General features: G+C 42.2%; 11 protein-coding genes, 1 long non-coding RNA gene and 1 pseudogene across 21 annotated transcripts; 5 read left to right on the top strand and 8 right to left on the bottom strand.

Moving 5' to 3' along the window:
* The first annotated feature begins 850 nt into the window (after window positions 1-850).
* On the top strand, window positions 851-2,162 carry LOC117591201 (annotated as a pseudogene).
* A 3,945-nt stretch (window positions 2,163-6,107) lies between these two features.
* On the top strand, window positions 6,108-7,529 carry LOC117591207 (lipase 3). Its single transcript, XM_034284348.1, has 3 exons — window positions 6,108-6,278; window positions 6,329-7,054; window positions 7,116-7,529. Exons 1-3 carry the CDS (start codon window positions 6,123-6,125, stop codon window positions 7,509-7,511), a joined length of 1,278 nt encoding a protein of 425 aa, XP_034140239.1. The 5' UTR covers window positions 6,108-6,122; the 3' UTR covers window positions 7,512-7,529.
* A 320-nt stretch (window positions 7,530-7,849) lies between these two features.
* Window positions 7,850-10,105, bottom strand: LOC117591205 (laccase-14). Its single transcript, XM_034284345.1, has 2 exons — window positions 8,275-10,105; window positions 7,850-8,211 (listed from the first exon to the last, which is right to left on the bottom strand). Exons 1-2 carry the CDS (start codon window positions 10,099-10,101, stop codon window positions 7,969-7,971), a joined length of 2,070 nt encoding a protein of 689 aa, XP_034140236.1. The 5' UTR covers window positions 10,102-10,105; the 3' UTR covers window positions 7,850-7,968.
* A 1,512-nt stretch (window positions 10,106-11,617) lies between these two features.
* Window positions 11,618-12,687, bottom strand: LOC117591208 (superoxide dismutase [Cu-Zn]). The gene is made up of 3 exons (XM_034284349.1): window positions 12,387-12,687; window positions 12,106-12,327; window positions 11,618-12,043 (listed from the first exon to the last, which is right to left on the bottom strand). Exons 1-3 carry the CDS (start codon window positions 12,654-12,656, stop codon window positions 11,729-11,731), a joined length of 807 nt encoding a protein of 268 aa, XP_034140240.1. The 5' UTR covers window positions 12,657-12,687; the 3' UTR covers window positions 11,618-11,728.
* A 99-nt stretch (window positions 12,688-12,786) lies between these two features.
* Window positions 12,787-13,328, top strand: LOC117591209. Of its 3 annotated transcripts, none has more exons than XR_004574364.1 (3): window positions 12,787-12,853; window positions 12,909-12,980; window positions 13,039-13,328. It is a non-coding gene; the product is annotated as an uncharacterized LOC117591209 (long non-coding RNA). The 3 variants fall into 3 exon arrangements; XR_004574365.1 differs by having other exon boundaries at window positions 12,909-12,984; XR_004574366.1 differs by having other exon boundaries at window positions 12,803-12,853; window positions 12,914-12,980.
* A 39-nt stretch (window positions 13,329-13,367) lies between these two features.
* Window positions 13,368-14,808, bottom strand: LOC117591206 (protein FAM98B). The gene has a single exon (XM_034284346.1). The coding sequence runs from the start codon at window positions 14,735-14,737 to the stop codon at window positions 13,430-13,432; it is 1,308 nt and encodes a 435-aa protein (XP_034140237.1). The 5' UTR covers window positions 14,738-14,808; the 3' UTR covers window positions 13,368-13,429.
* Window positions 14,809-15,283: 475 nt separating this feature from the next.
* LOC117591210 (SH2B adapter protein 1) lies at window positions 15,284-19,573 on the bottom strand. Of its 5 annotated transcripts, none has more exons than XM_034284351.1 (4): window positions 19,464-19,573; window positions 18,480-19,053; window positions 17,025-18,410; window positions 15,284-16,101 (listed from the first exon to the last, which is right to left on the bottom strand). In XM_034284351.1, exons 2-4 carry the CDS (start codon window positions 18,957-18,959, stop codon window positions 15,751-15,753), a joined length of 2,217 nt encoding a protein of 738 aa, XP_034140242.1. In that variant the 5' UTR covers window positions 18,960-19,053; window positions 19,464-19,573; the 3' UTR covers window positions 15,284-15,750. The 5 variants fall into 5 exon arrangements, with proteins under 5 accessions (XP_034140242.1, XP_034140244.1, XP_034140243.1 ...); XM_034284353.1 differs by lacking the exon at window positions 19,464-19,573 and adding an exon at window positions 19,364-19,378; XM_034284352.1 differs by lacking the exon at window positions 19,464-19,573 and having other exon boundaries at window positions 18,480-19,089.
* Window positions 19,574-26,263: 6,690 nt separating this feature from the next.
* LOC117591222 (signal peptide peptidase-like 3) lies at window positions 26,264-32,373 on the bottom strand. Of its 3 annotated transcripts, none has more exons than XM_034284395.1 (7): window positions 32,090-32,373; window positions 28,301-28,847; window positions 28,101-28,247; window positions 27,836-28,027; window positions 27,312-27,765; window positions 27,120-27,240; window positions 26,264-27,062 (listed from the first exon to the last, which is right to left on the bottom strand). In XM_034284395.1, the coding sequence occupies exons 2-7, from the start codon at window positions 28,614-28,616 to the stop codon at window positions 26,994-26,996; spliced, it is 1,299 nt and encodes a 432-aa protein (XP_034140286.1). In that variant the 5' UTR covers window positions 28,617-28,847; window positions 32,090-32,373; the 3' UTR covers window positions 26,264-26,993. The 3 variants fall into 3 exon arrangements, with proteins under 3 accessions (XP_034140286.1, XP_034140288.1, XP_034140287.1); XM_034284397.1 differs by having other exon boundaries at window positions 28,101-28,223; XM_034284396.1 differs by having other exon boundaries at window positions 28,101-28,226; window positions 32,090-32,372.
* Window positions 32,374-39,316: 6,943 nt separating this feature from the next.
* LOC117591202 (CD81 antigen-like) lies at window positions 39,317-49,051 on the top strand. The gene is made up of 5 exons (XM_034284341.1): window positions 39,317-39,731; window positions 44,381-44,575; window positions 45,636-45,815; window positions 48,108-48,323; window positions 48,790-49,051. The coding sequence occupies exons 1-5, from the start codon at window positions 39,666-39,668 to the stop codon at window positions 48,937-48,939; spliced, it is 807 nt and encodes a 268-aa protein (XP_034140232.1). The 5' UTR covers window positions 39,317-39,665; the 3' UTR covers window positions 48,940-49,051.
* Window positions 49,052-56,213: 7,162 nt separating this feature from the next.
* On the bottom strand, window positions 56,214-58,123 carry LOC117591200 (tetraspanin-17-like). Its single transcript, XM_034284339.1, has 3 exons — window positions 58,085-58,123; window positions 56,942-57,217; window positions 56,214-56,475 (listed from the first exon to the last, which is right to left on the bottom strand). The coding sequence occupies exons 1-3, from the start codon at window positions 58,121-58,123 to the stop codon at window positions 56,326-56,328; spliced, it is 465 nt and encodes a 154-aa protein (XP_034140230.1). The 3' UTR covers window positions 56,214-56,325.
* Window positions 58,124-62,332: 4,209 nt separating this feature from the next.
* On the bottom strand, window positions 62,333-93,552 carry LOC117591203 (Kv channel-interacting protein 1). 2 transcript variants are annotated; one of them, XM_034284343.1, is made up of 7 exons: window positions 93,384-93,552; window positions 92,409-92,814; window positions 65,891-66,404; window positions 64,851-64,920; window positions 64,529-64,599; window positions 64,250-64,444; window positions 62,333-62,772 (listed from the first exon to the last, which is right to left on the bottom strand). In XM_034284343.1, the coding sequence occupies exons 3-7, from the start codon at window positions 66,044-66,046 to the stop codon at window positions 62,644-62,646; spliced, it is 621 nt and encodes a 206-aa protein (XP_034140234.1). In that variant the 5' UTR covers window positions 66,047-66,404; window positions 92,409-92,814; window positions 93,384-93,552; the 3' UTR covers window positions 62,333-62,643. The 2 variants fall into 2 exon arrangements, with proteins under 2 accessions (XP_034140234.1, XP_034140233.1); XM_034284342.1 differs by lacking the exon at window positions 93,384-93,552 and having other exon boundaries at window positions 92,409-92,837.
* Window positions 93,553-102,255: 8,703 nt separating this feature from the next.
* Window positions 102,256-104,573, bottom strand: LOC117591223 (alpha-taxilin). Its single transcript, XM_034284398.1, has 4 exons — window positions 104,428-104,573; window positions 103,906-104,306; window positions 103,617-103,763; window positions 102,256-103,555 (listed from the first exon to the last, which is right to left on the bottom strand). Exons 1-4 carry the CDS (start codon window positions 104,497-104,499, stop codon window positions 102,508-102,510), a joined length of 1,668 nt encoding a protein of 555 aa, XP_034140289.1. The 5' UTR covers window positions 104,500-104,573; the 3' UTR covers window positions 102,256-102,507.
* A 1,300-nt stretch (window positions 104,574-105,873) lies between these two features.
* Window positions 105,874-106,938, top strand: LOC117591204. The gene is made up of 3 exons (XM_034284344.1): window positions 105,874-105,980; window positions 106,122-106,284; window positions 106,357-106,938. The coding sequence occupies exons 1-3, from the start codon at window positions 105,889-105,891 to the stop codon at window positions 106,756-106,758; spliced, it is 657 nt and encodes a 218-aa protein (XP_034140235.1). The 5' UTR covers window positions 105,874-105,888; the 3' UTR covers window positions 106,759-106,938.
* The last annotated feature ends 15,175 nt before the right edge of the window (window positions 106,939-122,113 follow it).

Raw genomic sequence — 122,113 nt, 5'->3', positions numbered from 1 at the left:
AATTGTAGTCTCGAGGTAAACTAGCATTCCTTTTATATCACTGACTTCAGATAAGAATATAGGTGGCGGCTTGGCAGATTCAGTTGAGCTATCTTCAGTTATCATGTCCAGTGCTTCGTTTTCATCTTCATTTGCGTTATTTGGCGTGCTGTCGCTTAGGAGGGCATATTGATTGGAGCTGGTTCTGGGTGCTAAGTCTAGAGCGATTTTTTTCTTTAGTAGAATAGGAGAGACTTGGTTTTGTCTCTTGACTGCCTTTGACTTCAATTTTACTCTCTGCCAGTTCCAAACCGTTGTGTCGTCTTCGTCGTCGTTCATGATAACAACAACACTTTGTTATTGCTTATCAGTAACCACTATTTTGTTTGCTTTTGTTTTGTGAATCGAATAGTACTTTTGCTTTATATTTACGAACTGAAAGTTTTTGCTAAGGCAACTTCGGCTCAAAAATTTACTTTTATTTCCGAAATTTTATTTTCACTTTCTCTCCTAGATGTTGCTCCTACGAGCAGCTCCGTTCGACGACTCAAATGTTAGCTTATGGAAGGATTGCTTTGGGTTATTAATTGATAGCTTTAAAGCTTTCTTTATGGTATTTGACTTGGTCAATATTATAACACTTTTTTCTATATACGATTTCCACTGAATAAATAATCCACTAATCTTATAGTACACACCTATTTAGATAAATTAGCAGCTGTACAAAGTGTACGCTCTTCACGCCTTCTCCAAGTTATTTAGCTCTAGGTAGCTTTTACCCATTTAATAAACTCATATTGACTAAACTTATCCAAGAATGATTACCGCACTAATCGAGTGCCCTGCCTATTTTCTATAGTTCTGCAGCAACATGTCCAGCTTATACATCAGTCTCAAATTCGCATTGGTATGGATTTTCCTTGCCGCAGTCGTTGAGAGTGCTCCTCTGGATCCTGCGGAGGAGGTCACCGACTTCTAGCAGCTGTTCAACAATCCCGTTGCGCAGCTATCTTTGGCCAAGGCACCCGCCACGGTAACCAAACACAGAGTTTGGCAGATAATCCTCAAAACACTCATTCTCATCTCTTGATTACATCACAGAGCCCGACTATCTACCGAAGATGGATATATCGTCACCATCTTCCGCATGCCCTACTCTTACAATCTGCATAATGAGTAGCAGCAGCGTCCTTTATCCAGCACGGGCTCTTCGCCAGTTCCGATGGCTGACCCTGCCTAGGCCCCGACGATGCTCTGCCCTTCCTGCTCTCGGATGCTGAATTCGATGTTGGCTGGGTAACGCCCGTGGTAATCGCTACTCCAATAACCATACTTCCCTCTCCACAAGGCATCCAAACTTTTGGCGTTTGAGCTGGCATGAGATTGGCTACTACGACATCGACTACACTCTTTTCACTGAGAACGGCAAGAGGCAGAAGACATCCACTATGTGGGCCACTCGCAGTGCACAACTGTCATTTTCGCTTTGCTGTCCTCTCGGCCGGAATACAATGCGAAAATCAAAACAGCTCATATGCTGTCCCCGGTGGCGTTTATGGATCACATGGATGATTTTATGGTGAACACACTGTCGCCCTATCTGGGCGTCGACAATGCCTACTCGAGGCTCTTTTTGCTCGCAGGAGTTTCTGCCCCACAATGACTTTGTCTTGGCGTTGTTGTACAACGTTTGCCGTCCTGATTCCGTGGTCTCTGGTTTCTGCAGCAGCAGCAACAGCAGCAATGATAACACAGCCAGAGAAGGACGTACCAATACGGTGTGTCTAACAATTACGACTTTTATGAAGCTTAAGTGTCTAATTCACTTCTCACCTTTACAGACTGCTTCATCCTTGCTGACTGGCGTCTTTCCTGCTGGTATCTCCACCGATCAGATTCTGCACTACATGCAGGAACATCAATCCGGACACTTTCATGAGTTCGACTACGGCAATAAGAGGAATCTGAAATTCTACTGCACGTATACACCAGCTGATTATCCCACCGATCAGATTACTGCAGAAATGCACATGTGGTACTCGGACAACGATGAGATGGCCGCTGTGGATGATATCCTACGTCTGAGTGTGACACTGCCCAATGCAGTGATGCACCACATGGAAGATCCGCTAAGTGACCATAGGGACTTTGCCATGAACTGGGAGATCCTGAATGAGCACTAGGAGGCAAACACACAGTAATTATATTTTTAAAATTTTAGTTAGTTGTTAGCTATATTTATGAATGTAAATCATAATTAACAGAAGCTTAATCGTATCTGATACACCTCTTAGACACCCACAATTATATCCAATTCTAACGTCGCAGTTCTATACACTTCATTGCATATACTCGTAAATTTGTTTGGATCATATCCGACTTTTCTAATAATATTAATTTTTCCACTAGCCATAAAGATTTTGGTTTCAGCTTTGGATCCACTATGAAATTAAAAAATTTTTTTGTTTTGTTTTTTCTCTCTCTTTATATTTACAATCTGTTTGTTTAAACAATAAGTAAATTGTCTAATTAATATTCAATTAACAGAAATAGCAGTTTTCCAATGAGCCCTGCTATTATATATAACATATTTTCAGTTTGTTGGATTTATCTATCAGGGATAACAAGAATGTGGTATCTTTTCAGTCTTCTTACTGTTAGGCTATTGTCTAATAGACTTAAGGCTAAATTATTTACGTGGTTGTGGAGTCTGTCGATGTATTTCTTACTAGTTTTCTTTATTTTTTCTTTAATGGTTGGAATATTCAGATCTTTGTGGATGTTTGCATTAGATACGTAAAACGGAGCATTGACAATTTGTCGCAAAGTTTTTGATTGGTAACGCTGAAGTATCTCAATATTTGAGTTGCTAGCAGTTCCCCAAAGCTGTAAAGCGTAGGTCCAAACAGGCTTCAGTATGGATTTGTAGAAGCGAATTTTGTTTTCCAAAGTGGTTTCTGAATTTCGACTTATCAACCAGGACATTTTTAGTGTTTTAAGTCTAAGTTGTTGACATTTTGCTTTAATGTGGTTTTTCCATGTTAATCTGCGGTCGAGATGCAAGCCGAGATACTTCACACAGGTACTTTGTGGAATTGGTGAGCCGTTAAGTGTAACATTTGGGCAGTTACCTGGTCTTAATGAAAACGTTATTTGGACGGATTTCAGAGAGTTTATTCTAATTTTCCATCGAAGGAACCAGTCTTCAATTAGGCTTAGCTCACTCTGCAGGAGTTCAGAAGCTTCATTTATAGATGTGCTTGTGGCTAAAAGTGCAGTTGTTTGTAACTGGCATGTCGGCCGTATATAGGGTGTAGAGAATTGGTCCCAATACGCTTCCTTGTGGGACGCCTGCGTTGATGAGAAGTAGTGATAAATTATCGGTTTTCTGCTGCACGTCAAAGCTTCTTCTAGCCAGATATGTATTGATTAATAAATAGTACGGAGCAGGTAGCCATTTCTTTATCTTGTACAACAAACCTTTGTGCCAGACTCGATCGAACGCTTGTTGAACATCAAGAAATGCAGCAGTGCAGTATTTGTAGTCTATTTCTAGTCTGAGAATCGCGTTATATATAAGAGTGAGAAACCGAATGCATTTTGGTGGTAAACTTTTTAGGGTGATACCGTCTATTTTATCAGGGCCTGGTACTTTTTTATTGTTCAAGCATTTGATTTCTGTCACAACTTCATATTTAATGCTTTTAATAGGCAAGCTCATTTGGCAGGGTGACTCAAGGAATTTTTCTACTTCAGTCTCTGTTATATAATTATTTATATCGTTTGGCTGAAACACAGAGTGCAGATGTTGTGCAAATGCTTGTTCATTATTAGACCTACACCAAGTTCCATTACTTTTGTGAATATTTATGTTTCTTTTAGCTGGTTTCTTTAGGTATTTAGTGATTAGGGTCTAAGTTTCTCAGATCCTCAGCTAGAGATTCATTGCGTAAGTTCGACAGCAGTTGTCTAAGCTCAGATCCAGCCTTGTTGTATAATCTTTTGTCAGGAGGGTAGTAAGTTTCATGCCAGCGTTTTCGCAGATTCCTTTTATTTTGCATTTTTTGTCGAAGTTCGGTTGAAAGGTTCAATTGGTTTGGTTGTTGATGATTAAGAGCATGATTCGTGTTTCTGTGGCTCGCATTATGAATTGTATTTGTAAAAAGCTCCACAGCATAGTCTATCTCCTCTCCTGTTTTTAACGGAATGTCCAGGCTTATAGCTGAATCTAAATGGCTTTTAAATGCGTTAATGTCTGTAGAGGCTGTTATTACTTTATAGGGCTTTTCCAACATATGGGCTATTGTGCTGTAAGTTGCTATTATTGGAGAATGATCTGAGTTAAGGTCAAAGCTCTCCATCACTCGCATGTGTGATTGTGGGATTCCAGAGAATACTATGAAATCAATCAAATCTGGAATTTTTCGACTATCAGTTGGCCAGTATGTGGGCACACCAGTTGACAAAGTCGTTATGTTATTGTTTCGTATTCATTTGTATAACTCCGATCCCTTCGGGTTAGTTTAGTTTAGTTATTATATTATCTTTGGTGTTTCTCTGGTGGTTGCGTCCGCTTACTATTTTTTTTTATATAAGATCCTGATAGACTTTACACCCTTTGTAACTAGCAGCATGATCTTCGTTGCAGTTGGCACATTTTGCTGGTTGCTCTTTATCTTTTGGGCAAGCGTTGCTGGGATGGTTAATAATATGACTCTGTGTGTCCAAATTCCTGGCAACGATAACACTGAACGATTTCTTTGGTTTTACGGGGTGGTTCTATATTAACAACTGCGTTACCAATGAGTTTAACTTTGTATATATCTAAGTTCTTATTGTTGGGCTCAATGTCTAAGTAGAACATATTCAATGGCTCTTTGGTTACACGAGTTTTAATATTACTAATGTTTCTAACAGCGTGACCTTTGGACTACACATCTTGTTTGATTAAGTCGATATCCGTTGAGAAGTGCAAATTCTTAATAACAACTCTGAATGCCCTCTCATGTTTAAGTTGGTATGTCTGAAATTTGACAGAATCTTTAGTAAGAGTTTTAACAAGTTTCCTGTATTCTTCAATATACTTTACAATAACTCTCACATGACCATCGCGTTGTACTTTATAAAAGAAAAGCTCTTTTTTAATTGTAGTCTCGAGGTAAACTAGCATTCCTTTTATATCACTGACTTCAGATAAGAATATAGGTGGCGGCTTGGCAGATTCAGTTAAGTTATCTTCAGTTATCATGTCCAGTGCTTCGTTTTCATCTTCATTTGCGTTATTTGGCGTGCTGTCGCTTAGGAGGGCATATTGATTGGAGCTGGTGCTGGGTGCTAAGTGCAGAGCGATTTTTTTCTTTAGTAGAATAGGAGAGGCTTGGTTTTGTCTTTTGACTGCCTTTGACTTCAATTTTACTCTCTACCAGTTCCAAACCGTTGTGTCGTCTTCGTCGTCGTTCATGATAACAACAACACTTTGTTATTGCTTATCAGTAACACTATTTTGTATGCTTTTTTTTTGTAAATAGAATAGTACTTTTGCTTTATATTTACGAACTGAAAGTTTTTGCTAAGGCAACTTCGGCTCAAAAATTTACTTTTATTTCCGAAATTTTATTTTCATTTTCTCTCCTAGATGTTGCTCCTACGAGCAGCTCCGTTCTAAAAATTGCTCAATAATCTATAAAAACCAACACAATACATTTTCAAGGGGGGTATTTCTATGGATTATCGTACGGCTCTTCAAGTGGCTTTAATTGCTGATAAGTTTTGACGCAAGTAATTCTTGGAAAAACATACAACATTTTCAGAATCATCAATTAGAGTTAGGATTTACAACCCCAATAGTATGTAAAAGGTTTTACCCACTCGTAATAATCAACTGGGATTTTAAAGGTCCTTAGAGCTGGTGAAATTCTAAGTTTGATTAGTTTTATTTCGATTTCAAATTTATTTATTTTCTTTTTTTAATCCGAATTTTATAGCTTACTTTATGGATTCATAATCTCTTAAGAGTCTCAAAATATTTAATCAAACTCTTGATAGCAAGAAAAAATACTTGAGATCGAGACCCTGGAAGTGGTACACAAGCGGAAAGCCAAGCGTTGGCCATCATTCAGTGTCCATCGAACAAGCGCCCAACCATGAAGAAAATTATCTTTAGGCACTTGCTGATCCTTATTGGCTTGGCCATGGGTAGCTATGCCCCTTCCATAGATGGACCGACAGGGGTAATCGATTTCTACCAGTTATATGATAACCCAGAGGCACACATTAGAGTCAGGGATCGATTGACGACGGTAAGTGGATCGTGGATTTTGAAGTTCACCAAATAATGACTCAACCTTAGGCCGATCGCATTGCCGCTCACGGATATCCATCCGAGCATCATCATGTACTCACCGAAGATGGCTACATCTTGGGCATCTTTCGCATTCCCTACTCCCACAAGCTGCAGAACCAGAACGAACAGCGTCCTATTGTCCTGATTCAACATGGCCTAACGAGTTGCTCAGATGCCTGGATCCTGTGTGGACCCAATGACAGCCTGCCCTATCTGATGGCCGATGCTGGTTACGATGTGTGGATGGGCAATGGCCGTGGAAACACCTACTCCAGGAACCATACTTACCTCTCCACCAAGCATCCCAACTTCTGGCAGTTCACTTGGCACGAGATTGGTCTCTACGACATTGCGGCCATGATCGATTATGCCCTGGCCAGCGAGAATGGCAAGGGACAGGAGGCCATCCACTATGTGGGTCACTCCCAAGGCACGACAGTGTTCTTTGCGTTGATGTCCGCCCGGCCAGACTACAATAAGAAAATCAAGACAGCTCACATGTTTGCCCCAGTCGCGATCATGAAGAACATGGCCAACAAATTGGTGCTGTCTTTGGGTCCCTATTTAGGCCATCAGACGATACATGCCAAGCTCTTTGGCTCCCAGGAGTTCCTGCCTCACAACGACTTTCTTTTGACGCTGCTTTTTAATTTGTGTGAGCCGAATTTTCTGCTGCGTCCACTGTGCGAAAATACTGTACAGTCTCTGTACACGGGTGGTCGTGTTAATATGGTAAGTAAAAGGAAAGAAAGGTGGTTACTCTGATGTTAATCCTTGACAACTCTATCCCCAGACTGCCATGCCAGAAGGTCTGGCAACACATCCGTCGGGCTGTTCGACCGATCAAATGCTGCACTACATCCAGGAGCAGCAATCTGGCTATTTCCGTCAGTTCGATTATGGCACAAAGAAAAATTTGCATATCTATGGCTCGGAGCAACCACCCGAGTACCCCGTGGAGCTGATTTCCTCAGATGTGCACCTGTGGTATTCCGATAACGATGGTATGGCTGCTGTGGAAGATGTCGAGGCACTAGCCGAACGCCTGCCCAAGAAGGTTATGCACCGCATGGCGGATCCATTGTGGGATCACGGAGACTTTGCCCTAAACCACGGACTACGTGAATATCTCAACGAGCCCGTGATTGCCATCATGCAGCAATACGAGAAGGAGCAGACTGCAGAATGATTGAGTTATTTCTTTAAGATTTGACTTAAAGTTATTTGATAACCTCTCTTTGAAAATTATCTTACACTGAAAAATAAATAAAACCAAACATTGAAAGACGTTTCAGTATAAATTGGAAAATAATCTTCAGATAACAAATGCTAGAGAGGCAATATTGGCTCAACATTAGCAGCTTTCCAATCTAAGCAAAGACAGACACCGACAGCCATGGCTATATAGACTCGCCTATCGATGCTGATCAAGAATATACTTTATGGGGTCGGAAACGTTTCCTTCACAAATACTACTATTTACTATACCCTATTTACTCTTCGAGTACCGAGTGTAAATAGGACAGATGTACTGACTGAGAATCGTCAGTCAGCCTGACTTCTCAGGCAACAAATAATTAGAATTTAATGTATAGAAATTATAGAATTTAAATAACATTTAATACTACTTATGAATGTTGCTAAAACTAACACCGCACACGCGCCGGAACTGGTTTCATTTGGTAATCCTCTCCAATCTTGAGCACGGCCATCATGCCCTGCACTGTATGTGCCTCTACATGGCAGTGATACAGCCAGAAGCCGGGATTGTCGGAAATAAAGCGAACAATGATGAAGCCCAAGCCTGGTATTTGCACCGAGTCCTTGAGCACCGCATGGTAGTGATCGGGCAGGCGCGGCAAACGTCCCTGTCGATCTAGATTTTGTATCTGTGGAGGGAAAATTATGTGGGAATCAATCAACAATGTTGGAACCTTTGTATGGTTGCTTACATTGCGAAGATCATCAATATTGCCCACTACACCCTGACCAACGAGGCGAAAGGAGTTGCCGTGGATGTGGCAGGGATGCGTGTTGGTCATATAGTTGGCCACCACCATCTCGATGGGGCGGTAGGCAGGCATTCTGATTACGTTCAGGCACTCGCACACATCCTTCTGACAGTTGCGACCCTGCGCGACGAGAGAACTCCGGTTGCAGAAGTAACCATCATCCTGGAAGAGATGGCGGCCTTGCAGCAGGGATATACCCGGGGGTATGTACGAGATCTCATCGATCTGGAAGAGCAACTCCCCATTGGGTGTGCGGTGCAGACTGAAACTGGAGTAGTAGGTGCGGAACCTGGTGTTACGTGGCCAGGGCAAAGGCTGCAGCGAGCGCAGCGCCACAGTGCCCACGTTGATGTCCTCGGCAGTTGCCAGACGCAGAAAGGTCTCAGGGCCGGCGGAAATCGTGGGCATTATTCGATAGTCGTTGACCAGCACAGGGACAGCAGAGAGAGCTCTACTCTGCTCGGAGCTATTCGTCGGCTTCAGCAGATTGTATGCATCCAGTGTTCTGCTCTGTGTACTGCCCAAAATGTTGCCCTGTGGCAGCTCAGTGCGCGTGGCGCCACGATAGCTGAGCACAGCGCCCTGATACAGTTTACGACCATCGCACTGCTCGTATCCGCGAACACTGATCCAATAGCTTTTGGCAAACTGATTGGCATTCAGCACAAAGTCAAATCTCTCCGCGGAGGTCAAGAAAAACCCATCAGCTAGGACGGGCTCGATGTCGTTGCCATCTGTGCTGATGATCAGCAGCTTGTGCTGCTCAATGGAGAATTCCACTGGGCAGTTGGCGATACCATTGAGCAGAACCCTCATGCGATAGCGATAGCCAGGAGTGACTCTAAGACGCTCATAGCGATGTCGATTGTCGTTATCTGGCAGCTGATTCAGATGATTTCTACCCTTGCCATTGATAAGTATATTTCGCACTGTTTGCAGTTCGTGATCGTAGAAAATATCCTGCACCATCAGGGCATGCTCCACCAGATCGTAGTCGTAGAGATGCGCATGCTGGTTGGCCTGACGCGTCTTCCGTATGATCAGGTGTCCCGCCACACCGAAACCCCTCTGCCAGCCCATGTGGCTGTGGTACCACAGCGATCCACCGCGATCGGCCTTGAACTCGTAGCGTTGCACCTCGCCCGGCTGCACCGGATACTGAGTGACAAATGCGGCGCCGTCCATCTGCGGTGTGTCCACCATATTCAGCCCATGCCAGTGCATGGTAGTGGGCTCGCCCAGATAGTTGAGCACATCCACCACCACCGTGTCGTTCTCGCACAGTTCGATGGCTGGACCAGGTATCTTACGATTGACAGCCATCACAGGCGAGGCCACTCCATCGCCATAGATGCAGTGCTCAGCGGCACAGGCTCGCTCATCGAACTGACAGCGTTGACACTCGGGCCCGAGTCTCTGGTAGTTGTGCACCACCAGTTGGTAGTAGCAGCTTTGCGTCTGCCCCTGCTGGCACACACGTCGGCACGGATGGCGCTCAAAATCACTGAAGCTGGCAATGTCCATCTGGCTGTAGTCATTCTTCAAATTCAGACCAGCGGGTGTGCCTTTGGTGGTCTTGTTGCGGGACCAGGGCCAATCGAACTTGGCCTCTTCTGTACCAAAAAGGATCTCCTCAGCTGTGCTGAAAAGAACTTCCCGACGATCTGCTGTGCCTTGGGTATGCGCCTGTGTCAAGGCCTGGGCCAAGCCCAGAACCAATACATTAATCCAAATGCTGAGAAAACTTTTACTTTCGCGTACGCACATCGTGAGCTTTGGCAAGCAACTGTCCCCAGCATTGAGTGCAACGCGCGAAGAAATTTTTGATAGGGGCGCCCCAAGACCTTTGGGCATGCGCTGCACGTAGCTGCCATTAAAGCTGAGCAGAATTTGATAAGTCGCAATCCCCCGACACCCATTGGAATGAAATGAAAGACCCACCAACATGTCTTGGTTTACAGACGGTGGTAAAAGCTCTTCTAGATTTGAAGATAATTTAAAGAGGGCGCTGGCACTAGCACATTACACCATGGAATGTATTTTTATACCCTGTACTCGAAGAGTAAATAGGGTATATTGTATTTGCGAATAACGGTTGTATGTAAAGCACAGAAGGAAACGCTTCCGACCCCATAAAGTATATATATTCTTGATCAGCATCAATAGCCGAGTCGATAGAGCCATGTCTGTCTGTCCGTCCGTCTTGTTGATCGCCTGGATCTCAGAGACTATAAAAGCTAGAGCCACTGTTACAAGTGTATTTAAAAAATTAGCCCCGCCCCCTTCCGCCCACGCAAAAGGGCGAAAACCTCCCAAAACAGTTTTGAAGATAAAAGAAATCTAAAAACCATATCTATCAGATAACCAAATTGGGATCTTATATTTGTTTTTTTTTCACATTTAGAGAGCTAAAGGAGCTTTTTGGCGTGAGAAGTGTTGTAGATGTAGATGGCAGAGGAAGAGAAATTTAAAATTTGACAAAAAACCGCTAAGGTACAGATGTAGTACTGAGTACCGGGGATAAAAGTTGTGACGCGTAAGAAGCGTCTCACACGTAAAATATATTTACATATGTTTGTTGTTTTAAATTACTGACAACAATGCATTATCTCTCACTGGAAGACAAATATTGTAGGCAGAAACGTCTACACCAAGCGAAAAATGCATTAAAAAAAAAACGACTTGTGAGACGCTTTTTATGCGTCACAACCTTTATACCCGGTACTCAGTAGTACATCTGTACCTTAGAGGGTTTTTTCGTAAGTCATTACTCATTACACTCGTACATTACAACATGGAATGTATTATTTTCTCAGGATCATCGACCCGGGTCTGTTCTGTTTGTACATATGCAGCCGGTAGGCTAGTTTAACACGCTCTTTTAACTCGCCCACCTCCCCTATGGCCACTGCAAATTAATTTATTTATTCTGTCTATAATAATGATCCAATCTGATCACAATTCGGTGATCTGTTAGAATGGACCTTCCCTACGGAATGACGATAGTTTTATTCTATCTTCAAAATGGTGGCTCATTGCGCCGTTTGCGTGGGCGGAAGGGAGCGGGTCTAAGTCTGTAAATACCCTTGTATCAGTGTAAGCATACATCAGTCAGGAGGAAAATTGGGTGGCTCTAGCACCTATAGTCTCTGAGAACTAGACGTCAAGAAAGACGGATGGACGTACAGACATACTGATCAAGAATATATATACTTTATGGGGTCGGAAACGTTTCCTTCTTTGCGTTACATATGTACATCCACTTTATGCACAAATACAATATACCCTTTTTATTCTTAGAGTACCTGCTATAAAAAATATAAAAGCTCTCCTTCTATAAAGATAATACAGAGACTATGTATTAAAATACGTTAAAATAAAAGTTGAAAATGCATTAAGTCTCCCTTTTCTCCACTGCCGCAGCCGTTGAAACGGAAGCAGTAGCCACGGCAGTGCTCATGAGGCTAATCACGCCACAAGCTATGGGTGGACCCACAGAGTTCTCCTCATTTTGAAAGGCCAAGGCATTCGGCATGGCCTGTAGCGATGAGGAGAAGACCTCCGCATTTAGTGCAGTATTCAGATCGATGGCCTTGCTGTGTATAACAATGGACCTGCCCACAATCCCATTGAAACCAAACAACTGGATGTAGATGCTCTGGAAGTTCGCAGATATGCTGCCATCATCTTTAGCGTCCACGTTGCCGAGCTAGATAAATCATAGAATTATAGAATTGTACTCGTAGATTTGATTCCTGCTTAAAAACTTACAAAATTATTGGGAAACTGTCCGCCCGTGGACTTGCAACCATCGCTGATGTCGCCAAAGGTGTGTATATGCAGTGCATGCTTGCCTGAAGGTAACCCTGTCACATTCATTGTCACCTTGATGTCCGAGTTGTACGGCAACTGCTGGAAGGTGATCATACCAGACACGCCAGCTCCCTCGCTGTCGCCCATGAGCTTCGCACCCGCCTGCCATTGTGGCACCAACTAAAAAGTAAATCAATTATGGGTTAATAGTGTTCTGCATTCCTTTGCCATAAGCCTACATAGGTATAACCCAAATAAGCTGGCTGTGGAGATAGCAGAGGTCCCAAAAGACCAGCAGCTCCTGGTATGCCAGCAGGTCCGCCCAGCGGCACCGTCAGACGTTCGTATCGCTTCACTTTGGTGCCGGACACGACTTTGATGCCATCATCGAAGCGCGTTGCATTAACCGGCCGTAGACGGTCCAACAGGTTTTGTGCACTTCCAGGCACAAAAATGCCGCAATAGCCAATTATCAGCATCAGAGGCAGCAGTTTATTGACGTTTGACATTTTGATCTAATTTGAAAAATTTTAAGCTGAATTTCTGGACACTCTCTCAACCGCTCTGGGCTAGGTCTACGTTTGAAATGATCCAAGCTTTGTGACTGACTCCTCCATGATGACATCGACATGGTTTTCATGCTGATTGAACACGTTAATTGTTGTCGCTGTGGAGTGGATCTCTGGTGGACAGTGGCAGTACGACTGTGAGTATCGCTTCTATAGATGATGACTAGATTGGAAGCTAAAGCCAATTGGCAGTGTAGCGTGTGTTTTCTGCTTAGTTACCTTCCCAGGGGCGTAGTTCTTGGCGGGGATTGAGGGCAAGATCAAGTATGTGGGTAAAATGAGCTTCTTGTGTGCATAACAAATTTAATTTCATGGCCAACAGGTTACGTCTTTATCGTACTAGCCCCTTGACAGCTGCACGCGACTCTGTGGTAGCGATGGTTCCCACTTTGATAAGCGCATCCATAAATCCACCAACAAAACGTAAACTAGATCATCGACTGTCTATTGAAAATGGAATTCTAACCCAAAGCTAACAAGTATATGCTACGACAAGAAGCATAAGAACTATATGATACCCTCCACAAGTACTCGTGGGAGCAAATGTTCCGAGTGGCTAGGGCCATCACATCCATGAAAATCTTTAATTAAATAAACGAAATAATAATTAAATAATGATCAGTTTTAGGAAATCTAAATAGGCAGAGCGGGTAGATAGGCAACGATCTCTTATAATATCAGTTCATGGAATTGGTTTATGCAGGGCATAAAGCTTATTGGTAGCCATCGCCTTGATGTTGACCTCCAACACGACTACGGCCGCCTCCGCGACCACCTCTTCTGGGACGACCAACTCCCCGTACGCCTTGAGGATTCCAGCCAGAGCCCTGCACACGTCCACTTCCATTGGTCCATTGCTGATCTCGATCTCTGTCGCTGCTGTTGTCGCGATCTCGATTCTGCTGCTGCCAGTTATTGTCACCACCAACTGCCGAGCCTCCACAACCACCTCCGCGGCCACGTCCACCGCCTCCGAAGTTTCCACCTCCACGGCCACCGCCACTTTTTCCGCCTCTGCCTTGGGGACCGCTTGCTCTTTGCTGCTGCCAAGAGGGCATCTCTGGTGGAGGCGGAGCATGCTCATTGGCGCGTCCACCGCGATCCGGGACGCTGCCAATCATGTGCTTTTGAATCTTCGAGGCAGTATTCTTGCGTACATTTGCCGAGCTCGTCTTCTCGATGACGGCCAAATCAGCGCGGGCGGCCAAGAGAGCCACAATGTTGGTTTGGTTGCCACCGTACTTGAAGTGTTCCAGGTTCTTGAGCTTAAGCTGGAAGAGTTCCATGATCTCGTGCTCGCGATTCCGCATGCTCTCCGACCACTGGAAGCTCTGAATGGTGGCCTCCAGGCGGGTGAGCATCATTTGGCGACGAAGATTATACTCGTTGTCTAGATCAATGTGCAGGGCCTCCAACATTCGCCACTGGACATCGCTGAGCTGCTTCTTAAGGCTGAGAAGTGGCTCGGTGAGCACACCACGATTTGTCTGACCAATGCGCTGCTTTAGTCGGTGTGTAATCTTATCAAACATTGCCTTGGCATTGATGATCTTGGGCAACTCGCCCAGCTGCATGTCCTTCATTAGCTGCAACAACGACGTCTCGACCCCGGACTCAGTCTTAGACTTTTTGCAGGGCGGTCCCATGGGCTGCGTCTTCAGCGAAATCTTGGTGAACATCAGCTCCGTCGTTAGGTAGTCCAGCAGCTGCAGCAGCGAGTCACGGCTCTCGAAGCGCTCCGACACGGGCCCCAAGACCAGCTGGCTGTAGGGGCAGCTCAACTCGGTGAGCAGCAGCGACAACTCAATGGCGAACTCGTCGTGTTCCTTCTTGCTGGATGTCACATGCTCGTCCGTCTTGCGCAGCATATGTAGTTCGTGGGCCAGCCAGAATATTACCGCACGCAAGTCCTCGTCGCCGATGCCGTTGTCTAAAGCCTTGGCCAGCTCCTTCTTCTGTAGGCAATTGCCATCGTAGGACAGAGCCTGGAGGTAGTCCACCACATCCAGTTCAAGCTCCATTCTCAAGGTTAAACTGAGAGTTTAAACAATTAAATTGTAAATTAAATTAGAGAGGAGTACAAATTGTGACAGCATACTTATCGCTGAGATACCAAATATTCTACCAAAAAATTAATAACATATACATACCGATATACCAAAAGTCATGAGTGAACTTAATCCACTTAGGCCCCCTTTCTTAACAAAGGTGAACAACTTGCTGAGCACTCTCTGTCGCAAATAAATTGGCACATCTGAGTTTTGGGCTTTAATAAAAAGTTGCAAACAAAACTGTTCTGCATATCCTACTTATATATCATATCAATGCCCCTGGACCTTACCACCTGAGTTTCTCTAATATTCGATTTTTCGTTCTGTATATGTAAACAGGTCGACAATGGGTTACTCATTCTGTCGATAGTAAAACCGATAAATAACAAATCGAACAGGGGCGCCACAAGTCTGGATTACTTTTGACTTTTACATAACTTCAGTTATTTTATTTTAGTTTACCAATTTAAATATATATTTTTGTTATATGTATGTAAGTTATAATTATGTGTTTTTTTTTGTAAAGCAGGAAGTTTTAGGATTCGCTTGAGTCGCACCTTTGGTGCCACATAAATCTTAATTTTTTTAAAGTATTTTCCATATTTTCTGTTTAGTTTTTCCCTTGTTTTTTTTTGTTTTTTTTTTTACATACAACATCGATGTACTTAAAAATGAACACACATTTAGCTATAATATAATAATTTATACATAGAAATATTCAGTTACTTCATGCCTTCGAAAGGATATACTACTATACTTAAAAGAAACAAGTAAGAAAGCAAAGACAGATAAGAAAACGGAACACGGAGACAGACACGCAACTAAGAAAAGCAGACTACACGATATACAATAAACGAGACATCCTATTTTAATGCAATAGAAACACAAAGATGTCTTCCCCTTCTCAAGACAAATGGCACAATGATACATTTCCGCAATGTATCCAATCCTCCCCCAAACCCAATTCAATCTAGGTCAGCGATTCAAGTGAAGCTATACTGATTGTCGACGGCACGTCCGTTGCCCTCGTTGCCGCTGCCGCTAGCGCCGCTACCGCTGGCATTTCCTCCGCCCTGGCCCGACTGATTCTGTTGCTGCAGCTGCTGATGGTGTCCTGAGGAGCCCTGTAATGAAGCATTGGATGCCCGCAGATGCGGCTGATCGAGGAAGCTGCTGTGCCCAGCTGGCGGCGAACTGTGCACCGTGAGTGTTGTGGGGTCCAATGGAAAGTAGGCTTGCTCCGGAAAATAGACGTGAGTTGGCTGATCCAATGGCAGTTCGATTTCGTTTGTCTTTAGGCGAACACTTAGATTCATGGTAATCACTCCGTTGCACTGCAAAACAAAATGCAAAGAAGAAACTTTGTTAGTGGTCTGGCTCCTTGGATGGGATTTGTTGGGTGGTTGATATTGGGTTTGGTTTGGGGTGGTGGTGGTGAAGCTAGAGACATTTAGCATGCTACAATCAAATCAAAGACATTCCAAATTAACACAAAATATCTAACTAAATTTATGTACTTAAAACTTAGTGATTTCCAATAAGGATTCCCTTAAAGGAAATGTCACAAATTGAATGGTTAATCTCAAAGAGAAGTTTCGGACAACATTTTAAGAAAATTATACAAAAAGAATATATTTTCAGACCTATGCAAATTCCAATCATTGTTTAATTAAAATGTTGACTAAAACTATTATTAATAAAGGACTGATCCTCACAATTGGACGCCATTTCCACTGTTTTAAAAAACCTTTTCGAGTCGCAAACGACTGAGAAGACACCTAAAACAAATAGGTAAATATTGAACAACATGGAAAAAATAGACTGCCTAATCAGACCTCAGACTTGAGATTTACTTTAGGCTTAAATCAAAAATATTGAATGAGAATCTTTAAATGTAAGAGAAATTCCTTTAACTGTTTTAATTCATACAAAAATTAACCAAAATGTTTTCCAGTAAAATTTTGAAAAATAATCCCTAATCCCTAAATAATCTTCTAGTACTTTAGAGGACTTTAGAGGATATTTAAAACATGTTAAAAATTCTCGAACTACTTAGTAATATTCAATAGGCCTACAAAGTATCTCCCTAGTATTTCCATAGCCCCAAGGCGTCATCAGAGGATGTGGGGTGAGAGCTCAAATCGCATCATCCCAACTTTTGCAATGAGAAATGAAAAGAAGTCGAACAGAAATCAAAGTAAAATAAAATAAAACCATCACTGACACTGAATTGACTCCAAAATGTTGGCTATCTCACATGTCTCGGCGACGGATGGCCCCCGCCAGCTGCTGCTCCTTCTCCTGCTCCTCCATGACCATTCCCGTTTCCATTTCCATTGCTTGGCGCACCGCCCGCCGCTGATGAATCTTGATGCTGCTGGCCGTGATGCGTATCGTGCGCTCCTCCTCCACCTCCACCTGCACTTGCACCTCCTGCCGCCATTGAAGCTGTCGAAGCTGAGGGATCATTCAGTCTGCTGGTATTGTGCACCCAGTCGGTGAGGACCACATCAGAAGTGCCGCCCGATTCAAGGGGAATTGGATTATGGCGAAAGTGTTCAAGCATCTCCTGGATCGAGGGGAACCACAAATGCTGCACCCGGCACTGGCCCTTCTCCGAAATAGTAAGCCGCAGGTGCTTGGCCCTTCCCTGGAAATTGAACGTCAGCACGAACTCGCCGCGTCGCGTCTCGCTCTGCCGCACCAAAAAGTAGCCATGTCCGGCAGCCTCCGACTGCAGGACCATGCGTGCCGCCTCCGATCTGGTCAGCGTGCCATGGAACCAGGGAAAGAGGCTCATCTCAGCCGTTAAATCTGCCACATTCACATCCGCATCGTTTTCGGTTAGTTCGACACCATCGAAATTGCTGGAGGCCGACAGACGCTGCTCGCCGCGATGCGGTCGCATAGGTATCTCCGGTGGTCCCGACGGAGGTGTGGTGCCCAGTTCATTGATGGCATTTATGTCGCTGGAGGATATGGCACCATGGCCAATGGCAGCTGAGGCCAATGCACTGTCCGCCGACAGCGAAGAGGAAATAGCGATCCCACCGCCCACTACCAGATTGCCATTGGAGCCCCCCAGACCGCTCTGCTGCTGGTATTGGGGATTCTGTATGCCACCCAATGCACTGCTACCCGAGGGATTTGTCGGCGAGGTCTGCATAGCCGCCGCTATAACGTCCGATTCGATCAAAGGCTGCTGGGTGGGTGGTGTACGCATGCAATACCGAATGGTAGCCAGCCAACTGCGCATCTCCTCGGCGCTCTCCGCCTCGATCACATACTCCATGTTGTTGTCCGCCTTCAGAACGAACGTATTGAGGCGGTCAGGCATCTCCAAAGCTGTGGTCTCGCGTGCCTCTGATATTAGGAAACAGAAGACACCGCTGCGTGGCTTGGCGGACTTTGGCGGCGAGTAAAACTCCAACATATAGCCGCCAACAGCCTTAACCAAGGCCAGGCGGCACTTCTCCCACTTTTGTGAGCCGGTCGGCTGGTCAAGACTTTCGGGCGTCAGGTTATTTACGTAGCCCTCCTTGCGGCACTCAACCACGATCTTGGCCAGCTTGGTCTTGCTCTGTTTGCCGCTGCCGTCCACGTCGTCCGGGTTCTTGTGGAAGAAGGCCTGCAGGAGGGGGAACTTTTGTTAAACCCCAAATGGATAACAGTCAACGAAAAGGACACAGCCTCTGGGCGGCCCTGCGCTCACCTTGCCCTTGCGCAGTCCTTTGAAGGAGAGTCGCCGCAGCAGCGACTTCGACAACAGACGCGGCACCTCGTGCTCTTCGTCAAAGTCCAACGAACCGGCGCCAATCTTCAGAGTGCTGCGACGCCTGAAGAACTCCGTATCGTAGTGGATCGCAAATGATTCCACGAATTTCTGTGAAAAGCTGCGATGCTGTATGTTACGCGCCTCCTCGGGCGGCAGGTTCCCGTTGATGTACGTAATGCAGGCCTTAGCAAAGTCCGAGGCCGCCACTCGAGCATGCCGCTCGCAAAACTCCTCCCAACTGGTCCCACCATAGGCGTATGAGGACACGCCCAAGGACACGGAGCCAGTCCCAATGAGTCCAGGTATCAGATCGCTGCCTCCGGCTGCTCCCAAACTGTGTTGGCTACTGGTGGGGCCGATGTAACCTCCGGCGCTAAACGCGCTGGCATTATTGGCTCCAGCACTGTTGCCACCCATATGATCGCCCAGCGAGTGCTGCCTCTGTCTCTGACGGTTGTGATTCAGTTTGCTGCACGGAGTACCCAGATGAAGTTCGTTCAAGAAGAAGGGGCTACAAAAAAGGACACAAAGATGTTTAACGCATTAGCATGAAAAGTCATCCCACGCACTGCAACTGCCAGATGTCACCGTCGGAAGCTGAGCAGACATAAAGGCGGACCATGCGCATTCATGCGTACACATGGTATGGTATGTATATGTGTTATGTGAATATAAAGTATAATGTACATAAATATATCTATTCCGTAACGCGCATTAAATGCTTCTCCGAAATTAAAAACAAAACACGAAAACAATACCGCATACGCACACCAACGCCACACCACACACATACACACACGCTAGAGAAAAAAATGACCCACAAGAACTTCCATGCCTACAAATTGCGTTTCGCTTCTTGCAATTGCCCAAGGTGCCTCTCGTCTTTGTTTTGTTGTATATACACACAGAAAACACACATACCAAGAACACTATATTTATTTGCAGTTGTTTGTTTATGCAACGACCATTTACTTTTACATTTATGCAGCTCACTTAAAAATGTTTCCTCACCGATAACATACACCTCAGAAATATACCAGAATATACCTTCTCACTATCATAATATACCGAAAATATACCGATGAAAGTCATATTTCCTCAATTTTGATATTCTGTTTTGGCGTTCAGCCCAAAACCACTAGTGCCAGTACTCAGATGCGCAATATTTTCATGCGATAGAAAATGCTATATATTTCGCTATGTGCCCAGTATGACCAAAGGGTAAGGGTTTTCTGTTTCTTTACAAAGGTAAATCCGTTAAAAACTCAAATTTTGTATGAAAGCAGGGGAGTATATTTTTATAGCCGGTACTCAAAGCGTAAATAGGGTATATTGTATTTGTGCGAATAACGGTTGTATGTAACGCACAAAAGTACACGTTTCCGACCCCACAAAGTATATATATTCTTGTTCAGCATCAATAGCCGATTCGATAGAGCCATGTCTGTCTTTCCGTCTGTCCGTCCTGATGAGCGCCTAGTACTCAGAGACTATAAGAGCCAGAAACACCAAAATCCAGACTTATATATGCTCACACTGTGTATTTAAAAAATGAGCCCCTTCCGCCCCCGCAAAAGGGCGAAAACCACCCAAATCTAAAATTTTAAAGATCACCAAATTGGGATCCGATCGGATCATTGAAGAAATTAATTTGCAGTGGCTAAACCCACAGCGTCCCGCAGCTTTTATTTTTGCACATTCTCTCATTCACACTCTGCTTCGCACAGTGCGCCGCCTCTGCCTCGGCCACTGCCGTGGATTTGCAGTGTGGGGCGTCTCACACGTCCCTTTTCGTTTTAGTTTGAATATGGAGCTTGGAACCATGAAGCAACTATAATGGAGGGCCTGTCGTCGGCAGCGTTTCTCGGGTCATTTCCCCCCGACGACCGTGCTGGGACGCAAGTATGAGCAGCTTGTACTCTTATTATTGTAAAGTTGCTCTCTCTCTCTCTCTCTGCACGCCCTTTCACTCGCACTTATTGACAGCATTGTTACGTTTCCCTCTAAAAAGCCGACGGGCCCTCCTTTATAGTTTCTTCATGCTTGGAACACAACAACGCATGGAGAAAACATGGATAAGTCCGTTCCGGCAGGACAGAAATGCATAGGGCTTCGAGATGGAAAATTTCTTGCAACAACATTTTCTGTCAAACAAAAAACTGGGTTGATTTCTTATCATTTGTATGGCTTTCACCAGTACAACTTGATCACCGATCCATGATCCATTTATTGTAATCGTCCTGATGAACGCGCACGATCAGTGTTTTTGATGCAGGAACTCATGATTTCGATTCTGATAAATGGATCGTAAAAAATGTACTATCCATTGAATTCGGGCCCGATCCTTTACTTTTGGCGGAGAAATTATTTCAAAAATCATGAATTCCGCTCAATACTTCGAATTTTATGGACGAAATTATCCAATTTGATATGACACGAACGCGCGAACGTTCAATTCTATACTGGCGCCGGTGGACTGAGACGATTTGCAAGGGCGTATATTTAAGAAACAAGCAAAGGGAAAAACGAACAGCTGTTCGTGCCACTATCCTTAGTTTTTGAGCGGATTTTATTTACGTTGTCGCGATCGTAAGGTATGTTTCGGAACCGTTTAGCTGGACTTCAAGGGTATGGACTCTAACCATTCAGTATATGGACACTAACCATACAGTATATACCTTGACAATAACAATACAGTATATGTTTATGTACATAGATATGCCAGTTCATATAAGCAAAACTACACCGCTGAGTAAGCGGTACGCGTACCCCATGACATGATGCAATTATTGTATCATTAGTATATATTTCAGCATATACATTAGTACATACAATCATAAAATTACATGTACATACATTAGCTAACATTAACCGCTAACCATACAGTACCATATTGTATACACCATAAAGTCAAAGTGTTAATGTTTGGGTACATGTGCAGGGCAGCCGACTTGCCAGCAAACATGTTCCCACTATACATTTTTTTGATTAATCTATGCTTATTCACACAGTGCACGCTGAATACTCTAATCATTAGATTCTAATTCAACATATATAGAACGCAAAGGCAATTGCCGTTATGCATTATTTTTAAAACATATTTAGATGTTTTATATATACTCAGTAGTACATTTGAACCTAAATGGTTTTCAAATATAACATTTTATCTTTGTCTTATTTGTCTTATTTGTGGGCCGGAAGGGGGCGGGGGAAATTTTTGAAATACACTTGTGAGCATACAGAAAGTCTGGAAGCCAAACTTGGATTCCAGTCTCTATGGTGTTATGGTATCTGAGTACTAGGCGCTCATTAGGACGGACAGACAGACTTGGCTATTTCGACTCTGCTGTTTATGATGATCAAGGATATGGGTCGGAAACGTTTCCTTCCGTTCGCTACATATGTCTACTCCACACAACAAATACAATATACCCTATTTACTCTACGAGTACCGGGTATACATAAATATAAGCATATAGGATACATAAACTCTGCATAAAGTCTTGAGGGTAGAATTAAATTTGAAGGGTTCAAATGTAAGCTCAGAGGCAACATATGTACATCTGAAAGGATTTCTCTGTAAAAAAATGAATTTGGTAACAATGTTGATATTACGGCAGCAACGAATTCGAGAAGCGACGGCGTTTACATAATATGCAGAATAAAGCAATATTAAATCTGCATATAAAACAATAACAGCTTACAATTACAATAACAGCTTTTATTTGTAAATTTCTTTTTTTCCAACTCCCAACCCTGCAAACAATTTTTATCGCGGAAGATTAAAATGATCGCCAACGATTTCTTATCGTATGTCGGGGGAATGAACCACTTCTGCGACACTTCGAGAAGAGTCGCCGAATAGTCTTCTAAAAGAGTCGACGAAGAGTTTTCGGAAGTGTCGTAGAAGAGTCTCCTGAAAGCGTCACAAAAGCGTCGCCCAGAAGGCTAACAAAGAAGTCGGCTTAATACAAAAATTTGAGTTTTAAATTTATTTAGGTTCATTAATATAAAGCTTTTTATATCCGGTACTCGAAGAGTAAATACAGTATATTGTATTTGTGCACAAGGTATGTAACACACAGAAGGAAACCTATCCGACCCCATAAAGTATATATGTTCTTGATCAGCATAGCCTAGTCGATTGAGCCATGTATGTCTGTCCGTCTGTCCGTCCTGATGAGCGCCTAGTACTCAGAGACTCTAAGAGCTAGAGCCACCAAATTTTGCATCCAGACTTCTGTATGCTCACACTGTTACAAGCGTATTTAAAAAATTGGCCTCGCCCCCTTCCGCCCACGCAAAAGGGCGAAACCCTCCCAAACCTGCAATTCTGAAGATAAAAGAACACTAACGAGAAGGGTCTTACACGTCTTCTTACACGTCACGTCTTACATCTGCACCTTAGCGGTGTTGTGTCAAATTTAATATCTTTTCTTCATCTGTCATCTACATCTACTACACTTCTCACACCAACAAGCTCCTTTAGCTCGCCGACCTTCCCTAGACACACACACTGCAAACTCGCGGCAGAGGCAGCGCCCGCACACAAAAAAAACAAATATAAGCTGCGTGACGGGGTGGGTTAAAAGTTGGCAGAGGCAAAGGCAGAGGGGCGGCAGAGTCAGGGGCCGCATGAAGCAGAAGCAGAGTGTGAATGAGAGAATGTGAAAAGAACAACAAAAGCTGCGGGACAGGGTGGGTTTAGCCACTGAAAATGTATTTCTCTATTTTGGCTATAATAATGGTACAATCGGATCCCAATTTGGTGATCTGATAGATATGGTCATTCCGTACGGAATGGAAAATATTTAAAATTTGACACAACCCGCTAAGGTGCAGATGTAGTACTGAGTGCCGGGTATAAAAGTTGTGACGCGTAAGAAGTGTCTCACACGTCCCTTCTCGTTAGTTTTCTTTTATCTTCAGAATTGCATATTTGGGAGGGTTTCGCCCTTTTGCGTGGGCGGAAGGGGGCGAGGCCAATTTTTTAAATACGCTTGTAACAGTGTGAGCATACAGAAGTCTGGATGCAAAATTTGATGGCTCTAGCTTTTATGGCCTCTGAGATCCAGGCGCTCAACAAGACGGACGGACGATTGGACAGATAGACATGGCTCAATCGACTCGGATATTGATGCTGATCAAGAATATATATACTTTATGGGGTCAAAAACTATTTACAATATACCCTATTTACTCTTCGAATACCGGGAATAATTAATTCATGGATTTATCACTTTTATTTTTATCGGAACACTCCCGTTGGTTTCATCGCTCTAATTGAAATACCGCCAGAGTCATAAAATGGGCAGCATAGAAACTATAGTTTCTTCATGGGCAGCACTAAATACAGCTTTAGAAGCTCTGCCACCACCAGGAGTGCGGTCACACCAGATCCGAAAACACGTTTGCTAGCAAACAGTGCAACACATGATGATAGAGGCAGAGTGTGACCAGAGGTGAAGGATGCGTTCCTTACGGTTAAACTACTCAGGCAGCTCTGTTATTTTGTTTACTTTGTGGAAATTTGTGAAAAGTTAATAAAACAAGAATACAAAATGGTAGCGGATCTTATATTATCGGAGGAGAAGAACATTCAACGTAATAAACTCCGACAACATTAAGTAAACCCAAACAAGAAGTTTCGTTTTTCTATAGATGCGAGTATTATAAATCATATACATACATATGTACACATGTGCATACATATGAATGGAAGCACATTTAACAATACCCTTTGCACATTACGCAGTTTGAAAATATAACTTAAATGCAATCAGTATTCTTTGAGAATTTGCTTGTCTGAGAAGAACTTCTGAAGCCTTTTTGGATTGATGGAGCAGTCCAGAAACATAATTAAGAAACCACTTAAACATTTTTGTTAACAGCCCAGCCGGGTCTATGTCTTGGCGACGTGAAGATAATGGCTTTCGGAAAAATTAAACAAATTAAAAATACAAATAAATTCAATATATTCTCATTAATCTCTAATAATTGTTTCCTCTTTCACCTATTTGATGGCCTCTTTCCACCTGGGCGTCTTTTAGCAGGGTGCGTCGTACACTGCACGAGGAAGACTGTGCGAGCAAGATAGTAGCTGCTGGACGCGGTGGGTGTAGGAGATTAATTTCTTCATGATGGCTATAATTATGATCCAATCTAATCCCAATTTGGTGATCTGATTAGATATTGTTTTGTGGCTCTAACTTTTATAGCCTTTGATATCCAAGAGCTCATCAAGACGGACGAGCAGACAGACATGCCTATATAGTCTCGGCTATTGATGCTGATCAAGAATATATATATACTTTATGGGGTCGGAAACGTTTCCTTCTGTGCATCCTCTTTTCGCCACAAATACAAACCTTATTTACTCTTCGAGTACCAGGTATAGAAACGCCGTTTCGTAGGGAAGGACCATATCTATCAGATCACCATATTAGGATCCGATTGGACCATTATTATACCCAGAATGAATAAACTAATTTGCAGTGGCTAAACCCACCCCGTCCCGCAGCTTATATTTGTTTTTTTCACATTCTCTCATTCACCACTCTGCTTCTGCTGTGTGCGGCCACGAGTCTGCAGTGTGTGGGTCTGGGGAAGGCGAGCGGAAACAGAAGGAAACGTTTCCGACCCCATAAAATATATATATTCTTGATCAGCATCAATATCCGAGTCGATTGAGCCATGTCTATCTGTCCATTCGTCCGTCCGTCTTGTTGAGCGCCTAGATCTCAGAGACCATAAAAGCTAGAGCCATCAAATTTTGCATCCATACTTCTGTATGCTCACACTGTTACAAGTGTATTTCAAAAATGAGCCACGCCCCCTTCCGCCCCCGCAAAAGGGCGAAAACCTCCCAAACCTACGAGTTTGAACGAGAAGGGACGTGTGAGACGCTTCTTACGCGTCACAACTTTTATACCCGGCACTCAGTACTACATCTGCACCTTAGCGGTGTTGTGTCAAATTTAAAATATTTTCCATTCCGTACGGAATGACCATATCTATCAGATCACCAAATTGGGATCCGATTGAACCATTATTATAGCCACAATAGAGAAATACATTTTCAGTGGCTAAACCACCCTGTCCCGCAGCTTTTTTTGTATTTTTTCACATTCTCTCATTTACACTCTGCTTCCTGCAGTGTGCGGCAGCTGCCTCTGCCTCTGCCATGACTCTGCAGTGTTTGGCTCTAGGGAAGGGGGCGAGCTAAAGGAGCGTGTTGGCGTGAGAAGTGTTGTAGATGTGATGACAGATGAAGAAAACATTTAAAATTTGACAAAACACCGCTAAGGTGCAGATGTAGTACTGAGTTCCGGGTATAAAAGTTGTGACGCGTAAGACGCGTCTCACATGTCCCTTCCCGTTATAATTAGTTTTTCGAAACATAGCATTATTAACATAGAAACTGAAGCAACCAATTCCTGTATAAATGTACGTTTTTCTTTAAATCTCACTTTTAATTGTTTCTATACGTTTCGAAATTGCATTTACTTAGAATTAGTATGGAACTATCGCTCCATATGCATACAATTACAATAATTATTTATTATTATTTTTTTCGTTTTTTAGCTGCTCTAATTACAAATAATTAAAATTCGTGAACTTAATTTGTGATACACCGACGCAGGTGGAAATTATTTTCTTTTAACTTTTGTTTTTTTTTATCTGTATTTTTATTTCGTTTTGTTTATATTATTTTATTGTTTAAAACGAACACATGCATTTTGGCAAAAATTCTTTAGATGGATCTCTGTGGTAGGATAGGACAGGGGGGTTCTGCGGTGTGGGACGGAAATGTTGGAACAAAACACAGGTAAATGAAATGTGTGTGTGTATTTGTGAAGGCTAACTTACAGACTATTATTTGTTGCATGGTGGTTTCCTTATCTAAAGAATTTCATTAATCATTTTTGTGTATGCAAATTTGGTTTTTGTTTTGTTTTTAAACTTAAGTATTTACAGAACGGCAATACTGGTTCTCAATTGTCTACCCGAGGTACGACACTCTCCTTAAGAACTCGAGTCCCAAACACTTTTCCTTGCTTGCTCGTAGTCTCTCGCTATGGGTTATAATTATGATATTATATGTGGTAAAGCCTATGAACTGTAGGCTGGATCTATTCTTCTACAATCAAAATCAATTATCTGCATGGATTGATTGGTGTGTATTCGAATCCAATTGAAATGAATGCTATCAACTATAATTACTCGATTTTTTGAATTTTATTTCACTATGAAAAACGAGTATCACCTAAGTTAGAACGAAACTTAGTACAGAATAATTAAAAAATACATACTCAATATGTTATTTTAGAGACGAAATTGTTTAGAAAATGAATTTTCTTATGGGTGTGTATGTGGGGTTTGTGTTTGACGTTACTGTTTGTAGTTTTGTGGTTGTTGTTCTTGTTGCTATTTGTAGATAAGAGTACACACTCAGACTTCCAGTTGTTTTGATGGTGGGTGCGTGATAAACGGCTCGCTCCACATCCGCCGCAGGTCACCCTAAAATAAGGAAAGGATTACACCATTAAAGTTTCCATTCAGCATATCATAGCCTACCTTTAGATAGGCCATCAGCAGCAATGGCAATAACGTAAAGGGCACCAAATATAGCAGCGCCGGCTGTGCTGCTTTAAACACCTCCGAGCTGACCGTGGCCGTTAGCAAACCCAAAAAATAGCTAAACATTAAAAATACAATCAATCAATACATAGTAAAAGGCTTAAGCCAACTCCCACCCCCACCACTCACCCCAATAAGGAACAATGAAAATATGTTAGCCTAGAGCCCACACCTCTTGGCGTTGATAGAGTGGGATCCGAGGTGACGCCCTGTGACTTTTTGTAGGCATCATAGCGCAGCACAAAGCAAAGTAGGAGGCCGGGCATCACCACATCGCCCAGGCCGAGCATTGAGAAGTGGCCCGTATTGTGTATGCTGGGGAAAACCAGTTTTCCCGGCAAATTCAGTTTCGGTGTATCTCGAACAATGCCGCCCAAATTCAGTTTGCGCGCCACTATACCAACGGGATTCTCAGCGGGTCGCGTGGCCACCTTGACCATTACGTTCGTACTGAAAATGTACGAGGAGAGGAATACCCAGAAGACGTCATAGATGAGCAGGCCGGTCAACAGCAGCGTCGACACCTTCAAGCTGGGCAATCGCACGAACGCGATAAAAGCCACACACAGACCCATGCCCATTGCTGTAAGAAAGGACACAAAAATTATTGAACGACAAAAGGAAGATGGATCTTCCATCCAGTCAGTTCTTACCATCCATCAGCAGCCAGTGGCCAGTTAGCACCCAAACGCATACAATCGACACAGACAGCATGAAGCTAAAGAGCTCTGCGCCCGTGAAGCGTCCACAAACGCCAAATGAGAAACGTTTGCCGTCCGTGCAGGGACGCATAATGTACTGGCACATGGGCAGAAGCAGAAAGGCTAGCGCCACGGTGGCAATGACTGCGAGGTGATTACGACAGAAAGTAAATTTTTGCTTTTTTGAACGATGCAGGGGGTAGTCCTTGATACTCACTTGCTGTACACACGGCAAAGAGCAGCTGCATCGAGTCGAAAAAGAAGAACATGATGAGCAGTGATATTGAGGCGCCTAGGGGTAGGCACAGGGCATGCATCGTATCTAGTGTGGCGAATTTATCTGCTGTAAAGAAGCACAGCGCGCCTTTAGCCATTAGCGTGGTTTTGGTGGACAGATTACAGGCTGGCGATACTCACTTGGCTCCTTTTCGACATGCTCCCCGGTGAGGAGATTCGTTGTGGACTCATTGCGCTTCTTTTGCTCCCGCTCGCGTGCCTCCTGTTCGATGTTGAGACTCCGGAAGCTGCCGTACACAATCAGCAGCATAGAGATGAGGCAGGTGGAAACGCGTGATGAGTCCATCACGCTCGAAACTGTCCAGTGGAGCTCCCGGTATTCACTGTTGCCGCCGCCCGCTGCTGCTGCTGCCGCGGCACCACCACCAATGTTGCCGGCACCCACCGTTTGCGCGCCCAAACTGCCGCCACTTCCACCGACGCTGCCGTGCGACATGCTCTGCCCTGAATCGCTGATAAGCTCGGCGGCCGGGTCGAGCGCTCTACCTGGTTGTTCGGCGGTTAGAAGTAGCTCCCCCGCAGAGTCACCGTGGCCTATAGCTGTTCAGTGGTATTAGTCCAGTATATCCGTATCAGTGCGGTTTGACCTGGAAGACCCCCGAGAGCTTATCTTTATCGAGTGGTGTGGTGTGTCCTCTCTTCCCGCTGCTGCTGCTGCTCTCGAAATCTAAACATGAAATAAAAGTGAAATTTGTTTTGGTTTATTGATTCTGGGATAAGTTTTGTTTATATTTGGCGTTATCGCTACGCTCCACATCGCCCCTTCCCTCCCACGCAGATGCCACCTATCTGTCGCTAGTTCTTTGGATAGCACAGCTGCGGTTATTCGTTTTTCACAGCGAAACAAACAGTCGCTCAGTTTCACAGACCCATATTTAGCATGTTCGTGCATTATTTAATTTCTTATGACTAAGGTCAGGCACAGAGACTGTAAGGTTAACTATTGGACGGGTATTTTTCGTTGAAGAAAGGATAAAAAATTTTGTTTTGTTTCACTTCTGGTAATGGCGGATAAACAAATTTTCTTTGTATATTTTCCCGACATGTTTAGAGTACTTTTACTGCTGATTCTTGCTGTAACTCAACTTGCAGGGCCTTAAGCAATTATAAAATGCAATTGTAATCTACGATTATTAGAAACTATGTATTACCGATTTTATACCGATGTATAACCGATTACACTGTAAGGATGATTTTAGATGGTTTCTAGAGATATCATTTCAAGTAGAATCAAACCTCCCCGTGAATCATACATATGTACATACATATGTACATTTCTATCCACATCCTGTACATACATATGTAAATTATACAACCCTTCTACATAAATATAGCACCATATTCCCAGCCCATTTACAACCAGTCGAGTAATTTGGCTTTCCTTGGGTGGGGGGACTATTCCTTTAGTAGGGGCAACCTCAACTGCTGAACTAATGTGAAACTTGCTAAATCAACAACAACAACCATTAAAACCCAGAAGGGTCATTAAAAAGTTTCTGGAATAAATTATAAGAGGTAATAGGTAACAACTTAGTATCGTTTATGCTTATTGTAGTTTATATTGTTATTTCAACAAATTTTAAATTTTGTCTTCATCTGTCATCTACATCTACAACACTTCTCACACCAACACGCTCCTTTAGGTCGCCCCCCTTCCCAAGACCCACACACTGCAGACTCGCGGCAGAGGCAGTGGTCGCACACAGGAGAAGCAGAGTGTGAATGAGAGAATGTGAAACGAGAAGGGAATTGTGAGACGCTTCTTACGCATCACAACTTTTATACCCGGCACTCAGTACTAAATCTGCACCTCAGCGGTGTTTTGTCAAATTTTAAATTTTTTCTTCATCTGTCATCTACATCTACAACACTTCTCACACCAACACGCTCCTTTAGCTCGCCGCCGTTCCCTAGACCCACACACTGCTGACTCGCGGCAGAGGCAGCGCCCGCACACAAAAAAAAAACAAATATAAGCTGCGGGACGGGGTGGGTTAAAAGTCGGCAGTGGCATAGGCAGAGGGACGGCAGAGGCAGGGGACGAGTGAAGAAGAAGCAGAGTGTGAATGAGAGAATGTGAAAAACAACAAAAAGCTGCGGGACAGGGTGGGTTTAGCCACTGCAAATTAATTTCTTCATTTTGGCTATAAGAATGATCCAATCGGATCCCAATTTGGTATCGGAATGGCGGTTTTAGTTTTCTTTTATATTCAATATTGTTTTGGGGGAGGTTTAGGTGGTTTTCGGGAGCGGGGCTCTTTTTTTAAATCCACATGTAACAGTGTGAGCATACAGAACTACATACATACTAATTACATACTGCATGCTAAATTTGGTGGCTCTAGCTTTTATAGTCTCTGAGATCCAGGCGCTCAACAAGACGGACGGACAGACAGACATGGCTCAATCGACTCGGCTTTTGATGCTGATCAAGAAAATATATACTTTATGGGGTCGGAGACGTTTTCTTCTGTGCGTTACATACAACCGTTTTTCCCCACAAATACAAAATACCCTATTTACTCTTCGAGTCCGTGTATAAAAACACGCGCACACACTTTGTTAAATTCCGGTGGGTTGATGCACTTTTCCACTGTTAAGGTGCTGTTATTTATCTGTTGGCTTACGTACGAATGGTCTGGTACCCCTGCAGAGCGACAACACACAAGTTCTTAATCAGCTTCAAATTAATTGCATTAAATCAATAATGCTGCCGAGGAAATCAGTCCATGGTCTTTAACAAATTAAAAACGAGCTAACATTTTAAATACTTTAACTTTGTTAACCATCGATATGCTGGGTATCAATGTGTCGCAGTATGCCATACTTGTTTCATGTTAAGACACTCTTTGAGCTCTGTAAACTGCTGCCACTTCATAGTTCACAGACCACTATTAGTGCTGCTGTTACTTTAGCGTGTTGCCAAGTGCCGTTGCTTGCAATTATGTAGGTTGTCTGTCAACGTGTGCTTGTGTGTGTGCGTAAAATGCAAATGATTGAAAAATATATCTGTCTTTGTGTGATTGTATACAAAAGAGCGTTGTCCCCCTTTTTTCATTCTGTCTGTAGTGTGTCTCTATCTCCCTCTCTGGATGCAACAATTTAAACATCCCACACATGCGGATTGCAATTGCTAGGGGCGGACAGGGGGGGAGGACTATTAACGAGCACTAATTAGAATTTAATCATGTGACAATATACAGGGGAGACGTAGGGGGCTGTTCAACATTTTCACAGCTATAAAGCGGTTACAAAACATTAACCATTCACTAACACTCGCACACTCCTAAATTTCATTGAGAAAATGCCGCTCGCACACTCACACACACTTTCTAATTCGAAACGCTCAATAGGCTTAGGAAAGGGAGGAGTGTAAGAGGAGGAAACAACAACCCACAAAAAAAGAAGAATGTACTTCAAAGCAATTGGTTGTTGTAATGGCCCAACACGAATGTGAAAGTGAAATTGCAGAAGACATAAACGCAGTGGCGCCACGCAGGAGGAGAGCAGAAAGGTGACTAGACCAAGCCAAATAGTTGTAGTGAATAAACAAGTGCGTATACCTATGCAAAGCTCCGTTAGGGGTCTCATGTTTGGCGGAGGGGGTAGGTGGTTAGGGACCAAGACTGGATTGCAGCGCTTGAGAAACTTTTAGCCTGCGCTTTGGCTTTTTTTTCTCCCGTTTCGTGTTTGGTTACACTCCACTTCATTCCATTTCCCCCGACTCCGCGCTCTACAGCGTAACTATATTACAAGAAACACACACACAAACACACACATATGCACTCACAAATAATAACACAAGTAAGATGATTCGGGTTCAGAGAGTGGTGTGAGCAACTCTTTGTAATTAATTACAGGAAAAAAATAAAGAAAACCTCTTTCGGTGGTAGATGTTGGTGTTCTTACTTTTCCTTTACATTTACATTCGTGTGTTTGAATGTATTTTTTGTTTTTTCCTTTGCACCGATTTTCTATCTGCGAGAATAGAATCAACACCGAATAAGCCACTTCTACATTTTCTCGGTTGGCCGTTGTGCTCCAAAGCCACGTTCAAAGCACATTTTCACAGTCACTGCTTTTTCCAGCGAATATAATTAAATATTATATTCTTGCTGCCAGAAACCAAATAAGACAGCCATTTTATACTTCCGTTTTATCTTTTTATTTGTTGTGTTTGTTTGTTGCAGTTTGTCTGAGGACTTATCGATAAGATATACTCTCTGACACTTAAAAATATACCGAAATATATATACTTCCCATTTTTTAAATATGAAATAAGTCCACAGAAAAAAAGTATTTTCCTCCATTTCGATGTTCTGTTTAGGGTTACTAACAAGCTTAGATTCTCATTCCTAAGATTATAATTTTATGCAATTAACGAATCCATTTCGTACAAGAAATTTCTTTAGTTTTCAGAAGTTTCTTGAATATGTTTGATCTAAACACCATAAAAAATGTCAGTGTTCCAAAAACCTATCGTAACGTAACCGAACGAAACAATCAAACAAAATTATCGATGAATGCACAATATATCGGTATACTTTTGAGATAAGCGGCACAGGATAAGCGTAGAGGTTGACCATTTACCGTAGTATAACATACTATACGCACTAGTTTTTTCGCTACAACTATTTGGCTTGGTCCAGTCACCTTTCTGCTCTCCTCCTGCGTGGCGCCACTGCGTTTATGTCTTTTGCAATTTCACTTTCACATTCGTTTTGGGCCATTACAACAACTAATTGCTTTGAAGTACATTCTTCGGTATAAGTAACGGTCTAAGTAACCAAAATAAAAGCATTAATCATTAAAGAGCCAGATAAATTAAAAGCCTTTAAGGAATACAAACATTAAAACTTTCTTAGGTTAGGTTAGGTTGAGGCGGTCGTCGGGACTTCACAATCCCGACACACCTAGGCCGGTTTCGGCCGTTGTAATTCCGCTTGGATCTTTTCCTCTTCTCCTCCCGTTTGTCAGGGTGTCAGCAGTGCTCCCATCCAGATGCTCTCACAAAGTTTGCTATGTTCCTGGGGCCAATAGTAGCCATTTCTGAAATGTCGTTAAGAAAAGGTGAGCCCAGATATTTTAACCTCCTTCTACTGAGAGCCGGGCAGGAGCAGAACAGATAATCTACTGTCTCCTCCTCGTCCTCGTCTCTACAGCTACGACAGAAGTCGTTATAGGGGGCACCCAGCCTATTAGCATGGTTGCCTATTAGCCAGTGCCCTGTAAGAGAGCGAATGACTATGCTGCACCTATGTCTGCTTAGTTTGCATAGTTCAGCGGTGCGTTTTCTCGAGATGTCTGGCCACGTTTGTCGGGTGAAGCGACAGCCCGTGACCATTTTCCATCTGTTGGTTGTTTGCTGGGTAAAGTACTCCTTTATTTTGAGCTTGCAAGTGGCCATTGGCATACGTATTTCCTCCTTATCTTGATTAAGGGGGAGTGTAGTGTCAGATCTGGCCAACTCGTCTGCTATGCTGTTGCCTTCGATGTCCTGGTGTCACGGGACCCATATTAGGCTAATAACATATTGCCTTGCCATCTCGTGTAGAGATTTGCGACAAAATCGCGTTTAGTGATTTTAGTGCCGCCTGGCTGTCACTATAGATGTTTAGGTGAGTAGCCGCGACTGAGATCTCTTGAAGGCATCTTAGCGCTTCGTTTATAGCAATGACTTCCGCTTGGAAGACACTCCAGTGGTCTGGAAGGCGAAAGGAATGCCTCATATTTAGTTGCCTGGAGTAGATTCCTCCGCCAACTTTGTTGTCTAGCTTGGATCCATTAGTAAAGATATTGATGGCCCCCGTTGGGCCAGGTGTTTATAGCCTCGAAGGGGTGGCTGTGTACTCTCTGGGAACGCAATAATCAGTCCTATGAGGTATTATATTAGTGTCCCTAAAGATCGCTGAGTGACCATATGGTCGTGACGTCCATAGGTCCGAATCTCGCAGACGTATTGCTGCCCTTGTTGCCTGTTCCTTCCCTGAAAGGTCTATGCCCTGCAGGCATAGAATGGCATTTAGTGCGTCATTTGGTGTGGTGCGGAGAGCGCCACTGATGCAAAGAGTGACCGTTCGTTGGACCTTTGCCAGTTGAGCGCTGATTGCCTTTTTTGACAGAGCCGGCCACCATACTGTGACTCCGTAGAGCAGTATTGGTTGCGCAACAGCTCGATATATTCATTGGACTATGGATTTATGTATTGTATGGTATGGGTTCATACCCCTTTTTAGTCCGATGGCTTTTTGCAGGTGTATAGGGCCATAGTGACCTTCTTCACTCCTTCTTTCTTATTTAAGTTCCAATTTAACTTCCTGTCTATTACCAACCCAAGGTAACTGGAACTGTCGCTAAAGGTTAACCTACATTTGGTTAGTGTTGGGGGGTTGAGTGGCGGAGTTTTGTACTTGTTAGTGAATAGCACAAGTTCCGTTTTCGAGGCATTTACACCTAATCCGCACGATCTTGTCCATTCTGACAATCGAGCAAGTTTTGTAGTCATAAGATCACAGAGTGTTTGGCGGAATTTTCCCGTGAACATAAGGACAACGTCGTCTGCATATGCCACTACTTTGCAACCACCCCTCTCCAAGTCACATAGAATCTTATTGACTGCAATGTTCCATAGGAGGGGAGACAGGGGACACCTCCTTGTGGGGTTCCTCTGTTTACATACCTTGTCTGAGTGGACGAACCCATTGATGATGTCACCGTCCTGCATGTGAGCAATTAATCGATGAGCACCACCAAGTGGCAATCCACCCCCAGGTCAGTAATGGCTCCTGGCTCGACGTTGTTGAAGGCTCCCTCAATATTGAGGAAGGCTGCTAGGGAGTATTCCTTAAGGTGTAGAGCTTTCTCTATACCTGAAATCACTTCATGTAGGGCCGTTTCCGTGGATTTACCTTTACGGTATGCGTGTTGTGAGTCTGCCAGCATCTGAGGGTTGATGATTGTCCTCAGATGTAGACCAACTATCCTTTCAAATGTTTTAAGGAGAGAGGAGGTCAGACTAATCGGTCTGATGTCCTTTGCCGTCGAGTAGGAGGCTTTTCCCGCTTTCGTGATGAACACAATTTCTGCCTTGAGCCATGCTTTAGGAATCTTTCTTACCTTTAGTATCTTTTGGTCCCCAGCTCTCTGAAGTTGAGCTGGGATCACCTTGTCTGGACCTGGCGATTTTAATAGTTTGAAGCTGTTCACCGCCCAGCAAATGTTCCGTTTTGTGAGTAGGTCAATGTGGCTGGGCCTTCATCGGGGCGTTCCGGTGGTTCGATGGTTGTACACCCGGGAAAGTGGGTATCGAGTAGGATGTGTAGGGACTCCTTGCTGGAGTTGGTCCATACCCTATCTGTACTCTTGATGTATCCCACAGAGGTATTCGTTTTGGAGAGGATCTTGCGCAGCCTTGCGGCTTCTGCCGTTTCTTAGATTTCGGTACAGAATTTTTGCCAGAAGGCTCTTTTCGCTCTCCTAGTTTCTTTTTTGTAAAGGGCAAGGCTGGTCTTGTAGTCTGCCATCGTCCTCGTTGCTGTTTTTGGCTTTATTAAAATTAGCTCTGCAGCTTTTACGTAGGACTTCAATGGTCTTCGACCACCAGGGGGGTTTTTCTTCCCTCTCGGTTTAATGGGGGGACAGGCGGCCTTAAAGGCTTTATTACATGCCTCCGTGAATCTATTTACAAGACTGTTAAGGTCATCTTGTGTATCAGGGCATGTTGATACTGTTGGGGGAAGAAGTTCTTCCAGGGTTTTAGAATATGCCTCCCAGTTTGCTTTCCTGGGGTTTATATAACTATCAGCTATTAGGCATTCGAGAGATATTATCGTCTCTATATACCTATGGTCGGAGAAGGAGTGCTCTTCTAGGACTCTCCAGCCCTTGATAAGGCCTAGTATGCTATGGGACACTAGGGTGAGGTCTATGACCTCCTTTCGGTTCTTTATAATGAAGGTGGGGTCATTCTTCCGATTACAGGGACCAGATTCGAGTTTAGGAGCTGAAAAGTGAATCACCTCTTACATTTATGTCCGACCTTCCCCATTGGGTATGGTGGGCGTTGGCATCGCAACCTATCAGTAGGCCTGTGTTTGACCTCTCGCTGTCGCTGGTTATTTTGCGGACGAGGTCGCTGGGAGGGTCACATTGGTCGTGAGCCATATAGGACGACACCACTCTAAGGTGTGGTGTCCCTTGCAGCTCTAGGCTAGCTGCTGTTGTCGCCATCGCTAAAATGTTTACGTGCTTTCTAGCTAAAATGCAGGTGCAAATTGTACCTTCCTTGGTACAATTGGTGCTACAATCAACTTGTAGTCCTTCGTCGCTTATCCACAGACCTTGTCTCCAACCACCCAAGGCTCCTGGATTAGGACTACGTCGCCTCCGCTCGATTCCAAACGGAGTAGGAGGGCAGCAGTTGCTGCTTTACAGTGGTGGAGATTTATCTGAAGGAGCCTCAGAGGGATCCTTTCCTATCTCCACCACTGTATTGTCGGCGTCCGACTCGCCGGAGCTTTCGTTCCGGCACATTGCTTTGAACTCCAGCATCAGCTCAGACTCTAGGGAGTCACCATCTTGGGCCAACTCCAGCTCGTTGTCGGGTGCTTCGATCTCCGAGGCAACATCCTGCTCGACTGGGTTGTCGACAGGACGCACCCCGGCCGCTGCATCCGACTGGCACACCTTTACTGTGACAGAGCTGAACCCAAAGTTGAGCTCATTTTTGGCTGCCTCTATCGGGGCCAGCGACTGTTTATTTAACACGACCACGGCTTGGTTTGTGGGGCCCTGCGTCGCTTCAACTTTGACCACCTTCCAGTCCGGGGCCTTGGAAGGCTTGGGTTGCATCGCTGCAACATTAGCAGGATACGTTCTGGCTCTCTTATGGAGGCCGGCACCCAAATTCTCGCCCTCGGTCTGCTGGGCACTTTGATCAAGTCGACTGTTGCTAGTTTAGCGCCTGGATAAACTTCGCCTACTTGCGCTACCGCTGCTTTATATAGCTGCACGGAGCGCTCATCTTCGCAGGCTATAATTTTCGTGTTACCCTGGAACCATCCCATGTCTTTGCAGACTGGAGGTGGGCCGGGGTCTTTGTCCAGGGGCTCGAAGCAGCGGTCGGCCAGTGCCGCTTCCACCCACTTCCACTGGTTCGTCGGGATTCTTCCGTCCGCGCTGCCTTTGTCGACGACGCTTATCAGCGTCCTCTCCTTGGCAATCTGCGCAAAGGACACATTTGTCAGTATCCTGGATCGCTTTGCAGCTTGTCCACGCGCCTCTTGCGAGCCTTGCGCTGCCTTTTTGGTTGCTGGGGCGGTTTAGGCGGTTCCAGAGTAAAGTTCGGAAGCACTTCCGAGGCCCACTTTACTTTTTTCAGCCAGTCCTCTGAGGGGCTGGTTTCTGTGCTCGCGTACTGCCGATGGAGTATGTGCCCTGCACTCCTCTTTTCGGCGTATGTGAACCGTTTAGCCTCGGCGCTGGTCGATGGCCCAGCCTCCCCCTCCACTTTGCCAGATGGTCGGGCAGCCACAGAGTTGCTTAGCTTCCTCTCCAAGGCGTCAGTATTGGCGGGTACTGTGCCACCCACCCCAGGATTGGAGAGGGGCCCCACCGGGCAGGACTTTCCTGCTATCGATCGGGTTAGGCCAGGCCTTTGGGCCGCTGCCTTTCCCTGCTTGGGATTGCTCCCTTGAGACGTTTGGGGAGTGTCTCTGTCATTTGTTTTTTTTTATTGTTTTTTGTTATTATTACAATTTTTATTCATTCTGATCCCACGAGATGCAGAGAAGGGGAACGGTCAGCCCGGGCAGAGATCCACGTTGCCCAGGTAAGGCATCATTAGAACAGGGGGCTGCCATTTCCCTGAGCTCTCTGTTCACGACTGGGCTTGTTTTTATACCGGGCCCCCAGCCAGGCTGACTCTCGGCACCGGTCGAAAGACACCTTAGTCCGGCCCGGTTTGAGGTGGGTGGGTGAGGATGAGGATAGGTGTTGTGTGGAGAAGGGGATGTGTGTGAGCTACTTAAACGAGGCGGCACCACAAGCGTTGGCTGTCCGGGGCTGTTTATTTCCGCTTATTCACAGCTGACCTACCTAAACAAGGTAGGCCGTTCGCTATCAGCAACCTGCGACCCGTCCGGTGGCCTCAGCTAGGCCCCTTGAGCCACCTCACGCTCGTTGGATTCATCGGATAAAACTTTCTTACTTTCAATACAATTTTTAGCACAAAATTTAACAACAGTTTTTGTACCAAACCAAGTACTCATATGAGCTAAATTTTCTTGCCACCGAATCAGGGAAGATATTCCCATGCAAAACGATATGAAACAGCCCTGTTTTTTGTTCGACAAAAAATGTAGCATTCTGAGTTTCGCAGTTGAGTACTCAGATCAGCGGAAAATATACCAGAAAACAACGTTTGCTAGCAAACTGTGCAATATATTTTGTTAGCAGGAGAGCGTGATCACTCCGTACGATTACACTGCTCAGGAGCCTTTTTGTTGAGTGAAAAGTGAATAAAAGGTTAATAAAACAGTGGAAGCGAAATGGATCCATGCAGGAGATTGCCTTCAGTGTGATTGGCGGCTCTTACATTAGCGGAGGAGAAGGATAATCAACGAAATTGGCGCCGACAACATTGAGTACACCCATATCTGCAGGAAAGAAACCAGGAGGGTCATTTGTCTAAACATGTGACTACTATAAACAATATAAATATGTGTATATGTATTTAAACGCATCTAACAATATTCTTTGCACATTCCGCAGTTTAAAAGTATGACTCAAAGGACATCAGTATTCTTTGAGAATTTGCACATATCTGAGAAGAACATCTGCAGCCCTTTTGGATTGGTGGAGCAGCAAGGCCGTGCCAAGGAATATTTACGCCGTTCATATTCAAAATTTGATAGTTTAATAGCCTCCTGGAACATGAAAAATTTATCTTTTTAGAGCTGCTCAAAAAACAAAAAACTGCTCGCTGATTTTCTAGTTTTCATCGGACGCTCATTTTTTAAGTAGTTTGTGCGGGACAATATTTCTTATCGATTCCATACGCATTGTTCTAGCGGCCCCTTCGATATGTTTCTGAGGGTCATTTGACGGTATATTTATTCGAGAAATGCCCGGTCACACTGTTATCAGCCACAAAAAAGCAAGGCATAAAACAATTTTTAAATAATTCGGTTGCAACGGTTAAATGCACAATTAGTGTTCTTCCGTTGAAAAATCTCGAAAAATAGAGCCCGACAATCGAGTGTTTCAAATATTGTGCAAATATCCAGATAGGAGAAAGAGAAAAGTGCATTAAAGCTGCTGCTGCTGGCGCGGTCGTTGTTGCAGGCGTAGAGTCAATTCCAATTTTCTTTCGACCAAATCGCGTTGCAACAGAAGGAAGCCAACGCCACGAACGGTGGTGTGGCGACAGGAACCAGTTAAATCTAACGAATTTCAAGCTAGGAAAGAGCTATAACTAATCGACACAATGGGTCTCAAAGGCTGCTGTTCGTGCGTCAAATATCTGATGGTCCTTATAAACATTTTATTTTGGGTATGTAAACTGTGAACTGGACAACAACAAATGGGAGAAGAATTTTCTTCCCAATGCAGCAACAACAACTGGAGCACACATACATATGCAAAAGTAGTGTTTATATATATATGTGAGAGTTAATGTGAATAGGCGTGAGTGTGTGTATTTGTTTGTGTATTCCCTACGCTACGCCCTCATGTGGGGCCTTACAGTGTACGCTGAATACTCTAATGGAAAATATTTGTGACGCCAAGTCAATTGCGGTTATGCATTTTTTATATACATATTTACCGTTTATCCCTTTCGTCCTAATTGTATTAAAGAAATATATGAGCATAGAGAGGATACACAAAGTCAATTTATTTATTTTTTGGGGCAAGCTGAAAGACTAAATTTTGAAGGAAGGGTATGTGAGCTCAGAAGCAACACAAAAATGCCAAACGTCTCAAGCGCTAAAAATGAAAACGCATATGAAATCGAGAATAGATACACGCATTGGCATCATGTATGTACATATGTGTCACCGTACACATGAAATTACGAATCAGACTTGAAAGGAAAAACAAAACATTGTTTTTGCGAGAGTCGCTTTGCGTTCAAGGCTTAAGAGAGCCAACGCCAAACTCTCTCAGCTGAAGGCTCTATCACCAAGAGCCGGCACTGGGAGCCAATCCACTATACTGATTAAGCAGCCAGTTTTTACTCCATTTGACCACTCTATGAGTTGTTTGCTTAGTGCTCACACCCACTCATACAAAGAGTAGTTGGACAGAAAGACAGACTTTTAAAGCATCGCCCCAACTCCTTCCACCTTTTCCAGAGCGGCACCCCAGCCATGGTCTCACGCCACACGTTTGTTATGTTCTTGTTTTTCTATGGACTGCCTTTTCCTGCTGGGTTTTCTCTTCTTTTTTTAGAATTTTTCATAACGCTTACGTGAGTTTTCTGTTGAGTTTAATTCTTTACCAACTACTTTCTCTGTCTCTTATCAGTGGGAAAGGACCTACATTGGTCGGCCCACCCATTCCTCACACCACCCACGGTCTTGTTCACCCGCCTTCCGAAAGGGTTCTTCTACTTTTATACCTGGTACTAGAAGAGTAAATAGGGTATATTGTATTTGTAATCCCTATAAAGTATATAAATATGTAGATATATTCTTGATCAGCATCAGGAGATTCTATGTCTGTCTGTCCGTCTTGTTTGACCCTGTTGCTCAGAGACTAATTTTGATGCTTTTGTTAAATGTTTTAATTTGTTTTATATCCAGTACTTGAAGAGTATATAGAGTATAATGTATTTCTGCTCGAAAGTGGATGTACGTATGTATGGATGTATGTATGTACATATGAAATACACAGTAGGAAACGTTTCCGACCCCATAAAGTATATGTACATACATACATATATGGAGCTTCAATAGCCGAGTCAATATACATGCATACATAGCTATGTCTATCTATCAGTCCTTCTCTCTTTCCTGATGAGCGTAGTACTCAAAAACCATAAGAGCTAGAGCAACTAAGTTTTGCATCCAGACTGTAATATTCTGTAACATTCTGTAGTATTCTGTACAGTGTATTTCAAAATTTCGCCCCGCCCCCTCCGCGAAAGGGGGGTTTTTGTGTGTTCATGGTTGATGGTGGTTTTTGCCTTTTTTCGATCTCTGCCTATAGTACATATTTATTAGCCAAGAGCTATTTTCGAAAACGGCCGAAAAGCAACAATAATACGTTTCTTGTATGCGCGTTTCTTGGTAGGGAGTTGTGCATTGGTATTAGTTGTAGCAACGCTGCTGGCAGAGCTATCCCGCTATTGCATAGTGGTGCGCGTTTGATTTAATATGGAAAAGTAATGACCATGAAAATATTGGAATATCGTTATAATGGAACGTGCATCGTTCTGTCTATATTTCCAAACTCATCATTTCCCTCGGCTCCACAATAGTCTCCATTTGACGTTTCTATTAGCTTCTCTCTCAGGTTCTCTCATTTGAAACTAAAAACGAAGATCCATAGAGAATGTCCATATCTATCATATCCCCGAATTAAGATCGGCTCAGATCATTGTTATAGCCAGAATGAAGACATTTATTTTTAGTGGCACCCCCAACCAGCTCAACAGCTTATCTTATGATTGTTTATAGTTGTCAGTCTTACACGTTCGCACACTCTGCGTAATTCAGTGTGTGGCTCTGAGGGAGGGTGTTGAGCAAAAAGGAAATGTTTGTGTGGAAAATTATGTAGATGTAATGAAAGATGCAGAAAAATGTAAAATTCGAAAAAACCACAAGGGTGCAAATATACTGAATGAATACCGGGTATAAAAGTTGTGTCTCAAACGTTCCTACTCGCCATATTTATACATCACACTGTGACTCGCTTTGCAACCGTTTCCGTATCATACACCACGATCTCGGGTACGCTGACGTTCCAATAATGCAAACGCTGCCGTCATTGAGGCTGACAGTGACCAAAATGTTGCCTTTGCCTGCTGCTGTTCTTTTTTGCCCATTTGACAAAGCTTGGGTCTCATTAACCTGCAAGCTGTCTGTCCACCCACCGGCACATACTTAGTTGTTGTGTTGCCATTTCTCTATTTCAACGTAAAGATTCTATAGAATTAATACATTTGGGAGAATGCATTAAATTTCACTTTTCTGGGTTAAAAGCTAAGTTGCGTGGCATGGTTGAGGAATACGGGAACAAACCGGTGACTGAACATGCAGAAGGCGGCATCGCACTCTTTGCCCCCATTCACACTCTCTCTTTATGTCTACTCGTTCTCACACTCCCTTGAGCACTTAAAAGTAGGTCATCAAAGCAATTTGCACATTTATTAGTCCGTCCGTTCGTTTGTTTATTACACGCGACATCGTGTCTGATAAGTGTATTTGCCATATTTAATTCTCGAAACATTTCAGAACTTTTTCGAGGGGTTGTTGACTTGGCAAATCACTCATTTTTGTACTCTTGAGGAACATAAAATTATCTAAAGTCTTTACGTATTTTGTCTGCAAACGGAACTCTCATGTGCAACTTTTTATAACATTTCCATCTGCATGCTGATGTGGGTGTAGATGACAGATGCAGAATAAATTTAAAATGTAAAATGCGGAAAAATATAAGGTTACATACATAAATATGCATCACATTTAATGTATAACATATGTGATAACATGTACATATATACTGACTGAGTGACGCGTACAAAGCGTCTCACAATCGTTCCTTCTCGTTTGAAATATGGCTTTGTGTTTTCTCTATCTGTCTGGGGTGCTGCATCCTAGAAAACATCTAAATGTACACTACAGTACATCGAAATAAGGCTCTTATGACTTTTCAATTTACTATCGTATGAAGAAGGGCTTCCGTAGTTTATTGTGAGATTGCTGCGTAATCTTATCTTGAAGCAAAGATGCTAGGCCATGCTCGAGATTTAGATTCAATTGCGAGAGATACACGTTAAAAATATGTTTGAATTTTGAAATGTTTTCAAATTTGTAGTCGTAGTTTCGTTAGATGTAAACCTCGAATATCTTTATATTCCCAGGAAATGTAATAATTCCTTAAACCAAGCAAATTTGTTGTACATCTGTTAATTATTATATTCATCACACACTCAATTCTTCATTACCCGCCCTGCTATGAATAACTGTCCCGAATAATTCATGAAAAGAACCAAGCGAGCTCACACACTCGACTATATACCTTCTCTCGGATATTAGGTCATTAGTCTTAATTAGATTTTGTCACTCATAGCACGATCTGAAAAAACAAATTTTATATATGTACATATGTATGTATGTACATAATTTCTGTGTCCAGATTGCATGCTCGTATTCCCCGAGTAAAGTGATTCAATTGCTTTACTTTTATTTCGAAACAATCGAAACAAATATAATTCTCGTTTCATTTGGGATGTCGCTGGAATCGTTTGGGCTTATAGTGATAACCCCCAGCACCAGTCCGAAGATAAGTTTGAATTGAACACTGGGCACCTTGGGGGAAAGATTGTTTTAAGTGCTTTTAGTCATCATAAAGACTAAATATAGCAAACAAAAATTTTCATTGTACATTTTACCTTTAATATTTTAATTTCACTTAAAGAGTCGGACGGCTGTACGAATAATTTATGTGCGAAAAAAATTACTCTTGCTTCAGTTAATTTTATTAGAAAGATTATTAAAAACTTTTTTTTTAAACATATAGTAAATATGTTGATCTTTGATATAAAATTTGATTTTTCTGTTTACGTTGACCGTACGCCAAGTTATAGGTGTTCAAACTAGGGTGATTTTGGTGTGCGAATAATATGTGTGCTTACTGTAACTAAATAATAAATATGGTTGTTTCCAAGAACTATTAGTGATTTAATCCGAGAAGTTTTAATATTTTCGGGTCTCCGTACTTATTGCGTACAAATATACGCCTTCATTTGTAAATGTTTGCCTTTCCACACTCACTGCTGACATCATAAGAAACGCCCTCTGACCAAATTGGGAATATAGAGGCCTGGCCGGTCTCCCACTTTAATTGCCTTCCCCGCCCCCCAGATGGCGTCATGGAAGAGGCTTTCGAGGGCATTGAATGCAACTTTTACAAGAGATTCACGCATAAGATTTTAAAATATTGATTCATATTCCCTTTTTTCCTTTTCTATTGCAGCTCATTGGACTGAGCATTGTGATCACATCCGTTTGGATGCTGACGGATCCCACATTTATGCTGTCGATGACACAATCCTATAATCATTACCATATAGCACTCTACGTTTTCCTGGGAATTGGCATATTGATCACTCTGGGCGCGTTCTTTGGCTGCTGGGGCGTTTGTCGAGAGTCGCAGTGTCTGCTGGTATCGGTGAGTAAACAAACAAGCAAAAAACCAAAAAGGTCTGTCTACAAACTCCAATTGAAATGAATACCGTTGTGCGGTGCCGTCCCACGCTTGGGAGATAATTGCATTCTCGAATCGCCCACTGTCTTTTTCCGGAGTTTGCAATTCGTTGAATATCTTTTTAAGATCGGGTTCTTTACACATTTATTGGCAAAACCAAATAACTAAGATTTAAAAGAAATCACTATTTAAAAAGGGAAAAACAAGATTTCATGGTGCAGTTTTTATACCCGGTACGCGAAGAGTAAATAGGGTATATTGTATGCTATGATATATTGTTTCCGACCCCATAAAATATATATATTCTTGATCAGCATTAATAGACGAGTCGATAGAGCCATGTCTGTCTGTCCGTCGTGTTTGTCGGCTAGTTCTCAGAGACTATAAGAGCTAGAGCCACCAAATTTTGCATCCAGACTGCTTATGCAGTCGCTATACACTGAAACCAGTGTATTTCAAAAATTAGCCCCGCCCCTTCCGGTCCCACAAAGGGGCGAAAACCTCCCAAAACTACAAATTTCAAGATAAAAGAAAACTAAAAACGCCATTTCGTAGGGAATGCCCATATCTATCAGATCACCAAATTGGGATCCGATTGAATCATTAATCATTTAAATGATATTTGTTTTTTGCACATTCTCTCTGCCACTGCCTCTGCCGCGTCTCTGCCCTAACTCTCCAGTGTGTGGCTCTAGGGGAGGGTGGCGAGCTAAAGGAGCGTGTTGGTGTGAGTAGTGTTGTTGTGTAGATGACAGATGAAGAAAAAATGTAAAATTTGACAAAAAACCGCTAAGGTGCAGATGTAGTACTGCGTGCCGGGAATAGAAGTTTGGACGCGTAAGAAGCGTCTCACACATCCCTTCTCGTTCTACATAATCTGAACTTACAAAATTTGCATATTTATTCGGCAATTAATAATTTTTTGACAAAGATCGTTAAGAGTTTATACCAAAACAAAAATCGAGTAAATTCTCTGACAAATCCAAATATTAAAACAGATACTGAAACTGAATTTACGTTGCAGTTCTTCTGTGTGATACTCATTGTGATGGTGGCACAAATCGCAGCTGGTGCCTGGGCCTTCCACAACAAAGACAAGCTGGACGATATTGTGCGAGCGGCGGTAAAATCTTCAGTGCAGGAGGAGTACGGCCAATCCACCATGAGTTCCCGCACGGTTACCTTTGACACGCTTCAGAAGAATGTAAGTATTTTGAAAGTATCTTAAGCAGACAATGAAGTTTATCTATTGTACCCGGTATTCGGAAAAAGTGGATGTACATACATACATACATATGTATATAACGTACAGAAGGAAATGGTTTCGACCCTTTTAAGTATATAGGTACATAGTATATATAAGTATAATTATATAAGTATATATTCTTGATCTGTATCAATAGTCGAGTCGATATAAGTAGATATGTCTGTTTTTCCGTCCGGCTGCCCGTCTTGTTTGACGCCTCGTTCTCAGAGACTATAAGAGCTAGCCTCTTTCTCAGAGACTATCTATAAGAGCTAAGGTCACACTCCTCGCTAGAAATGAAATTCGAACTAATTTAAAAACAATTTTAACTTTTTGTACCCGGTACTCGAAGTGTAAATAGGGTATATTTTAGATTTTGCGAATAGCGGTTGTATGTAACGTACAGAACGAAACGTTTCCGAACCCATCTAGTCTATATATTCTTGATCAGCATCAATAGCCGAGTCGATTGAGCCATGTCTGTCTGTCCGTCCGTCTGTTCGCCTGTACGTCTGTCCGCCCGTCTTGTTGAGCTCCAAATTTTGCATGCATCTATATGCTCACACTGTTACAAGTGTCTTTCAAAAATGAGCCCCGCCCCTTCCGCCCCCGCGAAAGGGCGAAAACCTCGGAAACCTACAATTTTGAAGATAAAAGAAAACTAAACGTTTGTGCGAGAGAATGTGCAAAAACCAAATATAAACTGCGGGACGGGGAGTGGCTATAATAATGATGCAATCGGATCCCAATTGGGTGATCTGATAGATATGGTCATTCCTACGGAATGGCGTTTTTAGTTTTCTTCAATCTTCAAAATTGTAGCTTTAAGATGTTTTCGCCGTTATTTATTATTATTATTATTATTTATTATCTGTATATGTACATAATTAGATGTTTATAACCGTTTATTCCTTTCGTCCTAACTGTATTTAAGAAATATATAAGCGTAGAGAGAATACACCAGATCAATTTTTATACCGGTACTTGAAGAGTAAATAGGGTATATTGTATTTGTGGGGAATAACGGTTGTTTGTAACGCACAGAAGGAAACGTTTCCGAACCCATAAAGTCGAGACGTCAATAGTCGAGTCGATTGAGCCATGTCTGTCTGTCCGTCCGTCCGTCCGTCCTAATGAGCGCCTGGATCTCAGAGACTATAAAAGCTAGAGCCACCAAATGTTGCATCCAGACTTGTGTATGCTCACACTGTTACAAGTGTATTTCAAAAATGAGCCACGCCCCCTTCCGCCCCCGCAAAAGGGCGAAAACGTCCCAAACCTACAATTTTGAAGGTAAAATAAAACTAAAAACGCCATTCCGTAGGGAATGGCCATATCTATCAGATCACCAAATTGGGATGCGATTTGACCATTATTATAGCCACAATAAAGAAATACATTTTCAGTGGCTAAACACACCCTGTCCCGCAGCTTTTGTTGTTATTTTTTCACATTCTCTCATTTACACTCTGCTTCCTGCAGTCTGCGGCAGCTGCCTCTGCCTCTGCCATGACTCTGCAGGGAAGGGGGCGAGCTAAAGGAGCGTGTTGGTGTGAGAAGTGTTGTAGATGTAGATGACAGATGAAGAAAAAATTTAAAATTTGACAAATAACCGTTTGAGTACAGATGTAGTACGGAGTGCCGGGTATAAAAGTTGTGACGCGTAAGAAGCGTCTCACACGTCCTTCTCTTTTTTTTTTGGGCAAGCTGCTTCATAAAAAAGGGTATGTGAGCTCAGAAGCAACACAAAAATGCCAAACGTCTCAAGTGCTAAAATAATACGGCATATGAAGTCGAGAATAGATACACGCATTGCCATGATGTATGGATGTGTCACAAGAAATTACGAAGCAGACTTGAAAAGGAAAAACAAAACTTTGCGTTCATTTCTCAAGAGATCCAACGCCAAACTCTCTCAGCCGAAGGCTCTCTCACCAAGAGCCGAAGGCACTGGAAGCCAATCCCCTTACTGATTAGGCAGCCAGTTTTTAGTCGATTTACAGCCTCTATGTTTTGTTTGCTTAGTTGTACCGGGTATAAAAGTTGTGACGCGTAAGAAGCGTCTCACACGTTCCTTCTCGTTATGTATGTACAGATGTGTCACACTAAGGTTACACAACACATGAATGTGCATACATGCATATGTAAGTATGTTTGGATGTACATATATACTGACGGAGTACCGTCAAGATTTGCCCCGCTCGAAGCGCCTCACGTTCCTACTCGTTTATTCTCTGTTTGTTTTTGCAGTTGAAGTGCTGCGGTGCAGATGGACCTGGTGACTGGGCCACGAGTCGATTTAATAATGTGGATCGCACTAATATTGTGGAAATTGCCGTGTCTTCCATGAATGTATTTTACAACATACCTGAGTCCTGCTGTAAGGAGGACCTCAAGGATAACGAGTGCGAACTGTCGCGTCGCTTGAAGTTTGGTGGCCCCTTGAATACGGCCATCTACCAGCAGGTAAAGCGGATAAGATGGATTGAGTAGTTTCAATGGATGTTTCATGGTATAGTAGATTTATGGTATTGCCCATTCTCATGGGAAACTCATTTGACATTCAAATTGTTTCCTTAACTGGGGACAGTCGGCTGTTGCCTGTCGCTTGTTGTCGTTCTTCGACTCATTAAGCCACCGAAAAACTATCAAAAATTAAATGAGAGGTGTGTCTGAAGCATGATTTCTTGCCGCTGGTGATTACTATTGATGGCGTGAGGGCCCATTAAATTTAATAATCCTTTGTTGTTATTGTGATCTCACGCCGGGCGTGGCACTAAAGGAAAATAAAAACACTGAAAAATGTATTAATTAATATATGTAGATATTCCACACGCATTTCAAATGCTATATGCAGCTATATACAATTCCATATACTAATCAAACACATTCTTTGTACATATATATTAATGAACCGCACTTTTTGTTACAGGGCTGCGTTGATAAAATGATTGAGATCATTTACGAGAATTGGGTCAGCATTTTTGCCATCACTATTGCTGTCATACTGTTGGAGCTGCTGTCGCTGACCTTTGCCCTGAGCCTGTGCTGTGCGGTGAGGAATCAGCACTACAAGGCCTGAGAATTACAGAACTCCCATAGGGAAATCACAGACGATGAGAAGTAGTAACAAACCAAATAGAAACGGATGCATAGCAAGCATTAATGAGAGAGACAGAGGACAAGCGAATGGGGAAAAAAGAGCGAATTTAGCAGCAACTAGAAGATGCCCGGAGCTTCCCTGGTCAATTCTTAAAAAAAACACAATTTTGTAGTACTTNAACATTCACATTTCTTCCTTACGTGGGGACAGTCGGATGTAGCTTGTAGCTTGTTGTACTCCAACGAAGCATTAAGCCACGTACAATCCATCCAATTTTAAATGAGAGGTGTGTCTGAAGCATGATTTCTTGCCGCTGGTGATTACTATTGATGGCGTGAGGGCCCATTAAATTTAATAATCCTTTGTTGTTATTGTGATCTCACGCCGGGCGTGGCACTAAAGGAAAATAAAAACACTGAAAAATGTATTAATTAATATATGTAGATATTCCACACGCATTTCAAATGCTATATGCAGCTATATACAATTCCATATACTAATCAAACACATTCTTTGTACATATATATTAATGAACCGCACTTTTTGTTACAGGGCTGCGTTGATAAAATGATTGAGATCATTTACGAGAATTGGGTCAGCATTTTTGCCATCACTATTGCTGTCATACTGTTGGAGCTGCTGTCGCTGACCTTTGCCCTGAGCCTGTGCTGTGCGGTGAGGAATCAGCACTACAAGGACTGAGAATTACAGAACTCCCATAGGGAAATCACAGACGATGAGAAGTACTAACAAACCAAATAGAAACGGATGCATAGCAAGCATTAATGAGAGAGACAGCTGACAAGCGAATGGGGAAAAAAGAGCGAATTTAGCAGCAACTAGAAGATGCCCGGAGCTTCCCTGGTCAATTCTTAAAAACAACACAATTTTGTAGTACTTTTAACTACAGAAAAGAGCGTGCAGCTAGTAGAGCAAATTGAATTTTCGTTTGAGGAGTGACAGAGAGGAGTGTGACATCTTTTGGAGTTTGTGAAGCAGCGTTTTTGAAGCACAAACCATTCAAGTCACACAACATACACTTTATAGCACACTTTTCTAACCAAATATTTATACAACAAGAAAAAAAACACTCATACGCAAAGAGCATACTTTGTATACTTATACGAACCACATAAAGCAACAGGCTCCGTAATTTTTAGCATAATGAGAATGTTTTCAAATTCATAGATACTTAGAAATACATAAATTGCATACATAATATATATTAAATATAAAGAACAAAACGTAAGCACAAAGTATAATGTTAATTGCCAAAAAGAAAAACATATTAAAACGAAAAGCCATCAAATTTCGTTCAAAATTTGTTGTCTCCCATAAGACTTTCGATTACCAATTAAGTTGATTTGTGGCCATTTTTAATATTATGCTATTATGCTAAAGCAAAGCCAAATTAAATAAGTGTATATGTACAGCTATGTACATATGTACCTACATGCATACGTAGATCTATACATGCAAACATGCATGAATGACGACAGCATTCCACAAGAATGAGAATGATTGACAGATTTTTCTTCTGGTTACAGACGCATTACCATCCAAAAACCCAGCCCATATTCAAATCATTTTTTGACCTTGTGCAAAATGTTGTTGGAAAAACATGAACACCCAAATTCGATTCGTTGCTTCGCGAAATTAATTGCCAAATATTTTATGCATTTACAATTGTAATTTTTATACCCGGTACTCGAAATAGGGTATATTGTATTTGTGTGAATAACGGTTTTATGTAACGCACAGAAGGAAACTTCTGACCCCATAAAGTATATATATTCTTGATCAGCATCAATAGCAGAGTCGATAGAGCCATGTCTGTCTGTCCGTCCGTCCATCTGTCCGTCCGTCTGTCCGTCTTGTTTGTCGGCTAGTTCTCAGAGACTATAAGAGCTAGAGCCACCAAATTTTGGCTCCAGACTGCTGTATGCTCACACTGAAACCAGTGTATTTCAAAAATTAGCCCCGCCCACTTCAGCCCCCAAACAAGGCCGAAAACTTTCCAAACCTACAATTTTTAAGATAAAAGAAAACTTAAAAAGCCATTCCGTAGGGAATGGCCATATATGTATTTCAGATCACCAAATTGGGATCAATTGGATCATTATTATAGCCACAATGAAGAAATGAATTTCCAGTGTCTAAACCCACCCTGTCCCGCAGCTTTTTTGTTCTTTCACATTCTCTCATTCACACTCTGCTTCTGCTTCACTCGGCCTCTGCCTCTGCCCTCCCCCTGCCGCTGCCTCTGCCGACTTTTAACCCACCCCGTCCCGCAGCTTATATATATTTTTTTTTTGTGTGCGGGCGCTGCCTCTGCCTCTGCCGCGAGTCTGCAGTGTGTGGGTCTAGGGAAGGGGAGCGAGCTAAAGGTGCTTGTTGTTGTGAGTAGTGTTGTAGATGTATATGACAGATGAAGAAAAATGTTAAATTTTACAAAACACCGCTAAGGTGCAGAAGTAGTACTGAGTGCCGGGTATACACGTCCCTTCTCGTTTTTTTATGCCAAAAGCTGAATGTTGAAAGATATTATCTAAAAGTTGGTCAATCTCCCAACCCATAACTCACAAACACAGCTTCTCGAAACGAATTTTGTCGAGTCCATTATTACCTGCATCAAAATGTATATTACTATTATTAACAAATCATTGTGTAAGTGCAACTATTTATAGTATGTATGAGATCGAATCAAGAAAGCAACAACACAACCAGCCCCAAAATGTTTAATGGAAAGTACACAAAAATTGTATGGAAAATCTCTTTATATACATATATATACATTCATTGAATTTTTACCATTCAACATAAACTAATTGAACANACATGTTGTGGTAGGTCAGGTTCATACGCCAAGCCCCAAAAACAAAATCAAATCATCAAAACGAATTTTCGTTCCATCGCTCTTCAGAAAGTCAGCGCACCAACACATACATTGCTTGCAGTGTCCATGTGAATCAAGACAGAACCGTTCAGTCCATTATTACCTGCATCAAAATGTATATTACTATTATTAACAAATCATTGTGTAAGTGCAACTATTTATAGTATGTATGAGAACGAATCAAAAAAGCAACAACACAACCAGCCCCAAAATGTTTAATGGAAAGTACACAAAAATTGTATGGAAAATCTCTTTATATACATATATATACATTCGTTGAATTTTTACCATTCAACATAAACTAATTGAACATTAAAAATATACGTACATATATTTTTTGTATAATTATCATTTTAATGTTGTTAAATGTATGTGAACTTTGTTTTTTGTTGTTAAGCGCAGCCTAAGCGTCACACTTTGTACCCACATCCCAGCGTTTAAATAAATCAAATCTATAAGAACCCATCCAAGGACAAAATGATATTAAATTTACAATAAAAGAAGAAAAGGTGGGAAAAAAATCTAGTTTAAGTAAATCTATTTGTATTTAAATGTACACCTTAAAGTAAATTATTTATTGAACATCTCTTAGTGGATAGGTTTTTGTGGCATTTTCATCAAAGTTAAATACAGCGATGAGAAAGAGATTTTAGGCTAAGTTAGAAACGCAATCGAGGCAAATGTTCGTTCGTTCATGTGTTTGAACTGTAGTAAATCCATTGGAATATATCTAGGCAATAAGTGTTTTATGAAAATAATTATTTAAAATTGATGTAGCGAAATACTTAATGCTCTATAAAACTTCATCAGGCATCTGAAATCAAAACAAAATGTAGGACATACCCAGAAAACATACCATTCTCATTATAATACAAAAATCTGTAACTTTAAAGCATATGGAAACAACATACAAACATAAATTCATACATACATATAAACACAATAAAAAAATAACAAAATGCACATTCAACAAGACATCAAATAGGCAAAAGTCAGTGACAGCAATAAAGCAACATAATCGATGCTCAAGATTTGTATTCATTTGAAGGATAATGATATTTTTAAAACTAAATTCTATAAACTATTCTATAAAATAATCAAAATAATAAGCAAGAGATAATATTGAATCAATATGGATATTTGAGATAAATAAATAAGCATCTATTAAAGCAAAATTGTGTGGAGTTTACAGATAAAAATAAATGTTTAACCAGTTTTTAACTATCTAAAAAATAAAGGAATAGTGTCTGATATATTCAAATATATTCTTGCCGGATTCGATTCATTAATGAGTTCTGATTCTGCCTCATGGATACCCCACAAATAAAATTACTTTAGTCACATTTATAATTAAATTGTTATTTTTCAATAAAACGTATTTTATATCGTTTTACCCCATTCTGTTTTTGGGCATAGTTCTTGATTTGTTTTGTGTTTTACTTTTCGTATTATTAATTATAAGTAGCATAAGAATAGTTTTATTTTATTTAAATCTCAAATGTTATGCTTTTGTTTGGCTATGAACTAGGTTTCAACAAAATATGATTGGAAGTGTCTAAGAACACTGTCGAATGTGATCCGTAAGGCTGGCTAAAAATTAACCTTGAATAGTTTCACCCACAAAAGCTCGAAAATCAGCTATATGCACACAATTTTTAAGATAGAATAAAACAAAGCTGTGGATAATTTCCATATCTATCAGATCCAGGAATTAGGATCAGATAGGCAGAATGACGAAATTAATGTCCAGGGGCTGCCCCCTCCACCCCATCTAGCAGCTTTCTTTATTTTTGTTGCTTATACTATCTCGCTCGCACACTCTGTCTCATTGAGTGTGTGCATCTAGGGCACNGTGGATAATTTCCATATCTATCAGATCCAGGAATTAGGATCAGATAGGCAGAATGACGAAATTAATGTCCAGGGGCTGCCCCCCCCACCCCATCTAGCAGCTTTCTTTATTTTTGTTGCTTATACTATCTCGCTCGCACACTCTGTCTCATTGAGTGTGTGCATCTAGGGCACTAACCATACAGTATAGTAACTATAACTAACTAACTATGGTTAGTGTCTAGAGGAAAGGGCGAGCTATAAGAGCGTGTTGGCGGGAGAAGTGATGTAGATGAAAAAAGATGAAAAAAATGTTAAATTAAAAAAAAACATAAGGTTACATACAAATGTACATGTGCATGCATGTAACTTTAGTGTTATACATATATATGTACATGTGTGCATCATATATGCTGACTGAGTGCCGGGTATAAAAGTTGTTTTATTAGTTTTTAGTTTCTTTTTATACCCGGTACTCGAAGAGTAAATAGGGTATATTGTATTTGTGGGGTTATTGTACGTGTACTTAGACGTATGTACGTATGACTGCCTCATGGCAGTTCTATACGGGGCGAGCTTCGCGGAGTGCAAGGATGAGCAAATAAGAGACAAACAAAAACGTCAACTTCACGACGCGACGTCTACCTGGACCACTGACCCGGTGCTCAGCTAAATTATTACACCTAGCGTGATTATAACACCTTTAACAGCACAGAAGGTACTTACATAAAATGTTGTATGGACTCAGGACGACATTCCTCCTGGAGTTCCTATTGCTCACGCTTGACAGCGCAGCGAACTTCAAACCACCGGGGAACTTATGCCGGTAGATGGTCGTCCATTTCGCCTATTCTACCTAACTCATCAAAGTTACCTACAAAGTACCATATCATCTAAATACCATAANAAAACCTACCAAATCTACAATTTTGAAGATAAAAGAAAACTAAAAACGCCATTCCGTAGGGAATGGCCATATCTATCAGATCACCAAAATTTTATAGCCAGAATAAAGAAATTAATTTGCTGTGGCTAAACCCAACCTGTCCAGCAGCTTTTGTTGTTCCTTTCACATTCTCTCATTCACACTCTGCTTCTGCTTCACTCGGCCCCTGCCTATTTAAAATTTGACAAAACACTGCTGAGGTGCAGATGCACCATTGTCCCAATGACCAGTTTTGGTGGCTGTTTACGCCAATTAGCCAAATTATGGCCCGTAGCAATTAGTATTTTGTATAAGCAAACGTACATGTAAATGTACATTTGTATGTAACCTTGTTTTTTTCGAATTTAACATTTTTTTCATCTTTTTTCATCTACATCACTTCTCCCGCCAACACGCTCTTATAGCTCGCCCTTTCCTCTAGACACTAACCATAGTTAGTTAGTTATAGTTACTATACTGTATGGTTAGTGCCCTAGATGCACACACTCAATGAGACAGAGTGTGCGAGNTTTTTTTGCACATTCTCTCATTCACACTCTGCTTCTGCTTCACTCGGCCCCTGCCTATTTAAAATTTGACAAAACACTGCTGAGGTGCAGATGCACCATTGTCCCAATGACCAGTTTTGGTGGCTGTTTACGCCAATTAGCCAAATTATGGCCCGTAGCAATTAGTATTTTGTATAAGTAAAATGAATTTGTAGCATTAAGCTATTGAATTGTTGCATTTACGACATACTGACAGAAGCTTGTTGCTATAGAACATACATGTGATATGTGAATACGATAGAGAAAGAGGAAGAACATGCATTTAACAGATGAATATCGAAATTGAAAAGAAGAATACATTAAATTGATTTGATATCCGACTCGGTCCAACCAGCAGCACTTGGCTTTTTATTTCGAGGAGTTGCGGAAACAGTGGCCAAAAGCTAATTTTTAAAAGTTAAAAACAAGACTCGGTTATTAACGCTCTGTATTAGAAAAAGAGTGACCATCAAAGTTGCGTATAAGAAATTTTCATGGCGCCAATTTCGAAAAATCTGCTATGAAACCTAGCGGTCATTATTGCACAGAATGTGCAGGGAAAAAGTACCAATTTCATTTCTGTTTTAAATATCTCACAAATTGGAAAATACGATTAACTGATCCAATTTTTTTGATGCATTTTATTTAGTAGTCTTTTTACTACGTGTTCTGTAATGTGAACGATATCTAGTGGTTGGCGATGTCTTCTACATCTAGATGTAGTCCTGAGTGCCGGGTATAAAAGTTGTGACGCGTAAGAAGCGTCTCACACGTCCCTTCTCGTTTTTCTTGTTGTATAAATATTTGGTTAGAAAAGTGTGCTATAAAGTGTATGTTGTGTGACTTGAATGGTTTGTGCTTCAAAAACGCTGCTTCACAAACTCCAAAAGATGTCACACTCCTCTCTGTCACTCCCCAAACGAAACTTCAATTTGCTCTACTAGCTGCACGCTCTTTTCTGTAGTTAAAAGTACTACAAAATTGTGTTTTTTTTAAGAATTGACCAGGGAAGCTCCGGGCATCTTCTAGTTGCTGCTAAATTCGCTCTTTTTTCCCCATTCGCTTGTCCTCTGTCTCTCTCATTAATGCTTGCTATGCATCCGTTTCTATTTGGTTTGTTACTACTTCTCATCGTCTGTGATTTCCCTATGGGAGTTCTGTAATTCTCAGGCCTTGTAGTGCTGATTCCTCACCGCACAGCACAGGCTCAGGGCAAAGGTCAGCGACAGCAGCTCCAACAGTATGACAGCAATAGTGATGGCAAAAATGCTGACCCAATTCTCGTAAATGATCTCAATCATTTTATCAACGCAGCCCTGTAACAAAAAGTGCGGTTCATTAATATATATGTACAAAGAATGTGTTTGATTAGTATATGGAATTTTATATAGTTGCATATAGCATTTGAAATGCGTGTGGAATATCTACATATATTAATTAATACATTTTTCAGTGTTTTTATTTTCCTTTAGTGCCACGCCCGGCGTGAGATCACAATAACAACAAAGGATTATTAAATTTAATGGGCCCTCACGCCATCAATAGTAATCACCAGCGGCAAGAAATCATGCTTCAGACACACCTCTCATTTAATTTTTGATAGTTTTTCGGTGGCTTAATGAGTCGAAGAACGACAACAAGCGACAGGCAACAGCCGACTGTCCCCAGTTAAGGAAACAATTTGAATGTCAAATGAGTTTCCCATGAGAATGGGCAATACCATAAATCTACTATACCATGAAACATCCATTGAAACTACTCAATCCATCTTATCCGCTTTACCTGCTGGTAGATGGCCGTATTCAAGGGGCCACCAAACTTCAAGCGACGCGACAGTTCGCACTCGTTATCCTTGAGGTCCTCCTTACAGCAGGACTCAGGTATGTTGTAAAATACATTAATGGAAGACACGGCAATTTCCACAATATTAGTGCGATCCACATTATTAAATCGACTCGTGGCCCAGTCACCAGGTCCATCTGCACCGCAGCACTTCAACTGCAAAAACAAACAGAGAATAAACGAGTAGGAACGTGAGGCGCTTCGAGCGGGGCATATCTTGACGGTACTCCGTCAGTATGCATGTATGCAGATTCATGTGCATGTTATTCCCCACAAATACAATATACCCTATTTACTCTTCGAGTACTGGGTATAAAAAGAAACAAAAATGTGTAGATACCGATGAATAACGAGAAGGGGCGTGTGAGATGCTTCTTTCGCGTCACAACTTTTATACCTGGCACTCAGTACTACATCTGCACCTTAGCGGTTATTTGTCAAGTTTTACATTTGTTCTTCATCTGTCATCTACATCAACAACACTACTCACGCCAACACGCTCCTTCACCTCGCTCCCCTTCCCTACACCCACACACTGCAGACTCTCAGCAGAGACAGTGGCCGCACACCGCAGAAGCAGAGTGTGAATGAGAGAATGTGAAAAAAACGAATATAAGCTGAGGGGCGGGGTGGGTTTAGCTACTAGAAATTAATTTTTTTATTGTGTAATTTCATCATTGTAAGATGGATTTATCATAGGTTTGTACATATGTTAAACCGTAATGTTACCATAGTTAGTGATAAGTATGATAATAAAGTTCTTTGTTTGTGCGTTTATTCTGCTTATAAACAATCCCAATCACTAACCACGTTTTGCTCCTGTTAAGTTCCGTTTCATTCCATTTATTATTCATAAGGGGGAAGCATACACGTAAATTATGTATATATGTACGTAACTTAGGGCATTTCATTTAAGATGGTTTTGATATCTGCTCGGACATTAACCCTTTCCGATTTCTTATCGTAATTTACATTTACTAGGTACATTTTTGATTATATTTAGCCTCAACTAAATGCAAATTAATCGTAGTTTAATATTGTGTATTCATTGTGGTTAAAATTGGTTATGTTTGCTTAAAATACATTCTGACTGCTGGGGGAATCCTCATCCGGACCCACCATCCATCTAGCTAATCGTACAGCATTTAAACTTCGATCTGGACGTAACTTGGTGGATATTTAAATTCATAGTCAATTTGGAATTCCAATTCGATTAGTTAAATAAAGTAATTTCGATTTTAATTTAGGTTAAGTTTAGGTTTAAGCGTTTCAATTTCATTATTATTATTACATATGTATGTATGTGAATAGGTTAGACATTAAGGTTCCTTCAACTTCGAATCGTTGATTTTATATCATTATACCCGGTACTCAAACAGTAAATAGGGTATATTGTATTTGTGCACAAAGTATGTAACGCACACTAGGAAAAGTTTCTGACCCCATAAAGTATATATATTCTTGATCAGCATCAATAGCCGAGTGGATAGAGCCATGTATGTCTGTCTGTCTGTCCGTCTTGTTTGTCGGCTAGTTCTCAGAGACTATAACAGCTAGAGCAACCAGATTTTGCCTCCAGAATGCTGTATGCTCACACCAAAACCAGTGTATTTAAAAAAAAAATGTCATAATTGCGAGACCGCAAAAGGGCGAAACCCTCCCAAAGCTACAATTTAATCAGATCAGATTGGGATCCGATTGGATCATTATTACAGCCACAATGAAGAAATTAATTTGCAATGGCTAAACCAACGCTATCCAGCAGATTTTTTTGTTTTTTCACATTATCTCATTCACACTCTGCTTCTGCAGTGTGAGGCCTCTGCCTCTGCCGCNGGGAAAAAAGAGCGAATTTAGCAGCAACTAGAAGATGCCCGGAGCTTCCCTGGTCAATTCTTAAAAAAAACACAATTTTGTAGTACTTTTAACTACAGAAAAGAGCGTGCAGCTAGTAGAGCAAATTGAAGTTTCGTTTGGGGAGTGACAGAGAGGAGTGTGACATCTTTTGGAGTTTGTGAAGCAGCGTTTTTGAAGCACAAACCATTCAAGTCACACAACATACACTTTATAGCACACTTTTCTAACCAAATATTTATACAACAAGAAAAACGAGAAGGGACGTGTGAGACGCTTCTTACGCGTCACAACTTTTATACCCGGCACTCAGGACTACATCTAGATGTAGAAGACATCGCCAACCACTAGATATCGTTCACATTACAGAACACGTAGTAAAAAGACTACTAAATAAAATGCATCAAAAAAATTGGATCAGTTAATCGTATTTTCCAATTTGTGAGATATTTAAAACAGAAATGAAATTGGTACTTTTTCCCTGCACATTCTGTGCAATAATGACCGCTAGGTTTCATAGCAGATTTTTCGAAATTGGCGCCATGAAAATTTCTTATACGCAACTTTGATGGTCACTCTTTTTCTAATACAGAGCGTTAATAACCGAGTCTTGTTTTTGTGTGGCTCTAGGGGAGGGGAGCGAGCGTGTTGGCGAGAGAAGTTATGTAGATGTAGCTGACGGGTGTAGCAAAAATGAAAAATGTCAAATTTAAAATTCGAAAAAATAATATGGTACAGGTACACTAAGTGAGTACCGGGTATTAAAGTATGTGACGCTATAGGAATATATCTCTAAATTAAATGACTTTTTCTGCTGAAAGGTGTAATAAATATTCTAAGCAGATGATTTAATTTCGGGTTGGTAATACTCCCTAGTCGTAGACTCAGAAAAGTTTTTCTCAAGATTACATTGAAACTAGTTTGGTGTTATGTTATGATAGGGTTTACGTGTTGGGTTTGACAGTTTTGATATAAAAGTTAGATATAATATAGATAGATTTAATCTATATTGAATTGTTGATTTACGTTGGAAGAAATTTTGATTTAAATCAAAGAAATATTAAATGGAATAAGAAACAAAAATGTGTAGATACCGATGAATAAAAAAGCTTTATTTATTTAAAAGAATTAAATCAATTAAATTTTATCAAGAAGGCCAAAAATCGAAATCTATGATGCTCATATAAGCAGCAAAGAAAAATACTTGATATATGTATATAGTTGCGAAACGAAAGGTTTAATTTTCAGTATTTTTATGATACTTTATCTTTTTAAGTATGACCACTAACCAAATAGTATAGTATATAATTACAGTATATATTTATCTGAAAAGATTTGTCTGTAAAAGATGGATTTGGTAACAATGTTGATAAGACGGCAGCAACGAAGTCGAGAAGCGACGGCGTTTCCATAATATATGCATACAATTTTGAATAAAGCAGTATAAAATCAGCATTTAAAACAAATACATCATTCAAATACAATAACAACTTTTATTGGTATATATATTTTTTCCAACCCCCAAAGGTCCGGCCACCAATCTCCACCCCTCATTCTACACATGTTGTGGTAGGTCAGGTTCATACGCCAAGCCCCGAAAACAAAATCAAATCATCAAAACGAATTTTCGTTCCATCGCTCTTCAGAAAGTCAGCGCACCAACACATACATTGCTTGCAGTGTCCGTGTGAATCAAGACAGAACCGGTTTGGAGCGCTAAAAAAATCATTGGCTACACGCACTTATACAAATGTAGCTGGGACTTCTAGCTGCGTGTTCCACACGCACTAATCCTTGTAGCTGCGACGTTGGCACATTCTACGGTGACGTTTCGCTTCCTTTGAATTGACAATTTACTATACTTTTTGGTTAGTGGTATGACCATGTAAGAAATATGTATTCTTGATTTGACAGAAGTTGTCCGACCATAGACTCCGACAAGAGATGAAGTTTGCGCGTGAAATATGAAAAGTTTATAAAGTAATAAATTGGTGTTTTCTGGAATCTTTTGAACGACAAAGGATTTGGACGCCGATCGACAGAATGGTACATAGAGTAGGGTCAACATGGTCCTGCGAATGATAATTCGGTCGTTCGAGCCGGATAACAACCCCTGGCTCTTTGTTAGGTGAGTCAGTAACAATGGTTACAAGCCAGATCACACTGGCGACAACAAGCTCTACCAACCGGGTTTGCTTTGTTGAGCTGACCAAAGTTCTTAAAAGAATTTTATCGTTTGTCGCCGTGTTCCACTCCTGTTTTTATAAGTTTTATAAGATCGACGTATGTGTTTTTTTCGAAGTAATAATGGTAGAACGATGTATGTATGTAATCATGTAATTGTACAACTAAAAAGGGGGAAATATGAAATATCAAACCACATTGATTGTCTTGTCTTAACCCTGTTTTGAGTGTAAAAACCTGTCTTTCCTCTCATTCCTTTTACATTTTGTGTCTGTGGCTGCCCTAGAACCAACGGTACTGTGACCCAGGCATTAATTGCAGACTTGAAATAATAAATGGAAAATATTGTCGTAGGATCTTATACAAAAATAGTTTTGTACATATGTACATACTCGTATGTGATTGCATGTGTAATGAAATGTATGTTAATGCAATATAATTGAAGAGTCGTGTTTTGAATTGGAGTTAACATTAACTATACGAACGGTCTCGTATAAATATTAATTAAACTGTAATTGTCAAGTGCTATTTTTTTTGTTCTATCGGTGGTTGGTTGGGCAAAAATAGGACCCAGACATACTAGTCCATATACATATACATACATAAATAAATACATCCATATGATACTCTTTATATTATTAATCATGGGTGTTCTGGTGTTTTTATAAATTTATTTTTGTCTTTACATTAAATCATCAAATTATCATCAATTAGTTGATGCAATAAAAATGAATTAATTTAAATGAAAAATGAATTTTAATAGATTTTCCCACATTTTCTAAATGAATTATAATATGTCTGTAATTTGTCATATGTTTCTGTGTTCATGGGCTTTAATTGACTGCAAAGAGGAGGAGGGAGGGTTCGGTTTTTTACAGTTTTTCCAGGGTTTCCAGGCAACAAAGTTTAGGGTGAAAACAAATTCATTATCTTCGTATTATTCTTTAGTAAAGTGTATTACTATACGTACTATAGTATTTTTACTGTTCTTTTTGTTGTATGATTAAGTATATGGTTAATCGAGTAAAGTAAATCGTGTATTGAGAGCCGGCTCGTTTTCTCCGTGACCAATTCCATTCATGAATCAATCATTTTCGGGTATTGGTGGTTTAGTTTTTTTTATTTTAGTTTAGTTATTGGTGTTGTTTGTTGCTTCAAATAAAGTCAATTTACACATTAGGTAAGTAAATACTTACAAGACCAACACGCTTTTGACGGCAGGATTATATTCAGAATATGCTCAAAAAATGTTTCGTATTCGTATTCATATTCATTTCTTAATCTTCATTATGGTTTTTGTTTTGTTTTTATCGATTTCTAGTTATACAATAACACATTCATAAAGTTTTAAAGTTTTTCTTCTTTCGATATTTTGGCATAAACTAATTTTTCAATTACTAATATGTTTCATTTCCATTATTTGCCATCAATTTCAGTGGTGTTTTTTTTGTCATAGGTAGGTAGTAAGTGTTTTTTAAAGGTGATTTTCCCTCGCTTATTTATGAGAATTTTCGTTTCCTTTTATATTTTATTGCAATTTATAGATCGATAAGCGATACTATAGTCTTTGACGTGGTCAACAAAACGGGCTCGTCCTCTTGTCATCAAAGGTCATTGTCGAACATCTGTAGCGAGCGCGTTACCAAATCGTCCTTCAAACACGCCTCCAAGAACTCCTCTATCGTTATGATGCCGTCCTGGTTCAAGTCAAGCTTGCGAAAAACACGATCCACCTTTAAGTTCAAATAAATAACCAAAACTAGAATTATTTTTCCATGCTAATTATACAGAAAGTTTTAATTTAATTAAGAGGTGCCGTGGGCAGGGGTACGCAACGAGTGCAATGGTGCGACTTGCGTCATTAAGTAAGTTTTCCGTGGTTGTTTTCGCGCAAGAAAGCATCTGCTTTTTGCTTTTCCTCTGGCCCCTTGCCATCTTTTCTCGCGTCGTTGAGCTGTCGATACATTTTCAATACCCCTCTGGTAAAATGTCTGCTATTGTTGTCACAATTATAATTACTCATACGCACTGTGCGCATTGGTCGCGAAACGTCAGTGGATGCTACACAGAACAAGCTGCACAAAAAAGGATTGAGCGGCATATAGACATTGACGTAGGCAGATTGCAGGCATAAAGCCTCGGTCTAGACAAACAATGATTTTGCCTTGCATCTCTTCGGATTGTAATGAAGCTCTTTGTGTGGAATGGCCAAAGCTTATCACTGATTGCGTAATGCAAATCGGAAATGTATGACGAAAAAATTATTAAATATTATTATTATAATAGGATTCTCAACAGGAGCTCCACATGCATATTTTATACCCGGTACTCGAAGAGTAAATAGTATTTGTGTGAATAACGGTTGTAGGTAACGCACAGAAGGAAGCGTTTCCGTCCCCACAAAGTATATATATTCTTGATCAGCATCAATAGCCGAGTCGATAGAGCCATGTCTGTCTGTCCGTCGTGTTTGTCGGCTAGTTCTCAGAGACTATAAGAGCTAGAGCCACCAAATTTTGCATCCAGACTGCTATAGGCTCACACTGAAACCAGTGTATTTCAAAAATGAGCCCCGCCCCCTTCCGCCCCCGCAAAAGGGCGAAGGCCTCCCAAACCTACAATTTTGAAGATAAAAGAAAACTAAAAACGCCATTCAGTAGGGAATGGTCACATCTATCGTCAAATTGGGATCCGATTGGATTATTATTATAGTCACAATGAAGAAATTAATTTCCAGTGTCTAAACCCACCCTGTCCCGCAGCTTTTGTTGTTCTTTTCACATTCTCTCTTTCACACTCTGCTTTTGCTTCACTCGGCCTCTGCCTCTGCCTCTGCCCTCCCCCTGCCGCTGCCCTCCCCCTGCCGCTGCCCTCCCCCTGCCGCTGCGTCTGCCGACTTTTAACCCACCTCGTCCCGCAGCTTTTATTGGTTTTTTTTTGTGTGCGGGCGCTGCCTCTGCCTCTGCCGCGAGTCTGCAGTGTGTGGGTCTAGGGAAGGGGAGCGAGCTAAAGGTGCGTGTTGGTGTGAGTAGTGCTATAGATGTATATGACAGATGAAGAAAAAATTTTAAATTTGAAAAAATACCGCTAAGGTGTAGAAGTAGTACTGTGTGCCGGGTATAAAAGTTGTGAAGCTTAAGAAGCGTCTCACACGTCCCTTCTCGTTTAAGTTGTTATTCACTCATTAATATATTTAAATAGTTTGCTCACCTGATCCCTTGCTTTGCGATCATCCTCAGGCTGGTGAGGTCTTCGGCCCATAAGCTCGTGTATGGCCAAGATAATTTCGCTCAGTTCGCCGCGACTGATCCGTCCATCGCCATTCAAATCGTAAAGCTTGAATGTCCAGCGTAGGCGCTCGTACACGGAGCCACGCAGCAGTGTCGACAAGGTGACCAGTAAATCCTAATAAACATCAAAGAACATTCAATATATAGGATACACCATATATACGGATTGCGGAGTTAATTGTAATGAGATGGTAATTACCCGAAAACTAATGGCGCCATTGCAATTAACATCGAACGCCTTGAACACATAATGAGCGTATAAACTCGAATCTATACATGTAGAATAGGAAAAAGAAAAACCAAAGGGGCATGTCTGAAAATCATTTTGGTTGTTTTTTTTTAGCTTTTTGGGTATATGTGGATACTGCCACCGCAGCTGCTGCAAAAGCGAAATTGACGCTTGAGTGGCGCTTTATGACACGTAACTATAAAAATAGGGAAAAGCATTGAAGCCCTCCCCCCACACACACACTCACACCAGGTTAGAGAGTGAGAACACACACTTATATACTAATACTTACTGCCATGTGGAAAGAATTTGGCGTAAATGTCCTTAAAACAATCCTCGTGCACCACGCCCTCGGGGCATTCCTGCAAAAAAAGGAAGAAAAATCACCATGAAAATGTTTAGTTGAATATGCGGGGAGGGAGGGCAAAAAGGAAAAAGCAAATGGAATGAAATAGAATAAGCAAAATAATCAATGAGAGGATCTGGATTGCTGCGCTGTTTCTTAAAGTTCTTAAAGAAATTTCAAAATGAAAGGAATACAAGAATTGGTCTGAAGTTAACCCCAAATTAGCTGCAGCTCCATGCAGTGAGGAGTCAGTTAGTCATTCCTTTCTACAAAATAAATTTGCGCTTTACAATTTAATTACTTAAGTAATCCCATCCGCATCACGACATTCAAATATGTTCACAAAGTTTTATCTACTTTTGAAAGTTTTCTATTTCCATGGTAAACAAGGCAGGGTTAACAGTGCGATGTCCGCAGCAGAAATGAAAAAATGCCAATATCAATCAACTGTCATAATATCAATAAGACAAAGTATCAGTATGAGTAACGAGAGTGAAGTGCAAGTAAAGTCAAACTCTATCCATTTGCTTGATCCAATGCTCATCTGCTGTTGAAACAAATAAAACATGTATCTTTAAAAAATGTGTGTTCAAATGAACGCGGAAATGCTGCACACGGCAGCTACCATACAAAAAGAGGGGCTAGGAAAATGTATTTACTATGAAACCCAAAACGCGTGTGTCTTAAAATGTGCTGCCATTTATGGCACACTACTTTGCACGCTGTTCTGCTGGGTAAGTCTGTTCGGCCCTTCTGATCTGTTAAATTGTTACACTCTAAAGGATTTTCCTTTTGGGATTTGGCGAATGAGTTAATCAGAGAAGGAAATCAGAGCTGAAAATCTGCTAACAAGTTATTAATGGTTATCGTTATATAACTGTCTATTTGTATGTCTCAATCTGCCGAAAATTGTTAGCAATTTTAAACTAACTTAAACAGATATTAATAGTGGAAAAATAAATAATAATTGTAAAACATTTTCTTACCGTTTTGAATCCTCTGTACATGACGCGAATTTCCTGTTTGCTGAACTTTGTTTGGCGGCACAAATCCTCGAGTGCAACGGGAATGGGCTTAGGCACGCGTGTTTGTTCCAACTCATAGACCACCTCCTCGATGGGGCTTTCTGGTGGTGATGCCATGGTGGTTTCTGTTGTACTTCCAATTCAGATTTGACTTTAACGTGGTTTGTTTCTCTCCAAGTCTTTGCTTAATTAACTCTTTTTAATTATGTTTTATGGGTTAAGATCGAAGCGCATTTAGAGCTGTTCTGTTAGTTGACACAGAACGCACTCATGATGCTTCAATTCACTGGCTAAGTTCCTCAGAAAAATCGGTGATTGTTCCATTTCTTTGTGCTCTTTTTTGTATGGTTTCGCATGCTTCCGTTTTCTCTGACGATGCTGTTAAGCCCTTTCGGCGTTTCCCCTTTATTTTTTGTTGTTTGTTTTGTGGTTTTCGGTTAGGGTTTCCGCTAAGTCGCTAATGAGACATTATTGGCTGAAAGGAGAGGTAGAGATAGAGATCGGATGAGTGCGTGGGGGAGCCGGTAACAGCCGGAAGTACAACTCGTTGGCCGAGCTCTGTGGCCGCAAATCAAAAGCGCGTATCAAGTTATACGCGCACTTGCAAGTGCAGGCAGGTGGTTTATTACCAAAAAAAAAAATTATCACTTTGCAGGCAAATGGATTGAATGCTAGTTCTGGCTGTTTGTTCGTTTACTTTGCACTTGGCAAATCTTAAGCTGAATTGAGTTTTAGCTGCTAAGTGAAATGGGATTTGGAACGGTTGCTGTCCCAACTACTCGTATGTTGTCCTATTAAATCACAAGGCCCTGAAAGTAGTCCCATAAACAGAGCCAATTAAATTTCTTTTGCCAACTGAATTCCCTTCCGTGTTTTTCTTCCCTTTACACTGACAAATTTCAACATCCCTTCAATCTTTATAAGCGAAAAGTCAAACAGTTTTTTGCTGAAAACTGTTTTCACTCTATTTACATTTTTCATTTCCAATTTATTTGCTCTCAGAGAAAGAAAAGAGATAGAGAGACGAGCGAGAATGGTTGAGCGAGTTGCTTGCGAAATGTTTGGCAAAAAAAATGATAGGGTAGGGTAAGGCTAAGACTAGGGTAAGGTTAGGCTCCTGGGGTTCTGGTGGGTTTTACTTCCATTTCCGACGGGACAGCTATTTTTAAGATGGAATTGATTTAGCACCATATAGGCTAAAATGGGGTCACTGCACTAAATGGGATATGCAAATTTTCTGGCAAAAGCCATTGCCAAGTATTGTCTGTTTATTAATTTGCCTAATTGGGCCAGTTCCTGGAACAGGAGGTAACCCAGGAACTCTGAGTTGTGTGTGGCCTTTCAGGACGTGAGTTTTTAAATAGCAATGACAAGCAGTGGCAGTAGTGGTAGTGGCAGAAGCAGCAGTGGCAGCAGCCGACGAATTGAAGCAAGAACAAGGCTTGGCTCAGCCTTTCCTAACCCAAAACATTTGCTTGCAATCATGCAATGCCACTCGAACTAAAAACTAAAACTAAACAAGAACGCACGCCAGGCCGTCCTCCTACTCCAATCTGCAAACATTGTTCCTCCGCCTACATATCACGACTAACTGGAATTGTCAACAGTGGTTTGAATATTTGCATTGTTGATGAGGCAAAGGGGCTTTAAAGCGAATTTGAATACAAACTCGAACGTACTACAGAAACATAAATTATTCTGGAGTGGCAGTCTTTACTGTAGAGACTTCTGAGGCTAAGAAAGTATTCTAGGGGAGTGTGGTTGTAGATCTTTGCAGCTAATGAATACTCAATAATACATATTTACATATACATATTGTGCTGGCAATATATTTTAAGATAAGGTCACGTTGATCTCTACTCTGTGTACTTTTTATTAAAGCTGCAAGGCCGTCTAAGAATTAGTATATTCTCCTACATTTGCACTAGAAAGCTGAAGAAACTTCCAGAAAAATGACACACGAATGAATGCTAGATACGTAATCTTTCGGGTATACCATTTAACTGTACATATTTACCACAAAAATTATTGGATTGCCTTACTATTTACTAATAACTTTGACCCACTGTTTTGAGTGTCGTGTCTTCCAAGCTTGTGGCATTGTCATTTCCCGCTTGCATGCCACTTTCATGGACATCAGCAGATAGACTGCTGGCACAATAACAGGAGTGCCATGCTCGAGCCAAACCCAGCCATAACTCGCTTTTGGCTTTGGCTTTGCAGGGCTCGACTTGGCCTTTGCCGCAGCAGGCTTCGCCATCACGGTTTTATAAAAAAAAAAAAAACTAACTAGAAAACTCTTGGCACGAAATATCACGCAAGCAACCGCAAAAGTTCTACTTCAGTTTCGAGAGCATTATTAAGTTTTTTGATTATATATCTATGGAATATCTGTGTGTATATAATATTTAGGGGTAGTACTTGGGTGGGTGTTTCGCCAGGAATTGAAATTTTGGCACTGCTTGTATTTTAGGCACGCCCACGAGGTCAAGCGCTCAATCTCGATGCGCCTACCAAAGAAAATAAATCAGCGCCATTTATGGTAATTTTTTCATGGTTTTCCCTTTTTTCCCCCTTGCTTTCTGTGGAAACGATGACGACACATGATGTATGGCTCTCAACAGCTTTCAATATACTGCTGCTGGCTAAAACCCTAAACAAATCCGCCCTGAAAATTATGTGGGCGGAGGAGCATAATAAACAGACTGGCAACGAATATCGGGAGACATATATGTAGGCGGATGTTTGCATACCGAATTAATAGGCAAATGGCGAATAGCAAGTGCATTTGCATTGCTCGGCTTGGTTGATTTTAGACACTGATTTTTCCTCAGAGTTGCCTTTCCTACTTCCTAATTCCTAATGGATTAATAATGCCTGCATTAGCAATGAACATTAGAAGGGGGATTATCTCGAAGTGGATTTACTCATAGACATATATTTGTTAAAACTACTAACTCGATTTTTAGTGTACTTTGAGTACAGTTTCTATCTATATTTGAATTAAGCTGTAGCTGCATTTGTTATGTAGTTTCAGTGAAGAAGGCAAGGTTGCTACGGCTAAAGTTTGCATTATTTATTTATTATTTTGCAGTTTGAGCTAAGCGTTGTGTAGTGAGATCACATATTATGTCAATTTAATGAAGGAATATTAGTATTAAAAGTTTTGCCGTATGTCTTTTGTTGTATTAATAAAATGAGAAAAATGTATTAAAATGTTAAAGAAAAACTAAAGAAAAGTAATATCGTTCTTATACAATTTAAAATTAACAACATTCGTTTGAAAATACTTTTGTAATAAACTAAATTTATTTCAGCTTTTAAGCTTCGGGGTCGAACAATTAAATTTTCTCAATTTAATGGTAAATTCTTGGCTTAAGCCCAGTACTACAGTTTTTTGCCACAGAAGTGCCATATATTTAGCTCTATGCCCAATATGACCAAAGTGGGCAAAGTACGTGCTCTCTGGGTACACTGTTTTGTTTTTTTTTGCAAACTGATATCTGGATATGGAGCTTGGAGGACAGCAATACATTGAGAAGCCCCCATTATTGGATGAGTTCGTTCCGGTATTATAGGCATTTAAAAAATATGTCTTTTATCTCCTTATAAATTGAGAAAATGAGTACCAAGAATTTAGGATTAATAAAATATTAATATTTTCTTCATCTATTGATCTTTCCTAGCCGTTAAAACCAAACATTTTTCCTTGGATCTTCACATACACCATCTTAGCCATGAGTCTATAAACTAAGTACACTTACCACACAACTTAAGAATAATTATTACCCATAAGCTAAATGCCTCTCTCTCTGTTTTCAAAACAAAACGGCAAGGCATGCATAAAAGGAATGACCAAATTCTGTGTTGATCACCTCTCGACATTTCGAACCATAAACACAGAACATTTTACTTGTCAGCTACAGAAACAATTCGCCCACTTCCGCAAAGCTACGCTAGCTTAGCTATTGCATTTGCACTTTACTTAAATAAGACACTATATAGGTGCAAAATTTACGAAGCAGTTATAATAAATAGGACAGACGCTAAGCAAATTATACATATTCCCAACTATTGTAATGCCCTGCTAGCTCAGCAACCTATGCCCCTTGGAATACCAATCCCCCGCAAGATCAAACACCAACTAGTACGCCTCCCATAACCGGGCAGTCAAGCACCGTCAAAAACGCCACCCACTCCTTGCTAATAATAGAAAAATCGAGAGTCTAACCTACACGCCAACCGCTCGAACCAAGTATCCGAGCTAAACCCAACTTAGTATAAATTTAAAAACATACAAAACGAGAAAGGACGTGTTAGACGCTTCCTACGCGTCACAACTTTTATACCCGGTACTCAGTAGTACATATGTACCTTAGCGGTTTTTTTAAATTTTAAATTCTAAATCTTAAATCTTAAACCTTTTCTACATCTGGCATCTACATCTAAATTACTTCTCACACCAACACCACTTCAGCTCGCTCCCCTTCCCTAGACCCACACACTACAGACTCGCGCCAGAGGCAGTGGCCGCACACAGCAGAAGCAGAGTGTGAATGAGAGAATGTGCAAAAAATTAAAATAAGCTGCTGGGCCGGGTGGGTTTTGCCACTGCAAATTTCTTCATTCTGGCTATAATAATGATACAATCTGACCCCATCGATGATCTGATAGATATGGTTCTGCCTTACCGAATGGCGCTTCGCGATTTGCGGGGGCCGAAGCTGGCGGAGATAGTTTTTAAAATACACTGGTTTCAGTGTGAGCATACAGCAGTCTGGAGCCAAAATTGTGTGACTCTAGCTCTTATAGTCTCTGAGAACTAGCGAACAAATAAGACGGACAAACAGACATGGCTATATCGACTCGCCTATTGATGCTGATCAAGAATATATGTACTTTGTGGGGTCGGAAACGTTTCCTTCTCTGCGTTACATACATTCACTTTGTGCACAAATACAATATATCCTGTTTACTCTTCGAGTACCGGGTATAATAAAGATAAATTGAAAGAAAGCGTCGGAACTGCCAAAACCCAGCTAAATCTAGGGCCAAAACCTAACATTCCTAAAAGTTTTCTAGAAATCTATTAAGTTTCTTTTGAAGGACCCTGGACTGGACTGAGTGTAACCTAGGCCTGAAAAAGGTACCATACACCGTTTTGCGCTTGTTTCTCTTGTGTCCTTCAATTTTTGAGAATGTTTTGTGTGTGCATGTGTTTCTGTAGAGAGAAGATGGAAATTTTAATTTTTTGGCTTTGTTGATTGGTTTTCTGATATATTTTAAGCTGCTCTGAGAGTACTCAACTCAATTCAATTAACTTTGTCATTCTAAAAAGCTTATAAATGCATATTTAATGTGTACACTGTGCGGGTTAAGCTTGCCGTCTGGCAAGCTTGTTATTATTTGTGTGCTGTATTTGTATTTTGACTTTAAAAACTCTGTAAAAGTTAAAAAAAAAAACTATATTCGGTGTCAATAATTGTTTTGTGTACAGGTGCGTTAATTTGGCGTCGTCGTAAGTCATTGCTCATCAAAGTCTATGGAGAGTCAGCAGAGCTAAAATTCGGGGACTAACCCTCCAAACCCTCCATTCCTCAAACCCTTGACACAATTTAAGATTTTTTTTAATTTTACGAGATTTTTTAGTACTATAGGCAGAAATACTCTGACAGTTGTGCGTAAAACCCTCAAAAAGGTATTATTTTTTACTGTTTCAATTTTCTTAGGGTTTAGCTCATAGATTTTAATCAGCAACCCCTAAACGATGCCGAATGAATGCACCTAAACACTAGAGGTGGAGAACTATCGATGGCACTATCGGTACTATCGATGGTTGGACACTATCGACCTAGCTCACTATCGATAGTGGTCGATAGAATCACGATAGTTTTAAAAACTACAATTTATAAGATAAAAGAAAACTAAAAACGCCATTCCGTAGGGAATTACCATATCTATTAGATCAGAGAATTGGGATCAGATGTGTTCATTATTATAGCCAGAACAGCTTCTACTTCATGATAGAGCGTTTATTAGAAACACATATCTGGAAGTAAATACGTTACGATTTTGTTCATAATACAACTTTTTCGAAAATTTCAGAGAGTTTTTTTACAAACTGCTGTAGGAGAAACTATGAAAAATACTTTATTGGAGTCAATTTCAAAACGTTTATCTATATATGAACATCGAACAGTGACAAGGATGGCTACAATATTGAATCCTCGTTTCAAAAAAGATGGATTTCAGCACGGATCCAATGCGGTTTAAGCAGCATCTTTTTTGGAGAACGAATTGACGAATTTGTGTAACAAAGACACCCGTAACATCGACGTAGAAGTGGACACCCATAGTCATGACTCGGGCTAATTTTTTGATTTTTTGGATCAACGAGGTAGTACTAAGCGGGGAAACGAGCGATCGGATGCGATAATCATTAAGAGAAAATACATGGAGAGTGACATAGCCAGCCAAGAAATGGATACTATCCTTTGGTTCAGGGTATAATTACAAAAAAAATGTTTTCTATTCATTCATTAAATTATTATTATAATTATATTTAAGCCGTTAGCTTAAAGGTGGAGAAGTTTAATTTCTCTTATGCCAGCGAGATATCCTCTTTCAAGATTAGCGTGTCTCCAACTCATTTCGAGACCATTTGCTCTTCCAAATTTTGGCCAGAGCACCTGGTTCTGAAAGAGTTTAAGGCTAAGAAGAAAAATAGGCCCCCTATAACTCTTCCTAGTAGTGAGGAAACTGGTCTTTCCTCCTCTGCTCCATCCACCTCTTCCCACTGCAATTCCTTGCAGTCAAAAAACTATCATCCCTCTTTGTAGCCTATCAAAATGCTCGCGGCTTACGTAGTAAGCTGAGCACTCTTTTTTTGGATAGTTTCACATTTTCATCCCATGTTATTGTGTTTACCGAAACCTGGTTAAAGCCGGACATTCTTAGTTCCGAAGTTTTGGTAGATCGGTACACAATTTATAGGAATGATCGTTCGTCTCGACGTGGAGGAGGGGCTCTGATTGCAGTAAACTCTTACTTTACGTCGGAACTTTTCATAGTTTAGGTCTCACAAGACCTGGAATTCCTCTGTGTTAGACTGATTCTTCCCGGCCAGTCTATTTATGTCACTTGCTCGTATATTACACCAACTTCGGATGTATTAATATACGAGCAGCACTTGTCCGCCTTAAAAACTGTTTTTTCCTGTCTATCTGATAAAGACCATTTAATAGTTCTTGGGGATTTCAACCTGGTCTTCGGTTAACGAGTCAAACAACCTTGTGCCCATGTCAGGATATGATTTTATTGTAGGCTTATTAGAACTGTCCCTGTCTTAAGTGAACCATGTGAAACATTCCTTTAGTGATTGATTGATATGTGCTTTGTCTCGGATCCGACCGTTGCGTTGCTAACACGAGCGCTTCCGCTCACTATTCCTGAAGACTGCTATCATCCTACTTTCGAAGTGCCGGTATGTTTAGGACGTCCGTTGCTTTTGTAAAGTCGAGTTTATTAAGCTCAAGCTCTGACTTTATTGAAGGCACAAACATTTTTTAAAGTGTTTTTAGCACAATTTTCGAGTGTGTCCCACTCTTGTTTCCGATTAGATATAAGAAGCCTTCTTGGTTCACCAAAGAGCTATCCAGTCTTAAGAACCTAAAATCAAGAAAAAGTCTTGATTAAAAATAATCTCTTCTCTTTCTAGTTATTTAATAGCTCGGTCCAGTTCCACTGTTCTTAATGCTCAATGCTATAGGAACTACCTACTTCGAAGCAGGATACGCTTTTCATAGAACCCTGAACAGTTTTATCTGTTTAAAAGCGTTGTAAACAGTAAGCGTAGAAAGTCCGCACTTCATCCTCCCTATCATTTCTGAATACGTCGGCAAACAATGATCTTTGATCGGCAATTGCCGATCTTTTTGCACAATTGTTTCAAACAAATTATTTTCAGGAATGCTACTCTGGTCATGTGTATCCATACAGTTTATCAAGCTCCAACCGCATTTTCTGCCCTTTTTAAATTAAAGCTCACTTCTTCATGGTCTTCGATAAGTAAAGAGTGTGAAAAGTAAGGGGCCTAAATGGCTACCCTGTGGTACTCCAGAAGTAACCATAACAGGTAAAAATAAGAAGTTTTGAAAAGGACCCTTTGAGACCTAGAACACAGGTAGCTAGAAATCCATTTCAACAGATTGGGCGGAAACTCTAGAAGGTCGAGCTTTTGTGCAAGAAGAAAATTGTTTACAGAAACGAATGCCTTACTGAAGTCAGTGTAAATAACATCCGTCTGCAAGTTACCTTGGAATCCTTTAATGACAAAGGAGGTGAACTCTAAAAGATTAGTGGTTGTTGATCGTCGCCGTATAAATCCGTGCTGAGCTGGAGATATAAGTGATTTGCAGAGATGTTGCAAGTGAGGAGAACGCTGGAACGCGTCACAATTTTTGTACCCGGTCAGTGTGTTCATATTTACATGTACACTACTGTCCACAAAAATAAGTACACGCTTAAGAACTTTCTTTCATGACTCCTACAACTTTTTTGCTAAATGCAAATGAAAAATCCGACTCGTTTATGGCATTCTAACCTGTTAAAATGTTTATTAGTATATTGTGACGACGCATAATTTTGTAGTATGTAAGTAGTTATAATTATGAAGTCTTTGTTATATATATAGGGTTAAGTTTTCACTAAGAAAGTTATTTGTTTTATATTTTATTAGGTATTAAGGAGAGGTACTATGAAGTCTTTATTATTAAGTTTATAATTTTCCATTATTAGTTTCTAAGTTATATTATAAGGTGAAATTCTGAAGTCATAATTTAAGTTCGCGGCCCACAGTAACCAACAGCAGCAGAGCCAAAGAGAACGGCGACGCGAACCAACAGCAGCAAAGCCAAAGAGAACGACGACGTGAGCCAGCAGCAGAGCCAAAGAGAACGACGACGAGAGCCAGCAGCAGAGCGGCAGAAGCAGAGCCAGAGATCAACGCCGAGAGCCAGCAGCAGAGAAGCAGAGCGAGAGAGCAAGGGCGCCGGCAGCAGCCCGAGAGCTGCCAACACTAAGAAGTCCACCGGCGTGGGTAGCGACGGCTGCGCAGCCCGGACAAGGGACCGCAGCTAAGGGCTCGCGATCGCCACGCAGAACTCGCCTCGAGGAGAAATGTTTCGAGCACCGGGAGGACCAGTCGAGATCGCTGCGGCGACAAAAGTGAAAAGAGTAAAAAGTGCGCCATAACCCCAACGTTGCCCACGAGAGGCTCAAGACCGAGCGCCAGGCGAGGAGACAAAAAGACCGATAGGCTCGAGAGGATCGGGTAAGCGAGGCTGGGTGAGCCCCACCCTTTTTCTAGTACGACTTAGTTTGGTGCGACGTAGGTAGGGACATAGGAAATTTAAGTACATACGGCGGTAAGACAGGGAAAAGACAAGGAAAAAAATATGAAATAAAGATACCAGAATAAAGAAACAAAACTAAACAATGTGCTCGTGTGTAACAGTGTAAATTTAACCCTTTCCCCCTCCCAAAGTGCAAGACGATAAGTGTGGTCGCCCACCGTTGGAGGCTCCGCAGGTCACTACCGCGCCAGACCGCGGGCTCTCAAACGGCGCGTGCCTGCCTCCGAAACGGGTGCTGCCTAGGTACTACCAGGGGCGCTCGCGTCGGAGCAGACAGGGGCGGCTACACTGCCAGAAGGCGTCTCCACTAACCACCGGATGACCGGTGTCAATCAGGTTCCCTTTCCGCCCCATAAGCCCACCTTTCCACACACGGCGTCTCCATTTCCGCAATCTCGGGTCCCGGCACTTTACAAATTTCTTTGTAAGGTGGCCCTGGAGAGGCTGAGCTACCTCAGCCTTCGAAAAGACTACCTTATAGATGGCGCCCGAGCAGGGACTCCGGGATTGTTAGCATTTTTTTCGCTAGATTTTTCGGACGGGGGCGCGGAAATAGAGTAAAGAGCTAGAGTGAGGAGAGGTTAGGGTATTTCAGGAGGAAGGTTCAGTAGCCCCTAAGACGTCCCCATGCGCGTATTGCCGTCATTCGGCAATAGGCTGTCCCGCAGTCGTATCGCACCGGCGCGCCACGCGTATACATACATGTATGTTTACATGAATATATGCGCGCGGATTGCGGCAATCCAACAGACGACAACAAATGATGCGTCGCTTTGCGCGACCGAGTCCGTATACATCCATGGCAAATGTAGTTCTGCGCTTTTGCACACAGGGGGGGGGGGGGGTGCGTTTCATTTGTTTTTGAAATTTAGGTTTCCCTTAACATAGGCCGGACTGCATGCACACGAGTGCATTTTCACAAACACCTTCACGTGGGCACAGTTTCACGGACACTGGGGCACCAAAAACCACACATGCACAGTTTTAAAGTAATTGGCCAGGGGTTTCTTTTGCACGCGTTTCAGCACTTTTGCCAATTGCACAGTTTCACGTACACTGGGGCACCCAAAACCACACATGCACAGTTTGAAAGTAATTGGCCAGGGGTTTATTTTGCACGCGTTTCGGCACTTTTGCCAATTGCCCAGTTTTACGGACACTGGGACACCCAAAAGCACACGGGAACAGTTGGAAAATCATTGGTCAAGGTTTTGTTGTTTCCGGTTTACACACTGTACGGGAAAATGCCCAGTTTTCAAGGAACTTATACGTGCCAGTGAGAGGCAAGCGGGAGTGCGCACACACGAGGTTCTCAGGGCCCACAGGGCAGACAAAGTAAACATTTCGGAGCTACGAGGAGCAGAGAGATCGCACAGAAAAGAGGTTATATTTTTTTGGGTGATCGCATCTACGAAGGTCGGAAGAGAGAGAGGCGGGCCAAGCAGCGCTCGTGAACTCTCCGTCACGATTGTTCGGCCGCAAATGAATCCCCCATAAATTAAGCTAGCAGAGCATAAAAGAGGACAGTCGACCCAGAGTCATTGAGCAGTGCACATCGTTCCTAATCATAAACATTCTGACCAAGTGAAAACAAAAGGATTTACCAGGGATACTACGGGTATACAACAAGGACATCGCACAGGATACTAGAACCAAGGACATCGCACAGGATAACACTTCGATACAACAAGGATACTAGGAACAAGGACAGCCCACAGGATACCAAGGATACATTGCACAGGCATAGCACAGGACACAGCTGGAATACAACAAGGACACAAGCGACACCGGAATCAAGGCACAGGACCCAGGACACGGGAGCAGACTCCACATAGCAGCATGGTAGGAGTCGGATGGATCTCGTACCGGCGCAAGGCGGAACTGGAGGCATTCGCCAAGGAATTCAGACTCGAACGAGAAGGCCCCGTGGAGGAACTCCGAGGCCGCATGTCTGCCTTTGTGAACCGTGGGGGACACTCGGCTTCCATCCAGGCCCGCCTAGAGGAACTTGAAGACACCTTTGGACGAGCACGGACTCCAGACACCAAGCCAGAAACACAGCAGCGATCTCGGAGCCTCTCGCCTACTACGAGTGGAAATGGACCCCAAGCGAAGGAAATTCCCCAAGAAGAACCAACCAGACCGGGGATGCATTACGTAAGCATACCGGTGCCCGGACAGCAGCAGTTCGTGTCGCGAACCAACGAGAGGGTGATGCTACCAAATCAATGCGACGTCTCCGGAGCTAGGGGCGTGGAGCGCATGCAACGCTGGGGAGTCACTTTTGACGGCGTCAGCGATCCCTTGCGATTCATCGAGCGGTTGGAGGAACGAGCCGTATCACACCGAGTGGACACCAGCAGTTTGGCCCAAGGAGTACCGGAACTTTGAAAAGGTACTGCCGAGGACTGGTTCCGCACGAGTCATCTACAGGGAGAGCCATGGAACGTGTTTCGCCGGGAGTTTTTGGATTTCTTCCTACCCCCGCGGTACTTTCAGAGACTGGAGGACGAGATCAGGATGCGATACCAGAGGGAAAACGAGGGATAAAAGCAGTATCTAGTGGACATTTGCCTAATGATGAACCGCGCTGGTTACTCGGAAGCTCAGGAACTCGAACTGCCGGAACTGCGGAGTACTTGGACACTTTGCCAGGGAATGCCGTGGAACTCGGACACTATTCTGCTGGAACTGTGGCCGCCGAGGAGTGAGGACCATCGACTGCTGCCAGGCTAAGGAGACGGGAAACGCCCATCGCCCCTCATCAAACCCAGGACAGATGAGAGGGCCAACGAGCGAGTCCTGGGACTAGCGGGACTAGCGTCCGCGAGATGGCAGGCTTGCCGCCGAGGCAAGCATCGAGGCTGAGGTGATGATAGCGACGCTGGACACGGGGGCCACGCGGAGTTTCCTCAGCAAGCAGAAGGCACGACTCATCGAGACCCCGGCTAACAGACGAACAGTTTGAACAACAATAGCTTTGGCAAATGGGACAAGGATGGAACTAACGCGGGCAATTCAAGCAGAGGTACGACTCGGACAATCACGGGCTAGCCTCCTGATGCTGGTCCTGCCATCGGCTCTCGACGACGTGCTACTCGGATTGGATTTCTTTGCCGCCATAGATGCCAAGCTGCAGGTAGGAGGGTTGCTCATGCCCTTGAGCAGAGCCAACCACGTAACCACGGAGTGCCACCGACCAGCGAGGACAAACCAGGACGACGCCTGCATCCGCGAGGCGGTCGTCACATCAACAGAGACCACGGGGACACTCAAAGACGACGCCTGCATCCGCGAGGCGGTCGTCACACGACCATGGAGGACAAGGAATCAAGATGATCCCGGCACCTGCAACCGCGAGGTGGCCGGCGGGTCATCATCGACGACGAGGTCAAGCAAGGACGACGCCTGCATCCGCGAGGCGGTCGTCACGCGACCAGGGAGGACAAGGAAGCAAGATGATCCCGGCATCTGCAACCGCGAGGTGGCCGGGGATCATCTGTGGCCCCCCATCGATGACAAGGAAAAGCAACCTTAGCACCTTAGCAGTGAGAACGAGGACCACACAGGACGACGCCTGGATCCCAGCCATGCAAGGGATAATTCACGCGCAAGTAGACGAGTTACTACGGGACGGATGCATCGAGCCGTCCAAAAGCCCACACAGTGCCCCTATTGTGTTGGTGGGCAAGAAAACTGGAGAAACCCGCATGTGTGTGGACTTTCGGCAACTCAATGCACGATCGGTACCGGATGCATACCCCCTGCCGAGGATAAATTCAATCTTGGAGAGATTGCGGAACGCTAAGTATATTAGCACATTGGACTTGAAAAGCGGGTATTGGCAGATACCATGGCCAAGGCAAGCCGTGAATGCACCGCGTTCACAGTACCAGGCCGAGGTCTTTTCCAATGGCGTGTTATGCCATTTGGACTCCACTCAGCACCCGCAACATTCCAGAGGGCACTCGACAGCGTCATCGGGGCAGATATGGAACCCCACGCGTTCGCATATCTCGATGACATCATCATCATTGGAACCACATTGGAGGAACACGTCAGGAATCTCAGAGAAGTGTTGAGGCGCTTACGGCAAGCGAACCTCAGGCTTAACCGGAAGAAGTGCCTCTTCTTCCAGCGCAGGTTGGTGTACCTGGGGCACGTCGTTAGAAAGGAAGGAATTCACACCGATCCCGAGAAGATCGCCGCTGTCCAAAAGCTCGCAGCTCCAACCAGTGTACGAGAACTACGCCGATGCCTGGGTCTCGCCTCCTGGTACAGGCGATTTGTCCCAAACTTTGCAGCCGTGGTACAACCGATGTCACAGCTACTTCGGAAAGGCAAGAAATGGACGTGGGAAATGCCACAACAGCAAGCGTTCGCACAACTCAAGGAACTACTGACCGAGGCACCAGTTCTCGCGTGTCCGGATTTTACCAGTAAGTTCTCTTTCCAGACTAACGCCAGCGACTACGGACTAGGAGGAGTACTAACCCAGCCGAGTGCCGACGGCGAGAGGGTCATTGCATATGTGAGCCGGAGACTATCGAGGGCCGAGGAGAATTACTCCGCCACCGAGAAGGAATGCTTAGCAATCGTCTGGGCCATCAGGAAGCTGCGTTGCTATTTGGAAGGATACAGGTTCGACGTCGTGACGGACCACTTGGCCCTCAAGTGGCTCAACACGATCGAAAATCCCACAGGACGAATTGCACGATGGGCCCTGGAACTCCAACAGTTCCAGTTCGACATTCACTACCGGAAAGGANGAGTACTAACCCAGCCGAGTGCCGACGGCGAGAGGGTCATTGCATATGTGAGCCGGAGACTATCGAGGGCCGAGGAGAATTACTCCGCCACCGAGAAGGAATGCTTAGCAATCGTCTGGGCCATCAGGAAGCTGCGTTGCTATTTGGAAGGATACAGGTTCGACGTCGTGACGGACCACTTGGCCCTCAAGTGGCTCAACACGATCGAAAATCCCACAGGACGAATTGCACGATGGGCCCTGGAGCTCCAACAGTTCCAGTTCGACATTCACTACCGAAAAGGACGACAGAACGTTGTCGCAGACGCCTTGTCACGACAGCCACTCGAGGCCATACAGATAATCATCGAGGAACAGAACACATGCGCATGGATACGACGACGCACACAGGTGACACTGGAGCGACCAGAGAAGTACCCCGATTATACCCTGGAGAACGGACAATTGTACAGGAACGTAGGACAACGGCCCCTGGAGGAAGATTTCATACCATGGAAGCTCTGTGTGTTGCTGCAAGAATTCCACGACCAACCAAGCGCGGGACACCTGGGAATACGCAAAACAACGACAAGGGTATGTCAAAGATATTATTGGCCCGGAATCTTCAGAGACGTCGCTCGCTACGTAAGGAAATGTGCTGTGTGCCAAAAGTTCAAGACGCAACAAGCCAAGCCAGCAGGGAAGATGCTAACACGACAGGCAAGCGAGCCTTTCGCTACCATTTGCGCCGACTTCGTTGGACCACTGCCGAGATCCAAACAAGGTAACACAGTGTTACTAGTCTTCTTGGATATGTTTTCCAAATGGGTGGAGTTGATACCTCTGCGCCGTGCCACGGCAACATACCTGGAGAAAGCTTTTCGCGACCGGATCGAGGGACCGCATAGTACATGGGACACCCTGCTACCGGAGATTGCATTGGCAATCAATAGGAGCGTGTCCGACACAACAGGATTCAGTCCGGCGTTCCTGGTCCAAGGACGAGAGCCGAGACTACCAGGAGCATTGTACGAGGAAGTCACGCCAGGTAGGCCTTATCAGCGATGGCTAGGGCTTTGGTCCCGCTTTGTCGACATGCTCCAAAAGGTCCGCCGTTCCCTGTTGTGTGTCGCTCGTAGCCGCCTTGTCCCGGCGGTGATGTTGGATGCTGCTGCGCTAACCTCTGGTTGGTAACCGTCGAACCACGATCACTTCGTTGTGCACGATAGCTTTCGGTTGCTGCCCAAGGCCGCCAAGTTAGCCCAACGGTACGAGGGGCCGTATAAGGTAATCAAATTCGATTCACACAACATAGCCAGAGTTCGTCACACACTGGACAACGGCGCACCGCCGGGGTAGCCGACCTAAAGGCCTTCCAGCAACACGACGACGAGGAACAGCAGGACAGCGAAGACGGCGAGCACCCGCTCGATCGCAACACAGACGACCAGCCAGGACTAGCAAGTAAATTTGGGGCCGCCCACAAGGCGGTAGTAATATTTCGTTAGGGTATTTTCAAGTTTCGTCCTGTAGAGCATAGTCTGTCCATAGGCCCAGGGATATAACCTCGTTTATATCCCACAGCACTTAGTACGACCATGGCCGACGAGGAGATCGAGGAGCCGCGGCGACAGTGGGCAGACGAACGCCAAAACGACTGGGGCTGGGTTCCTCAGTATCATCGCCGGTTCGAGGGGTTCGACGACGAGGGAAACGAGGCCGAACCCGCCCGAGGACATCAGCACGGAGCTTTTCCCGAGCACAGAGAGCGCCATGTACCGATACCTCTACCCGGAACCGGATTCGTGGCTGCAACCAGAGGACGAAGAGGTGGAGAGAGTCGCCCGGGTGGCCGTCATCAGTGACGAGTTAGGGGTGTCGACGTCGCGAACAGCAGCAACACCGACTGCTTCATCCGCTTCGCTCGAGCTATCGCCAGCCCAAGACACCGACGAGCTGGACTTGTCGTTCGGCACCAGCGACCTCCATGCTCTTCTCGGACCAGAAGTTGATGTCAAAGCCCTGAGGAGGAGGAAAAGTGGGTTGAGACACCTGCCGAATTGCGGACGAATACCCCACGCCGACTCATCCCCCGGAGCCTCGTTGAAATGGTCCGAACAAGCCAACAACAGGGGACCTGGAGGCGACGCTTCACCCTGGAGTGGCCGGAAATTATGAAGTCTTTGTTATATATATAGGGTTAAGTTTTCACTAAGAAAGTTACTTGTTTTATATTTTATTAGGTATTAAGGAGAGGTACCATGAAGTCTTTATTATTAAGTTTATAATTTTCCATTATTAGTTTCTAAGTTATATTATAAGGTGAAATTCTGAAGTCATAATTTAAGTTCGCGGCCCACAGTAACCAACAGCAGCAGAGCCAAAGAGAACGGCGACGCGAACCAACAGCAGCAGAGCCAAAGAGAACGACGGCGTGAGCCAGCAGCAGAGCCAAAGAGAACGACGAAGTGAGCCAGCAGCCCGAGAGCGGCCAGAAGCAGAGCAGAGCAGAGAAGCAGAGCCAGAGAACGACGACGCGAGCCGCCAACAGAACAGAGAGAGCAACGCCGAGAGCCAGCAGCAGAGCAGCAGAACGAAACGAGAACGACGACGAGAGCCAGCATCAGAGCGGCAGAAGCAGAGCCAGAGAGCAACGCCGAGAGCCAGCAGCAGAGCAGAAGAGCGGCAGAAGCAGAGCGAGAGAGCAAGGGCGCCGGCAGCAGCCCGAGAGCGGCCAACACAAAGAAATCCACCGGCGTGGGTAGCGACGGCTGCGCAGCCCGGACAAGGGACCGCAGCTAAGGGCTCGCGATCGCCACGCAGAGCTCGCCTCAAAAAGAAATGTTTCGAACACCGGGAGGACCAGTCGAGATCGCTGCGGCGACAAAAGTGAAAAGAGTAAAAAGTGCGCCATAACCCCAACGTTGCCCACGAGAGGCTCAAGACCACGTGCCCACGAGAGGCTCAAGACACCGAGCGCCAGGCGAGGAGACAAAAAGACCGATAGGCTCGAGAGGATCGGGTAAGCGAGGCTGTGGGCCTCACCCTTTTTCTAGTACAACTTAGTTTGGTGCGACGTAGGTAGGGACTTAGGAAATTTAAGTACATACGGCGGTAAGACAGGGAAAAAGACAAGAAAAATATGAAATAAAGATATGAGAATAAAGAAACAAAACTAAACAATGTGCTCGTGTGTAACAGTGTAAATTTAACCCTTTCCCTCCCTTCCAAAGTGCAAGACGGTAAGTGTGGTCGCCCACCGTTGGAGGCTCCGCTGGGCTGGTCGCAGGTCATTACCGCGCCAGACCGCGGGCTCTCAAACGGCGCGTGCCTGCCTCCGAAACGGGTGCTGCCTAGGTACTACCAGGGGCGCTCGCGTCGGAGTAGACAGGGGCGGCTATACTGCCAGAAGGCGTCTCCACTAACCACCGGATGACCGGTGTCAATCAGGTTCCCTTTCCGCCCCATACGCCCACCTTTCCACACACGGCGTCTCCATTTCCGCAATCTCGGGTCCCGGCACTTTACAAATTTCTTTGTAAGGTGGCCCTGGAGAGGCTGAGCTACCTCAGCCTTCGAAAAGACTACCTTACAATATGTATTATTAAAATGTTTAAAATATGACTTTTCATTTCAAATATGTTTTCTGTGATCGATTAAAGCTGAAAATCATTTTAAAGGGGTGGTGAAAATAATAAGTACTGCAATTCTACGAAGCCAAAGCCAAATTCACACTATTCTTGGCAATTTATGAGTGACTTGGCTCACTCATAGCGATCACCTTGTTATGTGTAATCCTAGCATTGAACAGTCTTGAGGTGTTCTTTGGGTTGTAGTCCTTTTGAAAGTCCCATTTCAAATGTATGGTTTTCTTAGCATATGCTTTTATGTCAGTCAATAGGTTTTAAAACCCAAATTTGGTAATAGTTCCAAGTTTCGATTCCAGCTCCATTCATAAACTATTTTTGTGTGGCAGACGTCGTAGTTTTTGCCTTTGGGGAGTCGTAAATGTCTTCTAGAGTCATTACCAAAAATATAAATTTTGTGTATCGCTACTTTAAAAGATATTATTCCACTTCTATGAACCACCTGGTCCAGACCATGCAACAGGAAAGTCGGAAAATGTTTGCTTACTCTAAAAATTTGTTTTTCGGAGAAAGTTAACTTTTCTGATTATACCTCTACTACGAACTATCTTGGATGATATTTCTATGTCAGTTTGAGTAGAAATGGCCTTGGAAGATAGGTACCTATAATTTTCTGTAAGATTGACGCTTGTTGTTAAAAGCACTGTTGATTTGAACGCATTCTGAATAAATCGGGCCGCTCTTCCTAAACTTTTCAAAATTTACTGAAGAGTTTCCCATTTTTTGGAAAATGTATGGCAATGCACTTTCTTTAGCAGTAAAATGATTTTTTCGGCCTAGCTAAAAAATGTTGTTTTACTTAGTAACCTTAGTAACCTTACATAATGTACTCTAATGATTTTATGTGGTCGGAAACGTGTCCTAATGTAGTACTCTTCTAGTACACGATAAATTAAAGAACCCAGGATATGGATTTTCGACTTTTCCTGACTTTTTATACCCAATAATCGATATTTGTATACTGTATTTGTCCACAAAAGTAAATGTGTGCAACGCACAGAAGGAATCTTTTCCGACCCCATAAAGTATATGGATTCTTGATCAGCATCAAGAGCCGAGTCTATGTCTGTCTGTCTGTGTGTCGGCTAGTTCTCAGAGACTATAAGAGCTAGAGCCACCGAATTATGCCTCCAGACTGCTGTGATATCACACTGATCAACTGCATTTGAAAAATAAGCCCCGCCCCCACAAAGGGCGAATATCTACTGTATCCACAGCAACTCCGTAGTGAATGACCATATCTATCAGATCACCGAATTGGGCTTAGTTTGGATCATTATTATAACCAGAATAAAGAAACTTTTTCAGTGAGTAGACCGTCCAGCAGCTTTGATTATTTTTGCACATTTTTTCATTGAACACTCTGCTTTGTGCAGTGTGCGCCTCTAGGGGAGGGGGCGTTTTATTTGAAAAAACCACTAAGGTACAGATGTACCATTGAGTACCGGGTGTTAAAGTTGTGACGCGTAAGAAGGGTCTCACATGTACCTCCTATTTAAACTCAAAATTTATTTTAAAATGCTTCACAAAAACTTAATTTTCAAATTTAAAAGCTTAATATTTCAAAGATGGTAAAATTAAACTACAAAGTGTTTCGGTCCAATTGTTAGCTGCACCCAAAAGCTTTTCAGAACAGCAAAATTCTTTACAAGCAAGTCTAAGATACTTTTCTTATGTACAAAATCAATATCTATCAGAAAAACTCGTTTTTGTCGAGTAGTGTTGTTGTATGATGAACAAATTCAATAGCAACTTGACATAAAGTAAAGCATTTAAAAATGTGTAATTATCAATGATTTATTTCTGATGGTTTAATTTCCCTCTGCTAATGTTTTTGACATATATTGTACAATGCACACAGCATGTAGGATGTATTATTTTTATCTAGAATTGACAGGATATCGCATAATTAAAGTTGATAAATAATTGTGCCAAAAGGATTTATGCCAATTGCCAAAAGATATGGGCTCAGTGTTGGCCGCCAGCCAATAGATAGATAAATGGCCCATCAGAGAGAAGTTAAAAGACGGGCATGGGGCATAGGGCATTGACATGGGCATGGGCATGGACATGGAAGGTCTCGTAAGTTAATGAAGTGTGAACAGCAAATAGTAGATTAGATAAGTTTTAGTACAGCAGTACATAGAAGGAAACGTTTCCGACCCCATAACGTATATATATTTATATTATATTATGTAGATATATTAAACTTTTCCTCTACTAAAATGCTTTTCATTTGTTGTATATTTTTGCTTGTCAGCATCTTTCTGCCTGCCTTAAAGTGCGCACTCCAAAACGACAACCCGAAAATAGTAACCGAAATTAAGTAGCAATCATCGATGAGCAATTGTTACACTTAAAGTCGAGCAAATATTTAACAAAAAACCAGAGCAGTATACATTTCAAAGAGTCAAGGAGTCACTGCCAAGGCCTGCAAGAGGAAGTCAGCCATTAGCTCGAGTTGAACACATATTGAAGGGGCAGTAAGCAGGGGCAACGGATGAGAATGATTTGCCTGGCGTGGACGATACCATAGCAAAAGGGATGGCAGTGAAAGTGTAAGTGAAAAGCGTTAAAAGCACAATCAAAAGTTCAACTCGAACAACTCGTGTTGTTCATTAATGTGACAGTAGTTTTTGACTACCTAATAATGAAATTCGGTCTTTTAATTATGGCCGAGCAAGAGAAAATTTCACTGAGGCTATGCAAAAATACGAATAGGGGAAAACTTACCATTTTCATTTCCGAGGAAACTTTTACTAACTCCCGCGCAGAAACTGCAGTTGTTTCTGGCAATGGAAATGGCCGTTATGGCCCTCCAAACTTCCGGTTTGCCGATATGAGCCAAACTTTTAGACAATCATTCTCGTTGTTCCCTTTTATGGACCAAAAAGCAAAAGCCTTTTACGCATATACTTTTACTACATACATATATGTATGTACAGTGGGGAGCAATGATGACTACAGTTAACAATAACTGACTTTCGTCGCTCATAACTTTTAAACGCATAATGCAAACGTAACCAATTTTTTTTGTAGATATCAATTACTTTATCCTTAAGAAATAGGTAATCCCAGAAAAATACAAATGTGAAGATTTTAAATAGCGAAAAATAAAAAACTAAAAAAACTAGCATGTACTCAATTAGGCACTTTTCGTTATTTTCACTTATTTAATATTTCAAAATTTTCTAATCAACAATACGCTTGCAGATTTGATGTTAAATATTTTTTCTTTATATTCTAGTAATAAGTACTTACTACCAAGTTTCACGTGGTCGGAAAAAAATGGTGAAGCAAACCCGAAACTTTTAAATTAGCATAACAATTTGACCACGGATGATTGAAAACGTGTTATCAGGTCTGATGAGTCCAAATAATAATCGTTAATTTTGGAGTCCGCCCAGAAATAGAGGCAAACAAAATAACGGCGAAACACGTTAAATTGGCTTAAACGATATGATTATTGGTCAGTTGAAATGGTATTACAATTTTATTTTTAAATTTTTAGAGAAATTATTTAGGAGAAACTCAAAATCAAATATTCATATAAACGAAAATAGTAAAATCTTTATATTCGTCCTTGAAGGATATGCGATGTATTCCATGAAAGGGTTTCACTCAAGGACCAGTAATATGCATAAATTTATGTTAACACTCCTCTCAATTCAACGGATAATAAATTTAACTTTTAGTTTTCTTCAAATATAAATTATGGAATAACTTTTATTTCCAACTTTTAAAACTAAAAATAACTTTGATTTATAAAACCACTGAATTTCAAACGAGAAGGGGCGTGTGAGACGCTTCTTACGCGTGACAGCTTTTATAACCGGCACTTAGTACTACATCTACCACTTCACCTTAGCGGTTATTTGTCAAATTTTAAATTTGTTCTTCATCTACATCAACAACACTCCCCACGCCAACACGTTCCTTAAGCTCGCCCCCCTCCCCTAGAGCCACACACTGCAGAGTTATGACAGAGACGAGGCAGAGACGCGGCAGAGGCAGAAACGTGTCAGAGGCAGCGACGCGGCACAGTGTGAAAATTCACACTCTGCTTCTGTAGTGTGCGGCCTCTGCATCTGCCGTGTGTCTGTAGGGGAGAAGTTATGTATGTAGATGTAGATGTAGAAAAAATATAAAATGTCGAATATAAAATTCGAAAAAAAGCAATATTGGACAGGTACTTTGACTGAGTACCGGGTATAAAAGTTGTGACGAGTAAGATGCTTCTCACATGGCGCTTCTCGTTTATCTAGAAAATGCGCATATACCACATGGCGTATGTTTGTTCCTTGTGTAGGCGCCAACTTTGTTATTATTATCTGACAATAAAATGTACTTGTAATGTATGTATGTATGTATGTATGTATATACATGTGTTTGCATGTCCATATATACCTATGTACATAGAAAAATGGATATATGGGTGCTTGGCAACGTTTATAGACACATTTGGCGACCTGCCTCGTATAAAATTCAAGTTTGTTGTTGCTCGAAAGTTACACTTTTTTTTGTCCCAGCTGATGCATTCGCGTGTATTCAGGGGGTAGCAGGTAGAACAGCAGCAGTTGGCTATTGATACGTTGACCATTAATGCTTGGGGAGTAGAAGTGGAAGCTATGATCTTGCCCTGCTATAAATGTTTAGAGCTACATACATCTAAGATGTCAATAAAATGCCTGACAATGTGGGTTGAGTAAACGATATGGCTTCTTTAAGGATTTAAATTGTTTAAAGAATAAAGTTATTGGTTTATTTATTCATCTAGACAAAAAATAGTCACACCCATTACCCATTACTTAGTTCTGACGAGTGTTGTTCGATTCGGCCTTTAATCACCTGTGTCATTCGATAGCCCACGCACCTGTGTATATAACACCAAAACTGATTAGGCAATTTATAGCCATAGCCGTTGAATAATTTTGCACCTCATGGCTGTGTCCTGACCTGCTCTGCCTGGCATTTGGCATTAGGTCTTCCTGTGCGTGTCATGAGCTTTGCTTTGCTATGCAGCCAAAAAACTATTTTCGGTCAAGGTTATGGTTCTGTGACCTTATCGTGTGGTCTATCTATAGATAGTATGATACAAGAAGAGCCATTGATTGCCCGACAAGAAAGGAAAGTTAAACCCCTGTTGTTGGAAAAATTCGGACTTCCACTTTAAGTTCAGGGCTGTATCGTATAACCAATTACATCTGATTTTGTGGAGCCGCTGCAGGTCTGCGAAACCTATTCCCTGGCAAAGGATAAGGTAATCTAAATATTATTATCTTTAGCTGCCTAATTGTTGCCTAGTTGTTGGCTGGCCAAACATGGCCGCCATGTAAATTAACATGAAATAGTTCTGAGACTTGCATGCCCTGGCCTCTTCTTCACTCCTCTAAAATCTACTCACATGCCAGAGCCAATACGCTCTGACCTTATAATAACTTTTTTATGGCTAACAAAAGTTATATCCTTATCGCATTCTCCCTGTTGTTTTTTAAAATTATATTCACAGTTTCGTGTGGCATGCATCCAGGCGCTTGTCCCTGGCTGTCCTGAAACAGCAGCCACTTTTGTGTAGAAGTGTTCCTTTGTTTGGGAATGAAACTAGAGCGCACCTTGATTATATTTTTAAACGCAACACAAAACAGCAATTGTCGATTAGTTTTGTGTTTTAAGTGGTTTTTATCTGACCATTCCAGCATCCATACCTTCCCACTTGCCGCCCAAACGCCTACCCCATAAGTACGATGCCAAGTTCATTTTGCTTTCTGGTAGCCCCCTCACACGGTTGCAGTTGCAGATCCTTTTAGCGGGCAGCACTTTTAAATAGTTAGTGGCAAGAACGTCAAGTTTTATATAAATAGATGACAGCTAAATACCTGCCTGCCTCCTCCGAAAAACACACTCCCTCTCGCAAGTTTTCGGTCACACTTGTTGGCATTTCTAATTGCTTTCTCTTGTAGAACAACGGCAGCATCAGTGCCGGGGACATAAATTGGCTCTTAAAAGCGGTTTGTGGGTCTAAATTGAATTGATATTTGGCTTATTGGCAAACTGCAGGCGAGATATCGGTTCAGGTCTTATCGTAATTTTTTCTTGTATGTGTTCCATATACATATCTTTGGATTGTTTTGCTGACTCCGAATGCTTATCTAGGATTAAATGCAATGTGAATAAGAAACGAGTAGGAACGTGAGACACTTGGTAATCGTCACAAGTTTTATACTCGGTACTCAGTTAGTATATATGTATGTATGTCCATACATGTACATATGTACATTCATATGCATGCATGTGTGTAAACTTACATAAACTGGGTATTCCCAGCAATCCAAATGCTCGCAAATGATATCGCGTATCAAATGCGAAAGTTAACCCGATTAAAACGATCACATTCGGTCTCGCATATGGTAGATATATGATATACTTGTATCGTTCAGTTCGTGACAGTTATTCAATCATTTATGATATCTACCAAAGTATAATTTGCGAGACTTTTCAGATATCTTTTATAAGACGTTTCGCATGTTTCTATTGAGTCGTTTTTTAGGCAAAGTAGAATCAAATATCATTATTTTCGACCAGGTAGCATACCGAAAAACCTCAAAAAAGTTATCACAAAAGGGTTGCAAGATAGTTTTTATGAGTGTTTTTTCCCTCCTGTCTGTTTGTTTTCCAATAGTAATATTTGTATGTTCAAATTGTAATGTTAATTTATTCATGCTGTAATAATGATATTTTAACAAAATTAAATTTTGTTCAGTTCAATTGTCAATCGTCCTCGTCCTGCTGCGTTGCCGCTCACCCGATGTTTCTGTTGCTTACGCACTCAAACGCACTCGAGCATGTGATTGTATACGGCCTTCCACTGGTTTAAATGGTAGACTATACAAAAAGTATATTAAAAATTGTTGAAATATACCACTTAAATACTATAACTTACTTCTTATGCTAATGTTGTGCAAGGGTAACGTCAGAGTAACAACTTCGCCACATTATCATTACTCTTTATTTGTCCCAACACTTGGCGCTAGGAACTCTTAGCGAATTTATTTATATTTTACACTTTGCGTCTGTTTCCGAACTATAGTGTGTATGTATGTACATACATACATATCTTCACATGTACATATGTATGTACGTAACCTTAAGATTTTTTCGAACTTTACATTTACGCGAGCGAGATAGGATGAGAAAAATTAAACAAAGCTGCTGGAAGGTGTGGAGGTTGCCTCTGGACTTAATTTTCGACATTCTGCCTATAAGAATGATCCTATCTAATCTCAATTAGATATAGATAGATATGGGCACTCCCTACGTGGCGTGTGGGTCGGACGCCCCCTCCCCCCACAAAGGGCTAACTTTTGAAACACACTTAAAAATTGTGTGACCCAGATCTTTTAGTCCCTGAGAAACAGGTGTCAAACTAGACTAACAGACAAACTAACAGACATGGCTATAACGACGCGACTATTGATGCTGATCAAGAATACATGTACATATGTATATACTTTGTAGCAGGGCTCGGTACAAAAGACGCGCGCGAAGACAGCACGCAAAACGGAACCTCGAAATAGATTGGACTTCGTACGAATCACTGTAATACACAGCGCCGCGGCAGAGCCTTGTCCTATGCATAATAGATAGGGCCGTGACTAGCCCTGCTTTATAGGGTCGGAAACGTTTCCTTCTGTGCGTTACATACATCTACTTTCGGCCACAAATACAATATACCCAATTTATTCTTCGAGTACCGGGTGTAACTATGGATTATACGGACATTTGCATTATTAATGACCATGTAAATGAGAAATGCTAAATAGAATCAGCCAGAGTGGGGCAGTTTTTTAACGACGCTACGCTTGAAGTTTATTTAAATTGTATAGTAAAAAGTATATAGTATAGTAAAAATCATTAGTGGATTTAAAAATCGTTTTTCAAAGTGTGTCAACTATTTTCCGAATTATAAATTAATGCAACTAAGTTCCCAAATACATTTTAGGTGCGTTAAATGAGGTTATCAAATAAATTTCGTTTCTTTTTAACTCTTGGCTGTTTGAAAACTTTTAATTAAAATGACCAATTCTGTAACCACCGAAAGCACTCTACAAAACAAACACAGAAACCGTTCCCCGCAACAGTTCGTTCGCTTTTCCTGCTCGTGCTCTACTAGTATATCCCTTTCAGGTGAGTGAATGTATTTTGGTCCTGTTTGCGTGTCTTTGTCCCTGTTTGAGTGTGCTTTTCTTTTCGATGTAGTGTGTGCATGTTTGTGCATCAATGCGTGCTTGTGTGTGTGAGCGGCTTTGGCGCCTAGTCAAATTAATCGCATGCGATTAAAATTTTATAAAAATCGAGTGTGGTGGCGAGGCGTGCGTTTTACTTTGTTCTGTGCCTTTGGATATACGTACATTTGTATGTATGCTTTGTCTTTTTGTTTGGTAAATTAGTTGTTGTTTAAAGTTCTTAAGAACGTATGTATGGGAATGGGAATGTACATATGTATGTATGGATGCTAGATAGCTGGACGGATGTGTGTGTGTGCACAAATTTGCATTTTTACGTAGCGTAACGGTATGGAATTGATTAATTTGTAGGTTAGTTCTGCTGTAGGCAAGCAATGTGCTTGCGTCTCCTCTTTGCTCTGTTTTACCATCTTCTTCTTGTATATTTACCTTTGATGCCTTTGACGCAGCGCTGGTGACGCCTGCGAAGAAGCAGAAAGTGCGTGAAAGCAGGACCGACAACACAGAAGAACAGAAGAAGAGACGTGAGACGAGGGACGAGAGACCAAGGGAATCCTGGTACTCACGGGGGCTGGGCTGGTCGTTTGCGGCGCGCGGGCGGCAGGCGGCGGTGGGTTGGCTGGTTTTTGTGTGGAATTAACCTCAAAGCATGCCAGCAAACAGCTCTCCTCGAAGTACTTGACTCTCTGGTTTCGTTTTCCCTTTATTCTCGTGTGTTTTTGCTCTTGACTTTGCGTGTTTCGTTTTAATTTGTTAATGATTTCGGCATATTAATATATTTGCATTGTTTCTTATCGGCCCACTTCACTTCTAGTATGCCACATTTTTGGCCAGCCTTCAAATTACATATTAATGTTGTATTTCTGTTGTTGCTAGTTCCGCTACTCCGTAGAGAGAAAGCCAAGCCACACTGCACAAGAAAAACAGCAGAAAAATAACAAGAACAAAAAGTAAAATAGAAGAAGAAAAACTGTATCTTTTAGATCCATTCTATTTTTGGTGTTCGTTCGGCAAACAACTATTTTCTAAGTTCAAAATGTTCAGTAACTTTTCTTTTTTTTCTAATATTCAACATAAACTGAAGTACCTGGTCAATGCGGACTCATCGTCTGCGACCAACCAATTTCGCTGTAGCGATTAAATAACAAAAAAAAAATCTTTTGGATCCGGGCAAATTATCCTTCTTCTCGTACACAGCAGCTGCAGCGCTTTTGACGCATCGATGCTCAACGCGGCAGCAGCAGCTGTAGCTGGAAAATTTCCTTTGCTTTTGGTTCGGTTTCTCGTACTATTTTTGCATGTTTTTGCTTGCCCTTGCTAATTTGTTTAAATGCGTTAAAAATGTCTGATATAATTAACAACAGGCGGTATAACAAAACCAGCAACAACAGATATAAGTTTTACCATATATAATCCACAATACTTGAGAGCAGCAGAAAACCGCGCAGCGTTGCAAGTCCGTTGGACGTTAGCAGACAGGGAGCAGCCACTGCACTCACATTCGATAGAGAAACCGTTCGACGCGCGCACCCGAGTGTTCTATACACAACTGATTACTGTTTGGAGTCGAGTCGAGTCCTTCGCGGCCTGCTAGGACTGCGAAAATTTTTTAGCAGTGCCAGCAGCAAAAGCAACTATGCGATAGCATTCGCTTCGTTTCGCTTCCAGGCTTACCGTTGTGTCGTATCGTGTAATGTACATGAAGTAACTATAAGGAGGTCTCGTCGGTGGCAGAGTTACTCGTTGCTTTTCCTAATTTTCAGTACTCGTTTGCTTGTCGACGCGGGAGGTTGGTTGCGGACAAAATTGTTTTGCAAGTGTTTACCGTATGTGCGCCAAAAAATGATTTGGTGCAGTTTATGCGGCAAGGTCGCGAAAGATGGGAAATTGGTTCATGTACGGTATGTTTAGAGAAGAGAAAATTGTGGGAGCAAAGTCAAAACCAGCACACTCCATTGTCGTGGCCCTCACACTTACAGCGAGAGCCCTTTCACTCGCACTTTTTCATAATTTTTGCCGACGAGACCTCCTTATATAGTTGCTTCATGGTCATGTACTGTCGTGTCGTGTTGTGCCGCATCCCGTTCTCTTTCCCGTTCTCGTTTTCGTTGTTGTTGCTCTGGACGCCAAGTTTATGTAGCCGAAATTTGACTAAGCACAGCTTTGTCCAAGACAAGACAAGCGACACCTTATTATGCTCTCTCTCTCACAATAAACTGTTCTGCGGAAGCTGACATGCGCTCTTCAACAGCACGTTTAACATTACAGCATAGCAGGCCCCGGTTGACAGCAGCTCTGAGAAAAGAGAGCAGCAGCAGCTGGAGCATATTGAGTCGGTACACAATCACTTGGTTATTGGATGGATGAAAGCTCCATTGTCTTGAGTCTGAGGAATACTCTGGGACTGGTATAGGAAAAAGTGTTACTTTTTATACCCGGTACTCGAAGAGTATTGTATTTGTGCGAATAACGGTTGTATGTAACGCACAGAAGGAAACGTTTCTGACCCCATAAATTATATATATTCTTGATCAGCATCAATAGCCGAGTCGATTTAGCCATGTCTGTCTGTCCGTCTGTCAGTCCGTCCGTCCGTCATGTTGAGCGCCTGGATCTCAGAGACCATAAAAGCTACAGCCACCAAATTTTGCATCCAGACTTCTGTATGCTCACAGTGTTACAAGTGTATTTCAAAAATGAGCCCCGCCACCTCCCGCCCCCGCAAAAGGCCATTCCGGGGAACCATATTGAACTATTATTATAGCCAGAATGAAGAAATTAATATGCAGTGGCATGTATTCCTGTAATTCTTAGGTTAATTTTCCACTCAATTATGCAAGTAAATGTTATTAATACATCATTACATTAATAATCTTGGCATTTTTTTACTCTGCATAAAGTCAATAAACGTCCACAGTGCCGCCAACAGCCTTCTTCCTCATTCATCTTACTCAGGCGGCAACTGGCGGACAAAAATATTGCCACATTTCGCACGCACTCATCCCAATATCTGGGCAGCATAGTCAAGCAGTCTGGCAGCCTTAACATAGCTCTCCCCCGCTTGGTGTCGGTTTCCAGATCTGTTAATCCCCTAACTGTGTTGCTGGCCTACTGATGTTGTTGGTATTGTGCTGCTGCCGCTTTGAACGTTGTCGGCGCCTCCTGAGAAATGCCACCCATGTGTTATTGTAGAACATGATGTTTACCCTACAGAATTCCGCCTGCAATCTGCTTGGATACGCTTTTGCTTGTGCCACTCTGTGTTGGACACTATCACAGTTTCTTTAACAACGAACGGGCGTGAATGATTTTGCAGCACAAATGAGAAGTGCTTAGTGGCCTTTCGGTGTGACTGCTGGTACACCCTGGTGCTGCTGCCTGCGAATCTTCTTCTTTCTTATGCTCATTTTTCAAGCTTGCAAACGACGAAACGGAAACTCAGCTGTGAATGGTCGAGGGCAGTGGGCCAAGTACATTGTGCACGCTTGCGCGGCTTTCAAATGTACCGTTATGGGTTATGGCTCTACCATAAATAAACAATGGTTCTTATTATTTTTCCACATGAACTTAACTGTTGATCCCCAGTTAAAGTGGTGTAATTCCCGAAGGTTTCGATTAGAAGATCAATATCAATAAGATAAACGTTTCACAAATGAGTGGTATATGGACGGACTGTCGTACGTAAAGGGAGTACTTTTACATTTAAATGCGCAAATATTCATAAATATGTATAAAATATTGTACACGCATCACCCTTTTTATCCTTTGCTTCGTCGTTTCCAATAGAAGTACCATACGGTTCAGACCTAAACGTCCACTCATTAAACTCCTTCCATTTTTTGTTTTAATGTGCACCACACCTTATGCAAGTTAAATAAATTTCTGTAATTACTTTAGTACCACAAAATGGCCTTTGTCCACACTTCCCTCACTCTACATAATCGCACGCCCACACTGTTTTTTCCAAACACATCTCGCTCGACAGTTAGCTTGACAGCTGCCACTTACGACCACATTATTACGCATACGGCGGGTTACATGCATCTTGAATTTTTATACCCGGTTCTCGAAGAGTAAATAGGGTATATTGTATTTGTGGGGAATAACGGTTGTATGTAACGCACAGAAGGAAACGTTTCCGACCCCATAAAGTATATATATTCTTGATCAGCATCAAAAGACGAGTCGATAGAGCTATGTCTGTCTGTCCGTCTGTCCGTCTTGTTTGTCGGCTAGTTCTCAGAGACTATAAGAGCTAGAGCCACTAAATTTTGCATCCAGACGGCTGTATGCTCACACTGAAACCAGTGTATTTCAAAAATGAGCCACGCCACCTTCCGCCACCGCAAAAGGGCGAAAACCTCATAAATCTACAATTTTGAAGTTAAAAGAAAACTAAAAACGCCATTCCGTAGGGAATGGCCATATCTATCAGATCACCAAATTGGGATCCGACGGGATCATTATTATAGCCAGAATGAAGAAATTAATTTGCAGCGGCCCTTGTTTTTTTTTGTGTGCGGGCGCTGCCTCTGTTTCTGCCGCGAGTCAGCAGTATGTGGGTCTAGGGAAGGGCGGCGAGCGTGTTGGTGTGACAAGTGTTGTAGATGTAGATGACAGATGAAGAAAAAATTTGACAAAAAACCGCTGAGGTGCAGATGCACTATTGTCCCAATGACCAGTTTTTGTGCACAAAAGCTCATTTTTAAAAGTTAAAACCAAGACTCGGTTTTTAACGCTCTGTATTAGAAAAAGAGTGACCATCAAAGTTGCGTACAAGAAATTTTCATAGATGGCGCCACTTTCGAAAAATCTGCTGTGAAACCTAGCGGTCATTATTGAACAGAATGTGCAGAGAAAAAGTACCAATTTTATTGCTGTTTTAAATATCTCATAAATTGGAAAATACGATTAACTGATCCAATTTTTTTGTATGCATTTTGTTTAGTAAGCGTTTTACTACGTGTTCTGTAATGTGAACGATATCTAGTGGTTGGCGATGTCTTCTACATCTAGATGTAGTCCTGAGTGACGGGTATAAAAGTTGTGACGCGTAAGAAGGGTCTCACACGTCCCTTCTCGTTAATAGCTGAGGTTGTGCGACCGGCAGAAATGACAGCTGCGTGTGTAAGATAATTATGGCGGCATTGTAATAACCATGGTAGCGAAACAAGACCACTTACGTTCTACTTTTTCCCACAGGCGCCTGCCCAGCGTCGGATTGCCCCCCAGGTGCAATGTGTTGCATGTGGCGGCAGAAGACATTTTGTCGTCAGTAAACAGTGACGTATGCTGCATGGTCATGGTCAACACAAGGTTTAAGTATGTAGATATGTACGCAGTTTAATTAAAAGCTCATGCTTCAGTCCTTCAACTTTTAGATTTCACTAACCTACAAGATTTTCCCTCAAGGAACCAAACCAACTTTTTCTGAAAGATATGGTTAAATATACCTAACAAAAATCTTTTCATACCCGGTACTCGAAGAGTAAATAGGGTGTATTGTATTTGTGCAGAAAGTATGTAACACACAGAGGAAACGTTTCCGATCCCATAAAGTATATATATAGTCTTGACCAGACGGACGGACAGACAGACATGGCTCAATCGACTCGGCTATTGATGCTGATCAAGAATATATGTATGTGTACTTTGTGGGGTCGCTCTTTGTGGTGGTCGAAGGTCGAAATACATTTGTAACAGTGTGATATCCCAGCCATCTCGATGAAAATTTTGGTGGTTATAGCGTTTATAGTCTTTTGTTTGTCGTATGCTGTATGGCAATCCGTAAGTAGTTTACCGCAATGTAAACCAGATCCATCCTTTATATTGTAGCATATCTACCCTACCATTATCATAATCAAAGGGTATAACAATCCGTTAACAATTGTGACACTTTGCATGCATGCCTTCTGCATACATACATATGTATATATGTATATACATATAATTATAAGGGATAAGCATGGCATTCTGAGCTTGCACTTAGCAGCTCAAGTTGAATCATACATAACATATGCATGCCTTTTTCATACATATGTGTATACATACATATAAGTATAAGAGATACGCTTTCGGATTAGGTGCATATTTCGGATTAGCTGTACATATAATTCTAAGAGATAAGCTTTGCATATTTCGGGTTAGCTGAACCCAACATGAACATTACGATTGACTCTCAATAAAGTATTACAAAGGAGCAGACGCTTGATCGTATTACAATATAATTCAATGCGTCTGCCTGCTGCGTAGCCATAGGCAACGCATACGTCACTTTTGTGCAGCGGGATTCTCCTCCTCTACAAAAAATAGATACTGTTATACGAAAAGAAGCATCCTTTGGCCTCAGAAAGTTATTGTTCTTCATTTCCGACATTATGAGTCTAGTTTTTGGGTGCAAGGGCGACCTTGGACTTGCTGTTTAAGATCACCACCGATTGACTAATGCCTAGTTTTTCAGAAGTATTTGATGTCGTATAGCCATTTTCAGTGAGCTACACAATAATATTCAAAATTTCTAAATACTGCCCTCCCCCTGCCGATGCCTCTTCCGACTTTTAACCCACCCCGTCCCGCAGCTTTTATTTGTTTGTTTTTTTTGTGTGCGGACGGTGATCTGCCTCTGCCTCGAGTCTGCAGTGTGTTGGGCTAGGAAAGGGCGGCGTTGTAGATGTAGATGACAGATGAAGAAAAAATTTAATATTTGACAAAATACCGCTAAGGTACGGATGTAGTACAGAGTGCCGGGTATAAAAGTTGTGACGCGTAAGAAGCGGCTCACACGTCCCTTCTCGTTTTTTATAAATAGGTGCAAGAATTGGGCGTCGTTTAAGGTATGTCTCGTCAAAGTCTATGGAGAGACGGCTGAGCTAAAATACAAGTTCCTCTCAAGTCTCGAGAGTAAACTTAGTGACCCGTCCGATCTGCTGTTCGGCTGCATGCTCGTGCCTAAATCCAAACTGGTGGTTGGGAATTGCCTCTAAAAATCCGTCCGCTTCCATCATCCTGGTCAGCAGAAGACCATCCAGACAGCAAACTGATAGGTCTGTATGAGGCCCATTTGTCCGCTGGCTTGCCGGGTTTGGGGATCATTGAAACAACTGCGCTTTTCCAGAGGCTAGGGAAACATCCAAATCGTAGCGCACTATTACAAATCAGCACAAGATAGAGCAGGGCAGACTTGGGAAGCAGCTTAATTTTCCCTTTGTTTTCCATTCCTGAGGATTTCCTCAACGCAAACGCAAACGCCGCTTGGTAGCAATCATTAGGCGGACACGATTTGTTACAGGCACCTTTGCCTGCAATCTGGGTCTGAGGGGCCTCATCAGATTGCTTCTAGCAAGATCAGCAGCATGTATGATGTTGTTGTGCAGAATGTCAGCAGCATCATCATCCGCGGCAGACCTTAGCTTAGGGTGTATGTGTGAGTCCAGCCAAGACTGGAACAACGATACGTTTGAGCCTGCCGCCAGCAGGCGCCTTTTCATTGTCACCTCCGTTGGAGAATCGATTAGCTCGACCAACATGCAATCTCATTCTGATCGCGTATGTTAAGCAGCATCTCGAATGACTTTATACACAACAAAATCGATCGCTTAGGGGGAATGAAGGGTGTTGTCTAGGTAGTTTGAAGGCTAACCAGTAGCAAAAACATTGCAGCTGCTCCTCTTTATGGACCTGAGCAAGGTTCCTCTTCGCTTGCATGCCCTTAGGTTGCCCCACCATGCATTTTTAGAATTCCGATCGCCAGCAGCAATGAAGTGCGACCCGAATAGGCGAAACAATTGTGCGAATCGCTCGTCCGTCCATTTCTGCTACGGTGGACAGCATATGGACCATATTCAGACACGCATGCTAACTTGTAAACGTCAAGTGAACACCAGCGGCCTGGATGTGTTCCGTGGAAATGCAAGGCAGCGACATACATATGGGGGATTGAAGATCTAATAAGAAGTAATGCTCCTCCTCGACTAGACCCAGATGGATGATGTGTTGTATGTGTGCAGTATCCATCTACACTGAAGGTTGCTGAGTTTTTAAAATTAGACTCAGAAACCATCATGACGTCCACTTCGGGTCTGCACATGTACTCTTCCAGCTCCTCAGTCATCCCACGAAGCCCCGAGGCGTTCCAAAATACTAATTTGGAACAGACATCTCTCCGACTGCCACCGACTTGATGTGGAGAATTCCCGGTGAGTATCCTATACATTTAGGGCAAAAGTGATGGCATGAATTTTGGGGAATAAACATTCTGTCAATGTAGTCATTTGTTCAACTAATTGATCAATTTTCCTTTCTAGTTTCTGAGTAGCTTCAGCCGCCGCTGGACCAGCTCCTGGGTTAGCAGACTGATGAGAACGTCCATGTTTTCGACTCAGCTAATTGAAATGGACCGACTGATTGCCCAGTCCGGGTCGTGGACCAGCTTCGCCGGCCAGGACACAGGCAGAGGCTGAGACGAGCTCTGAGGCTGTCCGTTTCGAACAGCAGCCGCATAGCTGCCTTGGAGCACAGGAAGTGCTGGACCTCTGGTGCCTGAACTTTTATATATTTAACCTCGACAATATATTCTTAGTTTTGGGTAATCCGCTTTCCATTTTCATACAGTAATCCTTGAACTATTTTTCAATCTATACTTGAAATATAATTGGCCACATGTATAGAGTATAGAGTACTACGTATAGCTCCGATTCTCCTACGCTGCACTCATCCACAGCCAATGATTCGTTGTCCGAAGAAGTTGCTTGACCTGGGGCGACCCCCAGCATCAGTCTTAGATCTGGTCCTGTATGTAGCCTTGGAGATAATTGAAGCCGCCTTCTTCGCGGTAGGCTTAGCGATTGAGGATCCCTGGATGGCAGCAGAAGGCTACAGCATTGCTGAAAACTTTTCAGCACAATTTAGTACACGGCACAACACTTTATATTGCCCGGGAATGTATTTTTAAAACGACACACAGGGCACTATTACACCGTGTGGGGTTTTTTTTTCAAAACGAAAAGGGACGTGTGAGACGCTTCTTATGCGTCACAACTTTTATACCCGGCACTCATTACTACATCTGCACCTTAGCGGTGTTTTGTCAAATTTGAAATATTTTCTTCAACTGTCATCTACATCTACAACACTTCTCACACCAACACGCTCCTTTAGCTCGCCGCCTTTCCCTAGACCCACACACTGCAGACTCGCGGCGGAGGAAGAGGCAGCGACCGCACACAAAAAAAAAACAAATATAAGCTGAGGGACGGGGTGGGTTAAAAGTCGGAAGAGGCATTGTCAGGGAGGGGGCAGAGGCAGGGGCCGAGTGAAGCAGAAGCAGAGTGTGAATGAGAGAATGTAAAAAGAACAACAAAAGCTGCGGGACAGGGTGGGTTTAGCCACTGGAAATTAATTTCTTCATTGTGACTATAATAATGATCCAATTGGATCTCAATTTGGTGATCTGATAGACATGGCCATTCCCTACGGAATGACGTTTTTAGTTTTCTTTTATCTTCAAAATTGTAGGTTTGGGAGGTTTTAGTCTTTTTGCGGGGGCGGAAGGGGGCGGGGCTCATTTTTGAAATACACTGGTTTCAGTGTGATCATACAGCAGTCTGGAGCCAAAATTTGGTGTCTCTAGCTCTTATAGTCTCTGAGAACTAGCCGACAAACAAGACGGACAGACGGGCAGATAGACATGGCTCTATCGACTCGGCTACTGATGCTGATCAAGAATATATATACTTTATGGGGTCGGAAACGCTTCCTTCTGTGCGTTACAACCGTTATTCCTCACAAATACAATACACCCTATTTACTCTTCGAGAACCGGGTATAAAAACTCGGGAACGTGTTTTGTTTTCTTTGTCGTATGCTAAATGTCACTACTCGACAAAATCGAACTTTTTGTTTCTCAAGGAACCAAACCGAACTTTTCTGATAGATTTGGGTCATTTTAATTTTCTTATGAAGTATGGCTCTATGGCAGAACTCTTTATACCTTACTTATTTTATTATATATTATTACCGACTCCATAAAGTGTATATATTCTTGATCAGCACAATAGCTGAGCCGATACAGCCATGTCGTCTACCCGTCTTGATGAGCACCTGGATATCAGGTGGATATAAAATTCATTAACAATTCGAAATGCCCATAATCTATCAGAAAAAGTAGGTCCTCGAGGAACAAAAAAGTTAGATTTTGTCCGTACCATAAGCTGGCACCTTCCTTTCGCAAATACCTCATCTTTTAATACATCTGCTACGAGTACATTTAAACCTTTGATTTAACGTTTTTAGGAAACACGTTTATTCAATTTAAAATTTGTTGTTGCATTGCTTACAAACATAATATGATGAACATGCTTTTAAAAAAATACAATATAAAATACAATAAATAACTATTAAAAGATTTGTGGCTGGTTGAGACTGAATGACACAAAATGCTTTGAGGGAGGAGGAGGGAAACGCTTCGTAAGCGTTGCCGTCTGACATGTGAAATGTGGCAACAATCGACAGTAGGTAGAGGGGGGAAGATCTAATCGGCATCGATTAAGGCTGGCAATGCTGCAAGATCATTGGGTTCAGCGGGTGGCGAGCCATCGCCATAGCCCACGGTCTGCGGAGAACCTGTCACTTTCGGAATCGGAGCAGTCTGTTCCTGCGCGTCCTTGGTGTTCTTCACTTTGCTGGCATCTCCGGCTCCAGCTTCCTTCAGTTCAATGACTGTCTCCAACGCCTCCTTCAACAACAGCTGATCCTCTGTTGAAGTAAGCGGCTCCTTCGCGGTTTCTTCAGATTCATCTTTTGGTGTCTCGCCGTTGGAAGTAGTTTCTGCTGCAGCCGCATCAACTGTTGTTAGCTCTTCGTTTGATTTGTCGACTGCGACTGGTGCAGCAGCAGCTGCTGCCGCTGCCTTGGCCTTGGACTTTTTGTCCTTCTTTTTGTTGTTTTTCTTGGCATTGGCCAGCTTCTGCTGATCCTCGGCCGCCTTATTCTTCTCCTCAATGGCTGTCTTGGCCTCGGCGGTAGTCAGAAGCTTCATTTGGTTCTGCAAGTTGGCCAAAGTCTGCTTCAGTTCGGCACAGTTGCGGCTCATCAGCTCCATCTTGGCTTTGTCCGTGTTGACGGGCGTAATCGTAATGGCCTCCGGCTCTGGCGGCAGCTGTGGAAGCGGCGGAATCTCAATTTTGTTCTCCCTCAGGCTCTTGTGCAGAGTCGTGCGCTCCACTTGCAGGGCACGCAGCAGCTTCTGCAGCTGTGTGACTTGCTTCACCAGACGATCCGACTGCTGGTCGCGCATCTGCTTCTCGGTGGCCAATTCGATGACCATGGCATTGGCCTTCTCGTACCGCTGGCGCCAGGCCAGCGACTCCTTTTCAACCTTCTTTGTGTGCTTGGACATCTTCTCCAGTTCGATTTTGTAGCTGCCAAAGACCTCGTTTGACTTGGTCAGCGACTGCTGGAAGTCATCATATTTGGCCATGTAGATGTTCAGCTGCTCCTTCAACTGGTGCTCGCGATCGGTCAGATCTTTGATGCTGCGTTGAGCCTGAATCAGCTTTTCGAGTCCAATTTGATTCTCTCTGCAAGGAAAGAGGCAAATATTTATATGCTGGTTGAGAACTTGCCAAGGGGTGCACAAACTTTTTCAGAATCTCCCTCTCCATGGCCGCCTCGACCTGTGCCTTGCTAAGCCTGGCTTGATGCAGCTGCGACTCCAGTTTCACCTGCTCATTGAGCTTCTCCAGGTGCTGTTCGCGCGTCTGGTACTGCTCCGCCAGAAGCTTTAACCTAAAATCAGATAACAGATGGTCGATCAGTGTGTGTGACGCAGACGGCGTGCAGTGTCTATATTTAGTCTTTTAGGCAGCGCGCTCGCCGGCTGCTTGTGTTGTTGCCGCTGCTACCGAAAACTTCTGCCTGCCCCACTCACTTTTTGGTCATTTCGATGTTGTAATCGCGCAACTTGATGTTTTCCTCGTTGTTTTTGGACAGCGACTTCTGGACGTCGTTCAGCGAGCTCTGAAACTTGATCTGGCTCTCCTTGCGGCGCTCCTCCTCCACCTTGATCTGCAGCATGCTCTCGTTCTTCACCGACTTGATAATGCGCTGCTGCTCACGACACACCTCCTGTAGCTTGTCGCGCATCAGGATGCACTTGTTTAGCTCACGCTGCATGGCCTCCTTCTCACGCTGCTGCCCCTCGGTGTGGCGCTGCACCACCCGCAGTTCGGCCGTCAGCCGGCCCACGTTCTTCTCACTTTCCATCTGCCGCTGCATCAGCATCTTCACTTTGTCCTCGTTCGTCATGCATTCATCGAGGGACTTCAGCACCTACGTGGGTGTCAAGGGTGTGGTGTCAAGCTAATTTTAGGGATACTTCAACATGCATTTTCGTTGCCATTGCAAAGCCGGGCGCAGTCGCGCTTCGGTACGAATGCATGAATGAACTTACCAGCTCCTCGAGCTTCTGCTCCCGCTGCTTTTCCTCCCTCGCCACCTTTTTAGCCTTTCCTACCTTTTCCATTTTGACAAGAGTCGAGTCTATATATAACTTCTATTTCGATCCTTACAAATTTTGACTATATTTGTTGTGCTCGCATGAAGTTCAGTGGACTGTCGATAGAAACTATTTTATCCGAAATATGCCGAAATATACCATTCCTTTTTTTTAAATATACCAAGAAAAAATACGAGCTTAACCCATTCAACACCACTCTATTTAAACAGTTTTAAACTATTTAAACTTGCGTTAAGGCCCAGTACTCATATGCGCAGTTTCTTCCGATAGAAAGTGGAGAAAGCACCGCATTGTTGGTTGAGTCCGTTCTGCAGGGACAGAAATGCAATAAAAATGTGTGTTTATTAATAAGTTTTAAATCTTCTTCATTTAACTGCAAAAAGCTGTCTGGAAAATGTTCTATCGAACAAAAACCTGTGTTGGTTTCTTGTCGTTTGCATTGGAATAGCATCCCTGATTGTGTCTTAAGTTTGAACGCTTGTTGCTTTTTAACCAGTGGAATATTAGGTTATCTATTGCGCCTAACAGCATATTGAACAGAAGCTATAAAGAGTTTGCGCACAACAGCACATAAATAAGTTGGCGCTTTACCCCACCACCACCTGTTAAAACATTGGTACTCAAAATGTCCGCTAGTGAACACTGTATACTTTTCAGGATATTTAGACTACGAAATTGAGTTCATTATATATTTACGGTATATCCGTATATAATGGTAAATTTAATGACTTTCATCCGTCTATTAAATTCCAAATTAGGTATATTCAATAATTTAGGGCACCCAAATTCCCATACGCATTTTTTTCAAATGTTTTTCAACATTTGGCAGCGAATAAGCAACATTTAGTACCCTTGGAGGGATGGATATCCTCGAATTGAAGAAATTTTGTAAATCTCTCTCTCCAATCAATGCAAAAACATTCCATCTATGTTGGTTAGCAATTTCAACAAAATTATGCAGATACCGAGAATATATCTAGATCGATATACATATGTACATTCCATCTATGTTGGTTAGCAATCTCAACAAAATGATGCAGATATCAAGAAGTATATACATAGAAATATTAATATTTATTTATGGATATAATGTATACCCTATACAAATACCCATACTATACCTAACATACCTGTGACAAGCAACAAATTGTCACTCAAGTAACGTTTTTGCCATTTTTGTTGGTTGACCTTTTTAGTTTTAAACTTAGTTTGGATATATTCAAAGAAAAGGAAGTCGTAAAAAATAACCACACTTGTGTAGAATTGATTATTAAATCGGGGAAAAATATAGGTTAAGCGGGGAAACCCCTAACTGACTAGTAATATTAAACAGAACATCAAAATCGAGTAAAGTAATTTAAGATTCACGAATATACTGTAAGTAATATTTTGATAATGCAAGGGTATATTCCGGTATATTTTATCGATAATTCCGCGATCGCACTGCCTCCAATTCATGCCTGCATTTACAGTTATTCCGCGATCAGGTGCCTCTTCTTATTTTCGAAATATTATAACATTTGCAGCTTACAGTTATCCCGCGATCGCCGCTTTGCGCATATCCCATTCACCGCCTTGTACTATCCTCTCTCCGCGTTGCACACTTTCCACGCAATTGCATTTTACAGCTACTCAACGAGCATGGAAAATGAGAATATGGCATTTTTAATGGAGGCGGGAGTTCTGCCTCGACTCGTGGACATTTTGAAGCAGTTAATGAACATCGAGCCGCAGCCAGTGGATCCTTTGATGTACTTGCTCCATCAGCTGGACTGCCCCCTTATTCCGCAGGTCTGGTTTCGTTCTTTATGTGGCGCAAAAATATATAAAAAGGTAACATTTATTTGCTAATTTTCGTTGCAGGCCCAAATGAAGGCCCTGGAGCGCAAGGTAACGCGCGCCCACGACGAGTTGCGTTACTTGCGCGACCTTTTAATAGATCTGGGCGCCGACGAGGAGCTGTATGACAGCGAGACGGACGAAGAGGAGTATGTGGGCTGCGTTAAGGGTCAGATTTGTGACCCAAACGACTTGGAGGAGTATGGCTATAGGGAGGAAGAGGCGGACAATGAAAATGACGATGACGAGGACACTCCTGATGGCAGCAAGGCCGAAGCAAACTCATTCGAATCGCAACAATCGCAGCAGCCGCGGCAGTACATGGTTCGGGCCGCTGTGGCGATGCCTCCTGTCGATCAGGATGAACGGGCTGGGACCTGCGAGCAGCCCTGCTCCAGACGATCCATCTGCCACGACTCACAGTAGTTTGTTATTCAACTAAATCCTACAATTTTATGTACACGTACATACATAACTGTTTCAACGCATGTGGTGTGTGCACTCTTCGTATTTTCTGCAATCGTGTTTAAGTAATGTATTTTGTGACCCTTTTATGGAGGATTATCAATAAACTCAACACCTGGTCCGTTGCATCCATAGAGTGTAGTAGAGTGGTTGCCACCCGTTTTTGCCATGTACATAACTACTGATTGGAACATGACTTAGGGGTTATTTGTCAAATTTTACATCTTTTCTTCATCTGTCATCTGCATCAACAACACTACTCACGCCAACACGCTCCTTTATCTCGCAAAATTTTGTGGCTCCTAGCTCTTATAGTGTCTGAGAAATAGCCGACAAACAAGACGGACAGACGGACAGATGGACAGACAGACATGGCTCTATCGACTCGTCTATTGATGCTGATCAAGAATATATATACTTTATGGGGTCGGAAACGTTTCCTTCTGTGCGTTACATACAACCGAATTTCGCACAAATACAATATACCCCATTTACTCTTCGAGTACCGGAATAAAAAGTGAGAATATAAACTGAATAAATTGCTACTACCAATTCAATGCCCCCTTTATATTTCCGGGATAATTCGGCAGAAATAACCGCTAGGTTAACCCCTGCCATCTCATAGGCTTGGTAACTTCGATGCCTCTCCATGTGATACATCCATAACCATAACCAAAATTATAAACTGGAATTTAATCCGCAAAAGTTTTTCTGTATTACAAATTATATTTTAACAAGTGTACATATGTACATGTTTAGCCCAACCAAATGATTTATTTAAAATATGTCCGCACTGTGTGTAAATCCATCTAATCCTGCTGCAGCACCCTTGACACTTGCATGTCCGGGCTTGACAAATAAACTGCTGCAGCACACAGCATACATAAATATTGCCCCAAAAAATAAAAACATATTTTGCCACACACTCGTAAAATAAACAAGAGGACCCAACAAGGGGTTGTGGGGACAGCACAGCAGCTGCTTTTAATTGCTTGCGTTGGTTTGAACAATTTTTGCATCTTTTAGTTTGGCATTGAATAATCGCTTCGGAAATTGTCGTTTAACTGCAAATTGTAGTAACAGCAAAACGGCTAGATAATTGATTAAAGCTATTTTAATGTTTCTATTTTTTACCTATGTCTCCGGTACTCGAAGAGTAAATAGGGTATATTGTATTTGTGCAAATAACGGTTGTATGTAACGCACAGAAGGAAACGTTTCCGACCCCATAAAGTATATATATTCTTGATCAGCATCAATAGACGAGTCGATAGAGCCATGTCTGTCTGTCCGTCTGTCCGTCTTGTTTGTCGGCTAGTTCTCAGAGACTATAAGAGCTAGAGCCACCAAATTTTTGCATCCAGACGGCTGTATGCTCAGACTGAAACCAGTGTATTTCAAAAATGAGCCACGCCACCTTCCGCCACCGCAAAAGGGCGAAAACCTCATAAATCTACAATTTTGAAGTTAAAAGAAAACTAAAAACGCTATTCCGTAGGGAATATCTATCAGATCACCAAATTGGGATCCGACGGGATCATTATTATAGCCAGAATAAAGAAATTAATTTGCAGCGGCTTAACCCACACGGCCCGCAGCTAATATTTGTTTTTTTTTTTTCAAATTCTCTCATTCATACTCTGCTTCGCGCAGACATGTCTCTGCCTCTGCCGCGTCTCTGCCCTGACTCTGCAGTGTATGGCTCTAGGGGAGGGTGGCGAGCTAAAGGAGCGTGTTGGCGTGAGTAGTGTTGTTGATGCAGATGACAGATGAAGAAAAAATGTAAAATTTGACAAATAACCGCTAAGGTGCAGATGTAGTAGTGATTGCTGGGTATAAAAGTTGTCACGCGTAAGAAGCGTCTCACACGTACCTTCTCTTTTTTTCTGTGGTTGGAGTTTGGGCCTGCTGAAGGCCTTTCCTGGCCGCTGGCATTGGGTCCGTTTAATCTGTGCGAGCGTGCCGATTGCAAAGTGGCCAACGACTACGGCCCAGTATGTCCCCGGAATCTGCTTTGCATGTCAGTGCGGCGCAACGTAAAACTTTGACCACGTAAAATACCAGACCCTCGGGCAGTAGCCGCTGCCAGGTCCTCCAACCCAACAACACCCAAATGAACTAGTGTTGCAATGAAATGTATTGCAGCGTCCTGCAAAGGACTGGACTGCAGGGGATCAATGCTGCATTTCTACGGACTCCAACGAAACGGGAAAGAGCAATGGTGAGGGTTAAGGATGGGAGGATATTAACAGCTATACGATTTAAAAAAAAATATTATATTTATGTTTTATATTTATATCTTTGTTTTAAAATTTGTAGACTGTTATCTATTTATTTCTGGCCGTTTCTTCCAGTGTGCTCTGCTTAAAAATTGACAACAAAAGATTTGCATTTTATATGTACACATGTGTGTACCTTTAGGAACCAATGAGAATTAATTTCTTAGTCGCATTTATACAATACATTTCCAAAGATGTCTGTCGGTAATGAATTTGGTATCTAGCCCTGGAGAGCGGATATGTGGAGGATAGAAGTACAATAAAAATGTAGGTTTTCTCCGCCAAAAATAGCCGGCTGAAAGTGGGGGTAAGTGGGAAAGGGCATAGATAGTTGGACCCTGTGCTGCTGCTTCAATTTCATGTCGAGTACATTTAAATTTACTGCTCTTTTGTGACCGCATGCGAGAAAACAAAACTTTGGGCTCCTTTTTTCAAGTTACTTTACTTTTTATACCCGGTACTCGAAGAGTAAATAGGGTATATTGTATTTGTGTGAATAACGGTTGTATGTAACGCACAGAAGGAAACATTTCCGACCCCATAAAGTATATATATTATTGATCAGCATCAATAGACGAGTCGATTGAGACATGTCCGTCTGTCCGTCCGTCCGTCCTTATACGCTCCTGGATCTTAGAGACTATAAAAGCTAGAGCCACCAAATTTTGCATCCAGACTGAAATATGCTCAAACTTAAACAGGTGTATTTCAAAAATTAGCCCCGCCCCCTTCCGCCCCGCAAAAGGGCGAAAAACTCCCAAAGCTACAATTTTGAAGATACACCCACCCCTCCCCGCATCTTATATATGTTTTTTTCACATTCTCTCATTCACACTCTGCTTCTGCTGTGTGCGGCCTCTGCCTCTGCCGTGACTCAGTGACGCAGTGTGTGGGTCTAGGGAAGGGGAGCGAGCTAAAGGAGCGTGTTGGTGTGAGAAAAAAATTTTAATTTGTCAAAAAACCGCTAAGGTGCAGATTTAGTAAAGAATGCCGTTTATAAAAGTTGTGTCGCGTAAGAAGCGTCTCACACGTCCCTTCTCGTTTTTTCGTATTTTCGGCTCTCTCGGTCGTTCCGACGGTTGGTCCCTTCACTCGGCCCGAGGGCGAGTGTGGGATTTTTAAAGCCAGCAAAAGACCACACAGCAAAAAAAAGTCGGAAAAAATGACACAGGAAGAATATTTGAAAAACAAAACAGAAAGCGAAATAAAAATTCCGCCATTTTCTGGCAGGCTAATTGAAATCCTTCTGAGTGGCAGCGGCGGGAAGGGGGCGTGGTGTTGAAAATATCAAAACTATGCTTCATTAGCCTATCTGCCAAATGGGGCAACACCCCAGAAACACCCGCCAAAAAAGAAACCAAACGAGATGGGACATGTGAGACGCTTCTTACGCGTCATAACTTTTATACCTGGTACTCAGTACTACATCTGTACCTTAGCGGTTTTTTGTCTAATTTTACATTTACTTCATCTGTCATCTACATCTACCACACTTCTGACGCCAACACGCTCCTTTAGCTCGCCCCCTTCCCTAGAACACTGCGTCACTGAGTCACGACAGAGACAGAGGCATGGCAGAGGCAGAGGCCGCACACTGCAGAAGCAGAGTGCGAATGAGAGAATGTGAAAAAACAACAAAGCAGCTTTTGTTGACGGGGGTGCACGGGGTGGGTTTAGCGGCTAAACTTTAGCCGAAGCAAATTAATTTCTTCATTCTGTCTATAATAATGATCCTATTTGATTCAATTCATTGATCTGATAGATAATATAGATAGATAGATAGATAATCTGATGTCTATAATAATGATCCTATTTGATTCAATTCATTGATCTGATAGATATGGTCATTCCCTACGGAATGGCGTTTTTAGTTTTCTTTTATTTTTAAAATTGTAGATTTGGGAGGAGGAGGCGGGGCTCTATTTTGAATTACACTGGTTTCAGTGTGAGCATACAGCAGTCTGGAGCAAAAATTCGGTGGCTATAGCTCTTAGACGGACAGACGGACGGACGGACAGACAGAAATGGCTATTGATGCTGATCAAGAATATATATACTTTTTCGGGTCGGAAACGTTTCCTTCTCTGCGTTACATACATCCGTTATTTCGCAAAAATACAATACACCCTATTTACTCTTCGAGTACCGGGTATAAAACGCAGAAAACCAATGTGCGGAGGTTAAGGAATGAGCCTCGCCATTCCTAACAGAAGGAAGATTTTATTGACTGCAATTGACAACTGTCAAGCACAACAATTAAAAAGCAAATAATTATGCAAAAGTTCACGCTGTTTTCGAGACGGAAGGAATGCCAAGAAATTTGCACATTTATAGTCTGTAGAATGCTTGGATCAAATGCTGAACGCGCACTCATCAACCAGAACTACGCTTTATAATTTCATGTCATTTTTTATCAGGCAGTGCAGAAAAAAATGGGTTAAACCATTTTTATACCCGGTACTCGAAGAGTAAATAGGGTATATTATATTTGTGCGAATAACGTAACGTACAGAAGGAACCGTTTCCGACCCTATAAAGTATATAATACGATTTCCCGAGTTCAAAAGTAGGTTTTTAAAAAGATATTTTATTTAACCGAACTAATATAATAGAACATAGGATTTGAATATGAATTCCCCAACTCAATGTTAGATAGTCTCAAACGGAACTGTCTTCTTGTTCTCGATTTATTGATCTCGAGACCTCTGTTGGGAAGCTTAAAGCTTATCTTCTTAAGCTTTCGGCTTCGGCTGATATTTCGTCTTCGGAATAGAGAGAGTTTCAGTTGCGAGAGGCGCTGCTTTGGTAAGAGCTGCTGATAGGCGATGCGTTGGCCTATGTGTGGGAGGCTTGGGAGATGCGTCGGCTTGGATGAAACAGGCAGCCGCAGCTGGTGATTGGTGTCAGCTTTCATCTTGAGAACTCACTTGTTTACAACAGTTCTCCCTTCTATTGGAGTGTGGGACTGATTCCGAATTAGTCATAGTGTGGAGTGTGGGAACGAGCTGATAACGTATTGGTTAGCGACGTTCTATTGCATTCCAGAGTTTTGGGTTGCTGTTGATTTCGGTATGGACGAATCATGCGTTGTTTATTCAGGTGTTGGAGTATCTTTTTATTTGTTTATCTTGGTGAGTGCTGGGCATATGCATAACGTGTATAGGTGTGGGTGTGGTTATGCGTATGTCTTGTGCTTAACGTATACTTAATGCGTATGTGGGTGAAGGGCATTATGGATATGTTATTCCCCCGGCATTTCTTATAAGCCTGTCCTCAGGTTTTCACTATAGGGTATAGGGAGGGAATTTCCTCTATAACTATTGGGGTACTATTTCTTTTTCTTCTTTTTTGTCTTCTTCCTTAGGTCTTACATGTTTAATAGTCATATTTTTATAATGGGATTTTGTATACTGGGAAAAAGCATTTCGCTCGGAATATTAGAGATTGTATAGATTTCGTTTGTATCAACTTTTAGGCATGTAGAAGTTTTAATATTTAATAAATTCTAAGAATTTATATGTTCCAGGTAATCTTGTTTTAGTAGTTTTGGGTTAAAAACACCAAGTCTAGTTAGTTACATTCCCATTTCTATAGCCTCTATGTATTCTGTGAAATGTTGTAGGTTGAAGATTAACATTTCTAATTGTTGATTATCGTTGTTTTCTTCGTTTAATTGTTTTATTATCTCAATTCCATGGTTTACTACTTTTATAACTAAATTTAGTTCATTTGTTTGGATGCTATGTGTGGCGAGATTTTCTATTTTCTGTTCTGATTCTTTTATGTCTTCTTGATCTAATGTGCCAAATAAGTAATTATAGGCGGTACCTACAATATTTATTAGGCTTCTCTTGTTGTGTTTAGCAATTTTTAAGCCATTTATTTCCCTATTTAATTTATCTACAAGGTATTTTACTTGGATTACGTTTTGAAATTTGTTAGCCATTACTAGAAGGTTTTGCTAGGTTTCTAGGATAGGAGGTCGATTGATCCCGTTTTAAATATGAGGTATCCGTTTCTGGACTCAATCGGATTTATTTAAATATTTTGTCCTTCTGTTGTAAGGACCATTAATGTTATGAGCACGATGATTTTATTTATGTTGCCGTTGATCGTTACCTTCCGATTCGATGGGTGGACTGGAATTATTGTATTTGCTAATATTAAATTTCTTTTTCTTTTTATATTTGGTTTTGTAATGTGGTATCTTTGTTAACCAATTGATAATTTTCTCTACACCAGGGTGAAGTAATTCTTTATGGTTTTTCATTATCAATCCTTTGAATTCAGCGTAATTGGGTATATCTATGAGTTTTGAACTTGATTTCATAACTTTTGTTAAATTGTTTGGACAGTTAATTTCCAAATACGCTTGTTGGAAAGTTGGGAAAATGAGTCTCGTTATGGAAATATAATTCACTAGTTTTGGTACATAGATATTCCTTAATGAGTTCTTTAGCCAAGGTGTAGGTCATTTCCCTTTATGTGATTTTGATTATCCATTTATGGAAATAGTGTTGTGTAGTTACTTTATCTTCATCATATTCTTCATGTTCAATGTCTGATATTCCATTTTTACTGGATGTGATTGAGATCTTGACATCTTCCGAGATAGGCCATGCTTGCAATGCTGCGCACATAAAGGCTGAATCTTTGTCGGCTTTAATTTCTTGAAGTTTTCCCATTTCATTAAAGACTTTAGTATCGCCCTTCTGGTTCCTAACCAGTCACGACTGTTCACTTCTATTAGTGTAGCGAATTTTTAGTATATATCGATACATGATAGGAATTGTTGGTTACCTATCAGAAGTCCATTACGTAACGTTCTCGGATGTTTAAGACTTCCGGTGTTAATTCAATTGACAACTTGGTGTTTCTATGCTTAGTCTTGGCAATATTACACGTTGTACATTCGTTTATTATATTTTGTATCAATTTTTGGTGGTCAGGGTAGTAGTATTTTCCCTTAAACCAATTGATAGTTTTCTCTATACCAGGGTGAAGTAATTCTTTATGGTTTTTCATTATCAATTCTTTGAATTCAGCGTAATTGGGTATATCTATGAGTTTTGAACTCAATTTGGCGATTGAAATAGTTGATTGGTCGTTCTGTAAGGGGAATATGATTGAGATTGTCTTCTTGCGAGTGTCTCAGAGTAGGTTATCGTTAACTTTAACTCGGGAAAGGGCGTCCGCTACATTTTTTTCTTTGCCAGGTAGATATTTTATTTTGAAGTCGAATTCTATTAATTTGATCTTCTACCTTTGTAGTTTCATGTTTGGTTCTTTGAGGTTGTTTAACCATACTAAGAGCTTGTGGTCGCTAAGTATTTCGAATGGTCTTCCGAACAAGTATGATCGGAAATACTTAGTAGCCCAAACAATTGCTAACAATTCTTTATCGATAGCGGAATAATTGATCTCATGTTCGTTCAGCGTTCGGCTGGCGTAGCAGATAGCTTATGGTTTTGATAGCCATGTTACTAGTGTCTTTAGTAACAGAAAACATTTTGTTAAAGTCTGGATATACGAGAATTGGGTGAGGTGATGAGTTCTTTTAGTCTCTTGAATGCCTCGACATATTTCACTTCTTTAGGATATATTATTGCTTGTTTTTTTTAGTTTCAGCGTCATAGGCTTGGCTATGTTAGCGAAATTAGGAATAAATTTGTTTGACTTGATTTGTTTTGTGGTTTCGGGGATGTTAAACCCTGTGATGGCTGTTATCTTGTTGGGAGTTGGTACTATTCCTTCGGGTGTAACTATATATAACCTAGGAACTCAGTTTCTTTCTTCAAAAACTTACACATATCCATTTGTAGCTTGAGATTTTCGTCTCTCAGCTTGCCAAAGACTTTTCTTAGTGACAGAAGGTGTTCGTCCAATGCAGTGGAGAAAATTATTATGTCATCTAAGTACACCGAACTGTCTGTGAAAATTAAGTCTTCCAAAAGATCGTTCATGCATCTTTCGAATGTGGCAGGGGCTTTGGTTAGCCAAAATGGCATTCGAGTATTCTCGTAATGACCATGTTTGGTAGAGAAGGCTGTTTTCGCGATCGAATTAGGTTCCAATGGGATTTGATGGAAACTTTTTGCCAAATAGATTGTGGTGAAATATTGCCACTTTCCTAATTTGTCTAGGATTTCATCCATTCTTGGAGTTGGAAACTTATCCTTTATGGTTATCTCGTTGAGACCTCTACAGTCTACGACTAACCTGTACTTCTGTTTCCCGGAAGCGTCAATCTTCTTCGGAATCAGTGAAATGGGGGAACAGTAAGGCGATTTCGATTTACGAATTATTCCTTGCTTAATAATTTCTTTTATTTGCTTATTGACTTCTTCGTCATGTATTTGGGCATACTTGTATGGCTTTCTGTAATTGGATGTTTGACAGTACTTGTGAAGGTCAAATTGTCACCATCTCTGTACTGCACATCGTTGAATTCATACAACACCTTCTTCAATTTTTCTTTCTCTTCATCGTTCAGATGCTCTAGCCTTAGCTCGTGACATTCCTTTAGTTCATTATCGATAGCGGAAGTGAAGTATTGATCCCCTTCTGAAGATGAGTCATGGCACTTCTGTGCGATATTATCTTCTTCTGAAGATGTATCTTTGCACTTATGTGCGGTCTTAACTTCTTCAATTGCTTCTCCACTAATAATGATTGGGAATGTTCTTTCTCCTATTGTCACTGTAATTAATTATGGCTTTGCTAGCCATCAGATATTCTCTTCCTAGAAGGATATCATAGTTGTCCAAGAAGTTATACAGGTAGTACTTCTGCTCACTGGGACAGAATTTGTTGGGGGGCATTACTATACTTTTGGTTAACTTAACTGGTCCGTTGATGGTATGGACCTTGAGGTTTTCTATATTTATGGGGGCATTAGGAATGTTTTTTTTATGATGTTTATTGATGATCCCAAATCCACGATACATCTAAGTATTTAATTATTTAGTTTTAGGTTTATATAGGATCCCCCTCGGTTTCTTCCGAGGCTGTTTGATGAAAATTTACATCCATTTTCATCTTGTCGATTTGGCTTTCTAGAATTCTTTTAGTAGGTTGATTGGGCCTGCTGCCAGTAGCTTGGTTTTGATTAATTTCATAATTCACAGGATTCTGTGCTTGACCTTTATTCAAGGAGTTACGTAATTTCTGTTGCAGTCCAGGATTGTTATTATTGTGCCTAGATTTACCCGAACCAAATGGACTCTGAGCTTGCTGTGTATTGCTACTAAAGTTTGGGTAATAATTCCCATTATTCTTCTGAGCGGACGCTGCGGTTTATGTGATCTTTATTGGTATTCTTATCTTCTATCTTAACTTCGTACAAGCCTTATTCTTGAGCGGCTTTTTTAAGTTTAGTCAGTGTTGTTATGTCTTTTCGGACTAATGTCATAAAGGTCCCTTCTGGGAGTTTACGCGATATTACATCTTTAATTGTATTATTTAATGCGTTTTGATAGATCAAGGTGTTGGCTGCACTGTTTTCTAATGCTAGCTTATTAGTAACTACAAGGGCTTTAGTTTCTAGATCTTCGATAAAATTACGAAGACTCCCATTGAATTTTGTGATGTAGATTTGTATCAGAAGTTCTTCGTATGGTGTGTGGTTCTTGAATTCGTCTATTAGAGCATTCTTCAGCTCCAGCCAGGTGTTGGGTTGCACCATTTGGGAGAGTCGTTGTGCTTCTTCGGTCAGCTGAACAATGGCTCCAAACAGTATTCGTGACTGTCTGGTGTCTTGCGTCGGGTACAGTTCTTGTATGTACTCAACGCGTTTGATGAAGGAGCTCAGCTTTCCAGCTTTCCATCCGTCATAGGCTGGCACTTTTCGAATTGACAGTAGTGCTTGGCTTAGGTGAATTTCACTAAGGCTAGTAGGTGGTAATGCCATTTTGATTTGTAATTAATTATACCCGCTACTCGAAGAGTAAATAGGGTATATTGTATTTGTGTGAATAACGGTTGTAGGTAACGCACAGAAGGAAGCGTTTCCGACCCCATAAAGTATATATATTCTTGATCAGCATCAATAGCCGAGTCGATAGAGCCATGTCTATCCGTCTGTCCGTCCGTCCGTCTTGTTTGTAGGCTAGTTCCCAGAGACTTTAAGAGCTAGAGCCACAAAATTTTGGCTCCGGACTGCTGTATGCTCACGCTGAAACCAGTGTATTTCATTAGCCCCGTCTCCTTCCGCCTCCGCAAAAGGGCGAAAACCTCTCAAACCTACAGTTTTGAAGATAAAAGAAAACTAGAAACGCCATTCCGTAGGGAATGACCATATCTATCAGATCACTAAATTGGGATCCGATTGGATCATTATTATAGCCAAAATGAAGAAATTAATTTCCAGTGGCTAAACCCACCCTGTCCCGAAGCTTTTGTTGTACTTTTCACATTCTCTCATTCACAATCTGCTTCTGCTTCACTCGCCTCTGCCTCTGCCGTCTCTCTGCCTTTGCCACTGCCGACTTTTACCCCACCCCGTACGCCTTCTAGGGAAGGGTGGCGACCTAAAGGAGAGTGTTGGTGTGAGTAGTGTTGTTGATGTAGATGACAGGTGAATAAAAAAAGTAAAATTTGACAAAACACCGCTAAGGTGCAGATGTAGTACTGAGTGCCCGGTAAAAAAGTTGTGACGCGTAAGAAGCTTCTCACACGTCCCTTCGCGTTTTTTTGTGTCAATAAGAATAATTCCTGTCACTAAAACGAATACGAGGCGACTTGGCTCAAATGACAAACAAAAGGGAGTCGCCGTATTAAAAGTGACAGAAAGAGTCGCAGTTGTAGACACTCTATTAAATGGGGTTAATGGGTTAAAAGAGGTGCAAGAACGAAGCTAAAAAATGGAATTTATTTATATTTACTTCAGCTAACCTTTTCCTCTATTTATTTCAAACTTTTGCTCCTCACAAATAATAAGTACACTCTGCCCGGGCATAAACAGTACAACATTGGAGAGCAGGCAGCGCAACAAAACAGGGACAAAGAAGACAACAAAGTGCCGCAAAAGCACGTCCTCTGCTCCCGAGCGTCCCTTCCCCAATCAACGGTGGCAACAAAAACATATGTGCATATGTATGTACATAGGTGCAAAGTTTTATACACTAGTCCCTGCTCCCTGCTCGGTGCCCTAACTGCGTGCAACTATTTGCTACGTGTCATAATCTTTTGGCAGAAAGTGTGGTTAGTGTTAAGGGATGTCTTGCACATACAAAGGGGCTAGGACGAATTCCAAGGGTATCTGCATGTTAGGCACGACTTTGATCCAGTTTCTGGAGACGATTTTGTTTGATTTGGATTATGTTTAACAGTTGCAATTTATCAGGGGAAAACGGTAGTGGCGCAATGCCAACGTATCACTGTCAAAGCTTCAGCAACGATAAAATTTCAAATTGAAATCACTTGAATTTTAAGCACATTTCAAGTACATAAGGAAGGGAATTTTTCCCCTGGCTGGGACTCCGCGTTCAAGCTGATCAAATAAGTAAGCATAATTTGTTTACCGCACAGCTAAGACCCTGCGCCAAGTAAAACAATGAAAGAAGAACCAACAAAAGAATCTTTCCCCTCCAACGAAATAAATATGCCCTTAGCTATAAAATTACAGCCAATATGGCCTGCAAACGTTTATCAAAGCACTTGCACTGCTGAGCATGCTAATGGCAGAACTAAACTACTTAGCGGTGACCTTCATAGATGCCTGCCCAGCCACCCACTCCTGACTCCTCCCAGACTGTGGGCAGGTCGCATGGAGCAACAGCTGGCTCCATCTTGGGCTGCCGTTATTAATACCAATTAAAATGAGCTTACGACTAACTTCTTTGTGTGCCCAATCATTGAATGCTTATTACGGATACCCCAAGTATATGGGCGCCTTATGACAATGACTGAATCTTTTTAATTGAAACGAGAAGGGACGTGTGAGACGCTTCTTACGCGTCACAACTTTTATACCCGGCACTCAGTACTACATCTGAACCTTAGCGGTGATTTGTCAAATTTTAAATTTTTTCCTCTGTCATCTACATCTACATCTACAGGCATAGGCAGAGGGACGGCAGGGGCAGAGACCGCATAATGCAGAAGCAGAGTGTGAATGAGAGAATGTGCCTAAAACAAATACTTATAAGCTGCGGGACGGGGTGGGCTTAGCCACTGCAAATTAATTTTTTCATTGTGGCTATAAGAATGATCCAATCGGATCCCAATTTGATTATCTGATAGATATGGTCATTCCCTACAGAATGGCGTTTTTAGATTGCTTTTATCAAAATTTGGGAGGTTTTCGCCCTTTTGCGTGGGCGGAGGGGCGGTGCTAATTTTTTAAATACACTTGTTTCAGTGTGAGCATACAGCAGCCTGGAGCCAAAATTTGGTGGCCCTAGCTCTTATAGTCTCTGAGAACTAGCCGACAAACAAGACGGACAGACGGACAGACAGACATGGCTCTATCGACTCGGCTATTGATGCTGATCAAGAATATATATGCATTATGGGGTCGGAAACATTTCGTTCTGTGCGTTACATACAACCGTTATTCTCCACAAATACAATATACCCTATTTACTCTTCGAGTACCGGGTATAAAAAAGTGAGCGGAAAAATTGGCAAACGGCGTGGAGTAGATAAGATAACGGGCAGCGAAAAAAACCTCTAAATTATATTGCATAACGCTTCATTAAAAAGCCACAGAGGGCAAGGCACACAAAAAAAAATTCTTCTTCTAATGGCCTGGCCGGCCAGCTGACGATGACTTAATCACCCAGAAAAGCTCCACACAAATCAACGAGCACTACAGGCTCAGGCCCAGGGTTTCTATCTGGTCCCTGCAGTCACAGAGTTTTCCTTAAGCGACTCGTCCAAAACTCTTCTCAAAATTAATGGCCCAAATCAAACGAGCAAGAGAGCAGGCACCAGTCCTTAATCCAGTTCTGTTGGATGAGTCCGGGTGCGGACTAAGAGCTGGAAGCAGTACCCGGAAAGAGTCGGCCTTTAATAATGACAAGATTTGTGTAGGCTGCATACAAAATTAACGGAAAGTAGCCGCGAAAACCCACAACGCAACGCATTTTCAACTTTAAGTTCCTGGCCAGGCGCCCATTTATTTTACTCTGGACGAACATTTCACGGTGTGGCCGGGGATGCCATTTTTAACTACTTTGTTACTTGCATACTCTTACCGGTGGATGTTCGGAAATTTTTGCCAGAGGTTTGCCAGAAGCAATGGCAAATTTATTTGAGGTATACGATTTGTTTTTATTTATTTATTTTTTTTTTTGAGGTTTTATGTTACCGCTCTACCCTTGGGTATCGATAGTATCGCAAGTATCACAAATGTTATTTGCGACTACGTGCATTTTGGCAAGTGTGTGCCTATCAAATGCACTGCCGCTAAGCAGTCTATTGATCCTTTTAGCGCCAATGGCTTTTAGCTTATTTCTATATTCTATCTATCTATCTTCTCCCTGATTTTATAAGCGATAAAATTATCCTGAATGCTCCTTGCCAGTATTAGAGCCCCGTTTCTGCTGTCCGTTAGGATGGCTATACGAGAAAACCCGCGGGAAATAGCATGGTCCAAGGCCTTTTCCATTGCAAGCAACTCGGCGGACAAAGATGACAAGGTTTTGTGCGTGTAAAAGCTGTCTATGAAACCTGAGCTGTCGTGTAGGAAAGCTGCGCTAGAGTGTCTGTTAGCTACTGATCCATCAGTGTAGTAGGTCTCGAAGCCTCCCCTTGTCAATAATGCCCTTTTTTCCCTATGGAGAACTAATATGCCTGCCTGGTCTAAGCTATGCTTGTTCTCAGCAGCCCCCTTAAAGAAGTCTAAGTCTGACCTAATTTTGGTGCAATGCGAAGTTGTACTCTCAAAGACCTCGATTCTCTCCAGAATATCACCGAACTCCCGAAATGCCTTGGCGTAGCCCGTGTTTATGTCCCTGTTTAGGGACACTGTCCTACTCGCTGGGAGGCTGTACGCAAATGCCTTGGCTAACTCTTTTGCCGCTAGGAATCTCATTCTGTATTCCGGGGGAAGTTCTCCTGCCATGTGGTAAATAATCGGGATTGGGGTGCAGATGATTAAGCCTAGTGACTTTCTAAGGTGGTGGTTGCAATGAGATTTGATTTTGGCTAGAGCGGATTTGGACAAGTTGCTGAAAGACGAGCAAGCGTATTCTAGTCTACTTCTGACAAAGGCCTTGAAAACTATGAGCCCTCTCTTTGGGCTGATACCGTAATGGCACCCACTGAGTAGTCTTAAGAACGCACAGGTTCTGTTTGACTCCGAAATGGCTTGCTCGATGTGCACTGAGGCTGAGTTGTTCGCTGAAATTATTCTGCCTAGATATTTTATCTGATCTACTTGCCTAATCTCGACTCCTTGGTGCTCAATGTTCAGCTCGGTTCTTCGGATGCTGAAGTGAACCACTTTGGATTTGGCTGGGTTGAAAGCAAGGTTAAGCCTGTTGCATCTTGCCTCAAAGCTGTCTATTTTTCCTAGGAGCATACGTTTGGCAATGGAAATCTCCTTGTGGAAGCAAATAATAAAGAAGTCGTCCGCATACTGAAACAGTAGGCAATTGCCATCGTTTATCTCGTGCAGTTCTGCGGTGTACAAGTTGAACAGAGTTGGACTGAGACAGCTGCCCTGACTAACCCCCCTGTTCACCTCAACCTCACTCTTGCCCTTGATGAGTAGACGCTTGCTCAGGAAGCTGGCAATCCAGGCAGTGTGATTCGGGTCGAACTGCATGACATTCATCTTCTGCTCTAGCGTGTCGACTCTTACGCAGTCAAATGCCCTTTGTAGGTCAAGACATGCCGCCACGACCTGATTCCCTCTCGCTTTCCGGGCCAGGACCTCGTTGATCAGGTCGTTGATGCAGAGCGCCGTGGACCTGTTCCTCCTGAAGGCGTATGATCTGACCGGCAGAAGCTCATGCCTTGCAATATGTTCGTCCAGCTTTAACTTTATCAGCCCCTCTATAGACTTAAACAGGGTGTTTATTAAGCAAATG

This window comes from Drosophila guanche, unplaced genomic scaffold (genome assembly GCF_900245975.1).
Source record: "Drosophila guanche unplaced genomic scaffold, DGUA_6, whole genome shotgun sequence".
NCBI lineage: Eukaryota > Metazoa > Arthropoda > Insecta > Diptera > Drosophilidae > Drosophila > Drosophila guanche.
This window is presented reverse-complemented; position numbering and strand designations above follow the sequence as displayed.

What these genes read in the sequence shown, in the direction of transcription:
- LOC117591207 (XM_034284348.1), top strand. Translation starts at nt 6,123, where the DNA reads ATGAAGAAAATTATCTTTAGGCACTTGCTGATCCTTATTGGCTTGGCC. An exon ending in TCAGGGATCGATTGACGACG is followed by an intron (nt 6,279 to 6,328) that starts GTAAGTGGATCG and finishes ACTCAACCTTAG; the next exon opens with GCCGATCGCATTGCCGCTCA. An exon ending in CGGGTGGTCGTGTTAATATG is followed by an intron (nt 7,055 to 7,115) that starts GTAAGTAAAAGG and finishes CTCTATCCCCAG; the next exon opens with ACTGCCATGCCAGAAGGTCT.
- LOC117591205 (XM_034284345.1), bottom strand. Translation starts at nt 10,101, where the DNA reads ATGTGCGTACGCGAAAGTAAAAGTTTTCTCAGCATTTGGATTAATGTA. An exon ending in ATATTGATGATCTTCGCAAT is followed by an intron (nt 8,212 to 8,274) that starts GTAAGCAACCAT and finishes TTCCCTCCACAG; the next exon opens with ATACAAAATCTAGATCGACA.
- LOC117591208 (XM_034284349.1), bottom strand. Translation starts at nt 12,656, where the DNA reads ATGTCAAACGTCAATAAACTGCTGCCTCTGATGCTGATAATTGGCTAT. An exon ending in CTTATTTGGGTTATACCTAT is followed by an intron (nt 12,328 to 12,386) that starts GTAGGCTTATGG and finishes TTTACTTTTTAG; the next exon opens with TTGGTGCCACAATGGCAGGC. An exon ending in GACAGTTTCCCAATAATTTT is followed by an intron (nt 12,044 to 12,105) that starts GTAAGTTTTTAA and finishes TGATTTATCTAG; the next exon opens with CTCGGCAACGTGGACGCTAA.
- LOC117591206 (XM_034284346.1), bottom strand. Translation starts at nt 14,737, where the DNA reads ATGGAGCTTGAACTGGATGTGGTGGACTACCTCCAGGCTCTGTCCTAC.
- LOC117591210 (XM_034284351.1), bottom strand. Translation starts at nt 18,959, where the DNA reads ATGGGTGGCAACAGTGCTGGAGCCAATAATGCCAGCGCGTTTAGCGCC. An exon ending in AAGGACTGCGCAAGGGCAAG is followed by an intron (nt 18,411 to 18,479) that starts GTGAGCGCAGGG and finishes GTTTAACAAAAG; the next exon opens with TTCCCCCTCCTGCAGGCCTT. An exon ending in GCCATCCGTCGCCGAGACAT is followed by an intron (nt 16,102 to 17,024) that starts GTGAGATAGCCA and finishes TTTGTTTTGCAG; the next exon opens with TGCAACGGAGTGATTACCAT.
- LOC117591222 (XM_034284395.1), bottom strand. Translation starts at nt 28,616, where the DNA reads ATGTCGCACGGCAGCGTCGGTGGAAGTGGCGGCAGTTTGGGCGCGCAA. An exon ending in GCATGTCGAAAAGGAGCCAA is followed by an intron (nt 28,248 to 28,300) that starts GTGAGTATCGCC and finishes TAATGGCTAAAG; the next exon opens with GCGCGCTGTGCTTCTTTACA. An exon ending in CCACTGGCTGCTGATGGATG is followed by an intron (nt 27,766 to 27,835) that starts GTAAGAACTGAC and finishes CCTTTCTTACAG; the next exon opens with CAATGGGCATGGGTCTGTGT.
- LOC117591202 (XM_034284341.1), top strand. Translation starts at nt 39,666, where the DNA reads ATGGGTCTCAAAGGCTGCTGTTCGTGCGTCAAATATCTGATGGTCCTT. An exon ending in TTATAAACATTTTATTTTGG is followed by an intron (nt 39,732 to 44,380) that starts GTATGTAAACTG and finishes TTTCTATTGCAG; the next exon opens with CTCATTGGACTGAGCATTGT. An exon ending in TTGACACGCTTCAGAAGAAT is followed by an intron (nt 45,816 to 48,107) that starts GTAAGTATTTTG and finishes TTGTTTTTGCAG; the next exon opens with TTGAAGTGCTGCGGTGCAGA.
- LOC117591200 (XM_034284339.1), bottom strand. Translation starts at nt 58,123, where the DNA reads ATGGTGGGTCCGGATGAGGATTCCCCCAGCAGTCAGAAT. An exon ending in ATTCCCCCAGCAGTCAGAAT is followed by an intron (nt 57,218 to 58,084) that starts GTATTTTAAGCA and finishes AGTACCGTCAAG; the next exon opens with ATATGCCCCGCTCGAAGCGC. An exon ending in ATACGGCCATCTACCAGCAG is followed by an intron (nt 56,476 to 56,941) that starts GTAAAGCGGATA and finishes TTTTTGTTACAG; the next exon opens with GGCTGCGTTGATAAAATGAT.
- LOC117591203 (XM_034284343.1), bottom strand. Translation starts at nt 66,046, where the DNA reads ATGGCATCACCACCAGAAAGCCCCATCGAGGAGGTGGTCTATGAGTTG. An exon ending in CAAATTCTTTCCACATGGCA is followed by an intron (nt 64,600 to 64,850) that starts GTAAGTATTAGT and finishes CTACATGTATAG; the next exon opens with ATTCGAGTTTATACGCTCAT. An exon ending in ATGGCGCCATTAGTTTTCGG is followed by an intron (nt 64,445 to 64,528) that starts GTAATTACCATC and finishes GATGTTTATTAG; the next exon opens with GATTTACTGGTCACCTTGTC.
- LOC117591223 (XM_034284398.1), bottom strand. Translation starts at nt 104,499, where the DNA reads ATGGAAAAGGTAGGAAAGGCTAAAAAGGTGGCGAGGGAGGAAAAGCAG. An exon ending in AGCAGAAGCTCGAGGAGCTG is followed by an intron (nt 104,307 to 104,427) that starts GTAAGTTCATTC and finishes ACACCCACGTAG; the next exon opens with GTGCTGAAGTCCCTCGATGA. An exon ending in AACATCGAAATGACCAAAAA is followed by an intron (nt 103,764 to 103,905) that starts GTGAGTGGGGCA and finishes ATCTGATTTTAG; the next exon opens with GTTAAAGCTTCTGGCGGAGC.
- LOC117591204 (XM_034284344.1), top strand. Translation starts at nt 105,889, where the DNA reads ATGCAAGGGTATATTCCGGTATATTTTATCGATAATTCCGCGATCGCA. An exon ending in TACAGTTATTCCGCGATCAG is followed by an intron (nt 105,981 to 106,121) that starts GTGCCTCTTCTT and finishes TGCATTTTACAG; the next exon opens with CTACTCAACGAGCATGGAAA. An exon ending in ACTGCCCCCTTATTCCGCAG is followed by an intron (nt 106,285 to 106,356) that starts GTCTGGTTTCGT and finishes TTTTCGTTGCAG; the next exon opens with GCCCAAATGAAGGCCCTGGA.